At 30.2% G+C, this 144,179-nt stretch overlaps 10 protein-coding genes and 1 long non-coding RNA gene across 18 annotated transcripts in view; 7 read left to right on the top strand and 4 right to left on the bottom strand.

Moving 5' to 3' along the window:
- Window positions 1–1,109, top strand: part of LOC126841564 (uncharacterized) — a 1,136-nt gene extending 27 nt beyond the window's left edge. The window contains exons 1-4 of the mRNA XM_050578145.1: window positions 1–192; window positions 283–386; window positions 476–703; window positions 776–1,109. The exon at window positions 1–192 is cut by the window's left edge and continues 27 nt beyond it. Coding sequence (XP_050434102.1) covers window positions 296–386; window positions 476–703; window positions 776–933 — 477 coding nt within the window. The 5' untranslated portion in view covers window positions 1–192; window positions 283–295 and the 3' untranslated portion in view covers window positions 934–1,109. The remainder of the gene's footprint in view (window positions 193–282; window positions 387–475; window positions 704–775) is intronic.
- Window positions 1,028–5,443, bottom strand: LOC126841563 (ATP-dependent RNA helicase vasa-like). 2 transcript variants are annotated; one of them, XM_050578143.1, is made up of 9 exons: window positions 5,128–5,442; window positions 3,743–4,166; window positions 2,939–3,160; window positions 2,445–2,621; window positions 2,177–2,372; window positions 1,904–2,107; window positions 1,433–1,605; window positions 1,259–1,363; window positions 1,028–1,192 (listed from the first exon to the last, which is right to left on the bottom strand). In XM_050578143.1, the coding sequence occupies exons 2-9, from the start codon at window positions 4,121–4,123 to the stop codon at window positions 1,157–1,159; spliced, it is 1,494 nt and encodes a 497-aa protein (XP_050434100.1). In that variant the 5' UTR covers window positions 4,124–4,166; window positions 5,128–5,442; the 3' UTR covers window positions 1,028–1,156. The 2 variants fall into 2 exon arrangements, with proteins under 2 accessions (XP_050434100.1, XP_050434101.1); XM_050578144.1 differs by having other exon boundaries at window positions 1,051–1,192; window positions 1,417–1,605; window positions 5,128–5,443.
- A 27,584-nt stretch (window positions 5,444–33,027) lies between these two features.
- Window positions 33,028–98,479, bottom strand: LOC126841587 (uncharacterized). Of its 4 annotated transcripts, none has more exons than XM_050578172.1 (8): window positions 98,044–98,479; window positions 41,871–42,031; window positions 41,174–41,357; window positions 40,329–40,432; window positions 39,719–39,878; window positions 34,825–34,928; window positions 33,432–33,594; window positions 33,028–33,187 (listed from the first exon to the last, which is right to left on the bottom strand). In XM_050578172.1, the coding sequence occupies exons 2-8, from the start codon at window positions 41,946–41,948 to the stop codon at window positions 33,081–33,083; spliced, it is 900 nt and encodes a 299-aa protein (XP_050434129.1). In that variant the 5' UTR covers window positions 41,949–42,031; window positions 98,044–98,479; the 3' UTR covers window positions 33,028–33,080. The 4 variants fall into 4 exon arrangements, with proteins under 4 accessions (XP_050434129.1, XP_050434128.1, XP_050434130.1 ...); XM_050578171.1 differs by lacking the exon at window positions 98,044–98,479 and adding an exon at window positions 45,149–45,362; XM_050578173.1 differs by lacking the exon at window positions 41,871–42,031.
- On the top strand, window positions 44,593–47,900 carry LOC126841581 (UDP-glucosyltransferase 2-like). Its single transcript, XM_050578162.1, has 4 exons — window positions 44,593–45,463; window positions 46,207–46,426; window positions 46,507–46,726; window positions 47,607–47,900. Exons 1-4 carry the CDS (start codon window positions 44,651–44,653, stop codon window positions 47,881–47,883), a joined length of 1,530 nt encoding a protein of 509 aa, XP_050434119.1. The 5' UTR covers window positions 44,593–44,650; the 3' UTR covers window positions 47,884–47,900.
- LOC126841583 (UDP-glucosyltransferase 2-like) lies at window positions 51,525–109,495 on the top strand. 3 transcript variants are annotated; one of them, XM_050578165.1, is made up of 5 exons: window positions 51,525–51,991; window positions 105,041–105,573; window positions 107,067–107,286; window positions 107,367–107,586; window positions 109,083–109,495. In XM_050578165.1, exons 1-5 carry the CDS (start codon window positions 51,712–51,714, stop codon window positions 109,357–109,359), a joined length of 1,530 nt encoding a protein of 509 aa, XP_050434122.1. In that variant the 5' UTR covers window positions 51,525–51,711; the 3' UTR covers window positions 109,360–109,495. The 3 variants fall into 3 exon arrangements, with proteins under 3 accessions (XP_050434122.1, XP_050434124.1, XP_050434123.1); XM_050578167.1 differs by lacking the exon at window positions 51,525–51,991 and adding an exon at window positions 52,002–52,497 and having other exon boundaries at window positions 105,547–105,573; window positions 109,083–109,493; XM_050578166.1 differs by lacking the exon at window positions 51,525–51,991 and adding an exon at window positions 52,002–52,319 and having other exon boundaries at window positions 105,369–105,573; window positions 109,083–109,492.
- Window positions 57,992–115,529, bottom strand: LOC126841582 (UDP-glucosyltransferase 2-like). Of its 2 annotated transcripts, XM_050578163.1 has the most exons (5): window positions 114,584–115,529; window positions 60,907–60,933; window positions 59,944–60,163; window positions 59,644–59,863; window positions 57,992–58,348 (listed from the first exon to the last, which is right to left on the bottom strand). In XM_050578163.1, the coding sequence occupies exons 1-5, from the start codon at window positions 115,367–115,369 to the stop codon at window positions 58,072–58,074; spliced, it is 1,530 nt and encodes a 509-aa protein (XP_050434120.1). In that variant the 5' UTR covers window positions 115,370–115,529; the 3' UTR covers window positions 57,992–58,071. The 2 variants fall into 2 exon arrangements, with proteins under 2 accessions (XP_050434120.1, XP_050434121.1); XM_050578164.1 differs by lacking the exon at window positions 60,907–60,933 and having other exon boundaries at window positions 114,557–115,529.
- On the top strand, window positions 97,428–101,298 carry LOC126841585 (UDP-glucosyltransferase 2-like). The gene is made up of 4 exons (XM_050578168.1): window positions 97,428–98,358; window positions 99,103–99,322; window positions 99,403–99,622; window positions 100,522–101,298. The coding sequence occupies exons 1-4, from the start codon at window positions 97,546–97,548 to the stop codon at window positions 100,796–100,798; spliced, it is 1,530 nt and encodes a 509-aa protein (XP_050434125.1). The 5' UTR covers window positions 97,428–97,545; the 3' UTR covers window positions 100,799–101,298.
- Window positions 115,530–117,594: 2,065 nt separating the features above from the next.
- LOC126841570 (UDP-glucosyltransferase 2-like) lies at window positions 117,595–121,662 on the top strand. The gene is made up of 4 exons (XM_050578152.1): window positions 117,595–118,482; window positions 120,325–120,544; window positions 120,625–120,844; window positions 121,386–121,662. Exons 1-4 carry the CDS (start codon window positions 117,670–117,672, stop codon window positions 121,660–121,662), a joined length of 1,530 nt encoding a protein of 509 aa, XP_050434109.1. The 5' UTR covers window positions 117,595–117,669.
- Window positions 121,663–123,571: 1,909 nt separating this feature from the next.
- LOC126841586 (UDP-glucosyltransferase 2-like) lies at window positions 123,572–127,357 on the bottom strand. The gene is made up of 4 exons (XM_050578169.1): window positions 126,552–127,357; window positions 125,907–126,126; window positions 125,611–125,830; window positions 123,572–123,930 (listed from the first exon to the last, which is right to left on the bottom strand). Exons 1-4 carry the CDS (start codon window positions 127,239–127,241, stop codon window positions 123,654–123,656), a joined length of 1,407 nt encoding a protein of 468 aa, XP_050434126.1. The 5' UTR covers window positions 127,242–127,357; the 3' UTR covers window positions 123,572–123,653.
- A 6,673-nt stretch (window positions 127,358–134,030) lies between these two features.
- LOC126841578 (uncharacterized) lies at window positions 134,031–136,874 on the top strand. Its single transcript, XR_007686195.1, has 3 exons — window positions 134,031–134,123; window positions 134,198–134,266; window positions 136,722–136,874. It is a non-coding gene; the product is annotated as an uncharacterized LOC126841578 (long non-coding RNA).
- Window positions 136,875–138,265: 1,391 nt separating this feature from the next.
- Window positions 138,266–139,438, top strand: LOC126841569 (uracil-DNA glycosylase-like). The gene has a single exon (XM_050578151.1). The coding sequence runs from the start codon at window positions 138,266–138,268 to the stop codon at window positions 139,436–139,438; it is 1,173 nt and encodes a 390-aa protein (XP_050434108.1).
- The last annotated feature ends 4,741 nt before the right edge of the window (window positions 139,439–144,179 follow it).

Here is a 144,179-nt window from a genome sequence, read left to right as displayed (position 1 = left end):
AGTTACTACATTTAATATATTTTATACTTACTTAATTGTAGAAGTTACTTCGTACTTGACATTTTGTTCCATAAGTGTGGATTTCAGTACTAACTACAAATTAATAGTTTTTGATATAACCGTATTTGAAATTTATAAAATTGGGTTCAGAAATTGTAAGTCACCGACTGGCTCTCGACAAAAATCACAAGGGTAATTATTTCTTTTCATTTCAACGTCGTTTTTATTATTTACCTATAATTAGATGCTTTTATAATTTTATTTAAATTTTTTTTGGTCCAGAAATACTGTTCTAATGGAGGTCGATCCGGGCGAAGTCCAACGACAGTTGGAAGCATTAGGTTATGAAAACATTGAACCGTATTTACTACAACATTTTATAAAAGGTAAACGTGGGTATAGTTCAACATAGATTATGCGCCATTGACCAAATACAAATTAACATGTTGTTATATTTTGCACGACGGATATCTAGATCTGAAGAAATTAATTAAGTATGAAAAAAAACACGAGGACAAAGAAAACACATCAACGGTCAAGACAAGTACAACCAATAATAAATGTATAGATGCAAAACAGAAACTACCCGTTCCAGAAACAAGTTGTAAAAACTGGTGTTGTATAAACAAAAATAAAAATGTATTCGAACGATTGTCTTGTTCAAAATCAGTTTCGTCTGTAGGAGTTCAAACGGAAGAAAATTGTAAAAAACCAATACCAAGTTATTACAATATTATCATTGGTTTTATAAAGTTTTTAAATGGTGTTTTAACAGATTCAAAATATTCAGTCATCTTAAGAAAAAGACCAAGGGGTCCTGTAGCACTTCACCAGTTTTACCAGTTGGAGTGGCGCAACCATAAAGCACCGGGTGAAAAAAAACACGATCGGCTTAGGTGGACAATCAGACAAAATATGATGTTACGTAAATAACCCAGCTAAGTTATTATTGTTTAGATAATAATAATTTAAAACTAAACTATATTTTTGTTTATAGAAAATGTTTTTTTTATATATACACAATACTTAAACGATCGATTGTTTTAATTTTAAAAATAAAAAATATACAACAAATGTTATCTAGATATGTATACGAGGTATTCAAATTATTTTAAAGTAATAATAACGATTGAAGTCTTGAAAATTCAAATTCATGCTACCAATCTTCTTCTTCGTTGAATGAAGAGAAATTCTACAACAGAAATTTTTGTAAATAAATAAAATATAATTAAAACCTAAATAATATTGTCAACTTTACCAGTCTTATATCAGTTCCTCCAAACTGGTCACACTCGTCTGGAAGTTTTTGTTCGTTGATTTCTTTTCCTATGGTTTTTAGCCAATGAGGTATCTCTTGATTGGCCTAAAAATTTAACAACGATAATATCGATAAGAGTAATGATAAAATGTACACACATTTTAATGAGAATACCATTGCTAGTATCTTGATCAACGGTTGTGCCAACATGTAATCGTAATCGACATCGAAAAACGATGTAGCTTTCCCTTGATTTCCAACTCTACCGGTACGTCCGATCCGGTGTACATACTCTTCAATCGTATCGGGCAAATCAAAGTTGATTACGTGGCCGACATTTTTGATATCTACACATTGACCAAATATTAATTGAAATGTTTCATAAAATTAAATTATATTTTTATTAAAAATAGTGTACGATTCATGCGATTGATAAAGCGCAAACAATCAAAAAAATTAACCGTACAATAAAAATGTGGACAGGTTAACAGCATATTGGAGAATAGTTTCACAGTGCGATATTTTTTTTTTAATTTTAAGCTAATTACATCTTATCTTCCAATATCTACACTTATCCTATGGGGGTAGGTTATTCTATAGGCCTATATAATTATTTTTTGTGCTGAGCTCTTTTTCAAAACGTACCTAATCCTCGTGCAGCCACCGATGTAGCGACAAGTATATTCCGCTTTCCAGAAACAAAGTCTTGTAAAGATTGTTCTCTATATTCTTGCAGTCGATCGCCGTGAATGCTTGTCGAAGGAAAGTTTTTTTCGCATAGATAAGTGGCTAGAAAGTCTGCCGTCCATTTATGTTTAACAAACACTATAGTTCCTTTGCTACGGTCAGCTAATAATTCAAACAAAAAAGGATTCATAATTAATTGGTTATTTACAATTTTGTTGTTTGCCTATATACCATCATTTAAAACATGAATTAGTGTTATTCGTTTTTTGAGCTTATTGACTTGACGAATATCCTGTATGACGTCTTTCGATGCACTACTAACGATGCCTACCGCCAAAAATAAATAATTCTTATTCAAATAGGATGCCGCCAGATGTTGTATGACGTCGGGCAACGTTGCAGAAATCATAATAGTCTGTCGCTTTATCTAAAAACAATAATGTTCAAACGGTTTATTAAAATCATTATAATAGTTTCCTTTGATTCAGGTACTACTTACGACTGAAGGCATGGAAAAATGATCGAGAATTTTATCCACATCAAATTTCATGTCCTCGTCTAACATCTTGTCGGCTTCATCCAAAACCAAAACTTTTACCGATGCGAAGGAGATGAACCCGTGTTGTATGAATTCGTTTAATCTGCCCGGCGTAGCGATGAGTATGTGACAACCTCTCTAATGTAAATAAAATATTATAATAAACTATGTTAGTAGAATTTTGTTAAATAATATGTGCAGGGCTGCCATTTAAAACAAACAAGTGAAAAGGGACAAACAAAATTTTATTATCTACATATTCTATAGAATATTATATATTATAATATTTTTTCTTTAATGTTTGTTTACAATTAAATATAAAGTAATAAATATACATGTATTTTTTTAATATTGAATTTAGATATATTTTACATGCTTGACTCTGCAAGTAATTATTTTAAAATAAAAACTAATTTAAAGCCTTTTTTGTTGGGGGGGGGGTTTTAAATACTTACAAGAATTTGAGACTTTTGGTGAGGGACGAGAGTTCCACCGTAACACAGTAACGAAGAAATTCCTGTACCTCTAGCTAATTTCAATACCACAGTTTTGATTTGAACGGCCAACTCTCTTGTGGGTGCCATAATAACGACTTGCGGTTCGCTGTGATTGTTGTCTCTGACTACTTTGGAAGGATTAGCAAGTAAATTTTGTAGAATCGGTAAAACAAAAGCTACCTAGAAAATATATATAAATTTTAAATTGTTAGTTTAAAATATAAATAAATTTTACTAATAAATAATTATAAAAATTATTGATTTTTGCCAGTAAAATATGATAAAATATCTAATTGATCAGTCATAAACTACTAAACGATATTCATCAGCCACTTATGTGTTACGTAGCATTTGGATACGACATTAAACAATTGTTGAAATCGTAATAAATGTCATTAAAAATAAATACCCATTAGGTACAAGTTAAAAGTATAATTAAAAAAAGTAAAATGTTTGATAGATAACGAAAGTAGTGGAAAAATATACTAATCTAAAACCGGCCACAGTCAATTGTTGTAGTTTATATAGTTCCTAAGCGGTTCTATTGAATTATTCAAAAAGAATGTTTATTTGTAAATAGAATTATAATAAACTTCAAACCCCTTTTGGCTGAGACAGTTATGATAAAAATGTTTTAATGTAATAATTTAATGTACATTATGTCAACATAGGAATAAAAGATACAAATTTTACCCGAAATAAAATAAAAAGATGATTAAATGTAATAATGGTTTGTATATATTACTAACATAACTTACTTACCGTTTTTCCAGACCCAGTTTGCGCAGCAGCCATTAAGTCTCTTCCAGACAAGATAATCGGTAAAGTATGTTTTTGTATGGGAGTCGGCTTATGGAATTTACATTTCTTAATGTTTTCCATTAATATATCTTGCATGTTGTCACAGGCTTCGAAGCTTTCGATTCCTTTTGGCACATCTTTACCGCTTATTTTCACTTCAACTTCGTTTAATTTTTCAAAATTTATACCAGAATGAATTCCAGTTGCGTACAAACTTTCATCATTTTCATCGATTTCGGGAGGAACATAAGTTGATTTGGGAACAATATACACGAACCCATCGTTTACAGATTCTCTAGACAATTGTGATGAATTTATTAAATCATCTTCAGTGTCAAACATTATGAACAGCTGACACTAGTGTATTTGACACTATATTGCAAATCTGAAACAATTAAAAGCTATAATTGAATTACATTATTTTAGCTTATGTTAGCAATCAGTGATGGCGTTCACTGTAAAAGATAGAAGGTATATAAATGCCAGTCGTGATGATCTAGAGATCAAAACGTAAACTAATGTCTCGTGACTAATATCGGAAATTAAAATATACACTGTAAATGGAAAATGCACATATTGGGATTTGGCAGTCATTTTTTAGGATTTTGTAACAGTTTAATTGTTTTTTAATAAAAGCACTTTAATATTTATTGGTATGTATATCAAAAAATAAAAAATAAATAAATGTATTTATCAACCTTACAATAAAAAGGAAATAGATTGTTACACAAGCCCAGTGATTGAAAATGTTACCGAGCAAAAATATTAATAGTATGATATTCTGATAGTTTAACTGGTTTAACTTGTAAAAAAAAAGTCAATTAAAAACATTTTAAAGTTAAGATAACATGCTTTCTGGAACGAAACCTTTATATTGTTTCAAAAGGCATGATAAAACTATGAAATGTTTTTAATTAATTTTTTTTTTTTACAAGTTTAAAATTGGTTAAGCTATTGAAATACCAAGCTGTATACAATTTGAATCAACATTCGATGATACGTAGTTATAACAAATAATATAAATTTTTGCTTGATAACGTTATCAATCCTGCATAAAACGGATTGATTGCTACGGCTTACACAGTGATTGGCAAGTAACAATCATTTGTACTAATTAATAATATACTAATGTCTATAGGCATCACAAAATGTTATTAGAAATAATAGTAAATTACTTTAAAACTGAGCTACATGCGTTCTATCTCGATAACACGTATGTACACTCAATGTATAAAATTCATATGGAAATTTGAATTTCTTTGAAATTGTGCTTAACGACTGGCTTTGCGAGCAGTCAATCTATAAACCGGAAGGATAAACTTCTCAAGTATAGTGAATGTACTTACCCAATTTAAGTTATATCGTGCTCGTGTACTCGATCACAAGTCAGCTGTCGGTCAATCGACTTTTTTAGATTTTATTTAAAATTTGTCATTTTAAAACGCAAACAGACCACAAAACTGACACCACCGATCACGGTTAAAATTAATACCTTAAAATTTCAATAGAGAATGTAAATAATCTAAACATGATAAAAATTACAAAAACGTTATCTAAACTATTTGCATAATAATTATTTTGCCGGTTTTACTCCCACTTGAGCTGTAGCTTAGCTGATCTGTCAGTCAAGCTACGCAAGTGGGAGTAATCGCATGTTATGCAGGTAAAAAATAAAGTCTTAATAATATTTAAGATTGCTACCGTTATCATTACTTAAGACGTATGATAAGATGTTAAGTGATTACAAGACGTGACACTTCGTAGTGAACATATTGTAGTTAGACTCGAAAGTCGGAAGGAATCATAGATAAGAAATTGATTATTGCGTACCGTAAAATGTGGTGAATTGCGACCGAAGGGTGTTTTATAAAATATGCAGATTAGTCTTAAATTTTGGACTATTAATATGATTTTTATATATTATGTCAAAAAAAAAAACAATTTTTAAAAGCCAGATTTTTATATAATATTATTATTGTATAAAAAAAAAAAATTTACCTCCGTGTCTTATCAAAAACATAATAGTCACATGATAACAATTCCTAATTCCTACTTACTTCTTCATTAGTCAACATGAAAACTCTTGGAAAATAATTATACACAAACGTATTATTTGAAAATGTAATGTTAAAAGTGTATTGTAATAAATAAAGTGTTCAGTATTTTGAGTGCTTGTTGACTTAAGTGCTTGTTATATTATTGTAAACTTAAACGGGTAAATGATATTATTAATTATGTAAATATTACTTATAAGAAAAATGTTTCTCAAACTTAATCAGCTATCAAGTGGTGCTTTAGTTGTGTAATTGCTAAGAACAGTTTTATTCCACTAGTTTCAAATTTATATCTGACAATTTTTGTAGAAGACGGTGCCCGTCTTAATCCCGTTATCGTCTATCTAGTCGAAAACTAATAGAGCGTATTTTATTTATTTTGGTTTTTATTACATAAGCGTAAAGGAAGTAGTGGAATTTAGAATTGAGGATTGAATATTAATTTTGAATAGCTCTTCAAACCAATATTTTAAAATAATAAATAATACAACATTTTGGGCATGGAAAACATGAAGAAGTCGGGATATTTTTATTTATATAAAATATATCATTATGTTCACCGACTTTGATTATATAAATATTATTAACAAAGAAGTTTGAATAAAAAAAAAAATCAATATTGGGTTTATGATCACAAGCCGCAGCAAGTCGTATCCAATAGTTAAGTATTTACATAAGTTTTACTTAGTTTCTGTATCATTATACAATTATTGTAGCTTTTGGAACTTTTTCTAAATTATAAAATATTTAAATGACCAAAATAAGAAATTTGTATTGCTTCATATTATAGTAATTTGCATGAGTTAACTGTTATCTTACTAATTTAATAAACATTATACCCTAAACATATCCCAAAACAAAGTTCCACGATTCCAGTCGTATAGGTTGATTTCATATAAATTTGAATTATGTTAATTCTGTTTTTTAGAATTAAATGAACTTTTTTCAACAGTGTTATTAAGGTAAAGATGGCAACCAAAAGTTCTATTTTTTTAAATAATTGCTTAATTTAAAATAATAACTAAAAATAAAGAATATAAAAAATATTTTAATAAAATATACTATTGACTGAAATTTCAGTGTAGTTTCTGCAGACTGTGACATCATAATCGAATAAATAAATAACCTAAAGAATATAATGTATAGAATGTATTTAATTTAATTACAGCTGCTAATATCTGCTGATACGCTGTTGAAGAGCACTAATTATAGTTTAAAGTATTGGTAAAAAGCGTCGCTGTGTTTAAAGTGTTACGTTGATCATATTGAAAACATAGATCATCTACATTTATTAATATATTCTTTACTGAAACGTTCAATTATAAACTAATATAGTGATATTAAATATTAATATTGAATAGTATTCATGTTTCGTTACATTGGCGGTTAAATAATTTTAATATTTTTTAAATACATTTTTTATTAAATTAATTCCTAGGCTAGAATACAATTGTATTCTAGTACTCCTAATTACAATAAAAACAATTAAAATTTGCTTGCCTAAGGTATTACCTTACCTAATTATTTTTAAGAAAAAATTACAAAACAATTTATACATATTACACATGTTGGCGTACAAAACTTTTATACATAAATGTATCCATTAACCATGATTTTAACAGAGAGATTATTATAATACTAATTATATTTTTATTCAAACAATAATAATTTCCTATTTTATAGGAACATTGCATTTGCCTAATACTTTTTAATATAGTTGGTTGGTTATTTTACTTTGTCAGCTACCTATATTATTAAGCTGTCTTCCTGCAACACACATAATTGTGAGATAACGCATTCTTATAACAATGCCTAATGACTGACAGTTGTCTTATTGCCTTCAATTAATGTACTTTATGGTTCTGAACCAGATTATCTCGAAAGGTGGACTCACCATACATTTCTATAACCACTTATTATGTAGGCTCATAAAAGTGCCACAAGATTACAGATAAGGACTTTATTTTAAAACTCATGTTGGAGATACAACCCGAAGGCCACATTATTCTGGCAAAAGTTTCAGATATTTACCTATTCCCTTTAAAATCGATTTGAGTACATACGAATTTAACCCCTATAACTCATGAAAAATATCAAGTTTAGTACCAAATTTGCGGGGTAATTTTTTTTTTTTACATAATACTACGCTATATTACACCAATCAATTGCCCGAAAAGAAGTTTAATGGTTCGGGAATAATTATTATTGGTGAAGTTCATACATATTGTAAAAACTAATAAATCTGTTATATAAATCACAAATCACGAATAACACAAACATTACTCGGTTTTGAACTTCAACTGGAATAAAAATTGTTTCCGTATAACATATAAACTTTTATAAATAATAAAGTTAATGACTAAACATGTGGCTAGTATCAGGGATAGAATGTCTAGAAGGTAGTATTCGTACCACGTGAGATCGAACGCTTTTGTCTTTAGATGTTGTGCACCATTATGTTGTACAAGATATCCCATCCAGTAAGCTGCTGATTTAGCGGGTGACATTGGGCGGTCCTTGAAAAGCTTAGAAGCTAGTTAAGCGTTAGACGAGTACCTGATTTTAAATAACGAAAGTACAGATTAACAAATATGCCAATTTAAATATGCCTTAAAAGTATTGAAAAGTTAAATGTTATGTATAGGAACACAGAGTAGACCAACTTATAACTTTTGTATTATTATCTATCAGCAAAGATCTGGAAGATAGTTATTAAAGGAGGACCAAAATCCTTACATTTTGTCGTTAATTAGCTTATTAACAGATTCAAAAATTTTCATTTGCATCGTCCGATATTTCAATATTGTTCATTTATAACGTAATATTTTTTGCTGTGGTTTTTTTACTTTTTGTCGTTGATTAATGTGTTAACCGATTCAAAAATTTCAGTTTCAGTGACGGTCATCACGTCGAGTGAAATGGCCATTCCGGCGTCAACGAGATTATCAATGTTTCTCGGTTGATCGTAGAGCAGTGGAAACCCTAGCATTGGAACTCCGGCATCGACAGCTTCATACAAGCCAGATATTCCACCGTGCCCGATTAACAGGAAAAAAATAACAAAAATATATTTATGTATACATAAATCTTATCCCTGATTCTTACAAAGAATATCACGTTGGGGGAACCACTTTTTCGTCAACACGTTGTCCGGTTTGTCTTCCATTTCGCTCTCATATTTCCACAGTATCCTCTGGGGGAGGCGCGCAAGAGCTAGTTTAAATGCGGTTTTAATGCGGTCTGGAAATGATGACATTTTTACTGTCGATCCAAACGTGAAGTAAATAAATCCATTTGGTGAATTTTACAATAAACTCCCGTATATCCTAACGTAAATATTGTAATCAATTAATTTTATGAAAGTATTAAAGCTATTACTATTATAGCAGTATCTACGTGCGAGACATAGTGAACTGCAAAACAGGTGTTGTCCACATGCTCGGCTCAAGGGGAAGAGGGAGGGTGACAGGTGTTAAGTCAAATGAATAAAATGTGTAACATTGTATATGTGGAAAAAACATTATAATAAAGAAATTTATATTTAAATTTGTATGGTTAAGGGTTTTATGTATGTGGCTGATATGTAGATACAAAATATATAATTAGGGTATTACTTCACGTTGGAATACGTGAAGTAAATAACTCCATTCGGTGAATTTTCAATAAACTCTCGTGTGTCCTGAAGTAAATATTGTAAACAATTAATTTTATGAAAGTATTCAAATTATTAAAGCTATTACTATTATAGCAGTATTTATTAATTAACCGTAATCATAAGCAACCCAAGACCTAGCATTAACGAGATGTCTATCACTTCTGAAACACGTGTATGACATTAATTAAGTAGTTTGTGTAAAAATATTAGCTTTGAATAAGATTTTTTTTTGTTTCTTAAGTGGTGTTGTCCGAAAACTCATATTTTAGACTTTCCTTGCTAAAATCGTTTGTTATTAGTGGTTATGTAAGACTCACATTTCTGATAAAATTTTAGTGATATTTATTAACGAGTTTGCTTAAGAATCCTTTTAGCTTCGATGCAAAGCGAGAAGGTATTGGTTTTACTCTGATGTGGGTTTTTTTTTTATCTGTATACACTGTAACTTTTTTAATACTGGACCAATTCCTTCGAATAGCAACTCTATAAATCACAAATTTTGTCTAGTTGGTACTTTGGGGGGGGGTAAAAGTTGAAAAAGTTTACTTCTTCACAGACGAACTTTGGAAAAAAACCAAAAAACTTTTACTGGCTATAATTTCGAGAAAAAGAGTCGGATCGAGTTGCAATTTATAAGGAATAATTATCAATTTATTTGAAAGTGATTTTATTCAATTTTATCACTTTTATTTATAATAGTTCCTGTAGACCTGTGACCTCTCCGTTTCCTCATTGCTTTGATTACATTATGCCTATACTCTACTGTACTAGTCCTCTCGGATAAAATCACTTTCAAATTAACGCTTTGATGCTCATTTGTAAATACAGAACCTTAATTTAAAACTTTCTAACTTTTCTGGTTTATACTGTGCTTGGTTTGGACTGTACTGGCTTGAAAATACTAACTACCGATTTGCATCGAAGCGTTTTTTCTAAAGTGATTTTATCACTTTCAGATTTAAAAATTCCTGTAAACCTGTGACCTCCCCGTCCCCGCAATGCCCCGACCCAACTATGCTCCGTCCCCACTATGCCCCGACCCCACTGTACTGGTTTTTTTTTTTTTTACCGCTGATGTGGAATGAATTCTAGTGATATTAGACTCGTACCCTTTCTTATTCACATCGTCCGGTCAGTGTATTTCTTGTCTTTTTAGTTGTTTATTTATGACTTACGTTTGGTATTTCATTGGGTCCAGGAAGATGAATGCCGCCGATTTCTTTGAAATTGGGTGGCAGGGGTCTGGCCGGTTCGACGATGAAATGGCTGTTTGCAAACACCAAGGACGGCTTGACCGGTTCAATATAGTCGTACGGTCTGGGGTTGGACTTCACGGCTCTCGTTTCAAAATACCACAACATAATTTTGCTGTATTTTTAGGCGAGAAAGTTGAGCAAACGTTGTTGAAATGTCTTTGGGTAGCCGAATGACGACATGAAATTTGACACACACGCAGGGTTTGGATCTTCACCCAGAAACGACGCCTCCAAGTAAGTCGGCATTGGTGAAGGAAAGAGGTAAATTAAAGGTAGACGGAGACGACGAACCAAATGTGACATGCAATCTGAAACTAATGTTTCGGCGACGATGACATCAAAGTGTTCAGTGTTGCCCGCAGTCATGATGGCTTCTATTTTAGAATTTGAAAACGTAATATCACATGCTCTTCTGTTACGGTGTATAACGTGTCTGAGTAGGTTATTGGGAGATTTTAGCTGTTCTTTAAGTTCAACTAAATCCACGTCTAAACGCTTTGGTCCCTTAAAAACATGTTCTGTATAGTTTTCTCGTTGGCCTTTTTGGAAACCAAGTGAAAACCGTACCGTTATGACCGGCGTCGGTCAGCGAATGCAAAAATCCGTTCATGAAATTCCAATGACTTTTTGCCGCCATCGTGTGCACGGCTAAGACCCGCAAACCAGCCTGGGTCGGATTCAAATACAACAAAGCGAACTCCAAAAACACCGTGACAACCGAAAATAAAAACATGATTATAAGGCTAATTATTATTGTGTTGTACTTTTATTAATGACGAGTCGAAATCCATCAATATCACACGCGTCACTAGTATTTTGTAATATGGAAGGCAGTCGGCACATTGTTTTAATCGACAGATTGTCTATTACGACTGATTACATTGTATAACAACAATACCTATATAGAAATTGTTTGACTAATTATTTACCTATTACTGCTTACGATAACATGTTCATTGTTTGAGGGGTACGGCGATATAATCCCAATAGACTTTGTAGATAATAAAAATAAAATAACGACCTCTCTAAATATATATTTGAATATTATTATGTTGTTTATACTATGTATATATTTTTTTACATACGTGTTGTTGTTTACGGTAAAACTTAACTATACAAACAATTAATGTGAAAAATTATTAATGATTCGGTGCGGAGCTGATAAAGTGATGTTTTTTCAACGATGTGTTTTTTTTATTTTAATTTTTTTGTGTCTTTCTTCGATATTTTCTAAGTCACTGAACCGATTTTTCGTGTTGCGACTCTGTGTAGAGCGATCCATCTGATGTAATACACTCATTTTCTCGGAAAATTTAAATATTTTGAAAATTGTTTTTTGCTTATACTTCTGAGGAGGGAGCAGGCAGGTCTTATGTACAGGGCGTCACGTATAAAAGGCACATACAAGTTAGAAAATCCAAATCGATAAAAAATAAATAAACATTAATATTTTCAGAAATATAATCATATTTTATAGGGTCTAATGATGAATTATTCACCATGGTCTCAAAACTGTTTGACTTTGACACAAGTCTGTACAAATTATAAACTACTAAATAATTATTATTACTTCCACATCAGGGTAATACATTATAATGTTTATGGAAAATACCCAAATATTCAGTAGCCGGAGCATAAATGTCAATTATCAAAAATATGTTTACAAAATGTTCACTACTGCTGTATGCACGGCTAAAACTCGTAAGCCTACCTCTGTTGGATGTAAAAACAATGAAGCGAACGTCAAAAACGACGACACAATCGACAGTAAAACTATATGATTATGAGGCAAATTATTTCATTAGTTATACTTTTGTAATGAATGATTGAAGAAATGTATCCATGGGTAAGGATGCACTCGAGTGTCTAATTTGTAGATATTTCAAAAAAAATTTGATTGATTAATAGTTATCATAAATCCGCAAATTTAGGCGTTAACAAATCATAAAATTAAGATAAAACTTTCCACTTCTAATAATTATTTGACGAATTTAATCTTACTAGTGAGATTAAGCGTTCACACATCAGTACAAAAGCATTTCAGGGCTTTAATTAAAATGGAAACAATAAAACGATTGCAAACAATAATTATGAAAAAGTATGAGTTTTATACAGGGTGATCATTTTATCGTGAACCACTCAATATCAATATAATATACTAAAAATGTTGACTGGTATCGACCAGTTTTGGATATTTATTTTTGAAGTTGTTGAAGTTTCAAGTTTAGGGCAAGAGAAAAGGTAAAGCGTAGTATTACTTTTATCAGCTCGCACTTTCCAACTGCACTTTCCTACCCATCCTAACTTTTAAAGTCTTAAAACTTTAAAAAAAAGTCGTTTAAAACTGGTCATCAACCAGTCAAAATGTTTAGTACGTTATTCTCAATTTAAAATGTTATTGGAATGTATGCGTTACCATTTAGGTTTAAAAGTCGCTATTAAAAAATCTAAGTCGAGACCCTATTAGATATTGAGTGGATCGCGATAAAACTATCACCCTGTATCTCACCCTGTATTATTAATTTGTGTGTTATTTTTTTCCAACAATTAAAAAAAAGAATATTATAACAAATTATATTTATGTAGGTATATTGTCACTAAAATGGCTTTGTGCCAAAGCAGCATCGACAAAATGTCTTAAAAATGACCTTTGAGAAAAACTGATAAGATTTTGTTTAGAGTTTTGTCGTTTTAAAAAAGCTAATTTATAACAAGAAATTTACATTTTCTACTCTAAGCAAAGCTTCGGTGGTACCTAATTTAATTGAGGTGTTTTTTCTTTTATGGTTTTTGGTTTTCTTCAAAAAAAAAAAACACAGACCATTGGTCTTAATTAAATTTAGTTTAGCAACATAGTGTTTGAAAATTGCACGGTGCATACAAATTCAAAATTTCACCTCAAAAGGTTTATAACTCAAAAATAAGCGGCCGAAGAAAATTTCAAAAATTTCAAAATCATGGCCGGGGATTGTAACCGTGGACTGATCCGCTGGGATTGGGCAATAACACTTAAAAGTATGTAATAAAATCAACCTTAACGAAATATAAGAGCAAAATAATTTATTAAACAATCAAAACTACATTTTATGTGATATACTACATACATGCACTAATTGAATAACAGTTAATAATTTTAATCAAACTGCTGAAGGAAATCATCGATGACGATTTTTTCGACTTCTTCCTTAGTGAATTTACAGTCTGAAAGTACAAATAATCGATTTTTAAACAAAATATTTAGACCAAACGAGTTGAGTATAACAATTTGTTATGCTAGAAAGTTGAAAAACATCTATATTAAAATAGTTGTAATTTTAGAATAATGATGTAAAAAAAAAATCATGCATCTCATATTTTCTGTTTGTACATCATTATAAAAAAAAAGTCCCCCGTTTTTAAAATTTTTTTTTTTTTGGTTCACTTGTTATGATTTTTTAATAAAAAAATATAAATTAATTTACACCTATACAAATGAAAAACTTTTTTTTTATTAAAGTTACTCGTTTTTAGTCATCTTTTTTGAACATTTTATTAAAGCAAATTTATTAAATATCCTATTATTATATTACTCATACATTTCGCTTTGTATTCATTATAACTAGGAAACGGTTTGTCTATTCTCGTTTTCTGTTTTACTGCGTTTATTATGTCTGCGAAATCTTCATAGTTCATGTCGTTTTTATACGTCGCGACCATGCTTTGTATAAATCCCTATAGTAGGTAGGTTTAATTAAGACATAATTAGTATTTAAAAATTTCATGAAATATAAAATGTTGAGATATTTCAATGGTATTCAATTTTTATTATTACTTTTTTTTGCCTTGTAAAGTAAAACAAAGTAAACAAATACTTAACATACTTTTTTTTCTCATTTTTAATTATTAATTTATATTATGTTATAATTTTATATTAAACTTTAAACGATATTGAAAATATTTCTTTCGCTATAATATTTTTTTTATTACAATCAGTCTAATTTTTTTGACGAGTGGCATTTTTTACTGTATTTCTAATTGAAATAATTGCACACTTTATTTATTATAGAATTATTATTTGTTAATATTTCATAATTGTTTTTGGTTTCTTCTAAATTCCTTAACACTTTATGAATTTCAGCATTATGTTTACCCATTGTAAATGTAAATCATTCAAGATCCGAAAAGATAAAAAAAAAAAAAATTGGGAAAATAACTAACTGAATGTGAAAAAATTACTTAAAAAAATCTTCGATGCGAAAATGAGGACGGTAAAAACATCTGAGAATTTTTAATAATCATTAATACTAAATACTTATTATTGTTAAAAGAATTAAATCTATTTTACATATAGGCAACCTAACAAGCTTTTTATATGTAGGTTTTATATAGATTTATAGTTTTTATTTACCGTAATTAACAATTGATTTGATGCTAGAAACGCTAGGGCGAGGGTTAACACTTCTTCCTTTGTAAATTGACGATCTGAAATTACAAAATATTATACATTTTTTTTCCACACGAATCAGGCTAAATGAGTTGAGAATAACAATGTGTTGCACTAGAAAACCCTATTTATTTAAAAAAATTGCAATTTTAGAATAATAATGTTATATTAAATTGTGAAATGTTAGTAAAATGTATAATTTGTTTAAAAAAAAAATGATCATGTATCTCACATTTTGCTAAACTTTTTGTACACCATCAAAAAATGTCCCCCTTTTTCTCTACTAAACCAGTCAACTTTCTACCAGACCTCTTAAGCACATACAATTATCTAATGTTATACAAATGAAACACTTAATTGTTAAAGTGTCTTTTCAATCAATTTTGAACATTTTACTCAACGTGTTTATTAGATATTTTTTGCTGTTCATTACCTGTTGATTCGCTTCGCAATGAAGCAATAAGGGGAAACTTGTATCTAAAGTTGGCTTTCTCTGCTACTTTGATATAAACAGCTTTTAATTTATCAAGGCCTATGTCACCTTGCCCCTCAAGGGCCATGACTGTGTCCTTAACGAACTTCTATAATTTTCAAAATAATAATTAAACTTTAAAATGCATATTATAATTTATACATAAAACTGAGCCTTCCTCGGCAAAATCAAAACGTTACACTACCAGACTTATTATAATACGCCTTGCGGATTTTTTCAGCATAATAACATCAATATCAACGTAGTTAAAGCATTTTATTTTTAAATATATAATATGCTATACTTATATTATAGTAATATATAATATAAAATGGTTTTTGTTGTGTTGCCCAAATTTTGAACATTTTTCTAAAAAAAATTTCAGAGAGCTGATAAAATTATATCCATTGTGTTTACTATTTAAGGCAAACGATAAGAATGTCAGGAGTTACTCTCTCAACCGTTTTTGAGAGGGAATTATTGTACTTAACATTGTCATTTATCGTACGTCCTACGATCACGGTGTGTTATATATTTTTGTGTAAACTACAACAATCGTTTTTGAAGACTAAACTCTTTTGTGTGCGTTTAATTTGTAAGTGTTACCTTTCACCTTATTCATTAAACGTATTTTCATTTCATTCCTAATTAGAGCCATTGGGACAACTAGTAAACGATCATTTACTGGATATAGTCCTTAATCTCTAAGGTTCTATATTGCAGATATAGCCACTATTCCAACTTAAGTTATAATTAGAAATAGTCCCTAATACTGATTAACAAGCATCACAAAGGCTTAAAGAGATACTGGCCATAGATATTTGATCGTCTTACGGTGTGTCCTACGTCCGCTGATTAGGGTGAACCGATACTTGACGTGGGAGTTTTATTGTGCGTATTGGGAAATACCATACATGACAGAACATTTTTTCTATCATAAAAATAGCTCGTGAATTTAAACTTTTAAAGCCTTTGAAAAGTCTGTACTGTTCCCTAGTCCGCTCTATTTTAGAACATGGTTCTGTAGTATGGAACCCCTACACATCAGTGGATTGTATCATGATTGAAAGAATCCAACACAAGTTTTTTCGCTTTGTTAGTTTTGTCCTTAAGGTTCCTTTTTCATCCACTAATTATTCCTTTAACTCCCCTATGTCTCGACTCATGCGTATTGCTAATGAGGACCCATCGTTTTTAATGTCTTAAATTGTATAGCTTTATTTTAGTATTACTTCTTTTTGTAAATAAATATAAGTATAAATATTACTGTTAATTTTGTTTTGGGCACTTGTGCCTGTTAAGTAAAATATATAAATAACAGACATGCAGGATACGTTTCAAAAAGTTTCGATGGGGGTGCTCCAAACGTTCGTTAGTATTAATAAAAATGGCTAACTACAAGACATAAAATATGCATTGAGGTTTTTTTCTGCATAAGAACATTAATGTCATAGTTTTTTTTTTAACAACTGCTTTTATTATAATAAAAAATTATAGCACACTATATACGTACAAGATAATATTATAATATGTTTTCAAGATTTACATGTATGAGGAAGACAGCGTTTAAAATTATTATGGAAAGGAGAATTAAGAAAAAGTTAGATATCAGGAGAAATGTTGCCAATGAAGGAGAGGATAGAAAAAAGAAGGTTACGACTGGCAAGTAGAGAAGGAAAGTTGATCGTAAGATATGTGAAACGTAAAAATTCATATCAGACAGGTGCAATAAGAACAAAATGTGGAAGAATTGAGTGAAAGACGATAGCAATGGGAAGGTAGCAAATTATGACCGGTGCGTAATCAAGAGAATAAATAATAATAACTTGTTATAAATACAAGAATTAAACCTATTTTACATAGATACATTGAAAGGTTGAACATTTCGAATAACCCCACACAAATCACTTAACGAGCTTTTTATAATATGTAATATAGAACTAAAGTTTTTATTTACCGTGTTTATCTCATCTTCTGTAGCTACAAACGCTAGAGCTAAGATTTCAATCCTGTTCTTTGAACATTTGAAATCTGAAAGAACAAAGTATTATACATTTTTTAAATAACCAAATTAGGCAAATTTTACGGCAAAATAATTGAGAACATTATCGCATTACAATTGCGAAACATTTAAATAATAATAAAGAAGTATAAACTTATCATATAAAACAAGTTTTTTATTATTTTTTATTGTATATCATCCAAAAAATGTCCCCCGTTTTTACATTTTCTATTTGTTTAACGAACTATGATTTTTTAGTTTCAAACAAGTAAATTAATTTACAGCTATGAAAATGACAAATTTGATTGTTAAATTGCCTTTTTAAAAGTTTTCGAACATTTTAACCATTATATTTGTTGAATATTTTTCTATTGTTTCTTACCTATATTCAATTTATCAATTCTTGGTAAGCACTTTTTCATGTCGAGCTCACGTGTTATTTGGCGATATATATCTTTTAGTTCCTCAAAGTCTATGCCAGATGGCCCCACATTTTGCGCCACTATGCTTTTAATCACATTCTATAATTTTTAGAATAAGACTTTAAAATGTATATTATAATTTACACATAAAACTGAGCTTTCCTCAGCAAAATCAAAACGCCAAACTACCAGAAATATAATATGCATAACGGATTTTTTCAACACAATAACATCAATTTCAATTTAGTTGAGGCATTTTTTCTTATTGCTTTTTGGAATCTCAACATTTTCAATCAATCGTAAATCATCAAGTGCTCATTATACTTACACGTATTTTATTTGGGTCTTCACCCTGACATTGCAAAAAATATAACGCCACGCAGAAAAACATTATGATATTTTTCAAATGCATGTTTTTTTTTTAAAAAAATAGACTCGGATTCAAAATATTTAATTATTAGTTTTGGAAGTAACGACTGTTTAGAAACTATTGTATTTTAAACCAATGACGAATTTATAATATAATGGGAATACCGTATTATTGATTGATGACTGTGATTCAAATAGTGTTGTAAAAAATAAAGAAATAAGTTATAGCCAGCAGTTATAAAGTTATCTTTCCGAATTTACCGCAGTACTTTCTATGGGAAAATATACCTTACGAATGAAAACGTTTTCAAGTTTGTAACTATCGAGCTGTGATATTTTGCTGAAAACAACAGATGTTTAAGAACGTTTTTATTTGCGTTCTATGTCGTTTTCAATACACGCACTCTCTTACTGTTAGTTTTTATATGTACTCACTACATTCACTTTTAAAACTGTTAACTCGTGTGCAAAATATATATGCATAAAATATTGGCAACGTTTATCGATTGTGCCCTATTTAAAGAATATTTCATACATTTCAACTTTTTAAAATTTAAAAATATGTAATATTTCGGTTGATTTTTCTCGATTTGAAAGGGGAAAGGATAAATTTTTTTTTGGCTCAATTAAGCTCTTTCCATGCCCCATTTCTGGTCTGTCCACTTGTTACCTAAAAAAAATCGGTTCAATGGGTTCAAACAATCGTGAGCTCAAACACACACAAAAAAAAAAATTAATAATAAAAACACATTATGTTGAAACAATACTTTTTAAGCTCCGCATCAAAGCTGAACATATTATACTATATTTACATTTTTCTTAATTAAATCAAAGATTCGATCGTTTCAAATTGAAGTTGATAATTAATAGTATTGTTTTTTTGCTTCATAAATTATCTTATCGGTGCCAAAAAGAAGCCACTCATCGAGTCATTTTTGGTTTTTTACTTGTTATAATTGTAAATTAATTTCACAGTCACGAGTATAGATTTCGAGGTTTTTTTTAATTATTGTCAGATACTAACATGACTCAAGTCGCTATAGTTTCGCTCAACTTTGTTTGAAAAACAACTAAATGAACTAAGTATACATATTTGAACGCATGTAAACCCGAAAAGTAAATATAAACACCATCGCCACCAAGAAGAATTGGATCTTATTTATAAAAAAAATTCTCATTATATAACATGCTTTAAGCTGATTTGCGGGACATCTAACCAGTAACCGTTTTTGAAAAGTATTCGAAAAATATTATATCCAAAACAAAAACAACATTTTTAAACATTGACCTAATTATATTATTTTGTGTCTCATATAAAAAAAAAAAAATTGTCTATTATTAACAATAGTTTTAGAGCTTTTCCTCCAGCTTATTTCTCAAAATGCTAACAACTCAAATATTTTTGGATTAATTTTTTAATCTACTTTAGTTATTTTCATCTATATACACTGTAACTTTTTTAATACTGGACCAATTCCTATATGTATAACGTCCACGGTCAGGACGGTACGGCAGGCATCCCCGGCAATCATCCATGGGGCGGCGAATATTGAGATAGGTTAACGGCTAGCGACCATGTTTTGTTACACTCTTCCAAAACACAATATGATGAACGCCTGTTCATACCATTCATCATTCGTGCTTTTGTTCCAGTTTGAACGTTTACATACTACTAGTAAATTGATATAACAGACGAATAAAACGTTTTTCAGCCGAGTCTGCAACCACGAAAGAGCATTTTCATGTCCCGTTGAAGTACCGAATAAATATAGATTAGTTGTGGAATTATAATTAAAAAAAAAAAAAATTACATGGAGCTTCCAGTTACAGCATAAGCCAAGGAGATTAAAAAATTATGTACAATCATGTTTCTGGCTAAAATTGTAGTGTTTATTATCTGGCCAAAAGTAACTTTACATAGTTTAATGTATAGAGAATTAAACTGTTTTGAATTTATTATTTAGTTCTAATTTGAACGTTGAACGTACATCATATCTCTTATCTCCTATATCTTATCCCTATCACTCACCCCTATCCCCTACCCCTATATCCCACCCCTATCACTCACCCTATCTCCTGTCCTCAACCCCAACCCTATCCCACCCCCACCCCTTATCTTCTACCCCTATTGCCACCTCCAACCCATCTTCGTGTGGTAACACTCTTTTGGTAACTTTTTTTTTCGTTTATTTGCTATATCACTACCCCCTAATAAGTATTTGAAAATATGAGTCAATAATATAATGATATATATTAATAATTCAATCCATATATATTAATACTTTTCTTTTTACTGGATATTCATGATACATGTAATAAATATTAAAATATTTGATAATGTAAATTTTTATTTTGTATCTAGAACAATTTTAACGATTATAACGTTTTTTTTTTCAACGTGTACAGAATTCTTTAACCAGAGGCCCAAATTTGGGATGCTAATTGATAATGTGTTAGATTTTATTTTATGCATTGAACTTTCGATAGCAAGCATATTATTAAATTTTAAGGTAATTTTTACCTTAAATTCTTATCGATACGGAATAACATATGAGTCATAGTAATATTACACATACAAATTTACAATAACAGTATATGTACTCAACATTTTTGTACTAATCAATACGTTAGATATAAAAGACCTTGAATATACTGTGTGAAAAAAAAACACAATAAATTGTCATTTTTTTTAGTTTCGTAGCAATGCGAATAACAAAACACGAGTAATAGCCCACGCAGTACACTTCTCTGAATCAATACACATCCACAGAAACAATTTTACAAATTTGGAATCTAGCACACAATAATGCGTTAGAAAAAAAATTTGAAATCGACATTCTTTTTGATTTAAAATATTATGTAGCATTTATTTTCGTACCCTGCAAATACCATTGTAGTTGACCAGCCTGGATATTTTTTCCACAACTGGCTATATATTTATTTATAATATATTCTACACTGTTTTATTTAGTCACTTGACATTAGAACTCCATTTAGGTTATGTTACCTCTAACATAATATCTTTATATATTAACCATTAAGATGAATTATTATCTAATGGAAATTTAAATGATGAACCTGTCACCCAAATTTGCGCACAGTCATATTTAATAAAGGTAGAACAATAAGGAAATGGTTTAGCAGCAAAAATAAATAGTTGGAATAGATTAGATAAAAATACAATTTTACTTATTCGGTAATTATGTATTATATTGGTAGACGCATGATATAAAACAGTATACATGACATATAGTATTATGAACTAAAAAAATAATGTATTATGTAGAATCTCCATCAACCAAAACAGCAAAAACATCTGGCTCGACTAAACTATCTAATGATTATTCTCTCAAAGATGTTATGAACTCTCTTGAAAGTTGACATACTGAACTACAATCCATTAAAACAAAACTTCTCACACAAGAACAAACATCCAACAGGATCTTGGAAAAAACTGACTCTCTTACTTCTGACATCCTAGCACTAAAAAACGAAAATATTGAACTCCGTTAAGAAATCGAATATCTCCGTTCAAACATTACATTGCAAACTTCTAATCCATATCAGCCCCCCCCCCCCGGCTGATAGGAACGAGGTCTATGCCCCCCCACCCATAGACCTCGTTCGTGACATTGAAGAACGAAAATTCAAATATCATAATATAATCGTATTTAATGCCCCTGAGTCATCGATCACGGTTAAAGATGACCTAGTCGATAAATTACTTAATGTCTTAAATATACGACTACCTATAATTTCGGTAAGTCGACTAGGAAAACAAAATAATAAACCAATGTAATTTCATTTACAGCTTTAAAATGATTTACTTTCCTGGTGGTTGTTCTATTTGATTAACTTTTCTGAATGCTTGGGTGGCTCAAGCATTCAGAGAAGTTAATGAAACAGAACACCGACGATGAAGGTATATCGTTTTAAAGCTTTTGATGAAACTATTTGTTAGTTGTTACATTTATATAGTTTAAGAGTCTGTTTGTACCTGTTGAGTCTGTTAAGAAATTCAATTTTTTATATGTTGCAACTAGTTTCAAGAAAATTGTATCTTACTATAAGCTGTTATTAATTTAAAACATTATTTATACATTACATATTTACTAATTTCAAAATGTATTAATAAAGTTTATTTCAATTGCATTTCAAAAATATGTAGTTATGTAATTATTGTTAATTTAAAAAAAAAATTCAAGGTAGGATAAACAGTTCTACCTTGTTGGTTTCGGTTAATTTTTTTTCCTACTCTTGAATTAAGATTTTTACAATAGTTTAATGAATTAATGGCCTATTCGAGCCGAGTTTGAATCATCTGATGCAGTCTTTTCAATGCTCAAAACCAAAAAAATTACTTAAAGAGTCCCCGGAATGGAAAAATATTTGGATAACCACAGACCTTACGGCTTATCAGAGAAGAATCTTATCAGCCATGAAAAAATAACTGAATTCAACTTTTCCGTAGAAGTTATCATGCCATGAACCATCATCTGTGTTCTTTAAATTGGAACACTATTCTCTTGAATCAACCTACCCTTACCACTGCAGTTGAACCCTTTTATCAATTAATCAATGTTGCTATTAACGAAGTTATCCCCAAATTTAATAATATCAAATCCACTTTCCCTATATGGTACAGTTATAAATTAAAAAAAAAAACAGTACAGTGGTTTACAGGTATTTTTAAATATGAAAGTGATAAAATCACATTTAAATGAACGCTTTGATGCGAATCCGTAGCTAGTATTTTCAAGCCAGTACAATCCAAACCAAGCACAGTGTAAGCCAGCAAAGTTAGAAAGTATTAAATTAAATCGGTCATTTCAAAAACGACTTAGGTCACCGATTTTTCAAAAATGTCTTTTTGTCAAATTTAATAATTATATACTTAGTTACGTATTCTGTGTGAAAACTAAATTTGTCAGACTCATATTTAATACAAATGTTGAGTACAAGAAATTAGAATCACTGCAACAACTGTTTGTAAATTTTCTTGTGGCTAGTGTAAAATTTCAAATTTGTGACTTGTGTCGTTTATGAAATGGCCGTTAAAATTACAAAAAGAAGCATCAAAAAGTAATTTTATCCGAGAGGCCTAGTACAGTAGAATATAGGCATAATGGAATCAAAGCAACGAGACGACAGAGAGGTCACAGGTCTACACTCTACAGGAGCTGTTATAAATTAAAGTGAATAAACTCACTTTCAAATAAACGCTTTGATATAACTTTAAAAAATACCATGCTAGTTTGTAAGTTTCAACTTTTACTGGCTATAATTTCGAGAAAAATGGTCGAATGGAGTTGAAGTTTCTAGAGAGGAATATTTACTTGAGATTTAAATTCAAGTTATGCCCATTTCCCACCCCCTTGCGGCGGGATGCAAGTTGTTTTTCGGGGTTTTAGGATCTTTTAGTTGAAAATTTGTCTGGAGTTAGAGCTCTTATGTACACATAACATGTTAAATCTTAAAAAAAAAAAATTATCAAATCATTCCAATACTTTTATGTCCTCCTTGGAGTGGCCCTAGTAAGTTTTGAGTGCTCGAATACCAGTTTAAGGTTTTAATTAATTTTTTAAAAAGTGAATTTATCACATTTCAATTAGCTAGCTCGGCCCAACTCGAGTCCCGACCCAAGTTGCAATGGATTTTTCCTTTGAGAATATCCGTCGATAGCCATATACTTAAGTTTAGTATATCCGATTCGATAACATTTTCAAGTTTAGACGATTTTCTTTGACCTTCGAATTTTCGAAGTAAAAAGTAACACTAAGATGTGCACAAAAAAAAAATGAGAAATTCAATCGACGTATTTTTCTGCTTAAAATTTATGAAAGTTTATCGATGGCAAAAACAATGACTAAAAAATTCTCATGTGTGCACAAGTGTATGTTTTTCAAAAATATTTTCGATTTCTTATAACCTTAGCATTTTCTATATGAAAAGTTTCATCAACATAATCGCACAAGGAAAACCCCGAAATTTCAACAACCCTCCCTCCTCCTGGAGAAAAGGCTGAAAGTTTTGAAAAATTTGGTTGGCGCAATTTTAAGATTTAACAACTACCATGTCAAACTAATTCCAAAATTGTGTGGAATTTAAACCGTTTCCAATAGAAAAGCTAGAATTGTTTTCTTTATTCACTTTTCGAAGCAAAGTCTTAGGGATTTAGGTCGGGTAAATTAGACCTAAGGTATATTATCTAGAATGGAACTATAACATGTACAATTTTCTCAAAAAAATCTGTGTTAAAACTTATTTTTTATTAAGGAAAATCCCCCCAAAAAAAAGGAAAAAATTACACTTTGACCGTAGTCAATTTCTAGGTTGCTATGTGTGAGTGAGTAAATAGGCAATGAAAATATTTCATTATATTGTTGACAACGATATATGGTTTATTATAGCAATACATTTATATAGAGAGACGACAGTGAAGTATCTAGAGGGGGGGGGGGGGTGATCGCTCTGGATGGCAATTTTTTAAAAGCGCCATCAGATTTGTACATAGCCCATCTTCTGTTAGTGAATCAATTATAGAGATGTGTCTAACACTTAAAAATAAAGAATTTGAAGACCCTTCAAACCCTCATGCAAATATTGCTCTGAGAATGTATCTATGTTGTCCCGTATCAAACTGCTCTTCAGAGCGATCATTTAGTGCATTAAATAAACGGTATCGCTGTATTAAATTATTGAATCGCACGTCACAAAAAGTTTAGAGACATTGCACATTGTAAATATTTATTGCTTTGTAATTTGTGGATATAATAAATAAACCTATTTTATATTTGTGACTAATTTATAAAGATAACATAATGTTTAAACTCTGCTTTCTTTTTTACTTTTGTTCAACTCCTCGTGGAAGCAAGTCGTTTAATGTGTAAAGCCCTATGTGTAATTGTCATTTAATTAATGTATTGTAGTATGTTAAGTATGTAATCAGTACAACAAACTGAGAGCATTTAATTCTTTAGTCACTCTTGCATTGTATAGATTCCAATTTAGAAGAGAAGTTTTATCTAACGACTAAAAATTGTTTAATTGAAATAGTCAATGTCAACTGGTTCCACCAGAGATTACAAAAAGGGAATAATTTAGAACAAAAGTGTAACAAGTGTAATCATATCCACCCTTAAACTGAACATTCATTTTCAAGCACATAATTGTTATTAGGTACAATGCTCTTATCGATATTTGTATTTTTATCTGTGATCACTGGATTGCTCTTCGAGGCCCAAATTTGGGTTTCGAAACCATATTATGTAAGGTTTTATTTTATGCTCTGAATTTTCGTTGTACGTTATAAATGCGTAAACATTACACGGTTAGTAATATTTTTTTGTTGCGTTTTATTTACCTTAAATTCGTATCGGTATGAAAAAACACATGAGTCATAATAATACACATAAAAAAGCTCCTTAATGGGAGATGTACTCAGATTTTTCGTACTATTTAACGCGTTAGTATATAAAAGTCCTTGGAGTTTTATTATGTTACACATACTCGATATAGACACAAATGTGTTGTACACCTTTAGGCAGAATTCACAGAAATGAGAAAATTGTAAATACATTTATAATATACTATTATTTATATAATAATAATAAAAAAATTATAAATTATTATGAATACATGTATTTTTGTATTGTATTGTATTTTATTATTATCAATATTCCTACAGTTGATCTTAGAACACCTAAAAATGTCTACATCAGGGTCATGAATAATAGTTACTATATTATTTTTATATTCAAAATTTAAAACCTTTATCATTACTTTTCTAAATAATTGTGTGTGTTAATTTTCTTAAACGGGAAAACGTATTGAAAACACGTTTTACTATTTATTTAAAATAAGAAGACTACTTGTTTTGATTTGTTGTTTTGTATGCTCGTTCAAACAGTTACACCTATGTCCTAAATAAAAAAATATTTGAAAACAAAAACAACATCTTTTATCATCGACCTAGTTATATTATTTGAAGGCTCCGACGTTAAAACGGTTTTGATTATTATTATATTTTGGGTCCATGCATTTTTTACTTGAGTAAATAAAATTGGAGGGCAATTGTCAGTATTCCGAATTTAGTTTTATAAATATATAGAAAAAAAAATATATTTTAATACTTACAGAATACATTCTATCTGTTATGGAATATTTATAAATCAATATAAATGTTTGGATAATAATGTGGATTATACAAATATTGTGTTATAACATACAATATGCTAAATCGGGCATTTTATACAAATTAGGAATTATCAATTGCTCAACGATTACCTTGAAGGTATTGAATGCATGAATGCATGTTATATTATGGAAGTCGAATGTTGAATAACTGTTTCATTTACATCAGAAAGACAAATTTGAGCAAATAAAATAGGATTTAAACACAACATTAAACGAAGTATCGTTAGTCGATTTCTACATTAACCTAGAAAAGTGGCCGATTATTCAAATATTTTTTCAGAATTTAAATCTAACCATCCTGAGTAGGTGTAACTATGTCAGGCTCTTAGGCCTAAAATGTCCAACAAACGGGTCACTTCAACCCCCATAAGATGGGTCAAAACCTATTCACTGGAAGCAAACTTATAATTTTTACAACAGTTTTTGGCTACCATAAATTTTGACTCGAGAGCATTTTCATCAATATCTAATAAGTAAGCATGCTGTTCCCAATAGACGTTCAATCAAGATTGCCAATATATTATTTTCACTTCAAAATATCTATTTGCATCATAACCCTTTTTTGTGACGTACGAAAACCGCTAAAAAGTAAAACACATATGTTTCATATGCGAAAATATTTCACTGAAAAACAACTTATTTTTTTTGTTCCATACAGGTCGGTACTATTAGTTTTTATAACTTTATGCGAATTGTTGTTTTCAATTTTACACAGTATTTTTTGTCCCTGCAAATTATTTTTCTGTTCGAATACAATATATAAAATCATTTTTACTTGTAATATATTTACAATACACAGTATACCTTGGTTACATCTACTTTAAGTCTAATTTTAATTCCTAAACCCCGGTTCGGAAAAAAAACAAATAAAAAAAAAGTTCAGCCACTTTTATGGAAAAAGATCAATTAAACCCACTTTTTTTTAAAACTAATATGCTTTGCTTAAAAATTAATTTAATATAATATAAGTCAGCGGTTAATTACCAAAATGTAATATATAATATATATATATATTTTTAAAGCTCAGAGCATATTAGGGAGCAATCACAATTATTATTCCAGAGCTATAATAATTGAATGTCTTAAATCAATAAACTTCAAAAATAGATATTTTTTTTTCTCTTTTTTTCTACACCAAATCTACACTACTTTCGCATATTAATTAGACAAAATAACAATTATTAGTTTTTGTGCCATAAAAGTTGTATAAAATCACCTGCTATAAAATATAGCCTAAAAGCATATAGCTAACAGTTACTGTAATATAATGAAGCTGAATAGCTTTGAACTCCTATGCTTGATATCCTTTTACTTGCTTTCCTATATTGTTCCAGACATTAAACAGATTTGAAAGTTTCTATATTAAAAAAGAGACAAAAGTAATAAAGTAATGTTCTTAATAGACTGTTTTTTTTTTCACATTGATTAGCTATAAAAAATTATTTTTATTTTTATAATACCAAGTGTATTAAATTGAGGTGCTGTATTTACAAATAAGCATCAAAGCGTTAATTTAAAAGTGATTTTATCCGAGAGGACTAGTACAGTAGAGTATAGACATAACGGAATCCAAGCAACGAGGGGACGGAGAGTTCACAGGCCTACAGAAATTATTATAAATAAAAGTGATAAAATTGAATGAAATTACTTTTAAATAAACGCTTTGATGCTTATTTGTAAACACAGCACCTCAATTTATTACTTTCTAACTTTGCTGTTTTATACCGTTGGACTGTACTGGCTTGAAAATCTCTATAATATAATACTTATTAAGATAAGTTAGGATTTATATCTATTAGAAATGCGAGCAATGAACCTGTTAGGCCTGTTACCCAGGGAGAACCACCACTTCGAAAGTGTATCAATAATTCGTTAATATATATTTTTGGTTTTTCGCCCGACGGTACTTTCCAGTAACACCATAACTATGTGTAAAAAAAATAATATTGTAGTTTGACTGTTAAATAACTATTTTTCGATGGATTCTTTGAGTAACCCACATTGTCTAAAGCGCATTGTGTTGTTATTTTTATTTACGGCTATAGGCTTTCTAAACAAAATGTAAAACGATAAGATTATTGGGTTATGCATATTTATTCTGTTTCCAAAGACTAACCAACCGTGGAATACATTGGCCAAAAATTGTCGGAAATCGTGGACGGTGTGAAGTTTGTTCTATTACACAGCAATTACAATCTAGACCTTTTTCCAAGTGTACTACTTGTAATGTATTTCTTTGTTGTAATGATAAAAAAAATTGTTTCGCAGAGTACCATCAAACTGATAGTGACAATTAAATTTTAGATAAATCTTATTTTTGAGACATATTTATAACTAGGGAAGTTATGTGATTAATAAAAAGTATTAAAATAATTTACCATAAATATTATTATGTGTATTATTTTTTGTGAAAAAATAATAAATGCATTTTCAAGTTACTTGCATCTCTTTTAAATTATTTAATGAAATTCAAAATAACTGACGTTTATAAAGACCAAGGGTACTTTTAAGTACCAGGAGAAAAACTTTAAGTTGACCGACGGTACTTCTATGTACCATGAACATAACTGAATATTGAGTGCTGAAAAAAAAAATTAGTTAAAATCTTTATTTGGGTTAAATATAACATAGTTATGCAAAAAAAAGTTAAAAAATTATTTTATTTTGATGCTTGGTCAACAAAGGGTTAATGGTAACAACAAATTATTTTAGAACAACATATTATTGTTGACTAAGAAAATACATTTTATATGTCTTATTATTCAGTAGCTTTAAACAGAAAAATAAGCATGGTCTACGCTGTTTTATTGTTCGAGACGATTAAATTAAAAAACGTCTGATTGAATAAGTTTTAAATTCAACAGAGCGATTTTATTTAGCTATCATTTTTATAACCCATTCGTTAGTGTAACTTCACCTTTTTTTTCCTTAATAAAATAAAAGTTTAAGTACAGATTTTTGAGAAAAATTTATATTTTGTAGTCCCATTCTAGTTCATCTATTTTCGGCCTAATATTCGCACCTTAAACCTTAAGACTTTTTGAATTTTCGGCTCAATAAAGTACTATTCAGATACGATTTCTGATCTATAGAATTTTTACACGAAGATATCGGTACAGCTTAAAAGATATCGTGGTGGACCCTAATAAAAACACATCATGATAAGAACAACACCTTTGAGGTTTGCATCGATGCTAATAATAAATGGGAATGATACGTTTTATTTTAGAGATCCTAAATTGTGTCAAATTTGTAGTTATAGTTGGTAAGAATTTGCAAACTTACACGATTACTTTAAACGGCTTATTGTGGGCCATCGGTGAACATATACAGAGTGGTTCGTTAAGGATAAAATGCTCGTTTTTCTTAAAATAGTTGCACAAAGAGTGCAGTATTCTTTGTATCTGTGAGCATTACTTAACCGCACACCATCCCCGTCCTAAATTGTAATTTTAATAACTTTTGATTATTCAAAAGTGGCTAATCATCAGTCAAAATGTTTAGCCAATCATTCTTAGTTGAAAAAAAAGATACTAAACATGTACGTTCTCACTTCATTTTCAAAAGTTGATAGTTCTTTGGACACAAAAAAAAAAAAATAATTATAAAAATGTCAATGCATTGTCTGATATTGTGAAATAATATAAAACTTAAATGTATCCAACGAAAAAAGCAAAATTACAAAATTGAAATTATTTCAATAGAAAACGAATGTCTTATCCTTGACATAATCACCCTGCATAAGAAACCTGATCTAATTCAACAATAAGTTATTATATTATGTCTTTTTATGTATTTTTCTAAAGTATTTGAATACATAAATTATAAACGTTTTGGTTTATTTTTCATAGCTGATAATAATATTATTCGGGTTCAAAATATATTAAACATTTCGTTTTAGTTGGCACTTGGCAACTGGTTTTTTTATTTTTTGTGTTTTTCGGCGCGATATCACTCCAAAAACGTGTAAGCATATTTTTTTGTACTGAAGAACCGTTTTCTTTTAAAACGTATTCCGTTTGGTTGTTTGGGTTTTTTATATGTTTGAACTATTTTCTTGCTCGGCAGTACTGTGTGTTTAGCGAATACCTATTTTGCACTCTTGTTTTTTACCACCGTTGAAGTATTTAGAACGATTCCATCTGTTATTATACACCCACCACCCCCAACCAAGACACACGGTGTAACTACATAGCAGTTAGCGTTTTTAGTTTTAGCTAAAATCCCCGTTTGTTGTACAGAAGCCAACGATATTATAATATAGGTATTACTTTTTTACACGTTGTATTAGTTTTTACAGTATTTTTCACAGTGAATGTCGCGTCGCAAACATAATAATATTATGAAAAACACCTGTTGGTTATGATTTTACAAAAACAACATTTTATAGTTTTGCCTACGTTCTATTATTTGCCTGATTTAAATTCGGAGGATCGTTTGCTTCGCTTGTAAAATTTTTTTTTTTTTTTGGTATAGCTGAAGAACGTTCTAACAGGGGATGAGAAATCCACGCGGATCAGGGAAAGATACAATTGAGCTAGCAATGGAATCAACTTGTTTTTTAGTGATCCCAGAGTTACCTGAGACCCAAAGAAACTGCACTACTTTAAAAGAAAAGGAAATACGGGACAAGAGAGATGTAATAATCTAGGAAAATAATTTAGAGCTAAATGCAGAGGTGGATTTTTTACGGCTGTAGTCCCTATAAATTGGCCTCCCTTGTTACAAGTAATCCAAAGGACGGGGGATTGAGCAGACTTATCCCCCCCCCCAAACCAAAATAACTCCTCTAAAATATTGAAAATATCAAATGTGATTTGAAATATTTAATTCATTACTTTAATGGACTAAAACATTTAAAAAGTTCAACCCTTCCCATTCAAATTTGAGCAAACACCTGCAAAATGTGTACATATTTTTCATCTTAAAATTATGGCACGCTAATTTTTTTTTTAAAAATAGTCGAATTACTTCCAAATTTGTATGGAATGTTTTTCCGATGAAGTACTATTGACATATCAGATAGGTATCTGTTAACAATCAACAATTCACTCGCAAATTGCAACCTAGAAGCTTACAGCGGGCAAAGACTAAATTTCAATATTTTTGGGGTGTTATAAAATAAAAACATCTAACCCTTCTGTGGAAAATTGTTACAGTTACATAACTAATTCTACTATTTAAAAAACAGTTATTGAGCGCTGTGATTTTAAGTACACTTTGAAGTATAGTACAAATAGTCGATACAATGTGTTTTCGCATAGTTTTTTTTTACTCCGTCCCTTTCATTAAATTAATCAAATTAAAAAACAAAAGCTCACAGAGCCTCTATACCCTAAATGTTGTGATCAAATTACATTGCCATTTACTTTGAACTTTTACTCTTCATTGTATACTTATTCGAGGCCTTTTCCTAACACTTGTTTTAAATTTGTTTGACCTAGTTTTTTTTGTACCATACCAATACACGTCGTTTTAACGTGGGAACTATATTCTGTTCGATTTGTTTCTACTTTTCCAAATATCATTGCTGTACGAGTTTTGTCTACAGGCTACATGCCTACATGGATTAGATTTATGAAGGAATATTATACTGACCTAGATTTCGATGCTTGTGTTCTAGATTTTTTTACAGAAACGTTAACATGTGGTATTTACTGTCGGGTACTGCCATCGCCAATACCATTTGTGTTTAAAGGAATTCAATTGAAATTGACAAATTTCTTTGCCAATTTCTCGACCTTCCTCATACCGCGACCGAAGAAATCACTGTACTTAGTCGTTTGATGTCGCTTACTGTCGTCTTTTAGCTAGTGTTCATGGATAAACTTCCATTTGACTTTCAGTACAGTGTTTTTGTCACCATTGCCGTATAGGCGTAGGCAGACCAGTGATGTCATTTCAGTTTTCGAAAGGGAAGGCAAAAATTTTGACCGGTCTTACCTAACCTAACCGCCTAACTTAGGCGCCGTTAGGTATTAAATAGTGCTAACATTTGTTTCGCTTATTGCATTTAAGGATTTGGGTGCCTACAAAATCCATTAATGAGTTAATTACAAAGCAGCACAATAAAAAAAAACTCTACCTTAAGAAATGCGACAACTCTAAGATACAGAGAGCTTGACCAAAAAGTACAAACATCTTGTAAATTTCCGATTTTAAAAATTGAACTTGGAGTCGCTTGTTACAATTTATCATAATCAAATCCATTTAAAAAAAACGTTGTTTTTTTTATTCAACCCAAATTTATTTATTTTATAATTATAATTATAATTATAATAATACAATAATTGTGATGATAATAATAATTATAATGTATATAAATGTGCAAATATAATTTTTGTGCGTGTAAGTGAAGATACTTTAAAATATATATACTTATTTAATGATATAACAATAAATGAAACAAAACGGATATCATATTGCTTACACAGATTGTTTAGTGGTTTTTTAATCTAATATTTCCATTCGGCCGCGAAGGAAGTCCACTAGATCAACTTTTTGTATTGAGCAAACACAATACACAACGTTCGTGAACTTCTTAAATTCTGTCGAATCTAAAAAACAAAGTGAAAAATTGATTTGTCATAAGCAACAAAACTGGTTAAATAAAATACACTGACCAACGCCAAACCAATCGTACGTTGTCTTTTAATGTTTAGTATAAAAATGCATAATATTGTTTTAATTGCATATTAATTATTGTTCGAATAATACAAATAATTTAGCTGCTTAGCTTATAATAAATATTTATTTTAAAAATTTATTTTGAATGATACACAAAGTATATTTAACAGTTACCTGTTTCTTGTGGAGCTGATTCCGCTGGCCAATTGTCATTTACACATGTTGAATTACCGTCGTCTTTACCCACAAAATCTAAAAGATCGGACCGACTAAGACGATCATCACCATCCCTAGTGTCATAACGGGCATAAGCGAGACGGTAAGCGTCTCTTATAAGCTGAAATGTTTTATCACCAATTTTATTCCATAAAAATCTAGTTATAAAATTTAATTTTATATACACTACTAGAGTACAATATATAACAACAAATTTTAGGCATGGGAGCTATAGCATGATAGTGTAAAATGTTGGCTTGGTAACGTTTTCAATCACAAAATGATACAACGTATGTAATTGTAATATTTGTGCATGTAAATGGAGGTATTCAACAAAATTATTAATCTGTATATATAAGAAGTCCCTTGACTCATTCATAATCACCGCACAGCCTAAACTATGATAGCTAGCGACTTGAAATTTTCAGGGTATGTTTGTATTATAGTCTAGGCGTGCAGTGAGAAAGGATTTTGAATCATTTTTATTTTAAAGGGTTGAAAAGGGCGAAAAACAAAATGAATGTCTGTTTGTTTGTCTGCCCTTATGCATTAGTACACCATTCAACCGATCGCCATGAAACTTTTGAAAATTGTTGAGTACATTCCCGCGAATGCTTCTGGCATGGTACTTTTTGAAAGTTCCACCCCTAAGGGTGGCCTCAAACGCGAATTTTGTACTATAAACACTTGGTTTGTAACCATGGTAACCGCGGTACTCGAGCGAATGGTAGGCGATGATTAAAGGAACATGCTGACTCTATGTATCACGATTCTTGGGACGCTATTAAACTCATTTTCACGATTAGAACCTGATCTGGGACTGGGATTGGGACCCTTGATTAAGAGGGGACATATCAATATAATGTAATGTATATCCAAAAAAAGCCGAGATGAGGCTTTACAATATACCCTGAAAATTTCAAGTCGTTAGCTATCATAGTTTAGGCTGTGCGTTGATTATGAATCAGTCAGGATTTCTTATTATATATATATAAATAGATTTAGTGTTGTTATGTTTTAAGAAACACAACAGACCTGCAAGAGCTCGAAGAAAACAATTGAATGTAGATAATATACATATTTTTTTTTTTCAAGGGTTTTTTTTATGATTGATAACGCTTTATTTTAAACGTTATTTTGGGTGATTTACAATTAAAAAAGACATTGCTTCCTCAGTGAATTACACCCAAACGGAGTTGAATAAACACAATTATTATTCCGGTCAACGCCGGGTAATTCAGCTAGTGTCTTATAAAGATTTATCTACATAAAAAAAAAAAACACTTATCTACTTATAATGCCATTTATACAAAACAAAACTAATGCGATATTATATCTATAGCTAGATTACCTTAGCTGCTGCTATCCTGTCTTCAAGGAATTTGTTTACAGCTAGTTGTCGTTCGGCGCAAATCCGATACACAATGCCCGCAAATTGCTCCAAATATATCATATCTAAAAAAGGAAAAATGTATTTTTTTATTTAAAAATTATTCATGTATTTTTTTTTTTTTCAGGATATACAAAGCCGCAATGAAATCTTTTAAAATAGGTAACTACGGAACAAAAATTATTTTTTAGGAACCCCCAATGTACAAAATCTAAAACACGTGTTTAAACCAAACTAAATTTGATCCAAAAAAAAAACGGTTGGTACGAGGGGAGGACGTGAAAAATAGGATAAATTGTGGATGAGTAAAGTGGAGGGGGCTGCGGGTGTTTTGTGTGACAGGAGGATGCCTATTAAATTGAATGTTTAATAACATAGGACAGGGTCAGTGAGGCCAGCAATGTTATGTGGGACGAAATGTTGGACAGTAGACAAGAAAACTGAACAGAGAACGAGCGTAGCGAAGTTGAGAATGCTAAGACGGATGAGTGGAGTGACTAGGGACGATAGAATAAGAAATTACTACACGAGGGGCAGTCTAACAGTTGCATAAATTGTGGAAAAAACGAGAGAGAGAATAAGTTGAGATGGTTCGGCCATGCTATGAGGAGAGATGCGACAGAGGCGGTGTTATGAAAATTAACGCAGAGGGAAGGAGAGAAAGAGGAAGACCGAAGAAAATATGGATAAACGGAATGGAAAATGATATGATGATGATGGCTGTGGGTAATTGAACGAGATGTAGAAAATCGAGCTCTACGAAGGTGTAGGAAAGTGTGTAAAGAAGAAGAATATATGGTTTTTAACTGAAAATAACAACTCTTCAAGTACTTCAACGTTGATCTTTATGCTCTAACACTTTATTTCAAACGAAACAAAGTGTTTTTTTTAACAAGTTTTGTTTTTGTACCACCGTTAATATATTTTTAGTTGGTTCAAAAATCGAAATAGCGCTTTCCCTCGATATTGGGTAGATCTTTGATAAACAATTTAAATATTACCGGTTCTTTGAGTTATAACATTCAATTTACATGACGGTTTATTTTAAATATTTATTTACAAATTAATGTTAATCAAGTAATTCAATTAATACGTTAGTTTTTAATTATTCAATCATTTAAAATAAGCCAAAAAAGCAAATTGGATACAGCAATTAAAAAATCAACATCAAATAAGGAAGTTACTTTGGAAGACTTATGGGATTTAATTAATGCAAATAAGTCATCAAATGATACGGCATTTAAAGACCTCAACAGGAAACTAGTAAGTTTAGAAACTGGCTTAGCCAACTTTAAATCTACTATTAATAATCTTACTTCTGAACTTACTAGAATTAAAGAGGTTAACAAAAAATTAGAGTCTAATATACAAGTACTTAATGATAAAGTTATACTTCTCGAAAGCAAACAAATAGCACCACATGATATGGTTTTAAACGTTATGCACGAAGCTCAAGAAAGATTATCGAAAGAAAAAAATGTCATTCTCTTTAATGTTCCGGAGAATCCAAATGAAGATCAATCTACAACAAACTGCATAATAAATGAAATATTCCATGCGATGAAGGTAGATAATTACTCAGTAATAAATAGAAGATTGGGTAAATTTACTGATAAGCCACGCCCTATACTAGTTGAATTAAATAGAAAAGAAAATGTCATAGAAGTCTTGAAAATGAAAAAAAATATTCGGTTAAATGAAAAATGGAAAAATGTATTTATTCATGTGGATTCTACCAGTATTCAAAGAAGCGTCATGAAAAACATACGTGAGGAACTGAGGATAAAGCGTTCAAATGGAGATAACTCATGGATAATCAAGTACACCAAAGGAGAACCATCACTGTTTCAAAAAAACTAACTTGGACCCACAGAAATATAAATAATGTAAATAATCTTAATTATAATAATAGTTTTAACAATATTGGAAAGTAATAAGTCTTATAATTTTAGCAGCATTAGTGTGATGAATAAATTCACGGGTTATTTCCAAAATGTAAGAGGTTTAAGAACTAAATTGAATTTACTGCGGTGTAATATCTCCATGAAATTAACTTTGATTATCTAGCACTCGTTGAAACTTGGTTACATAGTGATATTAACGACAATGAACTGGGTTTTCATAACTACAATGTGTATCGCGCTGATAGAAACTGTAATACTAGCTCATTAAGTAGAGGTGGAGAGGTTGCTATCTGTGTCCATAACAAATATTATACTTCACTAATGCCGGTTCCAATGAACTCAGTTGAACATTTATTCGTTCTAGTAAAATTCCCTAATAATGACCAAATTGTTATTGGTAACTGCTGTATTCCGCCGGCCAGCCCGACCAGCTGTTATGAAAACAATATTCGCGCTATTGAATACGTCATATCTAAGGTCAGTGATAATACTCGTTTTATCTCAGTAGGTGACTATAACTTACCAAATGTACGCATCGCCAGTGACAATAATGGACTAAATTATGTAGGGAATCATACAGATCAATCGGAATTAATAGTAAATCAATTTTCTTTCTTTGGATTTTATCAACTAAACAGTTTTTGTAACAAATATGGTTCTCAGCTAGATTTAATATTTACGAATGATAACACTTTAATTGTCGAAATAGGTGACATCCATCTAGTACCAATGGACGAATATCATCCTATTTTATATTTAAGTAGTTTTGTAAATAAAAATGGAATAGTAAGTAAATCTTTACTAATCGAACGCTTTAATTACATGAAAGCTGATTATAATGAAATTACGAAAGCTCTAAACTTAATAGATTGGAACAATTTATTTCTAGATAAATGTATTGATACTGCGAAAAATGATTTTTATTTAATCCTAAATAATATAATACATAAATATGTTCCAAAATATCACATTAGTACTAATAAATTTCCCGATTGGTTCAGTAGTGAATTGCGGAAATTAATATTTGTAAAAAACAAAGCCCATCGTCAATTCAAAATAACCAAATGCCCTACTGATTACTTAACTTTTTCTAAATTAAGAGCTCAATGTAAAAAAAATCACTAAAAACTGCGACAATAACTACATAATCCATACACAAAATCACCTTAAAACCAATCCACGTTATTTTTGGAAGTTCATTAAAAATAAGAAAAATAAAATTGAAATACCCGCAATAATGAATTTAAATAATAAACAGGCTGCAGATCCAGAATCAATTGCTGAGTTATTTAAAAGTTATTTTTCATCTGTTTATGCCCTACCGCGTACACAAATAAAATGACAATTCTGCAGTTGTAATCAATCATATATCCGAGTGCACATTTTCAATAGCTGAAATCTTTAGTAACCCAGAAAATCTAGGTAATGATCCATTACCAGGTCCTGACTCTATTCCAGCTGTATTTTTCAAAAATTGTCGTTATGCTTTAACGTACCCTATTTTCAAACTATTTAATTGGTCTTTACGATCAGGCGTTTTTCCTAAAATGTGGAAAGTTAGCATTATTTCTCCTATTTGGAAGTCTGGAGATCGTTCTTCAGTTATTAACTATAGACCCATCTCTAAGCTGAGTACATTACCAAAATTATTAGAAAAACTAATAGAACCCAAAATTTCAAAATTAGTTGGTCATAGCTTAGTAAGCGAACAACATGGATTTCGTAATAAAAGATCTATTGAAACAAACCTTGTCTCATTTTATCAATATCTAACAGAAAATGTTGCCTCAAATTTACAAATCGATACTATTTATACTGACATCAAAAAAGCATTTGACACAGTTGACCATGGCGTATTGATATATAAACTTAAAAATTCAGCCTAAAGTACTAATCTAGTAAAATGGGTAACTTCTTATCTAACAAATAGAACTCAGTTAGTCAAAGTATCCAATACATTATTAAGTTTCTAATGTTTGCTGACGATCTAAAATTATTTATGGTGATAAAATCCCAAAATGATTGTATTAAATTGCAACAAGATTTAAATAGGTTTGTTGATTGGTGTAACAATAACGGTCTAGAAATCAATTCAAGTAAGTGCAAACAGATATCGTTTCATCGTCGCCGTTATCCAATAATAAATAATTATATAATAAATAATAGTAAATTAGAGATAGCTAGTAACATAAAAGATCTGGGTGTATCATTGTCATCTGATTTAAGTTTTAAATCACACATTTCTACAATTTGTGCAAAAGCCTATAGAAACTTAGGTTTTATTCAGCGTAATTGTAGCGAGTTTAAGGATCTGAAATGTTTAACAGTACTCTATTCTGCCCTTGTTCGCTCTGGTTTAGAATTTGCGTCGATACTTTGGAACCCTAACCAAGTAGGCCTAATAGAAAAAATAGAAAAAATTCAAAGAAAATGTCTTCGTTTTGCTGCTTTTAAAATCAACATGTCAGGTCAACCTATAGTTAATGTTGAACACCAATGTAACTTAGATTCTTTGAAATCTAGACGTTTATATAATGATGCGTATTACATTTTTCAAATCTTAAATGGTTTTGTCGATAGCCCGGAATTACTTAATAAAATTAATTTAGTTGTGCCTTACGTTAATACACGGCACCATAACATTTTTTATGTTGAAAATCAAACTAAAAGCTATGCTATTAATAGTTCATTAAATAGAATGTTAAATGTTTATAATAAATTAAATAATTTTGATTTTTTCTATGATAATTGTTTTAAATTAAAATTGTCCATCCAAAATGTATCTTTAAAAAAAAAAAAAAAACATTATTTTTGTATTTTAGCTTATCTTATGTATTATATTGTATTAATTTAATTTTAGTTAAGTTTCACTGTACTCACTGCCCTCTGTGGGGCGTTAGCTTTTAAATAAATAAATGTTAAACGATACATTAAGTATATCCAATAGTTACCTTGTTTTTTTTGCGAAACTAAATTCACTGTCCAATATTCATTTACACAATGTACAGTTTTGTCATCATTACCCAAAAAATTTAAAATATCGGACTGAGTAGCATGTCTTGTTTCAACGTTGTAGTATTGATAAACGAATACAAAAGCCTCTTTTACAACCTGAAAAGTTTATTTCACCAATTAAATTGTATTCCATAAAAATGTATTTATACAATTGTAATCTTTATACACTAGAGTACAATATTATGGAGTACACATTAAATAACATATCCTCATTATGGTAGTTATAAAAATTAGTGTAAATTTTGGGTCGGTAACGTTTTTAAACCCTAAATAATACTACGTATATTATATTATATAATTGTAATACTTGTGCGTGTAAGTGAAGATATTTAAAATTATCTTAAAAAAACCCAGTATGGCGGGGTCGGGGAATAGTGGGGTTGGAAAACAGTGGGGTCGTGGCAGAGTGAAGATGAAGATGTCACAGATTGAAATTGAATTTATCAGGCCAGCAAAGTGGGGACGGACATGTCACAAGTATACAAGAATATATTGCAATATTAATTAAAAAAAAAAACAAATATGATCTACATATAGCTAGATTACCTCAGCTGCTGCTACCATTTCATCAACGAACTTTTTTACTACAAAATGTCGTGCTTTGCAAATACAATACACAACTTCCGTAAACTCCTTCAAATCTATCTGAACTAAAAAACAAAATAAATAAAGTAGATTAAAAGATTAATCTAAAAATAACGTTTTTATGCGTCTTAAAAAGTATAAAATAACCTTCCGGGGGTCTTGATAACCAAATAGGACAGGTGAACTAGAAAAACGTGGGGCGCATCTTTCTACTTAGATATTAAAACCTAAGCTTTCATGCTAATGCATTAAGTTGTCTCTCATAATGCAGTCTCTCTAACCGAACGGATCAGAAAGTGATAGTATGTATTTTTATCGGAAATGAAATTTAATGGATTTCCGAGCCACTTGCCTTAAATTTCATTACAAATTGAAAAGACTTAATTGCTATTCTCTTCAAAGTTTGTTTTATGTAGGTTGCTTCAATTTTTTTGTTAACTACCTACTTGCTTGACATTTAAAGTAATGCGAAGAAAGTTAGAGGTGGAATTTTCAACCTCTTGTGGATTAATAATGCATTGTCATCGAATTGTGAGCTACCCTGAAAGTTTCAGCAGGATAGCTAATCGGGAAGTGCTCGAAATTTGAGTTCCAAGATTCTACCCGGAACGACAAACAAGATTGTGAGTTCATAAAAACGTTATAAATAAAAAATGATTCATGTATTTCCGTTTTGTCGATATAGAAAGCGGATGAACAGCAGTGAAATCTATTCAAATGATGATACATAATAATACATGACGGTCTACTTAACATATTTATTTAAAAACTAATGTTTAATGATACATCAAGTATATTGTGGTTACTTTTGCTTTTTGGTAGATCCGGTCTCGCTACCCAATAATTTTTTATACATTGCAAATCGTCGTGTTTGCCCATAAAAATAAAAAAATCGAACTGTTTGAGATATTTTTTGTGTGTTACAAAACCGCCAGCGAGTTGTTTCAAATCGAAATAGTCATAAGCTAAATTAAAAGCGTTTTCTATAACCTGAAAAGTTGAATACACTGATTAAATTTTATTTCAAAACTAATACCATAGTTGTCTAGTTTATTCCATAAAAACTAATTATAAAGTTTAATTTTGCATGGACTAGAGTACAATATAGAATTACTTAAAAAAAAACCGGTCAGTTATTTTACACATTAAAAATAAACTTTAAGACAAACTTTTTTTCAAAGTCTTAGTTGCCTGATGACGAAAAAAAAACATAATTAAAAAAATATTGTTATGGTTTTCGAACTTATTTAAAATGTTCAAACTGTAACAGCAGATAATAATAATATTATGTTATGACGGTTTTGTGTAATACACACAAATAAAATGAATATATATATTTTTTTTTAAACTTTTGGGCTAAAAAAATTATAACTTCATAGAAACAAATTACTGTTAAGTAATACACTGAACTTTGACCGGTTTGTAATAAACAATCGAGCAAAACACTGATAAAATACTTTTAGTTGCAAAATATTAGTCTAAATATAATATATAAAATATTACTTCTTTATCGGATAGATCCGATAGACAATTATCAACCATGACACAAGACAGTATCAAAATAGTGAATTTGAAGACCATTGTATCTAACAACTATGAACTGAACTTCAACTGAGCGACAAAACGAATAATTGTGAGGTATACTTGTCGTTTCATGTAAAAAACTGAAGGAAAAAAAAATGTGAAATATTAAACAAATATACTACATTTGTTTGCTAAAAATCGATCAAACTATGACGTAAGACACTCATTTTCTCGGAAAATATAAATATTTAGAGAATTTATTTTTCCTAATATTAAAATTATTATTATAATAATAATTATTATTTTATCTTCAACCCTTATATGTAAAACAAGTATCGCATTTGGTTTTTTTGATATGGGAAAGTATGTTTTTAATTTCATAAATCTGTAGACAAAGTTCAAAAAAAATATATTAGCGTTTGAATTTCCAAATTTTCATCAAACGGTTCCTTGCTTATTAAGTTGAAAAGATTTGAACTTTTGGTCCATATTCATATTGGATTTAAATATTTGAAAAACCGGATTTTTACCTACGGTCGGAAACCGTGACAGTTTATACTCGCCAATTGTTCACATATCTTATCAGTAGCAAACATTTTCGACGAAATTCTTTTCTAACCTACCTACCCATTGACGGTATGATAATGATATCATATCTGTGGTGTTCGGGCAAAAGGGGGATAAGTGTAAAATTGCAACTTTTGGAAAAATAAATTTGAAACTTTGAAAATTTACTTAGAAAAATGTTTTAGTCTATTTGGTATGGGAAAAAAACATACTTATTATTTAACTTATTTTCATACTATATTTCTGTATTTGAAGAAAATTTTCAAATTAGTTTTGTTAACAAATTATAATAAACAACAAAAACAAAATGTTTTCTGAGTTATCCCTTTTTGCACATAAATTTGATTGACATAACTAATATCCCAAATTACATATCACATATCACATAACTTTAAAATAACACAATTTTTTTCGAAATTCAATAACACAACATAATACATATAGCTGTTTCTTTACTATTACCAAAAAATTCATTAAATACAAATTAAACTTTCTTCTTAACTCTTAATAATAAAAAAACAAATTAAAATAAATATTCAATCTTAAATATTAAATATTACATTAAAATAACACAATTTTTTCAAAATATAGTTCCTTTACTATAACAAAATATAAAAAAAACATTAAATAATAGCTTCATTCAGTCTTCTTCGATTTCTTCATTAGCGAAATCTATTTCATCTCTTTGGGTTTTATCAGTCGATAAGTTGTTATAATAATCATGAAAAATCACAGGAAAAAACTGAAGTAATAGCAATAAGTCCTTTTTTTTGCTTCAGTTATTGGTAGTGATTTTATGTAAATTTGACGAGGAATAAATGAAGCACGAGCTTGTCCTCGTCCTAATAGTCGAATAGATTGAAATGGTTTTAAAATATCTAGGGTATCCTTGTATTGTAAAAGACCAAGATCTGTTTTTGTGTATTGAAGCCATTTTGTCTTTTACTATTTCAATGTTTCCCCATAGTTGTTTTTTTACATTTTCAACCTTCAATGTAGTGTTGAATAATGCAGAATAATCGAAGAAATCATGTTGACACATTTGAATAACTTTAAATGGTTTTTTTTTTTTACCTGTCTGACGAACTAACTGTAGCCAATCATGTGAATGATAAATCGAAATGTTCGACATTTTTTATATTTTTTCAATTAAAGCGTGATCACTATCACACTCTATCCTTGTGTGACCAGCTAATAAAAATTTCATTTTATTATCGTGCCCAAAAAAAGTGCTTGCAACCGGCAACGTGACCTGCATTGTATATTCAGAAACCGGAAACGACCTGTGTCGTTTTGTTAATACATTAAAGTATTGTCAATATTGTGTTAATAAATTACCTAATTGTGACTAAATTTTGTATTGCTCTACAATGTACGACGAAAACTAATAAACAGACTTATGTCAAAGTCAAATAGTTTTGAGACCATGGTGAATAATCCATCATTAGACCCTATAAAATATGATTATATATCTGAAAATATAAATATTTATTTATTTTTTATCAATTTGGATTTTCTAACTTGTATGTGCCTTTTATGCGTGACGCCCTATACATAATACCTGCCTGCTCCCCCTGCTAGAAGTATAAGAAACAAATAATTTTCAAAATAATTATATTTTCCGAGAAAATGAGTGTCTTACATCAGATGGATTGCTCTACATAGAGTTGCGACACGAAAAATCGGTTCAGTGGCTTAGAAGATATCGTAGGTACAGACACAAAAAAAAAAAAAAAACACATCATTGAAAAAACATCACTTTATCAGCTCCGCACCGAATCATAAATCATTTTTCACATTAATTGTTTGTATAGTTAAGTTTTACCGTAAACAACGACACGTTTGTAAAAAAAACTATACATGTATAAACAACAAAATAATATTCAAATATATTTTTTAGAGAGAGTTCGTCGATTTTATTTTTACTATCTATAAAGTCTATTGGGATTATATCGCCGTACCCCTCAAACAATGAACATGTTATCGTAAGCAGTAATAGGTAAATAATTAGTCAAACAATTTCTATATAGGTATTGTTGTTATAAAATGTAATCAGTAATAGACAATCAGTCGATTAAAACAATGTGCCGACTGCCTTCCACATTACAAAATACTAGTGACGCGTGTGATATTGATGAATTTCGATCCGTCATTAATAAAAGGACTACACAATAATAATTAGCCTTATAATCATGTTTTTATTTTCGGTTGTCACGGTGTTTTTGGAGTTCGCTTTGTTGTATTTGAATCCGACCCAGGCTGGTTTACGGGTCTTAGCCGTGCACACGATGGCGGCAAAAAGTCATTGGAATTTCATGAACGGATTTTTGCATTCGCTGACCGACGCCGGACATAACGTTACGGTTTTCACTTGGTTTCCAGAAGGCCAACGAGAAAACTATACAGAACATGTTTTTAAGGGACCAAAGCGTTTAGACATGGATTTAGTTGAATTTAAAGAGCAGCTAAAACCTCCCAATAACCTACTCAGACACGTTATACACAGTAACAGAAGAGCATGTGATATTATGTTTTCAAATTCTAAAATAGAAGCCATCATGACTGCGGGCAACACTGAACACTTTGATGTCATCGTCGCCGAAACATTAGTTTCAGATTGCATGTCACAATTGGTTCGTCGTCTCCGCCTACCTTTAATTTACCTCTTTCCATCACCAATGCCGACTTACTTGGAGGCGTCGTTTCTGGGTGAAGATCCAAACCCTGCGTGTGTGTCAAATTTCATGTTGTCATTCGGCTACCCAAAGACATTCCATCAACGGTTGCTCAACTTTCTCACCTACAAATACAGCAGAATTATGTTGTGGTATTTTGAAACAAGAGCCATGAAGTCCAACCCTAGACCGTACGACTATATAGAACCGGTTAAGCCGTCCTTGGTGTTTGCAAACAGCCATTTCATCGTCGAACCGGCCAGACCCATGCCACCCAATTTCATAGAAATCGGCGGCATTCACCTTCCCGAACCAAATACAATACCGGATGTAAGTCATAAATAATCATTAAAAATACATAAAGGTACTTATAAATTATATTTATCTACAAAAAAATATACAAATCGGACGTTGTGAGAAAGGACACAAATCTAAAATCCCTAGTTTTAAGGCCACGACAACCGTTAAAAAAAAAATTACATTTTACTAAATCTGTATAAACATTTTTCACTAATTATTTAATTACTTTTGATCTAAAATTAGAAAGTTTGAAATCTAATAAAAATAAATACTATAAATCACTATTTTTACCCTTAATTGTTTGTAAAAAATGCTTACTATTTCTCATTCAATTCAAGCACTACAACGATAAGTTAAATTACATTTATTTAATCACCGAAAATTGTAAATTTCACTTTATGATTCCCAAACGAACAGTACTTGTGTATTTTTACTGTCAATCTATATTAAAAATAAGACAGTTTCGGTTGAATACCCTAATTATATATTTTGTATCTACATATCAGCCACATACATAAAACCTTTAACCATACAAATTTAAATATAAATTCCTTTATTATAATGTTTTTTCCACATATACAATGTTACACATTTTATTCATTTGACTTAACACCTGTCACCCTCCCTCTTCCCCTTGAGCCGAGCATGTGGACAACGCCTGTTTTACAATTATACGCCTTCACTTTTGCGTTATACTTTACAAGTCGATACTACTATAGTAGTAATAGCTTTAATACTCTCACAAAATTGATCGATTAAAATATCTCCTTCAGGACATACGAGAGTTCATTGAAAATTCACCAAATGGAGTTATTTACTTCACGTTTGGATCGACAATAAAAATGTCATCATTTCCAGACCACATTAAAACCGCATTTAAACTAGCTCTTGCGCGCCTCCCCCAGAGGATACTGTGGAAATATGAGAGCGAAATGGAAGACAAACCGGACAACGTGATGACGAAAAAGTGGTTCCCTCAACGCGATATTCTCTGTAAGAATCAGTGAGGAGACGTTAAGTAATTATTTATATCTATTTCAAACCTGTAAAGGAATAAACTGATTTTTTCCTAGTGCACCCGAATATCAAGCTGTTTATCGGTCACGGTGGAATATCTGGCGTGTTTGAAGCAGTCGATGCCGGAGTTCCGATGTTAGGGTTTCCACTTGTCTACGATCAACCGAGAAACATTGCCAATCTGGTCGACGCCGGAATGGCCATTTTACTCGACGTGATGACCGTCACCGAAACACAGATATTCGAATCGATTAATAAATTAATCAACGATAAAAAGTAAGACCTACAGTCAAAAATAAAATGCACATGACGCATAATATGATGCACTATAAAAATGTACAGTTCAAGTCAATTTTTACTGACAATGAGAATGAAGTATAAAACGATACACATAGTTATAGTTTTAAATTCCTAAAAAAGCACATGTTAAGGGAATACAGGCAGAAACTAATAAATAAGTCGAAACAGTTTATAGGATTTTATAATAAGGTAGGCATAATAAAGTAAGAACATTTAGGTAATTTTCTTTGATAAAACATAAAGATTAAACTGAAATATGAATACATCTCGTAATTTTATTACTTTTATTCCTGGATTTTTTATTTATTTAAGTATATTATTAAACTTAGTAATTTTTTTTAATAGTATACTTTTATTCCTTTTATTATTCTTTGTTATATTTTTATAGGTAATTTTTCGCTCAATTAAAAACCATTAAAAGTAAATTATGCAAATCTGATTTTATCCAGTCAACATTTTCAGCAAGTTAATAAAATATATACGTGACTATTTAAATATTTTAAGTTTATAAGTTTTAACACCTAAAAGATGGACTTATATGGTTGAAAAATATATATTATATTCGGGCTAACTAATAGCTGTGAAAGCATGAAAAACAATAATTTAAAAAAGTAACATCAACATAGTAAATGTTTCAAGATTTAAACACAAATAAAATATTAACTATGGATTAAACTATCCTAGTTTAATAATTGTAAATATTTTAATAATTAACATTGTACTCTTAATATTATGAGTATAGGTTTATTAATAAGTGAAAAATAACCTTCAAGTGTTTCGAATGAGAAATTTGTTTTTAGACATATTAAAAATTATTATTTATTTTTTTAACTTGTTCTATGTTACTTAAAATTAGGTACTCGTCTAACGCCAAACTAGCTTCCAAGCGTTTCAAGGATCGCCCAATGACACCTGCTAAATCAGCCGCTTACTGGACGGAATACATTGTACGACATAATGGTGCATCACATCTAAAGACAAAAGCATTTGATCTCACGTGGTACGAATACTACCTTCTAGACATACTATCTCTGATAATCGTCACGTGTTCGGTCATTGGCTTTATTCTCTATAAATGTTTAACTGTTATATGCAAACAATTTTTATTCAAGTTAAAGATCAAAACTGAGTAATATTTGTATACATTTTTTTTTTTGGCTTATAAAAAAGATTTTATGTGTTTCCAGAATGTATATTCTACATTAATATTAATAATTACTCCCAACGATCAAGCTTCTTCTAGGGAAAATAAAAGTTATACTACTTATTTGTCCACTTACTATCTAAAGAATATCATACATAATTTTGGTGTTAACTTGACGTTTCAATTACATACAAGTAGTATACAGTTATTAACTGCTATATGAATACTACTTAAATATTTATTTATATATATTTTAATCTATAATATTTTAGTATTCGTATTTTAATTTAAGCACCGAGTTGTACAACTAGGATTACATTTTTTCAACTAATAAAAACGGTAAATTGTATCTTAACTTTATGACTTGTTAATTGCTCGTTTAGATATTAAAAAAAAAACACAGTATGTGAAAATATTTTCAATACAGGTTGAGAATTTCACATATAGCCACCTAAAATTTGGATACTGTAAAAATATGATTGTCCCATTATTTTTTTTTGTAATCTTAATAAAAAATAAATTTAACACACATATTTAAACATTTTTTTACAAGTTACTACCCTATTTTAGATCTACCTTAAGACTAATTTTCAGACTATGATTTCTAAAACATCACCTTGAAAAAACTAAAAAAAAATTCCACCCCTTTAAAAGGGGAATGGTTATATGATATTTGATTGGCTTGTCAGCGCGTTTAACGGTAGTACTATGCCTAAAGAATATTCAACACAAATTTCGAACTGATAAGTGTAAGTCATTAATATAAAATTTATCAATCTACACGTTTGTATTATTTTTATTATTTCATATGATAATAACAATATTAATAACAGTAAACTGGAAATTTAGTATTAAAACATATCTAAATGTAATTTCATCCCAATCAAACCTTTTAATAAAAATCTTGTTCAAGAAAATAGTGAAGTAGAACAATAGACCATTGAAACGGTGTACAGTCCTATCAAGCACAGTACAGTCTAGACCAGCACAGTCTAACCCAAGTAAAGTGTAAATCAGTACTTAAGAAGTTAGCAAAGTTGAGCCAAAGGAATTATTAAATTTAAATGTGATTTCATTTAATTCATACACTTTGAATATTCAAATTTTCTTTATACTTCTGAACCAGATATAACTCGAATAGCCTTTAGGTATCTAATGGTGGTTCCGCTACATCTACTAACTTCTTATTATGTTGCTTTATAAACGAGCCCCAAGGTTAGAGATAGATACTCTTTATGGAACTCTCTGTAGGGTATACTATTAATTTCATCTAGACCAGTGATTTAAAGGTATTAACGAAATTACATCCAAGAAAACGATTTGATACGAATCTTTGGATATTGGACCCCACCACTTTGGTAATTTCTAACTGTGCTGGTGTATACTGTACTTGGTCCACACTGTGCTAGATTTCTACTTTTGCCAGATTCACATCGAAGCGTTTGATTTTAATCAAACATGATTTGTCTAAAAAAATATTTTATTCTATTTTTACAAAAACTCTTTTAAATAATCTTGAAAATACATATTATAGTCTTGGCTTGTAATTGTTAGCTCATTGTTCAATTACTTATTGTCATCGGTCATAGCAGCCTAGCCTTTTAGACTTTTTGAACAGTAAGTTTTTTTTTACCTCCAAAAAACACGTTTTAAGCTGATATTTGGACCACCTAATCTAAATGACTTCTTGTTTAACATCCAATTCTACGGTGGACTAACTTCGATTGCAAATCATTCATCATAAACCATCGTGTATTGTTTATTTATAAAATAGTTCCAGTTGAATTATTATAATTTAAATATTTTTGATTAATATTTTAATCAGAAATGTTGATGACTATTTTTTATTTATTAACAAATCTGTTATTATATTATTAAGTAATATTTTTTTAATAAATAATTTTATAAAAAATTAGCCTGAGCCGCAAAACCAATATCAACAGTAATGAATCACTTTTGCCCCCATAAGTACACTTCAAATAATATTTATACATAATAGTAATAAGTAACAACATGGTTTAATGTTAGAAAAAGACAGTACAGCGGAGTCGAGGCATAGCGAAGACGGGAAGGTCGCAGGTCTGAAAAATTTTTAGAACTGAAAGTTATAAAATCACTTTTATACAAACGCTGCAATACAAATTTGTGGTTAGAAGGTTCAAATGTTGATTCACTCACGCATAGCAACCTAAAAATTGACTACAGTCAAAATGTAATTTTCCCCTTTTTTGTGATAAAAAAAAAGTTTGACAGATTTTTGAAAAATTGTATATGAAAAATGTTTATCCCTCCTAGGGAAAAAGATTAAGAATTTATGATATTTTTTTGGTTTGTCAATGTTTATAGAAAATTCCATACAATTTCAAATTAATTCTACTATTTAAAAAAAAAAAAAATATGGAGCGCCGTGATATTAAGTCGAATAATATGTACATTTTTTTTGTTGTTTTTTTTTTTTAATTTTGTCCAATATAAAGTACCTTACAGGTACGATTTGTGATCTATAGAGTTACTACACGAAGAAATCGGTTTAGCGGTATAAGAGATATCGTGGGTACAGACACAAAAATACAAAAGCACATCATTACTACATATACAATACCTTCTCAGCTCCGCTTCGAAGCTCCAACTAAACATTAAAAGTAATAAAATTAAAACAGTTCGTATTCCATTTTAATCTTTATATTTAGATTTAAGAAAAAGTATCTACCGTTTAATGTTTTATCGAAGCTACATGCACCTACTACCAAGTGGTACCATAACCATGTACCACTTGACACGTTACTTAATACAGATAAATGTTTAGATTAAATTATTAAGTCAAGTGAAAACGATATGTTACATTGTATATTATGTGGATAATATGCAATTAATAAAAAAATACTGAGCAAATTATTACTATAATTAATCAATATCACGAGATACTGTTGATGAACTCCAACGAACGACGACGAATAGCCACCTAATGAAAAAGTTTCACACGTTATGTTACATCGCCAGACGTACAAATATTAATTCATTTCATTACAAAATAAATTATATATAATATTTACTGTAAATATTTTTGTACGGCGATATTTGCTTATGATAACATGTTCAACACTTCTCACCTTGGAAGAAGAATATTATAGCCCTAACATACTTATCGACAAGGAAAACCGTTTTATGAGCTTTTCTAGAGCTAATGGTTACAGTATTATTTTATACAGGGTGATCTATTTGATGTAATTCACTAACATTTTCAGGAAGTACGAATATTTTGTAAATTAACGTTTTTCCTATAATTAGCTATACATTTTACTATATTTTTGAATACGTTGTACATTTTTATCTTCATCCCTTACACGTAAAACAAATATGGATCTGATTTTTTAACATATATTTTTAGTTCTATTGGATGTAAACCTGATTAAATTTAATTTAATTAAATAATCACTATACACATCGGTGTAAATGTATTTTCGTGTTCGATATCCACCTGGTTTAAAAGTGTAAATATAAATGTATGTACTTAACAAAAAATTAATGCTCGTTAATTTGTTTCCCTTATCTTTATGAGGTGTTTTAAGATTACCTATCCTATCATTTTCCCTTCGGGAATAGAGGAGTATTACGATGCCAAACGTTTTATCGCGAGTACCTATTTTTTATAATATTATATATTAATTTTCTGGTTATGCAACGAAACAGTCATTGACAATGTGATCAATTTATTTCTGTTAAGCTTTATAGAACAACCTGCCGTCAGACCACGGAACATAACCAACGCGCGCGGTAAAGATAGTTCGATCCGTTTAAAAATTAAAACGCAACAATAATGTTCACAGTGTCGGTTGTCTCGGTGTTTGTGGCGATAGTTTCGCTATTTTTACATCCGACCGAGGCAGGCTTACGGGTTTTGGCCGTGCACACGATAGCGGCAAAAAGTCATTGGTATTTCGTGGACAGATTTTTGCAATCGCTGACCGACGCCGGTCATAACGTTACGGTTTTCACTTGGTTTCCAGAAGGCGAACGGCGAAACTACACGGAAATCGTTTTGAAAGGACCGATGCGTTTGAACCTGGACTTGGTCGAAAATAAAGAACGGCTCAGACCTCTGAACAATCTGATCAACCACGTGGTACGCCTCAACAGATTAGAATGTGACATCATCTATGGAAATTCCAAAATCAAAACGATAATGGCGGCGGGCAATACCGACGAATTCGATGTCGTCGTCACCGAGTCGTTAGCTTCGGCCTGTATGTCACACTTGGTTCGCCGTCTCCGTGTACCTCTGATTTATCTCTTTCCGTCGCCAATACCGACTTACTTAGAGTCGTCGTTTCTGGGCCAAGAGCCCAACCCGGCGTACGTGTCGAACATGATGTCGTCCGTTGGCTACCCAAAGTCATTCCGACAACGATTGCTTAATTTTCTCACCTACAAATACAGTAAATTTCTCTTGTGGTATACCGAAACGAGAGCGATGAAGTCCAACCCCAAACCGTACGACTATATAGAACCGGTCGTACCGTCCTTGGTGTTTGCAAACAGTCATTTCATTGTCGAGCCGGCCAGACCAATGCCACCCAATTTCATAGAAATCGGCGGCATTCACCTCCCCGAACCAAACGCAATACCGAATGTAAGTCATAAATAATCATTAAAAATATAGTTTTCTGGACACAACACCCGTTATTAAAAAAATAATTATTTACAACACTTAACTGCAGGGGTTTTTTTTCAATATATTTGAAAAGTCGTATCGTATACATTAGCTTTATGAGTTATTGTAATAACGGTTTAAAAAAAAATATCAAGTTAAATAAAAGTTTCTTGTACAAAATACACAAGCATACGTACACCAAATTTCATTAGATTAGAAACTAAAATTGATATGTTGAAAAACTTGTGACCTTTGTCTTGGTTTAATTAACTAGTCTAAAACATTTCTTGCGTATAACCTTGTGTCCTATAGCACGTGAAAAAGTTAAGATTTTTGAAAGAAAGTACCTACACATGTCATAAAACTTGTATTCGTTAATATTATAATAATAAAATAATAATAGAACTTAAACGCGTATTGCTTTCCTAAAGTGAAGTGCAAAAAGTTACAATTTGTCTATAAGTGTTTGTTATTTTTGGGTAGGCTCTTAAGCTTAAATGCAATAAAAAACATAATATGACATATTATAAACCTTTAAAATGCATTTTTCATAGGGATCATTTAAAAAGCGCATTCCAGATAACGTGTGATATCGCTCTAATAAAATAATAAAGATATAGATAGAAAAAGTTCAAGTAAATTTCGTTTGAAATAGTATATCAATTTATTAATAATTTAAAATTCTTATTTAAGCGTACTCGTATTATTTGCATTTTATTACTATTCCCATTGCAATTACATTAATAAACTTTTTTTGTAGTAGCTTGTAAATTTAATATTGTTTCATTATCAGTAATATATATGTTTTATCTTAATTGTATAATTCATTAATACCCAGTGCCTATAATTTTATGGCTGCAATTGCTGTTATCAGTACTATAAATATAAGACAATAATTTTCAGTTTGAGAACGCCATTATTTTTATTAAACCACTTATGTGCGTAGATAATAAAAAAAAAAACATACATATCTATAAAATATATGTACAGGTGTTACACATACGAGTAAATATGACAAATTATTCAACTTTTGTTAAAGTGAATATTTTGAAATTAAAATAAGTTAAAATTACTCATTTGCGCTACAAAAACCACATCAAATTTTATTGATCTTAAATTTTTTACTTTTTAAAGTTATTTTTATAAATTTATTAAATAGCTAAGTAAAAAACTGGTAGTCGACCAATTAACATTTTCAGCAAATTATACTTGTGGCTATGTTAAATTTAAACAAAAAAGGTAACCAAAAATATATAAAAAATATTTAAAAAAGTAAAACAACCCGTCTCAGAAAATAAATCACGGGTATATGAGGTGAAAGTTATAGTAACGCCTCTTCCGCTATTTTACGCCTTTACCACTGTACCATACACGGTTAGGTTAGGTTAGGTTACCTAACCCTATTATTTTTTTATTATATTCATATGATTAATCGATTAAAATATTTATATCGCTACAGGACATTCGAGAGTTTATTGAAAATTCGCCCAGTGGAGTTATTTACTTCACGTTTGGATCAACAGTAAAGATGTCATCATTTCCAGACCACATTAAAACCGCATTTAAAGTAGCTCTTGCGCGCCTCCCTCAGAGAATACTGTGGAAATATGAGAGCGAAATGGAAGACAAACCGGACAACGTGATGACGAAAAAGTGGTTCCCTCAACGCGATATTCTCTGTAAGAATCAGTGAGGAGACGTTAAGTAATAATTTATATCTATTTCAAACCTGTAAAAGAATAAACTATATTTTTTCCTAGTACACCCGAATATCAAGCTGTTTATCGGTCACGGTGGAATATCTGGCGTGTTTGAAGCTGTCGATGCCGGAGTTCCGATGTTAGGGTTTCCACTTGTCTACGATCAACCGAGAAACATTGCCAATCTGGTCGACGCCGGAATGGCCATTGCACTCGACGTGATGACCGTCACCGAATCTCAGATATTCGAATCGATTAATAAATTAATCAACGATAAAAAGTAAGGGCTGCGGTAAAAAATATTACGTTATAAGGTAAGAATATTGAAATGTGGAACGATGCACCAGAACAATTTACAATAAAAGTCAATTTTTACTGACAATGAGAATGAAGTGTAAAATAATAACTCGAAATATCCAAGTATAATAACTGTATTTTTATCTGTGATCACTGGACCACCCTTACACAATTACTACTTCTAGTTTCTCTCTGTGCTGATTTGTACTATACTGGTTTGAACCTACTGTCCACAGATTTGTATCGAAGCGTTTGTAAATAAGTGATATTATAATTTTCAGTTCTAAAAATGTCCTTAGACCTGTGACCTTCCCGTCCTCACTATGTCCCGACAATTGTGTAAAAATATGGGTGCAACAGGGATTCATTATTGTTGATATTGGTTTTGCGGTTCAGGCTAATTTTTTTTATAAAATTCTTTAATACAAAAATAAAACTTAATAATATAATTACATATCTGTGAATAAATAAAAAATAATCATCAATATTTTTTATTAAAACTATACTAAAATATTAATCAAAAAGATTTAAATTATCATAATTTAATTGAAACTATTTTATAATTAAACAATACACGACGGCTTATGATGAGTGGTTTGCAATCGAATTTAGTCCACAATGGAAATGGGAGTTAAATAAGAAGTCAGTTAGATTAGGTGGTGTCAATATCAGTTTAAAACCGGCTCCTCTACAAAACATAAAACTATTTCATATTCTTCAAATCTTTTAAGAATAAAAAAATATGTGTTTAAGCATTAAGAAACTTGATTTAAATTTATTTGTTTTTTGTTATTTACAATTAGGTATTCGTCTAACGCCAAACTAGCCTCCAAGCGTTTCAAGGACCGCCCAATGTCACCTGCTAAATCAGCCGCTTACTGGACGGAATACATTGTACGACATAAAGGTGCACAACATCTAAAGACTAAAGCGTTTGATCTCACGTGGTACGAATACTACCTTCTAGACATACTATCTCTGATACTCGTCACGATTTCATTAATTGGCTTTATTATTTATAAATGTTTAAAAGTTATATACAAACAATTTTTATTCAAGTTTAAGTTCAAAACCGAGTAAAGTTTGCGTCTGGCTTCTTTGTGCTTTGTATTATAGATTAATTGTTTATCGAGAATTAGTATAACTACACTAATATAAAAAATATTCTGTAAACCATGATCAAAAATACTAATATAATTTTTCGGTTCAAATTTCATCTGTCTTTGAAGTATAAATCATATTTAATAAGACAACTGACGGCAATGAAATAGTTCTAACCTATGGCCAGTGAGATGTAAGCAAGCAATTGACATATTCAAAACCCTTCCAATTTTAGGACAGGAAACTTGTATAGTTTGTTTGTTCAAGTTGGTTCATTCTGTATTGAAACGAAAATCACGAAAATTGTTTTATTTGTCAAACTGTATTGTATTAAAATGTACAAAGTCTTAAAAAATGTATATATTTAATATTAAAAAATAGTAAACATAAACATTGGGTTTAAGATAGATAGTTTATTTTTTTTATGTATAAAGTGTGTATTTTTTTAGTATTATATAAATGTTATCTTAAGCAAATAATATCTGCTTATTATAACTATACATTTAAGAATACCTTTGAATTATTATACATGAATGATCTCGTTATGAATGAAATCGGTATTTGAGTATAGTTCTAGTCATTATTTTTAAATAATCAATAGCAATTTACTTTTTCTATCAAGATAAGTTTTGCTTATAATATATTATGATCATCTAGTGCTAGTAATCCTTTGAGGTGAAAATAACTTACTCTATGAAAATTCCAAAGGGACTATAAGCTGCTATGACAATAAGTAATAAATTGAACAATAAGCTAACAATTATTACAAACCAAGACTATAGATTTTTATGTAGTATACCCGACAAGAAGATCTATAAAGTGTATCTATATCAAAAGGTTAGAGCTTGTTTATAAAGCAACATAATGCGAAGTTAGTAGATGCAGTGGAGCCACCTTTAGATACATACACGGGTTATATCTGGTTCAGAAGTATATAGAATATTTGAATATTCAAAGCGTTTGATTTTAACGAAATCACATTCAGATTTAATAATTCCTTTGACTCAGCTTTGCTAACCTCTTCTGTACTGATTTACACTGTACTTGGTTTAGACTGTGCTGGTCTAGACTGTGCTGTGCTTGGTTTAACTGTACACCGTTTCAATGGTCTGTATTTCTACTTCACTATTTTCCTGAACAAGATTTTTGTTTAAACGTTTGATTGGGATGAAATTACTTTCAGATTTCGTTCAATACTAAATTACATAATACAAATATTGTTATATTTATATGAAGTAATAAAAGTTACATTACGAAATTTAAACAGGTATTGTTATACTAATAAATCATTATTGTCCCATTCGTAACAATTTGGAAACCAATAAAATTAATATTTTAAATTTAATTTAATTTAACATACTATTTTAGTGAATTATTGTAACATAATAAAAAAAAGATGTAAAATTTGCTTAGGCCAGGAGATGATAATAGGGAAAAACTTGATCAGCTCACAAAAGGCTTACAAACGACTTAAAATTGTGTAGTATTATAGTTCAAAAGAGGATTTCGCTAAATGTAGATCTTAAAATGGTACTATAAAAAGCTAGACCATTTTTTTATATCCCACTATAGTACCACAATACAATAATATAAATGCTAGAACTTCCTCTGTTTGATTTAAAAAAATTTAATAATATTATATTATTACACAAACTAGCAGATTGTCAGATCACTGTATTAATGATTTACACCTACCAGTTCAAAATTTTTGTTGAATATTCTTTAGGCATAGTACTACCGTTAAACGTGCTGACAAGCCAATCAAATATCATATTATAACCTTAACCCTTTAAAGAGGTGGATTTCTTTGGGCTTTTTAAGGCAGTGTTTTAAAAATAATGGTCTGAAAATAAGACTGAAGGTAGATCTAGAATATAATCATAACATATACAATTTTTTATAAAAAGTGTAATCAAATTTTTTTATTATGAAAATACAAAAAAAAGAATAGAAAAATAACACTATTTTACCGTAGCCAAATTCTAGGTGAAATAATCACCAGTCATCCGGTGCTGAAAATATGTTTTACAATGTCTAAGACCAGGCATTAACAAGTCATAAAATTAAGATACAATTTACCAATTCTATGAGTTGAAATAATTTTATCCTACTTGTTGTACAACTCAGTATTGAATTAAAATACGAATAGTAAAATAATATTTTTTAGGTATTAGGTGAATTCAAAAACAGAAATATATATATACAAGTAATATTCATATAGACTAACTGTATAAGTATGTATTTAAAAAAAAAAAGTCAAGTTAACACCAAAATTATATAAGATATTCTTTCGATAATAAGTAGAAAAATAAAAAATTTAACTTTTATTTTCCCTCGAAGAAGTTTGATCGTTGGGAGTAATTATTATTGGTGTAGACGAAACACATTAAATCTTTTTTATAGCCAAAAAGAACAATTAATACAAATATTATTCAGTTTTGATCTTTAACTTGAATAAAAATTGTTTGCATATAACAGTTAAACATTTATAGAGAATATAGCCAATGACCGAAAACGTGACGAGTATCAGAGATAGTATATCCAGAAGGCAGTATTCGTACCACGTGAGATCAAACGCTTTTGTCTTAAGATGTGGTGCACCATTATGTCGTACAATGTATTCCGTCCAGTAAGCAGCTGATTTAGCAGGTGACATTGGGCGGTCCTTGAAACGCTTGGAAGCTAGTTTGGCGTTAGACGAATACCTAATTGAAGTAACATAGAACAAGTTAAAAAAATAAATAATAATTTTTAATATGTCTAAAAACAAATTTCTCATTCGAAGCACTTGAAGGTTATTTTTCACTTATTAATAAACCTATACTCATAATATTAAGAGTACAATGTTAATTATTAAAATATTTACAATTATTAAAACTAGGATAGTTTTTAATCTATAGTTAATATTTGAGTTGTGTTTAAATCTTTAAACATTCGCAAATCTAGTCGATATTACATTTTTGAATTATTCTTTTTTATATTTCTTCTTACAGTTATTAGTTAGCCCGAATTTAATATATAACTTTCAACCATATAAGCCGTAGGTGTTAAAACTTATGAACTTAAAATATTTAAATGGTAACGCATATTTTATTATAGGTACCGATATATATTTTATTCACTTGCTGAAAATGTTAGCTGGTTAAAAACCGTGTTTGCATAATTATTTTTAAAGTTTAAAACTTAGGGCAAGTAAAAATTTCGGGGGTGGATAGTAATGCACCCAAATAACTTAGGTGCCCCGCCACATATTTCGTCCCGTTCTAAATTTTTATTTTAATTACCTTTAAAGTAAATTACCAAACCTAGTTATCGTTCAGTTAAAATGTTCATCAAATTATTCTTTACTTAACAAAATAATAAACTATGTACAATAACTTTACACAATACACATAGGAAATGGGGATATATTTTTAAAAAAATAACAAAAATTGAGCGAAATATTACTTTAAAAAAAAACTAAGAATAATTTTTAAAATTCTGATGCCTTCTAAGATTTTGACTGGTTTATAATTAGTGGATCTTGTTCTAATAACATTACAAAAATTACTAAGTAAAATAATTTAAAAAACCAGGAATAAAAGTAATAAGTGTATTCATTTTAGTTCAATCTTTATGTTTTTTTTAATAAAAATTACTTAGATTTTATTACCTTATTATACCTTCTTGCACTAACTATGTACATATTGACCCATAAACATCGGATATGTTTTTTTTTCTAAAATGTTTTATAAAAATAAAAAAATAATGACAGTAAATGAGTTTAAATTCGTAACATTATATCTTTAAAAAATAATAAAATACTATAAATTGCTTGGACTCATTAATTAGTTTCTGCCTGTAATCACCAAACATACGCATTTTTCAAGAGTTTAAGACTATAACAATGTCTATTCTATACTTCATTCTCATTGTTAGTAAAAATTGACTTGAACTGTACATTTTTATAGTGCATCATATTATGCGTCATGTGCATTTTATTTTTGACTGTAGGTCTTACTTTTTATCGTTGATTAATTTATTAATCGATTCGAATATCTGAGTTTCGGTGACGGTCATCACGTCGAGTGCAATGGCCATTCCGGCGTCGACCAGATTGGCAATGTTTCTCGGTTGATCGTAGACAAGTGGAAACCCTAACATCGGAACTCCGGCATCGACAGCTTCAAACAAGCCAGATATTCCACCGTGACCGATAAACAGCTTGATATTCGGGTGCACTAGGAAAAAATCAGTTTATTCTTTTACAGGTTTGAAATAGATATAAATTATTACTTAACGTCTCCTCACTGATTCTTACAGAGAATATCGCGTTGAGGGAACCACTTTTTCGTCATCACGTTGTCCGGTTTGTCTTCCATTTCGCTCTCATATTTCCACAGTATCCTCTGGGGGAGGCGCGCAAGAGCTAGTTTAAATGCGGTTTTAATGTGGTCTGGAAATGATGACATTTTTATTGTCGATCCAAACGTGAAGTAAATAACTCCATTTGGTGAATTTTCAATGAACTCTCGTATGTCCTGAAGGAGATATTTTAATCGATCAATTTTGTGAGAGTATTAAAGCTATTACTACTATAGTAGTATCGACTTGTAAAGTATAACGCAAAAGTGAAGGCGTATAATTGTAAAACAGGCGTTGTCCACATGCTCGGCTCAAGGGGAAGAGGGAGGGTGACAGGTGTTAAGTCAAATGAATAAAATGTGTAACATTGTATATGTGGAAAAAACATTATAATAAAGGAATTTATATTTAAATTTGTATGGTTAAAGGTTTTATGTATGTGGCTGATATGTAGATACAAAATATATAATTAGGGTATTCAACCGAAACTGTCTTATTTTTAATATAGATTGACAGTAAAAATACACAAGTACTGTTCGTTTGGGAATCATAAAGTGAAATTTACAATTTTCGGTGATTAAATAAATGTAATTTAACTTATCGTTGTAGTGCTTGAATTGAATGAGAAATAGTAAGCATTTTTTACAAACAATTAAGGGTAAAAATAGTGATTTATAGTATTTATTTTTATTAGATTTCAAACTTTCTAATTTTAGATCAAAAGTAATTAAATAATTAGTGAAAAATGTTTATACAGATTTAGTAAAATGTAATTTTTTTTTTAACGGTTGTCGTGGCCTTAAAACTAGGGATTTTAGATTTGTGTCCTTTCTCACAACGTCCGATTTGTATATTTTTTTGTAGATAAATATAATTTATAAGTACCTTTATGTATTTTTAATGATTATTTATGACTTACATCCGGTATTGTATTTGGTTCGGGAAGGTGAATGCCGCCGATTTCTATGAAATTGGGTGGCATGGGTCTGGCCGGTTCGACGATGAAATGGCTGTTTGCAAACACCAAGGACGGCTTAACCAGTTCTATATAGTCGTACGGTCTAGGGTTGGACTTCATGGCTCTTGTTTCAAAATACCACAACATAATTCTGCTGTATTTGTAGGTGAGAAAGTTGAGCAACCGTTGATGGAATGTCTTTGGGTAGCCGAATGACAACATGAAATTTGACACACACGCAGGGTTTGGATCTTCACCCAGAAACGACGCCTCCAAGTAAGTCGGCATTGGTGATGGAAAGAGGTAAATTAAAGGTAGGCGGAGACGACGAACCAATTGTGACATGCAATCTGAAACTAATGTTTCGGCGACGATGACATCAAAGTGTTCAGTGTTGCCCGCAGTCATGATGACTTCTATTTTAGAATTTGAAAACATAAAATCACATGCTCTTCTGTTACGGTATATAACGTGTCTGAGTAGGTTATTGGGAGATTTTAGCTGTTCTTTAAGTTCAACTAAATCCACGTCTAAACGCTTTGGTCCCTTAAAAACATGTTCTGTATAGTTTTCTCGTTGGCCTTCTGGAAACCAAGTGAAAACCGTACCGTTATGACCGGCGTCGGTCAGCGATTGCAAAAATCCGTTCATGAAATTCCAATGACTTTTTGCCGCCATCGTAAGCACGGCTAAGACCCGCAAACCAGCCTGGGTCGGATTCAAATACAACAAAGCGAACTCCAAAAACACCGTGACAACCGAAAATAAAAACATGATTATAAGGCTAATTATTATTGTGTTGTACTTTTATTAATGACGAGTCGAAATCCATCAATATCACACGCGTCACTAGTATTTTGTAATATGGAAGGCAGTCAGCACATTGTTTTAATCGACAGATTGTCTATTACGACTGATTACATTGTATAACAACAATACTCTAAATAATAATAACAATAATAACTCTAAATTTGAATATTATTATGTTGTTTATACTATGGATATTTTTTTTTACAAACGTGTTGTTGTTTACGGTAAAAATTAACTATACAGACAATTATTGTGAAAAAATGATTTATGATTCGGTGCGGAGCTGATAAAGTGATGTTTTTTCAACGATGTGTTTTTTTTATTTTAATTTTTTTGTGTCTCTCTTCGATATTTTCTAAGTCACTGAACCGATTTTTCGTGTTGCGACTCTGTGTTGAGCGATCCATCTGATGTAATACACTCATTTTCTCGGAAAATTTAAATATTTTGAAAATTATTTTTTGCTTATACTTATTCTACCAGGAGGGAGCAGGCAGGTCTTGTGTACAGGGCGTCATGTATAAAAGGCACATACAAGTTAGAAAATCCAAATCGATAAAAAATAAATAAACATTAATATTTTCAGAAATATAATCATATTTTATAGGGTCTAATGATGAATTATTCACCATGGTCTCAAAACTGTTTGACTTTGACACAAGTCTGTACAAATTATAAACTACTAAATAATTATTATTACTTCCACATCAGGGTAATACATTATAATGTTTATGGAAAATACCCAAATATTCAGTAGCCGGAGCATAAATGTCAATTATCAAAAGTATGTTTACAAAATGTTCACTACTACTGTATGCACGGCTAAAACTCGTAAGCCTACCTCTGTTGGATGTAAAAACAATGAAGCGAACGTCAAAAACGACGACACAATCGACAGTAAAATCATATGATTATGAGGCAAATTATTTCATTAGTTATACTTCTGTAATGAATGATTGAAGAAATGTATCCATGGGTAAGGATGCACTCGAGTGTCTAATTTGTAGATATTTCAAAAAAAATTTGATTGATTAATAGTTATCATAAATCCGCAAATTTAGGCGTTAACAAATCATAAAATTAAGATAAAACTTTCCACTTCTAATAATTATTTGACGAATTTAATCTTACTAGTGAGATTAAGCGTTCACACATCAGTACAAAAGCATTTCAGGGCTTTAATTAAAATAGAAACAATAAAACGATTGCAAACAATAATTATGAAAAAGTATGAGTTTTATACAGGGTGATCATTTTATCGTGGACCACTCAATATCAATATAATATACAAAAAATGTTGACTGGTATCGACCAGTTTTGGATGTTTATTTTTGAAGTTATTGAAGTTTCAAGTTTAGGGCAAGAGAAAAGGTAAAGCGTAGTATTACTTTTATCAGCTCGCACTTTCCAACTGCACTTTCCTACCCATCCTAACTTTTAAAGTCTTAAAACTTTAAAAAAAGTCGTTTAAAACTGGTCATCAACCAGTCAAAACGTTTAGTACATTATTCTCAATTTAAAATGTTATTGGAATGTATGCGTTACCATTTAGGTTTAAAAGTTGCTATTAAAAAACCTAAGTCGAGACCCTATTAGATATTGAGTGGATCGCGATAAAACTATCACCCTCTATCTCACCTTGTATTATTAATTTGTGTGTTATTTTTTTCCAACAATTAAAAAAAAGAATATTATTACAAATTATATTTATGTAGGTATATTGTCACTAAAATGGCTTTGTGCCAAAGCAGCATCGACAAAATGTCTTAAAATGACCTTTGAGAAAAACTGATAAGATTTTGTTTAGAGTTTTGTCGTTTTAAAAAAGCTAATTTATAACAATAAATTTACATTTTCTACTCTAAGCAAAGGTTCGGTGGTACCTAATTTAATTGAGGTGTTTTTTCTTTTATGGTTTTTGGTTTTTTAAAAAAAAAAAAACACAGACCATTGGTCTTAATTAAATTTAGTTTAGCAACATAGTGTTTGAAAATTGCACGGTGCATACAAATTCAAAATTTCACCTCAAAAGGTTTATAACTCAAGAATAAGCGGCCGAAGAAAATTTCAAAAATTTCAAAATCATGGCCGGGGATTGTAACCGTGGACTGATCCGCTCGGATTGGGCAATAACACTTAAAAGTATGTAATAAAATCAACCTTAACGAAATATAAGAGCAAAATAATTTATTAAACAATCAAAATTACATTTTATGTAATATACTACATACATGCACTAATTGAATAACAGTTAATAATTTTAATCAAACTGCTGAAGGAAATCATCGATGACGATTTTTTCGACTTCTTCCTTAGTGAATTTAAAGTCTGAAAGTACAAATAATCGATTTTTAAACAAAATATTTAGACCAAACGATTAAAATAGTTGTAATTTTAGAATAATGATGTAAAAAAAAATCATGCATCTCATATTTTCTGTTTGCACATCATTATAAAAAAAACGTCCCCCGTTTTTAAAATTGTTTTTTTTTTGGTTCACTCGTTATGATTTTTTAATTAAAAAATATAAATTAATTTACACCTATATAAATGAAAATTTTTTTTTTATTAAAGTTACTCGTTTTTAGTCATCTTTTTTGAACATTTTATTAAAGCAAATTTATTAAATATCCAATTATTATATTACTCATACATTTCGCTTTGTATTCATTATAACTAGGAAACGGTTTGTCTATTCTCGTTTTCTGTTTTACTGCGTTAATTATGTCTGCGAAATCTTTATAGTTCATGTCGTTTTCATACGTCGCGACCATGCTTTGTATAAATCCCTATAGTAGGTAGGTTTAGTTAAGACATAATTAGTATTTAAAAATTTCATGAAATATAAAATGTTGAGATATTTCAATGGTATTCAATTTTTATTATTACTTTTTTTTGCCTTGTAAAGTAAAACAAAGTAAACAAATACTTAACATACTTTTTTTTCTCATTTTTAATTATTAATTTATAATATGTTATAATTTTATATTAAACTTTAAACGATATTGAAAATATTTCTTTCGCTATAATATTTTTTTTATTACAATCAGTCTAATTTTTTTGACGAGTGGCATTTTTTACTGTACTTCTAATTGAAATAATTGCACACTTTATTTATTATAGAATTATTATTTGTTAATATTTCATAATTGTTTTTGGTTTCTTCTAAATTCCTTAACACTTTATGAATTTCAGCATTATGTTTACCCATTGTAAATGTAAATCATTCAAGATCCGAAAAGATAAAAAAAAAAAAAAATTGGGAAAATAACTAACTGAATGTGAAAAAATTACTTAAAAAAATCTTCGATGCGAAAATGAGGACGGTAAAAACATCTGAGAATTTTTAATAATCATTAATACTAAATACTTATTATTGTTAAAATAATTAAATCTATTTTACATATAGGCAACCTAACAAGCTTTTTATATGTAGGTTTTATATAGATTTATAGTTTTTATTTACCGTAATTAACAATTGATTTGATGCTAGAAACGCTAGGGCGAGGGTTAACACTTCTTCCTTTGTAAATTGACGATCTGAAATTACAAAATATTATACATTTTTTTTCCACACGAATCAGGCTAAATGAGTTGAGAATAACAATGTGTTGCACTAGAAAACCCTATTTATTTAAAAAAATTGCAATTTTAGAATAATAATGTTATATTAAATTGTAAAATGTTAGTAAAATGTATAATTTGTTTAAAAAAACAATGATCATGTATCTCACATTTTGCTAAACTTTTTGTACACCATCAAAAAATGTCCCCATTTTTCTCTACTAAACCAGTCAACTTTCTACCAGACCTCTTAAGCACATACAATTATCTAATGTTATACAAATGAAACACTTAATTGTTAAAGTGTCTTTTCAATCAATTTTGAACATTTTACTCAACGTGTTTATTAGATATTTTTTACTGTTCATTACCTGTTGATTCTTTTTGCAATGAAGCAATAAGGGGAAACTTGTATCTAAAGTTGGCTTTCTCTGCTACTTTGATATAAACAGCTTTTAATTTATCAAGGCCTATGTCACCTTGCCCCTCAAGGGCCATGACTGTGTCCTTAACGAACTTCTATAATTTTCAAAATAATAATTAAACTTTAAAATGCATATTATAATTTATACATAAAACTGAGCCTTCCTCGGCAAAATCAAAACGTTACACTACCAGACTTATTATAATACGCCTTGCGGATTTTTTCAGCATAATAACATCAATATCAACGTAGTTAAAGCATTTTATTTTTAAATATATAATATGCTATACTTATATTATAGTAATATATAATATAAAATGGTTTTTGTTGTGTTGCCCAAATTTTGAACATTTTTCTAAAAAAAATTTCAGAGAGCTGATAAAATTATATCCATTGTGTTTACTATTTAAGGCAAACGATAAGAATGTCAGGAGTTACTCTCTCAACCGTTTTTGAGAGGGAATTATTGTACTTAACATTGTCATTTATCGTACGTCCTACGATCACGGTGTGTTTTATATTTTTGTGTAAACTACAACAATCGTTTTTGAAGACTTAACTCTTTTGTGTGCGTTTAATTTGTAAGTGTTACCTTTCACCTTATTCATTAAACGTATTTTCATTTCATTTCTAATTAGAGCCATTGGGACAACTAGTAAACGATCATTTACTGGATATAGTCCTTAATCTCTAAGGTTCTATATTGCAGATATAGCCACTATTCCAACTTAAGTTATAATTAGAAATAGTCCCTAATACTGATTAACAATCATCACAAAGGCTTAAAGAGATACTGGCCATAGATATTTGATCGTCTTACGGTGTGTCCTACGTCCGCTGATTAGGGTGAACCGATATTTGACGTAGGAGTTTCATTGTGCGTGTTGGGAAATACCATACACGACAGAACATTTTTTCTATCATAAAAATAGCTCGTGAATTTAAACTTTTAAAGCCTTTGAAAAGTCTGTACTGTTCCCTAGTCCGCTCTATTTTAGAACATGGTTCTGTAGTATGGAACCCCTACACATCAGTGGATTGTATCATGATTGAAAGAATCCAACACAAGTTTTTTCGCTTTGTTAGTTTTGTCCTTAAAGTTCCTTTTCCATCCACTAATTATTCCTTTAACTCCCCTATATCTCGACTCATGCGTATTGCTAATGAGGACCCATCGTTTTTAATGTCTTAAATTGTATAGCTTTATTTTAGTATTACTTCTTTTTGTAAATAAATATAAGTATAAATATTACTGTTAATTTTGTTTTGGGCACTTGTGCCTGTTAAGTAAATATTATAAATATATAAATGACAGACATGCAGGATGAGTTTCAAAAAGTTTCGATGGGGGTGCTCCAAACGTTCGTTCGTATTAATAAAAATGGCTAACTACAAGACATAAAATATGCGTTGAGGTTTTTTTCTGCATAAGAACATTAATTTCATAGTTTTTTTTTTTAAAAACTGCTTTTATTATAATAAAAAATTATAGCACACTATATACGTACAAGATAATATTATAATATGTTTTCAAGATTTCCATATATATGAGGAAGACAGCGTTTAAAATTATTATGGAAAGGAGAATTAAGAAAAAGTTAGATATCAGGAGAAATGTTGCCAATGAAGGAGAGGATAGAAAAAAGAAGGTTACGACTGGCAAGTAGAGAAGGAAAGTTGATCGTAAGATATGTGAAACGTAAAAATTCATATCAGACAGGTGCAATAAGAACAAAATGTGGAAGAATTGAGTGAAAGACGATAGCAATGGGAAGGTAGCAAATTATGACCGGTGCGTAATCAAGAGAATAAATAATAATAACTTGTTATAAATACAAGAACTAAACCTATTTTACATAGATATATTGAAAGGTTGAACATTTCGAATAACTCCACACAAATCACCTAACGAGCTTTTTATAATAATAAACAGAACTAAAGTTTTTATTTACCGTGTTTATCTCATCTTCTGTAGCTACAAACGCTAGAGCTAGGATTTCAATCCTGTTCTTTGAACATTTGAAATCTGAAAGAACAAAGTATTATACATTTTTTAAATAACCAAATTAGGCAAATTTTACGGCAAAGTAATTGAGAACATTATCGCATTACAATTGCGAAACATTTAAATAATAATAAAGAAGTATAAACTTATCATATAAAACAAGTTTTTTATTATTTTTTATTGTATATCATCCAAAAAATGTCCCCCGTTTTTACATTTTCTATTTGTTTAACGAACTATGATTTTTTAGTTTCAAACGAGTAAATTAATTAACAGCTATGAAAATGACAAATTTGATTGTTAAATTGCCTTTTTAAAAGTTTTCGAACATTTTAACCATTATATTTGTTGAATATTTTTCTATTGTTTCTTACCTATATTCAATTTATCAATTCTTGGTAAGCACTTTTTCATGTCGAGCTCACGTGTTGTTAGGCGATATATATCTTTTAATTCCTCAAAGTCTATGCCAGATGGCCCCACATTTTGCGCCACTATGCTTTTAATCACATTCTATAATTTTTAGAATAAGACTTTAAAATGTATATTATAATTTACACATAAAACTGAGTTTTCCTCAGCAAAATCAAAACGCCAAACTACCAGAAATATAATATGCATAACGGATTTTTTCAACACAATAACATCAATTTCAATTTAGTTGAGGCATTTTTTCTTATTGCTTTTTGGAATCTCAACATTTTCAATCAATCGTAAATCATCAAGTGCTCATTATACTTACACGTATTTTATTTGGGTCTTCACCCTGACATTGCAAAAAATATAACGCCACGCAGAAAAACATTATGATATTTTTCAAATGCATGTTACTTTTTTAAAAAATAGACTCGGATTCAAAATATTTAATTATTAGTTTTGGAAGTAACGACTGTTTAGAAACTATTGTATTTTAAACCAATGACGAATTTATAATATAATGGGAATACCGTATTATTGATTGATGACTGTGATTCAAATAGTGTTGTAAAAAATAAAGAAATAAGTTATAGCCAGCAGTTATAAAGTTATCTTTCCGAATTTACCGCAGTACTTTCTATGGGAAAATATACCTTACGAATGAAAACGGTTTCAAGTTTGTAACTATCGAGCTGTGATATTTTGCTGAAAACAACAGATGTTTAAGAACGTTTTTATTTGCGTTCTATGTCGTTTTCAATACACGCACTCTCTTACTGTTAGTTTTTATATGTACTCACTACATTCACTTTTAAAACTGTTAACTCGTGTGCAAAATATATGCGCATAAAATATTGGCAACGTTTATCGATTGTGCCCTATTTAAAGAATATTTCATACATTTCAACTTTTTAAAATTTTAAAATATGTAATATTTCGGTTGATTTTTTTCGATTTGAAAGGGGAAAGGATAAATTTTTTTTTGGCTCAATTAAGCTCTTTCCATGCCCCATTTCTGGTCTGTCCACTTGTTACCTAAAAAAAATCGGTTCAATGGGTTCAAACAATCGTGAGCTCAAACACACACAAAAAGAAAAAATAAATAATAAAAACACATTATGTTGAAACAATACTTTCTAAGGTCCGCATCAAAGCTGAACATATTATACTATATTTACATTTTTCTTAATTAAATCAAAGATTCGATCGTTTCAAATTGAAGTTGATAATTAATAGTATTGTTTTTTTGCTTCATAAATTATCTTATCGGTGCCAAAAAGAAGCCACTCATCGAGTCATTTTTGGTTTTTTACTTATTATAATTGTAAATTAATTTCACAGTCACGAGTATAGATTTCTAGGTTCTTTTTAATTATTGTCAGATACTAACATGACTCAAGTCGCTATAGTTTCGCTCAACTTTGTTTGAAAAACAACTAAATGAACTAAGTATACATATTTGAACGCATGTAAACCCGAAAAGTAAATATAAACACCATCGCCACCAAGAAGAATTGGATCTTATTTATAAAAAAAATTCTCATTATATAATATGCTTTAAGCTGATTTTCGGGACATCTAACCAGTAACCGTTTTTGAAAAGTATTCGAAAAATATTATATCCAAAACAAAAACCACATTTTTAAACATCGACCTAATTATATTATTTTGTGTCTCATATAAAAAAAAAAAAATTGTCTATTATTAACAATAGTTTTAGAGCTTTTCCTCCAGCTTATTTCTCAAAATGCTAACAACTCAAATATTTGTTCAAAACTTGATATCGACCAGGTTTTTTTTTTTTTTGCTGGATATTCATGATAATATACCTAATAAATGTTTAAAAAACATAGATATTTTTTTTTGTATCTAAAACAATTTTAACGATTTTTTCCAACGTGTGAAAAACTCTTTAACCGGAGGGCAAATTTAGATTTCCAATTGATAGAATGTTAGGTTTTATTTTATACTCTAAATTTTCGTTGTATGAAGAACGCTAGTACATTAAATTAAACGATAAAGTGTGTGAACATACACAGTAATATTTTTAGCTTCGATGCTGAAAGGCGTAGGTATTGGTTTTACTCTGATGTGGGCTTTTTTTTATCTAAATACACTGTAACTTCTTTAATACTGGACCAATTCCTTCGAGTAGCGACTCTATAAATCACTAATTTCATCTAGTATGTACTTTGGGGGAGGGGGGGGGTAATATTTGAAACAGTTTACTTCTTCACGGTCGAAATTTGAAAAAAGCAAAAAAATAAGGAACTTTGTTCCAAAAACCGTATGAGTTTTTAAGTTAGAACTTTTACTGGCTATAATTTCGAGAAAAAGAGTCGGATCGAGTTGAAATTTTTTAGGAATATTTATTTGGTATGCCCGCACACGTCATTTGTATCAAATTTAAATTATACCCATTTCCCACCACCCTAGAAGGGGCTCAAGTTTTTTTAGTATTTTAGCTGTAATTTTAGGACCTTTAAGTTAAAAATGTGCCAGTAGTTAGAACTCATATGTATCCATAACATATTAAGCCGAAAAAAAATTCGGCACTACAGTTTTCCTTTAATTTCCGGAAAACTGTTTTTTCGCAGATTGCGTACACTTTAACAAAAAAAAACCTAAAATCTTAAAAAAAACAATTTTATGTAGATCTATGCAGAATGATACTATTAAGTTTTGTGCTCAAGTACCACTTTTGACTTTAAGTTTACACAAATTCAATTTTTTTTTTCTACTAAGTTTATTTTTGGCTGAGTAAATTTGAAAACTGATATTAAATTCGTAATCACCGACATGATTTATCCCGTAAGTTAAGGGGTATTTAGACACATGTTCAAAAATTAATCTAGAATTGAACATATCACTTCTTACATAAATTGCTGGTAATTTAGAATTCGACATATTGATAGCGATATTTTTTTGTTAATATTTTAGTTAAAAAAAAATGCACTGACTGTTCACTGAACTGGCTAACACTAAATATTATTTTCCGTGTCTTAATAATTTTTGGGGTATAACAATTGTGTTGAAAACGTTAAAATTATTGTACACATTTTAACATGCAGACGCCGACCGTCCTAACCGTGGACGTTATACATATCTATATTAGTTTAGGTAGCATATACAAGGTGTCCCATTTTAAAATACTAATCGATTTTTCTCTAAAAATACTAATCCAATCAAAAAGTTGCTAATTAGAGACTTTTTGAGTACAAAGAGGGACGTTATAAAAATTCAAAAAATAGGGTCCAAAATTCAAAATGGCTGACTTACGGTCTAAAACATGTTTTTTTTAACGGAAACCATGTATTTTTTGTTAACCAAAGAAATGTTCTTACCAAAACTAACAACTTTTGTAGGAAAAATTTGTCGGTAAAACCCATAATTTAAATGGTAAAACCCATAATTTGTAAATTAAGTATTTTTAGTTTTGTTATTTTATTTTGATGCATATGGTAACCTTGTCATGTGTAGTAACCTTGGTATGTGTGGTAACCTTGGTTTGTGTGGTAACCATGGTTTTTGTCTTTGTGATACACAGAAAAGAGGATAACCTTATCGATAAAAATAATGATAAACATACCACGGTTACCACACATACCATGGTCACAACACATACCATGGTTACCACACATGCAAAGTTGCCATATGCATTAAAATAAAATAACAAAACTAAAAATAGCCAAAGATACTTAATTTACAAATTATGGGTTTTACCGAAAAAAATTTCCTACCAAAGTTGTTAGTTTTGATAAGAACATTTCTTTGGTTAACAAAAAATACATGGTTTCCATTTAAAAAAAAACGTTTTTGACCGTAAGTCAGCCATTTTGAATTTTGGACCCTATTTTTTAAATTTTTATAACGTCCCCCTTTGTACTCTAAAAGTCTCTAATAAGCAACTTTTTGATTGGATTTGTATTTTTAGAGAAAAATCGATTAGTATTTTAAAATGGGACACCCTGTACACAATGTTAGTCAAACGTGTATACAATTTTTTTAAGAAAATGTTCGTTTATGCCCATTCAATATGGACCTGAAAATAAATATTGTTTTTGCGTTTGGTTTTATCATTATACATATATATACTACCTAAACTAATATATATATGTAAAACGTCCACGGTCAGGACGGTACGGCAGGCATCCCCGGCAATCATCCACAGGGCGGCGAATGTTGAGGTAGGTTAACGGCTGGCGACCATGTTTTGTTACACTCTTCCAAAACACAATAGGATGAACGCCTGTTCATACCATTCATCATTCGTGCTTTTGTTCCAGTTTGAACGTTTACATACTACTAGTAAATTGATATAACAGACGAATAAAAATAAAATTAAAACAAAATAGGGTACTTAGTAGTATGAGTAATAGTGAGTAATATTAATAAGGTAACAAAACAATATATTTGGTATTAGAGTTTAAGTTCTAGTTCCTCCGGCCGTTTCATAAATGTGCGAGGGGTCGTGAGACAGCCGATTGTGGATCCTCTATATCGATGTCTTGTTCCCTGATGGTTCGGGAGATGTTGGAGGGGTACACCACGAGGAGGCGATCTATCACTACCCCCTAATTAGTATTTGAAAATATGAGTTAATAATATAATGATATATATTAATAATTCAATCCATATACATTAATACTTTTCTTTTTACTGGATATTCATGATACATATAATAAATATTAAAATATTTGATAATGTAAATTTTTATTTTGTATCTAGAACAATTTTAACGATTAGAACGTTTTTTTTTTCAACGTGTTCAGAATTCTTTAACCAGAGGCCCAAATTTGGGATTCTAATTGATAATGTGTTAGATTTTATTTTATACATTGAACTTTCGATAGCAAGCATATTATTAAATTTTAAGGTAATTTTTACCTTAAATTCTTATCGATACGGAATAACTTATGAGTCATAATAATATTACACATACAAATTTACAATAACAGTATATGTAATGTACTCATATTTTTTATACTATTCAATACGTTAGATATAAAAGACCTTGAATATACTGTGTGAAAAAAACACAATAAATTGACATTTTTTTTAGTGTCTAATTTTTTTTAGTTTCGTAGCAATGCGAATAACAAAACATGAGTAATAGCCCACGCAGTACACTTATCTAAATCGATACACATCCACTTAAACAATTTTACAAATTTGGAATCTAGAACACAATAATGTGTTGGAAAAAAAATTTGAAATTGACATTCTTTTTGATTTAAAATATTATGTAGCATTTATTTTCGTATCCTGCCAATACCATTGTAGTTGACCAGCCTGGATATTTTTTCCACAACTGGCTATATATTTATTTATAATATATTCTACACTGTTTTATTTAGTCACTTTGCATTAGAACTCCATTTAGGTTATGTTACCTTAACATAATATCTTTATATATTAACCATTAAGATGAATTATCTAATGGAAATTTAAACGATGAACCTGTCACCCAAATTTGCGCACAGTCATATTTAATAAAGGTAAAACAATAAGGAAATGGTTTAGCAGCAAAAATAAATAGTTGGAATAGAATTGATAAAAATAAAATTTTACTTATTCGGTAATTATGTATTATATTGGTAGACGCATGACATAAAACAGTATACATGACATATAGTATTATGAACTAAAAAAATAATGTATTATGTGGAATCTCCATCAACCAAAACAGCAAAAACATCTGGCTCGACTAAACTATCTTATGATTATTCTCTCAAAGATGTTATGAGCTCTCTTAAAAGTTGACATACTGAACTACAATCCATTAAAACAAAACTTCTCACACAAGAACAAACATCCATCAGGATCTTGGAAAAAACTGACTCTCTTACTTCTGACATCCTAGCACTAAAAAACGAAAATATCGAACTCCGTAAAGAAATCGAATATCTCCGTTCAAACATTACACCGCAAACTTCTAATCCATATCAGCCCCCCCCCCCCGGCTGATATGGACCCCCCCGCCCATAGACCTCGTTCGTGACATTGAAGAACGAAAATTAAAATATCATAATATAATCGTATTTAATGCCCCTGAGTCATCGATCACGGTTAAAGATGACCTAGTCAATAAATTACTTAATGTCTTAAATATACGACTACCTATAATTTCGGTAAGTCGACCGGGAAAACAAAATAATAAACCAATGTAATTTCATTTACAGCTTTAAAATGATTTACTTTCCTGGTGGTTGTTCTATTTGATTAATTTTTCTGAATGCTTGGGTGGCTCAAGCATTCAGAGAAGTTAATGAAACAGAACACCGACGATGAAGGTAAATCGTTTTAAAGCTTTTAATGAAACTATTTGTTAGTTGTTACATTTATATAGTTCAAGAGTCTGTTTGTACCTGTTGAGTCTGTTAAGAAATTCAATTTTTTATATGTTGCAACTAGTTTCAAGAAAATTGTATCTTACTATAAGCTGTTATTAATTTAAAACATTATTTATACATTACATATTTACTAATTTTGAAATTTATTAATAAAGTTTATTTCAATTGCATTTCAAAAATATGTAGTTATGTAATTATTGTTAATTTAAAAAAAAAAATTCAAGGTAGGATAAACAGTTCTACCTTGTTGGTTTCGGTTAATTTTTTTTCCTACTCTTGAATTAAGATTTTTACAATAGTTATATGAATTAATGGCCTATTCGAGCCGAGTTTGAATCATCTGATGCAGTCTTTTCAATGCTCAAAACCAAAAAACTACTTAAAGAGTCCCCGGAATGGAAAAATATTTGGATAACCACAGACCTTACGGCTTATCAGAGAAGAATCTTATCAGCCATGAAAAAATAACTGAATTCAACTTTTCCGTAGAAGTTATCATGCCATGAACCATCATTTGTGTTCTTTAAATTGGAACACTATTCTCTTAAATCAACCTACCCTTACCACTGCAGTTGAAACCTTTTATCAATTAATCAATGTTGCTATTAACGAAGTTATCCCCAAATTTAATAATATCAAATCCACTTTCCCTATATAATACAGTTATAAATTTAAAAAAAAAACAGTACAGTGGTTTATAGGTATTTTTAAATATGAAAGTGATAAAATCACATTTAAATGAACGCTTTGATGCGAATCGGTAGCTAGTATTTTCAAGCCAGTACAATCCAAACCAAGCACAGTGTAAGCCAGCAAAGTTAGAAAGTATTAAATTAAATCGGTCATTTCAAAAACGACTTAGGTCACCGATTTTTCAAAAATGTCTTTTTGTCAAATTTAATAATTATATACTTAGTTACGTATTCTGTGTGAAAACTAAATTTGTCAGACTCGTATTCAATACAAATGTTGAGTACAAGAAATTAGAATTACTGCAAAAACTGTTTGTGAAGTTTCTTGTGGCTAGTGTAAAATTTCAAATTTGTGACTTGTGTCGTTTTTGAAATGACCGTTAAAATTACAAAATAGAAGCATCAAAGCGTAATTTGAAAGTAATTTTATCCGAGAGGCCTAGTACAGTAGAATATAGGCAAAATGGAATCAAAGCAACGAGACGACGGAGAGGTCACAGGTCTACACTCTACAGGAGCTGTTATAAATTAAAGTGAATAAACTCACTTTCAAATAAACGCTTTGATATAACTTTAAAAAATACCATGCTAGTTTGTAAGTTTCAACTTTTACTGGCTATAATTTCGAGAAAAATGGTCGAATGGAGTTGAAGTTTCTAGAGAGGAATATTTACTTGAGATTTAAATTTAAGTTGTACCCATTTCCCACCCCCTTGCGGCGGGATGCAAGTTGTTTTTTGGGTTTTTAGGACCTTTTAGCTGAAAATTTGTCTGGAGTTAAAAATCTTAAAAAAAAAAAAATTATCAAATCATTCCAATACTTTTATGGATACTCCTTGGAGTGGCCCTAGTAAGTTTTGAGTGCTCGAATACCAGTTTAAGGTTTTAATTAATTTTTTAAAAAGTGAATTTATCACATTTCAATTAGCTAGCTCGGCCCAAATCGAGTCCCGACCCAAGTTGCAATGGATTTTTCCTTTGAGAATATCCGTCGATAGCCATATACTTAAGTTTAGTACATCCGATTCGATAACACTTTCAAGTTTAGACGGTTTTCTATGGCCTTCGAATTTTCTAAGTAAAAAGTAACACTAAGATGTGCACAAAAAAAAAATGAGAAATTCAATCGACGTATTTTTCTGCTTAAAATGTATGAAAGTTTATCGATGGCAAAAACAATGACTAAAAAATTCTCATGTGTGCACAAGTGTATGTTTTTTTGAAAATATTTTCGATTTCTTATAACCTTAGCATTTTCTATATGAAAAGTTTCATCAACATAATCGCACAAGGAAAACCCCGAAATTTCAACAACCCTCCCTCCTCCTGGGGTAAAGGCTGAAAGTTTTGAAAAATTTGGTTGGCGCAATTTTAAGATTTAACAACTACCATGTCAAACTAATTCCAAAATTGTGTGTAATTTAAACCGTTTCCAATAGAAAAGCTAGAATTGTTTTCTTTATTTCACTTTTCGAAGCAAAGTCTTAGGGATTTAGGTCGGGTAAATTAGACCTAAGGTATATTATCTAGAATGGAACTATAACATGTACAATTTTCTCAAAAAAATCTGTGTTAAAACTTATTTTTTATTAAGGAAAAATCCCCCCAAAAAAAAGGAAAAAATTACACTTTGACCGTAGTCAATTTCTAGGTTGCTATGTGTGAGTGAGTAAATAGGCAATGAAAATATTTCATTATATTGTTGATAACGATAGATGGGTTATTATAGCAATACATTTATATAGAGAGACGACAGTGAAGTATCTAGAGGGGGGGGGGTGATCGCTCTGGATGGCAATTTTTTAGAGGCGCCATCAGATTTGTACATAGCCCATCTTCTGTTAGTGAATCAATTATAGAGATGTGTCTAACATTTAAAAATAAAGAATTTGAAGACCCTTCAAACCCTCATGCAAATATTGCTCTCAGAATGTATCTATGTTGTCCCGTATCAAACTGCTCTTCAGAGCGATCATTTAGTGCATTAAATAAACGGTATCGCTATATTAAATTATTGAATCGCACGTCACAAAAAGTTTAGAGACATTGCACATTGTAAATATTTATTGCTTTGTAATTTGTGGATATAATAAATAAACCTATTTTATATTTGTGACTAATTTATAAAGATAACATAATGTTTAAACTCTGCTTTCTTTTTTACTTTTGTTCAACTCCTCGTGGAAGCAAGTCGTTTAATGTGTAAAGCCCTATGTGTAATTGTCATTTAATTAATGTATTATAGTATGTTAAGTATGTAATCAGTACAACAAACTGAGAGCATTTAATTCTTTAGTCACTCTTGCATTATATGGATTCCAATTTAGAAGAGAAGTTTTATCTAACGACTAAAAATTGTTTAATTGAAATAGTCAATGTCAACTCTCTGGTTCCACCAGAGATTACAAAAAGGGAATAAATTTAGAACAAAAGTGTAACAAGTGTAATCATATCCACCCTTAAACTGAACATTCATTTTCAAGCACATAATTGTTATTAGGTACAATGCTCTTATCGATATTTGTATTTTTATCTGTGATCACTGGATTGCTCTTCGAGGCCCAAATTTGGGTTTCGAAACCATATTATGTAAGGTTTTATTTTATGCTCTGAATTTTCGTTGTACGTTATAAATGCGTAAACATTACACGGTTAGTAATATTTTTTTGTTGCGTTTTATTTACCTTAAATTCGTATCGGTATGAAAAAACATATGAGTCATAATAATACACATAAAAAAGCTCCTTAATGGGAGATGTACTCAGATTTTTCGTACTATTTAACGCGTTAGTATATAAAAATCCTTGGAGTTTTATTATGTTACACATACTCGATATAGACACAAATGTGTTGTACACCTTTAGGCAGAATTCACAGAAACGAGAAAATTGTAAATACATTTATAATATACTATTATTTATATAATAATAATAAAAAAATTATAAATTATTATGAATACATGTATTTTTGTATTGTATTGTATTTTATTATTATCAATATTCCTACAGTTGATCTTAGAACACCTAAAAATGTCTACATCAGGTGATGAATAAAGTTACTATAAACATGTACACAAAGCTAATAACCTCAGATGTTGAAACCTCTTAAAATAAAAAATTAAAAAAATAAAAATGTTACTATATTATTTTTATATTCAAAATTTAAAACCTTTATCATTAGTTTTCTAAATAATTGTATATTCATTTTTTTAAACGGTAAAACGTATTGAAAACACGTTTTAAGTTGTATTATTTATTTAAAATAAGAAGACTACTTGTTTTGATTTGTTGTTTTGTATGCTCGTTCAAACAGTTGCAGTCCTATACACCTATGTCCTAAATAAAAAAATATTCGAAAACAAAAACAACATCTTTTATCATCGACCTAGTTATATTATTTGAATTCTCCAGCGTTAAAAAGGTTTTGATTATTATTATATTTTGGGTCCATGCATTTTTTACTTGAGTAAATAAAATTGGAGGGCAATTGTCAGTATTCCGAATTTAGTTTTATAAATATATAGAAAAAAAAATATATTTTAATACTTACAGAATTCATTCTATCTGTAATGGAATATTTATAAATCAATATAAATGTTTGGATAATAATGTGGATTATACAAATATTGTGATATAACATAAAATATGCTAAATCGGGCATTTTATAAAAATTAGGAATTATCAATTGCTCAACGATTACCTTGAAGGTATTGAATGCATGAATGCATGTTATATTATGGAAGTAGATTGATGAATAACAGTTTCATTTACATCACAAAGACAAATTTGAGCAAATAAAATAGGATTTAAACACAACATTAAACGAAATATCGTTAGTCGATTTCTACATTAACCTAGAAAAGTGGCCGATTATTCAAATATTTTTTCAGAATTTAAATCTATTCATCCTGAGTAGGTGTAATTATGTCAGGCTTTTAGGCCTAAAATGTCCAACAAACAGGTCACCTCAACCCCAATAAGTTGGGTCAAAACCTATTCACTGGAAGCAAACTTATAATTTTTACAACAGTTTTTGGCTACCATAAATGTTTACATGAGAGCATTTTCATCAATATCTAATAAGTAAGCATGCTGTTCCCAATACACGTTCAATCAAGATTGCCAATATATTATTTTCACTTCAAAATATCTATTTGTATCATAACCCTTTTTTGTGACGTACGAAAACCGCTAAAAAGTAAAACATTTTTTTTTTAAATATAATTTTCAGTTTATAGAAAATACGGTACATTGTTTTATGTAGCCTTTGAGCTACTAGGGGGGACATTCTAGAGACGGGCTCTCCCTCCTTTAATTACACCTATGGATTTGTATGGGAAAAATCGCCTTCGATGATGTGTCTAACCTATGTTTCCAAACAAGGTTTTGAACCCAATTTGTGTTTGAATTTCACAGTAATAGTTTTCAAAACCGATTTTCAGTGGATTGAACAATTCGCCAACACGGCGTTAACCGCTTTAAAATGTGTAAACAGCTATACTATGTATTGTACCCATGCTAGGAAATGTGTCAATATTTTAGTAATCTAACACTCAACAAGTGTGTTCTTTTCCGAATTCCAGCAAGTATAATAATAATTCCAACCATTGCATCAACCTCTCACCTAACCTAGTCGGTTGTTTTTTAAATTATTCTCAATTGACAATATAAAATATAAACAGATAATTTATCGAGCGTTTAAATTGAAAATCTATTCATTTTGCTGTAGAAACGAAATTGTTTTTGTATTTTCTACTATCGTTTTTGTCGTAACTGTTCTTATTTGTACATATGTTTCATGTGCGAAAATATTTCACTGAAAAACAACTTATTTTTTTTGTTCCATACAGGTCGGTACTATTAGTTTTTATAACCTCATGCGAATTGTTGTTTTCAATTTTACACAGTATTTTTTGTCCCTGCAAATTATTTTTCTGTTCGAATACAATATATAAAACCATTTTTACTTGTAATATATTTACAATACACAGTATACCTTGGTTACATCTACTTTAAGTCTAATTTTAATTCCTAAGCCCCGGCTCGGAAAAAAAACAAATAAAAAAAAAAGTTCAGTCACTTTTATGGAAAAAGATCAATTAATCCCACTTTTTTTCAAAACAAATATGCTTTGCTTAAAAATTTATTTAATATAATATAAGTCAGCGGTTAATTACCAAAATGTAATATATAATATATATATATATATTTTTAAAGCTCAGAGCATATTAGGGAGCAATCACAATTATTATTCCAGAACTATAATAATTGAATGTCTTAAATCAATAAACTTCAAAAATAGATATTTTTTTGTCTACACCAAATCTACACTACTTTCGCATATTAATTAGACAAAATAACAATTATTAGTTTTTGTGCCATAAAAGTTGTATAAAGTCACCTGCTATAAAATATAGCCTAAAAGCATATAGCTAACAGTTACTGTAATATAATGAAGCTGAATAGCTCTGAACTCCTATGCTTGATATCCTTTTACTTGCTTTCCTATATTGTTCCAGACATTAAACAGATTTGAAAGTTTCTATATTAAAAAAGAGACAAAAGTAATAAAGTAATGTTCTAAATAGACTGTTTTTTTTTCACATTGATTAGCTATAAAAAATTATTTTTATTTTTATTATACCAAGTGTATTAAATTGAGGTGCTGTATTTACAAATAAGCATCAAAGCGTTAATTTAAAAGTGATTTTATCCGAGAGGACTAGTACAGTAGAGTATAGACATAACGGAATCCAAGCAACGAGGGGACGGAGAGTTCACAGGTCTACAGAAATTATTATAAATAAAATTGATAAAATTGAATGAAATTACTTTTAAATAAACGCTTTGATGCTTATTTGTAAATACAGCACCTCAATTTATTACTTTCTAACTTTGCTGTTTTATACCGTGCTCGGTTTGGACTGTACTGGCTTGAAAATCTCTATAATATAATACTTATTAAGATAAGTTAGGATTTATATCTATTAGAAATGCGAGCAATGAACCTGTTAGGCCTGTTACCCAGGGAGAACCACCACTTCGAAAGTGTATCAATAATTCGTTAATATATATTTTTGGTTTCTTGCCCGACGGTACTTTCCAGTAACACCATAACTATGTGTAAAACAAATAATATTGTAGTTTGACTGTTAAATAACTATTTTTCGATGGATTCTTTGAGTAACCCACATTGTCTAAAGCGCATTGTGTTGTTATTTTTATTTACGGCTATAGGCTTTCTAAACAAAATGTAAAACGATAAGATTATTGGGTTATGCATATTTATTCTGTTTCCAAAGACTAACCAACCGTGGAATACATTGGCCAAAATTCGTCGGAAATCGTGGACGGTGTGAAGTTTGTTCTTTTATACACCAATTACAATCTAGACCTTTTTCCAAGTGTACTACTTGTAATGTATTTCTTTGTTGTAACGATAAAAAAAATTGTTTCGCAGAGTACCATCAAACTGATAGTGACAATTAAATTTTAGATAAATCTTATTTTTGAGACATATTTATAACTAGGGAAGTTATGTGATTAATAAAAAGTATTAAAATAATTTACCATAAATATTATTATGTGTATTATTTTTTGTGAAACAATAATAAATGCATTTTCTAGTTACTTGCATCTGTTTTATATTATTTAATGAAGTTCAAAATAACTTTACAGATAAGAACAATATAAAATAACTGACGTTTATAAAGACCAAGGGTACTTTTAAGTACCAGGAGAAAAACTTTAAGTCGACCGACGGTACTTCTACGCACCATGAACATAACTGAATATTGAGTGCTGAAAAAAAAAATTAGTTAAAATCTTTATTTAGGTTAAATATAACATAGTTATGCAAAAAAAAGTTGAAAAATTATTTTATTTTGATGCTTGGTCAACAAAGGGTTAATGGTAACGACAAATTATTTTAGAACAACACATTATTGTTGACTAAGAAAATACATTTTATATGTCTTATTATTCAGTAGCTTTAAACAGAAAAATAAGCATGGTCTACGCTGTTTTATTGTTCGAGACGATTAAATTAAAAAACGTCTGATTGAATAAGTTTTAAATTCAACAGAGCGATTTTATTTAGCTATCATTTTTATAACCCATTCGTTAGTGTAACTTCACCTTTTTTTTCCTTAATAAAATAAAAGTTTAAGTACAGATTTTTGAGAAAAATTTATATTTGTAGTCCCATTCTAGTTCCGGCCTAATATTCGCACCTTAAACCTTAAGACTTTTTGAATTTTCGGCTCAATAAAGTACTATTCAGATACGATTTCTGATCTATAGAATTTTTACACGAAGATATCGGTACAGCTTAAAAGATATCGTGGTGGATCCTAATAAAAACACATCATGATAAGAACAATACCTTTGAGGTTTGCATCGATGCTAATAATAAATGGGAATGATACGTTTTATTTTAGAGATCCTAAATTGTGTCAAATTTGTAGTTATAATTAGTAAGAATTTGCAAACTTACACGATTACTTTAAACGGCTTATTGTGGGCCATCGGTGAACATATACAGAGTGGTTCGTTAAGGATAAAATGCTCGTTTTTCTTAAAATAGTTGCACAAAGAGTGCAGTATTCTTTGTATCTGTGAGCATTACATAACCGCACACCATCCCCGTCCTAAATTGTAATTTTAATAACTTTTGATTATTCAAAAGTGGCTAATCATCAGTCAAAATGTTTAGCCAATCATTCTTAGTTGAAAAAAAAGATACTAAACATGTACGTTCTCACTTCATTTTCAAAAGTTGATAGTTCTTTGGACACAAAAAAAAAAAATAATTATAAAAATGTCAACGCATGGTCTGATATTGTGAAATAACATAAAACTTAAATGTATCCAACGAAAAAAGAAAAACTACAAAATTGAAATTATTTCAATAGAAAACGAATGTCTTATCCTTGACATAATCACCCTGCATAAGAAGCCTGATCTAATTCAACAATAAGTTATTATATTTTGTCTTTTTATGTATTTTTCTAAAGTATTTGAATACATAAATTATAAACGTTTTGGTTTATTTTTCATAGCTGATAATAATATTATTCGGGTTCAAAATATATTAAACATTTCGTTTTAGTTGGCACTTGGCAACTGGTTTTTTTATTTTTTGTGTTTTTCGGCGCGATATCACTCCAAAAACGTGTAGGTATATTTTTTTGTACTGAAAAACCGTTTTCTTTTAAAACGTATTCCGTTTGGTTGTTTGGGTTTTTTATATGTTTGAACTATTTTCTCGATCGGCAGTACTGTGTGTTTACACAAGTCATAGCGAATACCTATTTTGCACTCTTGTTTTTTACCACCGTTGAAGTATTTAGAACGATTCCATCTGTTATTATACACCCACCACCCCCAACCAAGACACACGGTGTAACTACATAGCAGTTAGCGTTTTTAGTTTTAGCTAAAATCCCCGTTTGTTGTACAGAAGCCAACGATATTATAATATAGATGTTACTTTTTTACACGTTGTATTAGTTTTTACAGTATTTTTCACAGTGAATGTCGCGTCGCAAACATAATAATATTATGAAAAACACCTGTTGGTTATGATTTTACAAAAACAACATTTTATAGTTTTGCCTACGTTCTATTATTTGCCTGATTTAAATTCGGAGGATCGTTTGCTTCGCTTGTAAAATTGTTTTTTTTTTTTTGGTATAGCTGAAGAATGTTCTAACAGGGGATGAGAAATCCACGCGGATCAGGGAAAGATACAATTGAGCTAGCAATGGAATCAACTTGCTTTTTAGTGATCCCAGAGTTACCTGAGACCCAAAGAAACTGCACTACTTTAAAAGAAAAGGAAATACGGGACAAGAGAGATGTAATAATCTAGGAAAATAATTTAAAGCTAAATGCAGAGGTGGATTTTTTACGGCTATAGTCCCTATAAATTTGGCTCCCTTGTTACAAGTAATCCAAAGGACGGGGGATTGAGCAGACTTATCCCCCCCCCAAACCAAAATAACTCCTCTAAAATATTGAAAATATCAAATGTGATTTGAAATATTTAATTCATTACTTTAATGAACTAAAACATTTAAAAAGTTCAACCCTTCCCATTCAAATTTGAGAAAACACCTGCAAAATGTGTACATATTTTTCATCTTAAAATTATGGCACGCTAATTTTTTTTTTAAAAATAGTCGAATTACTTCCAAATTTGTATGGAATGTTTTTCCGATGAAGTACTATTGACATATCAGATAGGTATCTGTTAACAATCAACAATTCACTCGCAAATTGCAACCTAGAAGCTTACAGCGGGCAAAGACTAAATTTCAATATTTTTGGGGTGTTATAAAATAAAAACATCTAACCCTTCTGTGGAAAATTGTTACAGTTACATAACTAATTCTACTATTTAAAAAACAGTTATTGAGCGCTGTGATTTTAAGTACACTTTGAAGTATAGTACAAATAGTCGATACAATGTGTTTTCGCATAGTTTTTTTTTACTCCGTCCCTTTCATTAAATTAATCAAATTAAAAAACAAAAGCTCACAGAGCCTCTATACCCTAAATGTTGTGATCAAATTACATTGCCATTTACTTTGAACTTTTACTCTTCATTGTATACTTATTCGAGGCCTTTTCCTAACACTTGTTTTAAATTTGTTTGACCAATTTTTTTTTGTACCATACCAATACACGTCGTTTTAACGCGGGAACTATATTCTGTTCGATTTGTTTCTACTTTTCCAAATATCATTGCTGTACGAGTTTTGTCTACAGGCTACATGCCTACATGGATTAGATTTATGAAGGAATATTATACTGACCTAGATTTCGATGCTTGTGTTCTAGATTTTTTTACAGAAACGTTAACATGTGGTATTTACTGTCGGGTACTGCCATCGCCAATACCATTTGTGTTTAAAGGAATTCAATTGAAATTGACAAATTTCTTTGCCAATTTCTCGACCTTCCTCATACCGCGACCGAAGAAATCACTGTACTTAGTCGTTTGATGTCGCTTACTGTCGTCTTTTAGCTAGTGTTCATGGATAAACTTCCATTTGACTTCCAGTACAGTGTTTTTGTCACCATTGCCGTACAGGCGTAGGCAGACCAGTGATGTCATTTCAGTTTTCGAAAGGGAAGGCAAAAATTTTGACCGGTCTTACCTAACCTAACCGCCTAACTTAGGCGCCGTTAGGTATTAAATAGTGCTAACATTTGTTTCGCTTATTGCATTTAAGGATTTGGGTGCCTACAAAATCCATTAATGAGTTAATTACAAAGCAGCACAATAAAAAAAAACTCTACCTTAAGAAATGCGACAACTCTAAGATACAGAGAGCTTGACCAAAAAGTACAAACATCTTGTAAATTTCCGATTTTAAAAATTGAACTTGGAGTCGCTTGTTACAATTTATCATAATCAAATCCATTTAAAAAAAAACGTTGTATTTTTTATTCAACCCAAATTTATTTATTTTATAATTATAATTATAATTTAATACAATAATTGTGATGATAATAATAATTATAATGTATATAAATGTGCAAATATAATTTTTGTGTGTGTAAGTGAAGATACTTTAAAATATATATACTTATTTAATGATATAACAATAAATGAAACAAAACGGATATCATATTGCTTACACAGATTGTTTAGTGGTTTTTTAATCTAATATTTCCATTCGGCCGCGAAGGAAGTCCACTAGATCAACTTTTTGTATTGAGCAAACACAATACACAACGTTCGTGAACTTCTTAAATTCTGTCGTATCTAAAAAACAAAGTGAAAAATTGATTTGTCATAAGCAACAAAACTATTTAAATAGAATACACTGACCAACGCCAAACCAATCGTACGTTGTCTTTTAATGTTTAGTATAAAAATGCATAATATTGTTTTAATTGCATATTAATTATTGTTCGAATAATACAAATAATTTAGCTGCTTAGCTTATAATAAATATTTATTTTAAAAATTAATTTTGAATGATACACAAAGTATATTTAACAGTTACCTGTTTCTTGTGGAGCTGATTCCGCTGGCCAATTGTCATTTACACATGTTGAATTACCGTCGTCTTTACCCACAAAATCTAAAAGATCGGACCGACTAAGACGATCATCACCATCCCTAGTGTCATAACGGGCATAAGCGAGACGGTAAGCGTCTCTTATAAGCTGAAATGTTTTTTCACCAATTTTATTCCATAAAAATCTAGTTATAAAATTTAATTTTATATACACTACTAGAGTACAATATATAACAAAAAATTTTAGGCATGGGAGCTATAGCATGATAGTGTAAAATTTGGCTTGGTAACGTTTTCAATCACAAAATGATACAACGTATGTAATTGTAATATTTGTGCATGTAAATGGAGGTATTCAACAAAATTATTAATCTGTATATATAAGAAGTCCCTTGACTCATTCATAATCACCGCACAGCCTAAACTATGATAGCTAGCGACTTGAAATTTTCAGGGTATGTTTGTATTATAGTCTAGGCGTGCAGTGAGAAAGGATTTTGAATCATTTTTATTTCAAGGGGTTGAAAAGGGCGAAAAACAAAATGAATGTCTGTTTGTTTGTCTGCCCTTATGCATTAGTACACCATTCAACCGATCGCCATGAAACTTTTGAAAATTGTTGAGTACATTCCCGCGAATGCTTCTGGCATGGTACTTTTTGAAAGTTCCACCCCTAAGGGTGGCCTCAAACGCGAATTTTGTACTATAAACACTTGGTTTGTAACCATGGTAACCGCGGTACTCGAGCGAATGGTAGGCGATGATTAAAGGAACATGCTGATTCTATGTATCACGATTCTTGGGACGCTATTAAACTCATTTTCACGATTAGAACCGGATCTGGGACTGGGATTTGGACCCTTGATTAAGAGGGGACATATCAATATAATGTAATGTACATATGTATATCCAAAAAAAAGCCGAGATGAGGCTTTACAATATACCCTGAAAATTTCAAGTCGTTAGCTATCATAGTTTAGGCTGTGCGTTGATTATGAATCAGTCAGGATATAATATATTTAAGATTTAGTGTTGTAACGTTTTAAGAAACACAACAGACCTGCAAGAGCTCGAAGAAAACAATTGAATGTAGATAATATACATATTTTTTTTTTTCAAGGGTTTTTTTTATGATTGATAACGCTTTATTTTAAACGTTATTTTGGGTGATTTACAATTAAAAAAGACATTGCTTCCTCAGTGAATTACACCCAAACGGAGTTGAATAAACACAATTATTATTCCGGTCAACGCCGGGTAATTCAGCTAGTGTCTTATAAAGATTTATCTACATAAAAAAAAAAACACTTATCTACTTATAATGCCATTTATACAAAACAAAACTAATGCGATATTATATCTATAGCTAGATTACCTTAGCTGCTGCTATCCTGTCTTCAAGGAATTTGTTTACAGCTAGTTGTCGTTCAGCGCAAATCCGATACACAATGCCCGCAAATTGCTCCAAATATATCATATCTAAAAAAGGAAAAATGTATTTTTTTATTTAAAAATTATTCATATATTTTTTTTTTTTCAGGATATACAAAGCCGCAATGAAATCTTTTAAAATAGGTAACTACGGAACAAAAATTATTTTTTAGGAACCCCCAATGTACAAAATCTAGAACACGTGTTTAAACCAAACTAAATTTGATCCAAAAAAAAACGGTTGGTACGAGGGGAGGACGTGAAAAATAGGATAAATTGTGGATGAGTAAAGTGGAGGGGGCTGCGGGTGTTTTGTGTGACAGGAGGATGCCTATTAAATTGAATGTTTAATAACATAGGACAGAGTCAGTGAGGCCAGCAATGTTATGTGGGACGAAATGTTGGACAGTAGACAAGAAAACTGAACAGAGAACGAGCGTAGCGAAGTTGAGAATGCTAAGACGGATGAGTGGAGTGACTAGGGACGATAGAATAAGAAATTACTACACGAGGGGCAGTCTAACAGTTGCATGAATTGTGGAAAAGACGAGAGAGAGAATAAGTTGAGATGGTTCGGCCATGTTATGAGGAGAGATGCGACAGAGGCGGTGTTATGAAAATTAACGCAGAGGGAAGGAGAGAAAGAGGAAGACCGAAGAAAATATGGATAAACGGAATGGAAAATGATATGATGATGATGGCTGTGGGTAATTGAACGAGATGTAGAAAATCGAGCTCTACGAAGGTGTAGGAAAGTGTATAAGGAAGAAGAATAATATGTTTTTAAACTGAAAATAACAACTCTTCAAGTACTTCAACGTTGATCTTTATGCTCTAACACCTTATTTCAAACGAAACAAAGTGTTTTTTTAACAAGTTTTGTTTTTGTACCACCGTTAATATATTTTTAGTTGGTTCAAAAATCGAAATAGCGCTTTCCCTCGATATTGGGTAGATCTTTGATAAACAATTTAAATATTACCGGTTCTTTGAGTTATAACATTCAATTTACATGACGGTTTATTTTAAATATTTATTTACAAATTAATATTAATCAAGTAATTTAATTAATACGTTAGTTTTTAATTATTCAATCATTTAAAATGAGCCAAAAAAGCAAATTGGATACAGCAATTAAAAAATCAACATCAAAAAAGGAAGTTACTTTGGAAGACTTATGGGATTTAATTAATGCAAATAAGTCATCAAATGATACGGCATTTAAAGACCTCAACAGGAAACTAGTAAGTTTAGAAACTGGCTTAGCCAACTTTAAATCTACTATTAATAATCTTACTTCTGAACTTACTAGAATTAAAGAGGTTAACAAAAAATTAGAGTCCAATATACAAGTACTTAATGATAAAGTTATACTTCTCGAAAGCAAACAAATAGCACCACATGATATGGTTTTAAACGTTATGCACGAAGCTCAAGAAAGATTATCGAAAGAAAAAAATGTCATTCTCTTTAATGTTCCGGAGAATCCAAATGAAGATCAATCTACAACAAACTGCATAATAAATGAAATATTCCATGCGATGAAGGTAGATAATTACTCAGTAATAAATAGAAGATTGGGTAAATTTACTGATAAGCCACGCCCTATACTAGTTGAATTAAATAGAAAAGAAAATGTCATAGAAGTCTTGGAAATGAAAAAAAATATTCGGTTAAATGAAAAATGGAAAAATGTATTTATTCATGTGGATTCTACCAGTATTCAAAGAAGCGTCATGAAAAACATACGTGAGGAACTGAGGATAAAGCGTTCAAATGGAGAAAACTCATGGATAATCAAGTACACCAAAGGAGAACCATCACTGTTTTCAAAAAAACTAACTTGGACCCACAGAAATATAAATAATGTAAATAATCTTAATTATGATAATAGTTTTAACAATATTGGAAAGTAATAAGTCTTATAATTTTAGCAGCATTAGTGTGATGAATAAATTCACGGGTTATTTCCAAAATGTAAGAGGTTTAAGAACTAAATTGAATTTACTGCGTTGTAATATCCATGAAATTAACTTTGATTATCTAGCACTCGTTGAAACTTGGTTACATAGTGATATTAACGACAGTGAACTGGGTTTTCATAACTACAATGTGTATCGCGCTGATAGAAACTGTAATACTAGCTCATTAAGTAGAGGTGGAGGGGTTGCTATCTGTGTCCATAACAAATATTATACTTCACTAATACCGGTTCCAATGAACTCAGTTGAACATTTATTCGTTCTAGTAAAATTCCCTAATAATAACCAAATTGTTATTGGTAACTGCTATATTCCGCCGGCCAGCCCGATCAACTGTTATGAAAACAATATTCGCGCTATTGAATACGTCATATCTAAGGTCAGTGATAATACTCGTTTTATCTCAGTAGGTGACTATAACTTACCAAATGTACGCATCGCCAGTGACAATAATGGACTAAATTATGTAGGGAATCATACAGATCAATCGGAATTAATAGTAAATCAATTTTCTTTCTTTGGATTTTATCAACTAAACAGTTTTTGTAACAAATATGGTTCTCAGCTAGATTTAATATTTACGAATGATAACACTTTGAGTGTCGAAATAGGTGACATCCATCTAGTACCAATGGACGAATATCATCCTATTTTATATTTAAGTAGTTTTGTAAATAAAAATGGAATAGTAAGTAAATCTTTACTAATCGAACGCTTTAATTACATGACAGCTGATTATAATGAAATTACGAAAGCTTTAAACTTAATAGATTGGAAAAATTTATTTCTAGATAAATGTATTGATACTGCGATAAATGATTTTTATTTAATCCTAAGTAATATAATACATAAATATGTTCCAAAATATCACATTAGTACTAATAAATTTCCCGATTGGTGCAGTAGTGAATTGCGGAAATTAATATTTGTAAACAACAAAGCCCATCGTCAATTCAAAATAACCAAATGCCCTACTGATTACTTAACTTTTTCTAAATTAAGAGCTCAATGTAAAAAAAATCACTAAAAACTGCGACAATAACTACATAATCCATACACAAAATCACCTTAAATCCAATCCACGTTATTTTTGGAAGTTCATTAAAAATAAGAAAAATAAAATTGAAATACCCGCAATAATGAATTTAAATAATAAACAGGCTGCAGATCCAGAATCAATTGCTGAGTTATTTAAAAGTTATTTTTCATCTGTTTATGCCCTACCGCGTACACAAATAAAATGACAATTCTGCAGTTGTAATCAATCATATATCCGAGTGCACATTTTCAATAGCTGAAATCTTTAGTAACCCAGAAAATCTAGGTAATGATCCATTACCAGGTCCTGACTCTATTCCAGCTGTATTTTTCAAAAATTGTCGTTATGCTTTAACGTACCCTATTTTCAAACTATTTAATTGGTCTTTACGATCAGGCGTTTTTCCTAAAATGTGGAAAGTTAGCATTATTTCTCCTATTTGGAAGTCTGGAGATCGTTCTTCAGTTATTAACTACAGACCCATCTCTAAGCTGAGTACATTACCAAAATTATTAGAAAAACTAATAGAACCCAAAATTTCAAAATTATTTGATCATAGCTTAGTAAGCGAACAACATGGATTTCGTAATAAAAGATCTACTGAAACAAACCTTGTCTCATTTTATCAATATCTAACAGAAAATGTTGCCTCAAATTTACAAATCGATACTATTTATACTGATATCAAAAAAGCGTTTGACACAGTTGACTATGGCGTATTGATATATAAACTTGAAAATTCAGCCTTAAGTACTAATCTAGTAAAATGGGTAACTTCTTATCTAACAAATAGAACTCAGTTAGTCAAAGTATCCAATACATTATCTAGTCCTATCACTGTAACATCTGGTGTACCCCAAGGAGGACGTTTATCACCTATCTTATTTTTAATTTTTATTAATGATTTAGCCCTAGTTTTTCAGCATTGCAAGTTTCTAATGTTTGCTGACGATCTAAAATTATTTATGGTGATAAAATCCCAAAATGATTGTATTAAATTGCAACAAGATTTAAATAGATTTGTTGATTGGTGTAACAATAACGGTCTAGAAATCAATTCAAGTAAGTGCAAACAGATATCGTTTCATCGTCGCCGTTATCCAATAATAAATAATTATATAATAAATAATAGTAAATTAGAGATAGCTAGTAACATAAAAGATCTGGGTGTAATATTTTCATCTGATTTAAGTTTTAAATCACACATTTCTACAATTTGTGCAAAAGCCTATAGAAACTTAGGTTTCATTCAGCGTAATTGTAGCGAGTTTAAGGCTCTGAAATGTTTAACAGTACTCTATTCTGCCCTTGTTCGCTCTGGTTTAGAATTTGCATCGATACTTTGGTACCCTAACCAAGTAGGCCTAATAGAAAAAATAGAAAAAATTCAAAGAAAATTTCTTCGTTTTGCTGCTTTTAAAATCAACATATCAGGTCAACCCATAGTTAATGTTGAACACCAATGTAACTTAGATTCTTTGAAATCTAGACGTTTATATAATGATGCGTATTACATTTTTAAAATCTTAAATGGTTTTGTCGATAGCCCGGAATTACTTAATAAAGTTAATTTAGTTGTGCCTTACGTTAATACACGGCACCATAACATTTTTTGTGTTGAAAATCAAACTAAAAGCTATGCTATTAATAGTTCATTAAATAAAATGTTAAATGTTTATAATAAATTAAATAATTTTGATTTTTTCTATGATAATTGTTTTAAATTAAAATTGTCCATCCAAAATGTATCTTTAAAAAAAAAAAAAACCATTATTTTTGTATTTTAGCTTATCTTATGTATTATATTGTATTAATTTAATTTTAGTTAAGTTTCACTGTACTCACTGCCCTCTTCGGGGCGTTAGCTTTTAAATAAATAAATGTTAAACGATACATTAAGTATATCCAATAGTTACCTTGTTTTTTTTGCGAAACTAAATTCACTGTCCAATATTCATTTACACAATGTACAGTTTTGTCATCATTACCCAAAAAATTTAAAATATCGGACTGAGTAGCATGTCTTGTTTCAACGTTGTAGTATTGATAAACGAATACAAAAGCCTCTTTTACAACCTGAAAAGTTTATTTCACCAATTAAATTGTATTCCATAAAAATGTATTTATACAATTGTAATCTTTATACACTAGAGTACAATATTATGGAGTACACATTAAATAACATATCCTCATTATGGTAGTTATAAAAATTAGTGTAAATTTTGGGTCGGTAACGTTTTTAAACCCTAAATAATACTACGTATATTATATTATATAATTGTAATACTTGTGCGTGTAAGTGAAGATATTTAAAATTATCTTAAAAAAACCCAGTATGGCGGGGTCGGGAAATAGTGGGGTTGGAAAACAGTGGGGTCGTGGCAGAGTGAAGATGAAGATGTCACAGATTGAAATTGAATTTATCCGAGTAAGCCAGGCCAGCAAAGTGGGGACGGACATGTCACAAGTATACAAGAATATATTGCAAAATTAATTTAAAAAAAAAAAACAAATATGATCTACATATAGCTAGATTACCTCAGCTGCTGCTACCATTTCATCAACGAACTTTTTTACTACAAAATTTCGTGCTTTGCAAATACAATACACAACTTCCGTAAACTCCTTCAAATCTATCTGAACTAAAAAACAAAATAAATAAAGTAGATTAAAAGATTAATCTAAAAATAACGTTTTTATGCGTCTTAAAAAGGATAAAATAACCTTCCGGGGGTCTTGATAACCAAATAGGACAGGTGAACTAGAAAAAACGTGGGGCGCATCTTTCTACTTAGATATTAAAACCTAAGCTTTCATGCTAGTGCATTGAGTTGTCTCTCATAATGCTGTCTCTCTAACCGAACGGATCAGAAAGTGATAGTATGCATTTTTATCGGAAATGAAATTTAATGGATTTCCGTGTTACTTGCCTTAAATTTCGTTACAAATTAAAAAGACTTAATTGCTATTCTCTCCAAAGTTTGTTTTATGTAGGTTGCTTCAATCCTTTTGTTAACTACCTACTTGCTTAACATTTAAAGTAATGTGAAGAAAGTTAGAGGTGGAATTTTCAACCTCTTGTGGATTAATAATGCATTGTCATCGAATTGTGAGCTACCCTGAAAGTTTCAGCCGGATAGCTAATCGGGAAGTGCTCGAAATTTGAGTTGCAAGATTCCACCCGGAACGACAAACAAGATTGTGAGTTCATAAAAACGTTATAAATAAAAAATGATTCATGTATTTCCGTTTTGTCAATATAGAAAGCGAATGAACAGCAGTGAAATCTATTCAAATGATGATACATAATAATACATGACGGTCTACTTAACATATTTATTTAAAAAATACATCAAGTATTTTGTGGTTACTTTTGCTTTTTGGTAGATCTGGTCTCGCTACCCAATAATTTTTTATACATTGCAAATCGTCGTGTTTGCCCATAAAAATAAAAAAATCGAACTGTTTGAGATATTTTTTGTGTGTTACAAAACCGCCAGCGAGTTGTTTCAAATCGAAATAGTCATAAGCTAAATTAAAAGCGTTTTCTATAACCTGAAAAGTTGAATACACTGATTAAATTTTATTTCAAAACTAATACCATAGTTGTCTAGTTTATTCCATAAAAACTAATTATAAAGTTTAATTTTGCATGGACTAGAGTACAATATAGAATTACTTAAAAAAAAACCGGTCAGTTATTTTACACATTAAAAATAAACTTTAAGACAAACTTTTTTTCAAAGTTTTAGTTGCCTGATGACGAAAAAAAACATAATTAAAAAAATATTGTTATGGTTTTCGAACTTATTTAAAATGTTTAAACTGTAACAGCAGATAATAATAATATTATGTTATGACGGTTTTGTGTAATACACACAAATAAAATGAATATATATATATTTTTTTTTAAACCTTTGGGCTAAAAAAATTATAACTTCATAGAAACAAATTACTGTTAAGTAATACACTGAACTTTGACCGGTTTGTAATAAACAATCGAGCAAAACACTGATAAAATACTTTTAGTTGCAAAATATTAGTCTAAATATAATATATAAAATATTACTTCTTTATCGGATAGATCCGATAGACAATTATCAACTATGATACAAGACAGTATCAAAATAGTGAATTTGAAGACCATTGTATCTAACAACTATGAACTGAACTTCAACTGAGCGACAAAACGAATAATTGTGAGGTATACTTGTCGTTTCATATAAAAAACTGAAGGAAAAAAAAATGTGAAATATTAAACAAATATACTACATTTGTTTGCTAAAAATCGATCAAACTATGACGTAAGACACTCATTTTCTCGGAAAATATAAATATTTAGAGAATTTTTTTTTCCTAATATTAAAATTATTATTATAATAATAATTATTATTTTATCTTCAACCCTTATATGTAAAACAAGTATCGCATTTGGTTTTTTTGATATGGGAAAGTATGTTTTTAATTTCATAAATCTGTAGACAAAGTTAAAAAAAAAAATATACTAGCGTTTGGATTTCCAAATTTTCATCAAACGGTTCCTTGCTTATTAAGTTGAAAAGATTTGAAATTTTGATTCATATTCAATTTGGATTTTAAATATTTGAAAAACCGGATTTTTACCTACGGTCGGAAACCGTGACAGTTTATACTCGCCAATTGTTCACATATCTTATCAGTAGCAAACATTTTCGACGAAATTCTTTTCTAACCTACCTACCCATTGACGGTATGACAATGATATCATATCTGTGGTGTTCGGGCAAAGGGGGATAAGTGTAAAATTGCAACTTTTGGAAAAATAAATTTGAAACTTTGAAAATTTACTAAGAAAAATGTTATAGTCTATTTGGTATGGGAAAAAAACATACTTATTATTTAACTTATTTTCATACTATATTTCTGTATTTGAAGAAAATTTTCAAATTAGTTTTGTTAACAAATTATAATAAACAACAAAAACAAAATGTTTTCTGAGTTATCCCTTTTTGCACATAAATTTGATTGACATAACTAATATCCCAAATTACATATCACATATCACATAACTTTAAAATAACACAATTTTTTTCGAAATTCAATAACACAACATAATACATATAGCTGTTTCTTTACTATTACCAAAAAATTCATTAAATACAAATTAAACTTTCTTCTTAACTCTTAATAATAAAAAAACAAATTAAAATAAATATTCAATCTTAAATATTAAATATTACATTAAAATAACACAATTTTTTCAAAATATAGTTCCTTTACTATAACAAAATATAAAAAAAAACATTAAATAATAGCTTCATTCAGTCTTCTTCGATTTCTTCATTAGCGAAATCTATTTCATCTCTTTGGGTTTTATCAGTCGATAAGTTGTTATAATAATCATGAAAAATCACAGGAAAAAACTGAAGTAATAGCAATAAGTCCTTTTTTTTGCTTCAGTTATTGGTAGTGATTTTATGTAAATTTGACGAGGAATAAATGAAGCACGAGCTTGTCCTCGTCCTAATAGTCGAATAGATTGAAATGGTTTTAAAATATCTAGGGTATCCTTGTATTGTAAAAGACCAAGATCTGTTTTTGTGTATTGAAGCCATTTTGTCTTTTACTATTTCAATGTTTCCCCATAGTTGTTTTTTTACATTTTCAACCTTCAATGTAGTGTTGAATAATGCAGAATAATCGAAGAAATCATGTTGACACATTTGAATAACTTTAAATGGTTTTTTTTTTTACCTGTCTGACGAACTAACTGTAGCCAATCATGTGAATGATAAATCGAAATGTTCGACATTTTTTATATTTTTTTAATTAAAGCGTGATCACTATCACACTCTATCCTTGTATGACCAGCTAATAAAAATTTAATTTTATTATCATGCCCAAAAAAAGTGCTTGCAACCGGCAACGTGACCTGCATTGTATATTCAGAAACCGGAAACGACCTGTGTCGTTTTGTTAATACATTGGAGTATTGTCAATATTGTGTAAATAAATTACCTAATTGTGACTAAATTTTGTATTGCTCTACAATGTACGACGAAAACTAATAAACAGACTTATGTCAAAGTCAAATAGTTTTGAGACCATGGTGAATAATCCATCATTAGACCCTATAAAATATGATTATATATCTGAAAATATAAATATTTATTTATTTTTTATCAATTTGGATTTTCTAACTTGTATGTGCCTTTTATGCGTGACGCCCTATACATAATACCTGCCTGCTCCCCCTGCTAGAAGTATAAGAAACAAATAATTTTCAAAATAATTATATTTTCCGAGAAAATGAGTGTCTTACATCAGATGGATTGCTCTACATAGAGTTGCGACACGAAAAATCGGTTCAGTGGCTTAGAAGATATCGTAGGTACAGACACAAAAAAAAAAAAAAAACACATCATTGAAAAAACATCACTTTATCAGCTCCGCACCGAATTATAAATCATTTTTCACATTAATTGTTTGTATAGTTAAGTTTTACCGTAAACAACGACACGTTTGTAAAAAAAACTATACATGTATAAGCAACAAAATAATATTCAAATATATTTTTTAGAGAGAGTTCGTCGATTTTATTTTTACTATCTATAAAGTCTATTGGGATTATATCGCCGTACCCCTCAAACAATGAACATGTTATCGTAAGCAGTAATAGGTAAATAATTAGTCAAACAATTTCTATATAGGTATTGTTGTTATAAAATGTAATCAGTAATAGACAATCAGTCGATTAAAACAATGTGCCGACTGCCTTCCACATTACAAAATACTAGTGACGCGTGTGATATTGATGAATTTCGATCCGTCATTAATAAAAGTACTACACAATAATAATTAGCCTTATAATCATGTTTTTATTTTCGGTTGTCACGGTGTTTTTGGAGTTCGCTTTGTTGTATTTGAATCCGACCCAGGCTGGTTTACGGGTCTTAGCCGTGCACACGATGGCGGCAAAAAGTCATTGGAATTTCATGAACGGATTTTTGCATTCGCTGACCGACGCCGGGCATAACGTTACGGTTTTCACCTGGTTTCCCGAAGGCCAACGAGAAAACTATACAGAACATGTTTTTAAGGGACCAAAGCGTTTAGACATGGATTTAGTTGAATTTAAAGAGCAGCTAAAACCTCCCAATAACCTACTCAGACACGTTATACACCGTAACAGAAGAGCATGTGATATTACGTTTTCAAATTCTAAAATAGAAGCCATCATGACTGCGGGCAACACTGAACACTTTGATGTCATCGTCGCCGAAACATTAGTTTCCGATTGCATGTCACAATTGGTTCGTCGTCTCCGCCTACCTTTAATTTACCTCTTTCCATCACCAATGCCGACTTACTTGGAGGCGTCGTTTCTGGGTGAAGATCCAAACCCTGCGTGTGTGTCAAATTTCATGTTGTCATTCGGCTACCCAAAGACATTCCATCAACGGTTGCTCAACTTTCTCACCTACAAATACAGCAGAATTATGTTGTGGTATTTTGAAACAAGAGCCACGAAGTCCAACCCTAGACCGTACGACTATATAGAACCGGTCAAGCCGTCCTTGGTGTTTGCAAACAGCCATTTCATCGTCGAACCGGCCAGACCAATGCCACCCAATTTCATAGAAATCGGCGGCATTCACCTTCCCGAACCAAATACAATACCGGATGTAAGTCATAAATAATCATTAAAAATATATAAAGGTACTTATAAATTATATTTATCTACAAAAAAATATACAAATCGGACGTTGTGAGAAAGGACACAAATCTAAAATCCCTAGTTTTAAGGCCACGACAACCGTTAAAAAAAAAATTACATTTTACTAAATCTGTATAAACATTTTTCACTAATTATTTAATTACTTTTTGATCTAAAATTAGAAAGTTTGAAATCTAATAAAAATAAATACTATAAATCACTATTTTTACCCTTAATTGTTTGTAAAAAATGCTTACTATTTCTCATTCAATTCAAGCACTACAACGATAAGTTAAGTTACATTTATTTTATCACCGAAAATTGTAAATTTCACTTTATGATTCCCAAACGAACAGTACTTGTGTATTTTTACTGTCAATCTATATTAAAAATAAGACAGTTTCGGTTGAATACCCTAATTATATATTTTGTATCTACATATCAGCCACATACATAAAACCCTTAACCATACAAATTTAAATATAAATTCCTTTATTATAATGTTTTTTCCACATATACAATGTTACACATTTTATTCATTTGACTTAACACCTGTCACCCTCCCTCTTCCCCTTGAGCCGAGCATGTGGACAACGCCTGTTTTACAATTATACGCCTTCACTTTTGCGTTATACTTTACAAGTCGATACTACTATAATAGTAATAGCTTTAATACTCTCACAAAATTGATCGATTAAAATATCTCCTTCAGGACATACGAGTGTTCATTGAAAATTCACCAAATGGAGTTATTTACTTCACGTTTGGATCGACAATAAAAATGTCATCATTTCCAGACCACATTAAAACCGCATTTAAACTAGCTCTTGCGCGCCTCCCCCAGAGGATACTGTGGAAATATGAGAGCGAAATGGAAGACAAACCGGACAACGTGATGACGAAAAAGTGGTTCCCTCAACGCGATATTCTCTGTAAGAATCAGTGAGGAGACGTTAAGTAATAATTTATATCTATTTCAAACCTGTAAAGGAATAAACTGATTTTTTCCTAGTGCACCCGAATATCAAGCTGTTTATCGGTCACGGTGGAATATCTGGCGTGTTTGAAGTAGTCGATGCCGGAGTTCCGATGTTAGGGTTTCCACTTCTCTATGATCAACCGAGAAACATTGCCAATCTGGTCGACGCCGGAATGGCCATTTCACTCGACGTGATGACCGTCACCGAAACACAGATATTCGAATCGATTAATAAATTAATCAACGATAAAAAGTAATACCTATAGTCAAATATATAATGCATATGACGCATAATAAGATGCACTATAAAAATGTACAGTTCAAGTCAATTTTTACTGACAATGAGAATGAAGTATTGAACAATGCACATTGTTATAGTCTTAAACTCCTAAAAAATGCATATGTTAGGGGAATGCAGGCAGAAACTAATAAATAATTTGAAACAGTTTATAGGATTTTATAATAAGGTAGGCATAATAAAGTAAGAACTAATAAGTAATAAGTAGTAATTAGGTAATTTTCTTTGATAAAATATAAAGATTAAACTGAAATATGAATACATCTCGTAATTTTATTACTTTTATTCCTGGATTTAATAATTATTTAAGTATATTATTAAGCTTAGTAATTTTTTTTTAATGGTATACCTTTATTCCTTTTATTATTCTTTGTTATATTTTTATAGGTAATATTTCGCTCAATTAAAAACCATTAAAAGTAAATTTTGCAATTCTGATTTTATCCAGTCAACATTTTCAGCAAGTTAATAAAACATACACGGGACTATTTAAATATTTTAAGTTTATAAGTTTTAACACCTAAGAGATGGGCTTATATGGTTGAAAAATATATATTGTATTCGGGCTAACTAATAGCTGTGAAAGAATGAAAAACAATAATTTAAAAAAGTAACATCAACATGGTAAATTTTTCAAGATTTAAACACAACTAAAATATTAAGTATGGATTAAACTATCCTAGTTTAATAATTGTAAATATTTTAATAATTAACATTGTACTCTTAATATTATGAGTATAGGTTAATAATAAGTGAAAAATAACCTTCAAGTGTTTCGAATGAGAAATTTGTTTTTAGACATATTAAAAATTATTATTTATTTTTTTAACTTGTTCTATGTTACTTAAAATTAGGTACTCGTCAAACGCCAAACTAGCTTCCAAGCGTTTCAAGGATCGCCCAATGACACCTGCTAAATCAGCCGCTTACTGGACGGAATACATTGTACGACATAATGGTGCATCACATCTAAAGACAAAAGCATTTGATCTCACGTGGTACGAATACTACCTTCTAGACATACTATCTCTGATAATCGTCACGTGTTCGGTCATTGGCTTTATTCTCTATAAATGTTTAACTGTTATATGCAAACAACTTTTATTCAAGTTAAAGATCAAAACTGAATAATACTTATATATATATTTTTTTTTTGGCTTATAAAAAAGATTTTATGTGTTTCCAGAATGTATGATCTACACCAATATTAATAATTACTCCCAACGATCAAGCTTCATCTAGGGAAAATAAAAGTTATACTACTTATTTGTCCACTTACTATCTAAAGAATATCATACATAATTTTGGTGTTAACTTGACGTTTCAACTACATACAAGTAGTATACAGTTATTAACTGCTATATGAATACTACTTCAGTACTACTTAAATATTTATTTATATATATTTTAATCTATAATATTTTTGTATTCGTATTTTAATTTAAGCACCGAGTTGTACAACTAGGATTACATTTTTTCAACTAATAAAAACGGTAAATTGTATCTTAACTTTATGACTTGTTAATTGCTCGTCTTAGATATTAAAAAAAAAACACAGTATGTGAAAATATTTTCAATACAGGTTGAGAATTTCACATATAGCCACCTAAAATTTGGATACTGTAAAAATATGATTGTCCCATTATTTTTTTTTGTAATCTTCATAAAAAATAAATTTAACACACATTTTTAAACATTTTTTTACAAGTTACTACCCTATTTTAGATCTACCTTAAGTCTAATTTCCAGACTATGATTTCTAAAACATCACCTTGAAAAAACTAAAAAAAAATTCCACCCCTTTAAAAGGGGAATGGTTATATGATATTTGATTGGCTTGTCAGCGCGTTTAACGGTAGTACTATGCCTAAAGAATATTCAACACAAATTTTGAACTGATAAGTGTAAGTCATTAATATAAAGATTTGTCAATCTACACGTTTGTATTATTTTTATTATTTCATATGATAATAACAGTAAACTGGAAATTTAGTATTAAAACATATCTAAATGTAATTTCATCTCAATCGAACCTTTTAATAAAAATCTTGTTCAAGAAAATAGTGAAGTAGAACAATAGACCATTCAAACGGTGTACAGTACTATCAGGCACAGTACAGTCTAGACCAGCACAGTCTAACCCAAGTAAAGTATAAATCAGTACAGAAGAAGTTAGCAAAGTTGAGCCTAAGGAATTATTAAATTTAAATGTGATTTCATTTAATTCATACACTTTGAATATTCAAATATTTTCTGTACTTTTGAACCAGATATAACTCGAATAGCCTTTAGGTATCTAATGGTGGTTCCGCTACATCTACTAACTTCTTATTATGTTGCTTTATAAACGAGCCCCAAGGTTAGAGATAGATACTCTTTATGGAACTCTCTGTAAGGTATACTATTAATTTCATCTAGACCAGTGATTTAAAGGTATTAACAAAATTACATCCAAGAAAACGATTTGATACGAATCTTTGGATATTGGACCACAACACTTTGGTAATTTCTAACTGTGCTGGTGTATACTGTACTTGGTCCACACTGTGCTAGATTCCTACATTTGCTAGATTCACATCGAAGCGTTTGATTTTAATCAAACATATTTTATTCTATTTTTACAAAAACGTTTTTTAATAATCTTGAAAATACATATTATAGTCTTGGTTTGTAATTGTTAGCTCATTGTTCAATTACTTATTGTCATCGGTCATAGCAGCTTAGCCCTTTAGACTTTTTGAAGAGTAAGTTTTTTTTTACCTCCAAAAAACACGTTTTAAGCTGATATTTGGACCACCTAATCTAAATGACTTCTTGTTTAACATCCAATTATACGGTAGACTAACTTCGATTGCAAATCATTCATCATAAACCATCGTGTATTGTTTATTTATAAAATAGTTCCAGTTGAATTATTATAATTTAAACATTTTTGATTGATATTTTAATCAGAAATGTTGATGACTATTTTTTATTTATTAACAAATCTGTAATTATATTATTAAGTAATATTTTTGTAATAAATAATTTTATAAAAAAATTTGCCTGAGCCGCAAAACCAATATCAACAATAATAAATCACTTTTGCCCCCATAAGTATACTACAAATAATATTTATACATAATAGTAATAAGTAATAACAAGGTTTTATGTTAGAAAAAGACAGTACAGCGGAGTCGAGGCATAGCGAAGACGGGAAGGTCGCAGGTCTAAACAATTTTTAGAACTGAAAGTTATAAAATCACTTTTATACAAACGCTGCAATACAAATTTGTGGTTAGAAGGTTCAAATGTTGATTCACTCACGCATAGCAACCTAAAAATTGACTACAGTCAAAATTTAATTTCCCCCTTTTTTGTGATAAAAAAAAAGTTTGACAGATTTTTGAAAAATTGTATATGAAAAATGTTTATCCCTCCTAGGGAAAAAGATTAAGAATTTATGATATTTTTTTGGTTTGTCAATGTTTATAGAAAATTCCATACAATTTCAAATTAATTCTACTATTTAAAAAAAAAAAAAATATGGAGTGCCGTGATTTTAAGTCGAATAATATGTATATTTTTTTTGTTGTATTTTTTTTTTAATTTTGGCCAATATAAAGTACCTTACAGGTACGATTTGTGATCTATAGAGTTACTACACGAAGAAATCGGTTTAGCGGTATAAGAGATATCGTGGGTACAGACACAAAAATACAAAAGCACATCATTACTACATATACAATAACTTCTCAGCTCCGCTTCGAAGCTCCAACTAAACATTAAAAGTAATAAAATTAAAACAGTTCGTATTCCATTTTAATCTTTATATTTAGATTTAAGAAAAAGTATCTACCGTTTAATGTTTTATCGAAGCTACATGCACCTACTACCAAGTGGTACCATAACCATGTACCACTTGACACGTTACTTAATACAGATAAATGTTTAGATTAAATTATTAAGTCAAGTGAAAACGATATGTTACATTGTATATTATGTGGATAATATGCAATTTTTTTTTTTTTTTTCTTTATTTGAGATAAACAATCTATACCTTAGGGGCACAATAGGTTTATATGGTTAGAGTAATTTACAACATGATACGCTTGACGTGAGAAGTCATCCACTAATGACACTCAATAATAATATGCAATTAATAAAAAAAAATACTGAGCAAATTATTACTATAATTAATCAATATTACGAGATACTGTTGATGAACTCCAACGAACGACGACGAATAGTAACCTAATGAAAAAGTTTCACACGTTATGTTACATCGCCAGATATCCAAGTACTAATACATTTCATTACAAAATAAATTATATATAATATTTACTGTAAATATTTTTGTACGGCGATATTTGCTTATGATAACATGTTCAACACTTCTCACCTTGGAAGAAGAATATTATAGCCCTAACATACTTATCGACAAGGAAAACCGTTTTATGAGCTTTTCTAGAGCTAATGGTTACAGTATTATTTTATACAGGGTGATCTATTTGATGTAATTCACTAACATTTTCAGGAAGTACGAATATTTTGTAAATTAACGTTTTTCCTATAATTAGTTATACATTTTACTATATTTTTGAATACGTTGTACATTTTTATCTTCATCCCTTACACGTAAAACAAATATGGATCTGATTTTTTAACATATATTTTTAGTTCTATTGGATGTAAACCTGATTAAATTAAATTTAATTAAATTATCACTATACACATCGGTGTAAATGTATTTTCGTGTTCGATATCCACCTGGTTTAAAAGTGTAAACACAAAAATATGTATGTACTTAACAAAAAATTAATGCTCGTTAATTTGTTTCCCTTATCTTTATGAAGTGTTTTAAGATTACCTATCCTATCATTTTCCCTCCGGGAATAGAGGAGTGTTACGATGCCAAACGTTTTATCGCGAGTACCTATTTTTTATAATATTATATATTAATTTTCTGGTTATGCAACGAAACAGTCATTGACAATGTGATCAATTTATTTCTGTTAAGCTTTATAGAACAACCTGCCGTCAGACCACGGAACATAACCAACGCGCGCGGTAAAGATTAGTTCGATCCGTTTAAAAATTAAAACGCAACAATAATGTTCATAGTGTCGGTTGTCTCGGTGTTTGTGGCGATAGTTTCGCTATTTTTACATCCGACCGAGGCAGGCTTACGGGTTTTGGCCGTGCACACGATAGCGGCAAAAAGTCATTGGTATTTCGTGGACAGATTTTTGCAATCGCTGACCGACGCCGGTCATAACGTTACGGTTTTCACTTGGTTTCCAGAAGGCGAACGACGAAACTACACGGAAATCGTTTTGAAAGGACCGATGCGTTTGAACCTGGACTTGGTCGAAAATAAAGAACGGCTCAGACCTCCGAACAATCTGATCAACCACGTGGTACGCCTCAACAGATTAGAATGTGACATCATCTATGGAAATTCCAAAATCAAAACGATAATGGCGGCGGGCAATACCGACGAATTCGATGTCGTCGTCACCGAGTCGTTAGCTTCGGCCTGTATGTCACACTTGGTTCGCCGTCTCCGTGTACCTCTGATTTATCTCTTTCCGTCGCCAATACCGACTTACTTAGAGTCATCGTTTCTGGGCCAAGAGCCCAACCCGGCGTACGTGTCGAACATGATGTCGTCCGTTGGCTACCCAAAGTCATTCCGACAACGATTGCTAAATTTTCTCACCTACAAATACAGTAAATTCCTCTTGTGGTATACCGAAACGAGAGCGATGAAGTCCAACCCCAAACCGTACGACTATATAGAACCGGTCGTACCGTCCTTGGTTTTTGCAAACAGTCATTTCATTGTCGAGCCGGCCAGACCAATGCCACCCAATTTCATAGAAATCGGCGGCATTCACCTTCCCAAACCAAATACAATACCGGATGTAAGTCATAAATAATCATTAAAAATATAGTTTTCTGGACACAACACCCGTTATTAAAAAAATAATTATTTACAACACTTAACTGCAGGGGTTTTTTTTCAATATATTTGAAAAGTCGTATCGTATACATTAGCTTTATGAGTTATTGTAATAAAGGTTTAAAAAAAAATATCAAGTTAAATAAAAGTTTCTTGTACAAAATACACAAGCATACGTACACCAAATTTCATTAGATTAGAAACTAAAATTGATATGTTGAAAAACTTGTGACCTTTGTCTTGGTTTAATTAACTAGTCTAAAACATTTCTTGCGTATAACCTTGTGTCCTATAGCACGTGAATAAAGTTAAGATTTTTGAAAGAAAGTACCTACACATGTCATAAAACTTGTATTCGTTAATATTATAATAATAAAATAATAATAGAACTTAAACGCGTATAAAAATATTGCTTTCCTAAAGTGAAGTGCAAAAAGTTACAATTTGTCTATAAGTGTTCGTTATTTTTGGGTAGGCTCTTAAGCTTAAATGCAATAAAAAAACATAATATGACATATTATAAACCTTTAAAATGCATTTTTCATAGGGATCATTTAAAAAGCGCATTCCAGATAACTTGTGATTTCGCTTTAATAAAATAATATAGATATAGATAAAAAAAGTTCAAGTAGATTTTGTTTGAAATAGTGTATCAATTTATTAATAATTTAAAATTCTTATTTAAGCGTACTCGTATTATTTGCATTTTATTACTATTCCCATTGCAATTACATTAATAAACTTTTTTTGTAGTAGCTTGTAAATTTAATATTGTTTCATTATCAGTAATATATATGTTTTATCTTAATTGTATAATTCATTAATACCCAGTGCCTATAAGTTTATGGCTGCAATTGCTGTTATCAGTACTATAAATATAAGACAATAATTTTCAGTTTGAGAACGCCATTATTTTTATTAAACCACTTATGTGCGTAGATAATAAAAAAAAAACATACATATCTATAAAATATATGTACAGGTGTTACACATACGAGTAAATATGACAAATTATTTAACTTTTGTTAAAGTGAATATTTTGAAATTAAAATAAGTTAAAATTACTCATTTGCGCTATAAAAAACACATCAAATTTTATTGATCTTAAATGTTTTACTTTTTGAAGTTATTTTTATAAATTTATTAAATATCTAAGTACTATCCAAAACTGGTAGTCGACCAATTAACATTTTCAGCAAATTTACTTGTGGCTATGTTAAATTTAAACATAAAAGGTAACCAAAAATATGTAAAAGTTATTTAAAAAAGTATAACAACCTGTCTCAGAAAACAAGTCACGGGTATATGAGGTGGAGGTTATAGTAACGCCTCTTCCACTATTTTACGCCTTTACCACTGTACCATACACGGTTAGGTTAGGTTAGGTTACCTAACCCTATTATTTTTTTATTATATTCATATGATTAATCGATTAAAATATTTATATCGCTACAGGACATTCGAGAGTTTATTGAAAATTCGCCCAATGGAGTTATTTACTTCACGTTTGGATCGACAATAAAAATGTCATCATTTCCAGACCGCATTAAAACCGCATTTAAACTAGCTCTTGCGCACCTCCCCCAGAGGATACTGTGGAAATATGAGAGCGAAATGGAAGACAAACCGGACAACGTGATGACGAAAAAGTGGTTCCCTCAACGCGATATTCTCTGTAAGAATCAATGAGGAGACGTTAAGTAATAATTTTTATCTATTTCAAACCTGTAAAAGAATAAACTAATTTTTTCCTAGTGCACCCGAATATCAAGCTGTTTATCGGTCACGGTGGAATATCTGGCGTGTTTGAAGCTGTCGATGCCGGAGTTCCGATGTTAGGGTTTCCACTTGTCTACGATCAACCGAGAAACATTGCCAATCTGGTCGACGCCGGAATGGCCATTGCACTCGACGTGATGACCGTCACCGAATCTCAGATATTCGAATCGATTAATGAATTAATCAACGATAAAAAGTAAGGGCTGCGGTAAAAAATATTACGTTATAAGGTAAGAATATTGAAATGTGGAACGATGCACCAGAACAATTTACAATAAAAGTCAATTTTTACTGACAATGAGAATGAAGTGTAAAATAATAACTCGAAATATTATACTGCGTGGAAAAATTAAGAATACTAAATAATTTATTCTAAACTTTTGTCCGTATTAAGTAAAACGCATCAAGTGGTACTTAATTAAGTAGGCGTAAGTAGCTTCGGTAAAACATGAAATGCTAAACTCTTTTTCTTAAATTAAAATACCAAGATTAAAACTGAATATGAACTGTTTTTAATTTAATAACATTTTGTGTCAGAAATGTTGATGATCATTTTTCATTTATTAATAAATTATATTATTAAGTATTATTTTTGTAATAAAGAATTTTATAAAAAATCAGTATCAACTATAATGAATCACTTTTGCACCCATAACATATACTACAAATAATATTTATACATAAATGTCGGGATATAGTGAGGACGTGAAGGCCACAGCTCTAAAGAAATTTTAGAAATTGATTACAGGTAAAATTATATTTTCCCCTTTTTGTGGCTTCACCTACAATATTTTTCAAGTCAAAAAGAGTCAAAGAAACAGTCAATTTCCACGTCAAGGTATGAAAATATTTTGATTTTGTTGTTATCTATTATATAATATGGGCAACTATGACATTACACTTTTATAGACAGATGATCAATGTTAATCGTATACACCCTAATACTAAAAATGAATTTTAAAGCTCATAATTGACATAAGGTACTATGCTTTTTACGATAATAACTGTATTTTTATCTGTGATCACTGGACCACCCTCACACAATTACTATTTCTAGTTTCTCTCTGTGCTGATTTGTACTGTGCGTGGTTTGGACTATACTGGTTTGAACCTACTGTCTACAGATTTGTATCGAAGCGTTTGTAAATAAGTGATATTATAATTTTCAGTTCTAAAAATGTCCTTAGACCTGTGACCTTCCCGTCCTCACTATGTCCCAACAATTGTGTATAAATATGGGTGCAAAAGTGATTCATTATTGTTGATATTGGTTTTGCGGTTCAGGCTAATTTTTTTTCATAAAATTCTTTAATACAAAAATAAAACTTAATAATATAATTTCATATTTGTGAACAAATGAAAAATAATCATCAATATTTTTGATTAAAACTATACTAAAATATTACTCAAAAAGATTTAAATTATAATAATTTAATTGAAACTATTTTATAATTAAACAATACACGACGGTTTATGTTGAGTGGTTTGCAATCGAAGTTAGTCCACAATGGAAATGGGAGTTAAATAAGAAGTCAGTTAGATTAGGTGGTGTCAATATCAGTTTAAAACCGGCTCCTCTACAAAACATAAAACTATTTCATATTCTTCAAATCTTTTAAGAATAAAAAAATATGTGTTTAAGCATTAAGAAACTTGATTTAAATTTATTTGTTTTTTGTTATTTACAATTAGGTACACGTATAATGCTAAACTAGCTTCCAAGCGTTTCAAGGATCGCCCAATGTCGCCTGCTAAATCAGCCGCTTACTGGACGGAATACGTTGTACGACATAATGGTGCACAACATCTAAAGACTAAAGCGTTTGATCTCACGTGGTACGAATACTACCTTCTAGACATACTATCTCTGATACTCGTCACGATTTCATTAATTGGCTTTATTATTTATAAATGTTTAAAAGTTATATACAAACAATTTTTATTCAAGTTTAAGTTCAAAATTGAGTAAAGTTTGCGTCTGGCTTCTTTGTGCTTTGTATAATAGATTAATTATTTATCGAGAATTAGTATAACTACACTAATATTAAAAATATTTTGTAAACCATGATCAAAAATACTAATATAATTTTTCGGTTCAAATTTCACCTGTCTTTGAAGTATAAATCATATTTAATAAGACAACTGACGGAAATGAAATAGTTCTAACCTATGGCCAGTGAGATGTAGGCAAGCAATTGACATATTCAAAACCCTTCCAATTTTAGGACAGGAAACTAATATAGTTTGTTTATTCAAGTTGGTTCATTTTGTATTGAAACGAAAATCACGAAAATTGTTTTTTTTGTCAAACTGTATTGTATTAAAATGTACAAAGTCTTAAAAAATGTATATATTTAATATTAAAAAATAGTAAACATAAACATTGGGTTTAAGATAGATAGTTTATTTTTTTTATGTATAAAGTGTGTATTTTTTTAGTATTATATAAATGTTATCCTAAGCAAATAATATCTGCTTATTATAACTATACATTTAAGAATACCTTTGAATTATTATACATGAATGATCTCGTTATGAATGAAATCGGTATTTGAGTATAGTTCTAGTCATTATTTTTAAATAATCAATAGCAATTTACTTTTTCTATTAAGATAAGTTTTGCTTATAATATATTATGATCATCTAGTGCTAGTAATCCTTTGAGGTGAAAATAACTTACTCTATGAAAATTCCAAAGGGACTATAAGCTGCTATGACAATAAGTAATAAATTGAACAATAAGCTAACAATTATTACAAACCAAGACTATAGATTTTTATGTAGTATACCCGACAAGAAGATCTATAAAGTGTATCTATCTCAAAAGGTTAGAGCTTGTTTATAAAGCAACATAATAAGAAGTTAGTAGATGCAGTGGAGCCACCTTTAGATACATACACGGGTTATATCTGGTTCAGAAATATATAGAATATTTGAATATTGAAAGCGTTTGATTTTTACGAAATCACATTCAGATTTAATAATTCCTTTGACTCAGCTTTGCTAACCTCTTCTGTATTGATTTAAAATTTACTTGGTTTAGACTGTGCTGTGCTTGGTTTAACTGTACACCGTTCAATGGTCTATACTTCTACTTCACTATTTTCCTGAACAAGATTTTTGTTTAAACGTTTGATTGGGATGAAATTACTTTCAGATTTCTTTCAATACTAAATTACATAATACAAATATTGTTATATTTATATGAAGTAATAAAAGTTACATTACAAAAATTAAACAGGTATTGTTATACTAATAAATCATTATTGTCCCATTCGTAACAATTTGGAAACCAATAAAATTAATATTTAAAATTTAATTTAATTTAACATACTATTTTAGTGAATTAGTGTAACATAATAAAAAAAATATGTAAAATTTGCTTAGGCCAGGAGATGATAATAGGGAAAAACTTGATCAGCTCACAAAAGGCTTACAAAAGACTTAAAATTGTGTAGTATTATAGTTTAAAAGAGGATTTCGCTAAATGTAGATCTTAAAATGGTACTATAAAAAGCTAGACCATTTTTTTATATCCCACTATAGTACCACAATACAATAATATAAATGCTAGAACTTCCACTGTTTGATTTAAAATAAATAAATAATATTATATTATTATACAAACACGCAGATTGTCAGATCATTGTATTAATGACTTACACCATCAGTTCAAAATTTGTGTTGAATATTCTTTAGGCATAGTACTACCGTTAAACGCGCTGACAAGCCAATCAAATATCATAAAACCTTACCCCTTTAAAGTGGTGGATTTTTTCTTTAGACCTTCTAAGGCGATACTGAAGGTAGATCTAGAATATAATCATAACATATACAATTTTTTTATAAAAAGTGTAATCAAATTTTTTTATTATGAAAATACAAAAAAAAGAATAGAAAAATAACACTATTTTACCGTAGCCAAATTCTAGGTGAAATAATCACCAGTCATCCGGTGCTGAAAATATGTTTTACAATGTCTAAGACCAGGCATTAACAAGTCATAAAATTAAGATACAATTTACCAATTCTATGAGTTGAAATAATCTTATCCTACTAGTTATACAACTCAGTATTGAATTATAATACGAATAGTAAAATAATATTTTTTAGGTATTAGGTCAATTCAAAAACAGAAATATATATATACAAGTAATATTCATATAGACTAACTGTATAAGTATGTATTTAAAAAAAAAAAAGTCAAGTTAACACCAAAATTATATAAGATATTCTTTCGATAGTAAGTAGAAAAATAAAAAAATATAACTTTTATTTTCCCTCGAAGAAGTTTGATCGTTGGGAGTAATTATTATTGGTGTAGACGAAACACATTAAATCTTTTTTATTACCAAAAAGAACAATTAATACAAATATTATTCAGTTTTGATCTTTAACTTGAATACAAATTGTTTGCATATAACAGTTAAACATTTATAGAGAATATAGCCAATGACCGAAAACGTGACGAGTATCAGAGATAGTATATCCAGAAGGCAGTATTCGTACCACGTGAGATCAAACGCTTTTGTCTTAAGATGTGGTGCACCATTATGTCGTACAATGTATTCCGTCCAGTAAGCAGCTGATTTAGCAGGTGACATTGGGCGGTCCTTGAAACGCTTGGAGGCTAGTTTGGCGTTAGACGAATACCTAATTGAAGTAACATAGCACAAGTTAAACAAAATAATAATAATTTTCATTATGTCTAAAAATAAATTTCCTATTCGAATCATTTAAAGGTTTTTTTCACTTATTAATAAACCTGTACTCACAATATTACGAGTACAATGTTAATTTTTTAAATATTTACAATCATTTAAATAGGACAGTTTAAATATAATATTTAAACTAATATTTGAGTTGTGTTTAAATCTTTAAACATTCACATATCTAGTCGATATTACATTTTTGAATTATTCTTTTTTATATGTTCTTACAGTTATTAGTTAGCCCGAATTTAATATATAGCTTTCAACCATATAAGCCGTAGGTGTTAAAACTTATGAACTTAAAATATTTAAATGGTAACGCATATTTTATTATAGGTACGCATATATTATTTTATTCACTTGCTGAAAATGTTGGCTGGTTAAAAACAGTGTTAGCATAATTATTTTTAAAGTTTAAAACTTAGGGCAAGTAGAAATTTCGGTGGTGGATAGTGATGCACCCAAATAACTTAGCTGCCCCACCACATATTTCGTCCCGTTCTAAATTTTTATTTTAATTACTTTTAAAGTAAATTACCAAACCTAGTTATCGTTCAGTTAAAATTTTCATCAAATTATTCTTTATTAAACAAAATAATAAACTATGTACAATACCTTTACACAATACACATAGGAAATGGGGATATATTTTTAAAAAATAAACAAAAATTGAGCGAAATATTACTTTAAAAAAAAACTAAGAATAATTTTTAAAATTCTGATACCTTCTAAGATGTTGACTGGTTTATAATTAGTGAATCTTGTTCTAATAACATTACAAAAATTACTAAGTAAAATAATTTAAAAAACCAGGAATAAAAGTAATAAGTGTATTCATTTTAGTTCAATCTTTATGTTTTTTTTAATAAAAATTACTTAGATTTTATTACCTTAAGGTACCTAATTGCACTAACCATGTACATATTGACCCATAAACATAGGATATGTTTTTTTTTCTAAAATGTTTTATAAAAATAAAAAAAAAACGACAATAAATGAGTTTAAATTCGTAACATTATATCTTTAAAAAATAATAAATTGCTTGGACTTATTAATTAGTTTCTGCCTGTATTCACCTAACATATGCATTTTTCAAGAGTTTAAGACTATAACAATGTGTATCTATTCTATACTTCATTCTCATTGTCAATAAAAATTGACTTGAACTGTACATTTTTATAGTGCATCATATTATGCGTCATGTGCATTTTATTTTTGACTGTAGGTCTTACTTTTTATCGTTGATTAATGTATTAATCGATTCGAATATCTGAGATTCGGTGACGGTCATCACGTCGAGTGAAATGGCCATTCCGGCGTCGACCAGATTGGCAATGTTTCTCGGTTGATCGTAGACAAGTGGAAACCCTAACATCGGAACTCCGGCATCGACTGCTTCAAACACGCCAGATATTCCACCGTGACCGATAAACAGCTTGATATTCGGGTGCACTAGGAAAAAATCAGTTTATTCCTTTACAGGTTTGAAATGGATAGAAATTATTACTTAACGTCTCCTCACTGATTCTTACAGTGAATATCGCGTTGAGGGAACCAATTTTTCGTCATCACGTTGTCCGGTTTGTCTTCCATTTCGCTCTCATATTTCCACAGTATCCTCTGGGGGAGGCGCGCAAGAGCTAGTTTAAATGCGGTTTTAATGTGGTCTGGAAATGATGACATTTTTATCGTCGATCCAAACGTGAAGTAAATAACTCCATTTGGTGAATTTTCAATGAACTCTCGTATGTCCTGAAGTCGATATTTTAATCGATTAATTTTATGAAAATATTAAAGCCATTACTATTATAGTATTATCGACTTGTAAAGTATAGCGCAAAAGTGAAGGCGTAGAATTATAAAAGAGGCGTTGTCCATATGCTCGGCTCAATGGGGAGAGGGAGGATGACATAGGTGTTAGGTCAATTGAAAAAAAACGAGTACCATTGTATATGTGTAAAAAGCTTTAGCATCGTATTGTATACATATAATAACGAAATTAATATTTAAAATACTATAGTTAAGAATTTTAAATATTTTTTTTTTATTGTATAAGTGGCTGTTATGTTAATAAAAAATGTTTTAGTACTTGAATTGAATTAGAAATAGTAAGCAATTGTTACAAACAATCAAGGGTAAAAGTAGTGATTTATAGTATTAATTTATGTATTTGTATCATGTTTCTCACTAACACCGTTCGATTTACGTGATTTATAATTACATTATTTTTATTATATTTTAAACTTTCTAACTTTATATCATAAGTAATTAAATAATTAGTAAAAAATGTTTATACAGATTTAGTAAAATATAATTTTTTTTTAACGGTTGTCGTGGCCATAAAACTAGGGATTTTAGATTTGTGCCCTTTCTCACAACGTCCGATTTGTATATTTTTTTGTAGATAAATATAATTTATCCTATATATATTTTTAATGATTATTTATGACTTACATTCGGTATTGCTTTTGGTTCGGGGAGGTGAATGCCGCCGATTTCTATGAAATTCGGTGGCATGGGTCTGGCCGGTTCGACGATGAAATGAGTGTTTGCAAACACCAAGGACGGTACGACCGGTTCTACATAGTCGTACGGTTTGGGGTTGGACTTAACGGCCCTGGTTTCAAAATACCAAAACATAATTTTACTGTAGTTGTAGGTGAGAAAATTGAGCAACCGTTGTTGGAATGACTTTGGGTAGCCAAAATACAACATAAAATTCGACACGTAAGCGGGGTTAGATTCTTGTCCCAGCAGCGACGACTCTAAGAAAGTTATTATTGGCGAAGGAAAGAGGTAAATTAGAGGTAGGCGGAGACGATGGACCAAATGCGACATACAGTCTGAAGCTACTGTTTCGGTGACGACGACATCGAACTCGTCGGTATTGCTCGCAGCCATGATGGCTTTCATGTTGGAATTTGAAAATACAACATCGCATTGTTCTCTGTTAACGTTTACCATTGTGTCGATTAGATTGTTCGGAGGTCTTAGTAACTCTATAAATTCAAGCAAATCCTTTTCCAAATGTCTCGATCCCGTAAAAATGATTTCTGTGTAGTTTCGTCGTTCGCTTTCTGGAAACCAAGTGAAAACCGTGACGTTATGACCGGCGTCGGTCAGCGAATGCAAAAATCCTCTCATGAAATTCCAATGACTTTTGGCAGGTATCGTATTCACGGCTAAGACCCGTAAGCCTGCCCCGGTTGAACGTGAAAACAGCGAAGCCGACGCTAAAAAGAACGAGGTAATCGACACTAACAGCATGATGGTTAGGGACAAATTATTATTGTATTTTATACTTTTTTAAAAAACAAATGGAACCGATGAACATCACGCGCTACTGTTAGAACTCCATAGTAAGGCGTAAGGTGAGTGCATAGAGTTTTACACATTATGCCACATCGCCAGATATTCAACTACTAATTTTTTTTCGTGACAAGATTAATAATATATAGTAATTGACATACATATTATTGTGCAGAGATGTTTACTGACGGTAACATGTTAGGGTTATGTAACTTACATGTGATAAAAATAAAATAAAACACTTCACCTAACGGAGAAAGAATAAAATACCAACACACTTGTAGATAAGATAAACAGTTTAACGAGTTTTATTAAAACTAATGGAGAACATATTTATTCATTATTATTATAATAATTATCATTGTCATTGTTATCATTAATATTCTCATAATTATCATTGCCGTTAAAATCGATTAATGTATCATAATTTTCAACAGAATATATTATTAAATCTATCATATATATATATATTTATATATATATATATATAGATTTATAACATATTCTGTAATTTTAGTCATCAGTTTTAAAAAAATACAATATATAAAACACAGTATCAGCATATAAACATATAATATAAAATATTTTATTTATTGCCAGTAGGCAGTGTCACTGTTGAACGAAGTTTTAGTCGCCTTTAAGCTGCTTAAAACAGACCTTTGCTCTACTATGTGTGAAGATAGGCTATCAAATTTAGCTATACTAAGTATAGAAAGAATCATAGCTGAAGATATTGATTTCAAGAAAGTTACATATTGATACATTTTCGCTACCTAATGAAAAACCGAAGAAAATCTTTATAAATTGAAAAATTACTAATTTCAGTTTATTATACTTTATAATTAATTTAAATAGGTTTTATTATCAAAAGTCGAAACTGGCAGCGTTCTAGTTAAGCTTTAATTTTAATAATTAAAGTGAGCAAGTTGTATATCTTTAAAAAGAAAAACGAATAAAAAAGTTAAAAGTTATGTATAGTAGTTAGTGATAGTAACTATTATTGGTAGTGGATAACATAGAGGCCCCTCAAAATTGTATGCTGTCCCACAGTCCTAAAGTCCTAAAGTCCTAAAAAAGTTTTAATTATTTTCTGGGGGTGGGGGGCGTTATAAATTGTTTAAATAATTTGCTTACATGTTTGACCATCTTAATGATATCTTAGTGTTTATAGCGCAAACTAGTAATCATAACTTAAAAATATTCACTACGACAAAAGTTGTATCATATTTTGTCGTATCTATGTGAAACACTTGTGTATATATATATACAGGTTTAATTAGCAATTTAATTTTTTTTTTTCATAGAGTTATTTTATAATGTGATCTGGTTATTTAGTCTTGAGTGGCAGGTTGGATTTAAACACCAGGCGGAAAAGATACAATCTAATATTTAATTTTGTCCTTTTTTCTGTGAGGTAAGGTCCCCAAGTTAGACGTTTGTCTTGCGTAAAACCAAGATATTTTTTCTTATTTTGAGTGTTGATAATTGTATTGTTGAGTATTGCACTAATCCAGTTTAAGCTTAAGGGGAATGAGATGAATGCAAGCAATCCATACATAATGGCTAAGTAATGGAAAATAAATATGTTCGGTTAATTAAAAATATATTTGTAAACACTGCAAATCACTTTAATATTTTTCTGCTATCCTGATTTATACTTTGCTTGGTTTTGGCTTACTTTTGATTGGTTTGAACATACTAACCACTGATTCGTATCGAAGCATTTATTCGAAACCTTTCCGTCTGTTCCATGCACAGACCCCTCTATGCTAAAAGTGATAAATATTGGCCTAGTGATACAAAATAAAATGTATCATTACCAAATAAATATATATTTTAAACTCTGCATCAATGTTATATAACTTTTGTGTAATCCTTTGGAATCTTTTGTCTATAAATCATCAACAAGCCGTATAACTGTAATATAATAACATAAACTATAGAAATCTCCTCTGTATAACCTGAAATCATTTATAAAATGTACGAATAATAAAATATTTATTTAATGAATTTATTACACGCGAAAGCAATCAGTATTTAAAATACACTTCATATTATCAGTTTATTAACATTTATCATTGACATAATATTGTAAAAGATGTTATGAGTTATTTTACAACTTAAGATATGAAATTAATTAAAATTTACAAGCCTAGTTATTCTATTTTAAAACACTTAAAACATCCTGTTCGGTGTGTAGTATTTTAGTTCACCAGACACTGAAACAGTCAAACACTGTAACAACTCACCTCACCATTATGATTTTACCGTCGATTGTGTCGGCGTTTTTGGCGTTCGCTTCGCTGTTTTTACATCCAACAGAGGCAGGCTTACGGGTCTTGGCCGTACATACGATAGCGGCAAAAAGTCATTGGAATTTCATGAATGGATATTTGCATTCGCTGACCGACGCCGGTCATAACGTCACGGTTTTCACTTGGTTTCCAGACGGCGAACGAGAAAACTATACGGAAAACGTTTTTAAGGGATCAATGTTCATGGCTTTGGATTTGGTGGAATATCTAGAGCTTCTAAATCCTATAAACAATCAAATGAACTTCGCAGTACACCACAACAGACAATTGTGTGATATTATTTATTCTAATTCCAAAATAAAAACGCTCATGACTGCAGGTAATACCGATGAGTTCGATGTCATCGTCAGCGAAACGTATGCTTCGCACTGTATGTCACACTTGTTTCGCCGTCTCCGTTTGCCTCTGATTTATCTCTTCCCGTCACCGTTACCGACTTACTTGGAGTCGTCGTGTTTGGGCCAAGAGTCCAACCCGGCGTACGTGTCGAGTTTGATTTCGTCTTTCAGCTACCCAAAGTCGTTCCAACAACGTTTGCTCAATTTCCTCATCTACAAATCCAGTAAATTCCTCTTGTGGTACTTTGAAACCAGAGCCATCAAGTCCAACCCCAAACCGTACGACTATACAGAACCGGTCGTACCGTCCTTGGTGTTTGCAAACAGTCATGTCATCGTCGAACCGGCCAGACCCATGCCACCCAATTTCATAGAAATCGGCGGCATTCACCTTCCCGAACCAAATGCTATACCGAATGTAAGTTTTCAATAATCATTAAAAAATACACAAATTACAAAAATCAGACCATGTTGATGAGAAAGGATGCAAGTCTAAAATCCTATTTTTTGGTTTATTAACAACTTGAAAATATCTCAGTTTTATTGAATTTTTATACAATGTGATCTCAATTTTTCATAATTTTTTTTTTGTTTTCACCCCCCTTTCAAAATTGAAACTCTGATAACTGCAAAACTAGTTATGGGCCAGCCAAAATTTTAAATACATTATTCTTTATTTGTTACGTTGATGGAATGTGTGCGTTACTATTTTGATTTCAAAAGTTGCTATCAGAAAAATTAAGTTAAAAGAGAGCGTAAAAGCAGAAAGCACTGTGACCAATTAAGAACACTGTATTTAAAACATTATATAATAAAAACACTATTATTTAAACACATTTATGAGATGTTGATTGGTTCATAAACAAATGATCACCCTGTATATACTTATTTATATATATATATATATATATATATATACAGGGTAATTTAGTTATAAGAGTTTAAAATTTAAGATGGAATGGGAAGTGCAATTGGGAAGTGCGCACAAATTAAAATAATACTAAACTCCACTTCCCCTCCCAATCAAACTTGAAATTTCAATAACTTCAAAATTAATTACCCGAAACTGGTTTTCGACCAGTCAACATTTTTAGTACATTATTCTCAACTTAAAAAGTTAATAAAGTATGTACGTTACTATTTAAGTTTCAAAAGTTACTATCAAAATAACTAAGTTAGAAGGGGGTAAACTAGAAAAAGATTGAGAAAAGTTGAGATGACATTGTATAAAAACAATATGAAAAAAAAATGTTAAACCCTATGGGATATTGAGTGGCTCATGATAAAAAAAATCACCCTGTATACAGTTGTAAAAGTGTCTGGTAAAAGAAAAAATGTCATTCCCCGTTTAGATGACCCACAAAATATATTAGTAGGTTTTTTTAATTACGTATACCTGACCTAACCTAACTTGATCAACTTTTAACACACTTGATTCTAAATCCCGACATTTAAAAGCTTATACAAATTTTTTCATGTGTGATTATTACTATAATTTAATTTTGACAAGTAGTTTAATCGATAAAACCCTCGGAATAATAAAACACAAAAAAAAAACAAATTTTTTCTATAAATATCGAATTGATTTTATTATTTCAGATCATATTAACCTTATTATTTATTGCCTTTGTTTCAAGATTTCAAGAGTTTTTCCGACTAAATAAATTGTCAAAACTCAGTTATAATTTTAATCTATCTTGAAGAGCTTTCAAACGCCGCGTGTTACAATTAAGTGTCTTAAAAATTTATAAAGTTATTCGTAAATAAAAAAAACCCAGCATCATATTTTGGAAAATTGATTTATATATGTATAGAATTCTCAACGGAAAATTATTTTATTTTAATTACACTGCTTAACAGTAATCATATTTGATTTAGTATTTTTTATCATTTACCCATTATCTACTTCTTCTCCAGCTTTTACAGTCCATTTAGGACCTTCGCTGCCTCGACCACGCCTCTCCACCTATCTCTGTCTTCGCTATCTTCAATCCTTATTTCTTCTGAAATTTCCGTGAGATCCGTTTTCACCCTGTCCGCCCATCTCTGTCTTGGTCGACCCTTGGGTCTTTTACCCATTATCGACATATTATATAATATTTGATATGTTACAAACTTCACTTAACACCTATCATCTCATTGAGTCGAATATGGGCGAGGTCAGTTGTATGCATTTACCACAGCTCCTAGCCTTACACGACGAAATTGTTATAATTCGTGTTGCTATCGTGAAGTTAATCGATTACAGTATTTACTTTAGGACATACGAGAGTTCATTGAAAATTCACCAAATGGAGTTATTTACTTCACGTTTGGATCGACAATAAAAATGTCATCATTTCCAGACCACATTAAAACCGCATTTAAAGTAGCTCTTGCGCGCCTCCCCCAAAGGATACTGTGGAAATATGAGAACGAAATGGAAGACAAACCGGACAACGTGATGACGAGAAATTGGTTCCCTCAACGTGATATTCTCAGTAAGAATCAATGAGGAGACGTTATGTAATAATTTATATCCATTTCGAACATGTGAAAGTATAAACTGATTTTTTCCTAGTGCACCCGAATATCAAGCTGTTTATCGGTCACGGTGGAATATCTGGCGTGTTTGAAGCAGTCGATGCCGGAGTTCCGATGTTAGGGTTTCCACTTTTCTACGATCAACCGAGAAACATTGCCAATCTGGTCGACGCCGGAATGGCCATTTCACTCGACGTGATGACCGTCACCGAAACACAGATATTCGAATCGGCCAATAAATTAATTAACGACAACAAGTAAGAACCAGAATAAATAGTACTACGTTACAAAATAAAAAATGTTAAAGTATAGAACGGTACATACGGAAATTTACCGGGGAAAAAACTTATTACCGACACTGAGAACTGATTAATGAGTTAAATCAAAACACATTGTTTTTTTATTGACTTATTCAATTTCGAATAGTCTGAAAACTTTGCCTGGTCGATAACCAGTTTTAGAAGTTTACATTTATAGGTATTAAAGTTTCAAATTTTCGATGAGAATAATGTGGTATGTGGTAGAGTACTGTATTTTTATCAGCGCGCATTACTCTACCACACACCACCGCCCGTTTTTAAATATAAACGTTGCTATTTAAATTTTAAAAGTTAATAAAGGTCTAGAAATACTGTAAAAGATAAACGTTTTAATAATGTCCACTATCGTAATGTAACATAAACGAAATTGACATAAAAAATAAAAAATGACAATTTTTTTAGTATATAATTTATATACTATGTTCAATAATAAACTTTTTGATTTTTTTTAATTTGTTCTTTTGTTACTCACAATTAGGTACTCGTATAATGCTAAACTAGCTTCCAAGCGTTTCAAGGATCGCCCAATGTCACCTGCTAAATCAGCCGCTTACTGGACGGAATACGTTGTACGACATAATGGTGCACAACATCTAAAGACTAAAGCGTTTGATCTCACGTGGTACGAATACTACCTTCTAGACATACTATCTCTGGTACTCGTCACACTTTCAGTCATTGGCTTTATTCTCTATAAATGTTTAAATGTTATATGCAAAATTGTTTTTTTCAAGTTGAAGACCAAAACTGAGTAATGATTGTATAATTTGTTATTTTTCGGTGAATATAAAATGTTTGTTTTCCAGAATTTTTGCTCTACATCAATATTAATTGCTCCCAATGATTATACCTTCTTGTAGAGAAAGTGGTAATTACATTCTCTTCTTTTTTCACTTACTATCTAATTAAGATCTCACCCAATTTCTACGGTAACTTCACGTTTTTTAAATGGTATTCACTGCTATACGAATAGATTTGCTCACAGTTATGTTAGCCTATCCCTCACCCTCTAACTCTTACTCGTGTTGGTTTTTATGCAGTCTACCGCCCCAAAATTGTTTTCATATTACACAATTTTTTTTAAAGGAACACTAATGTTTTGCATATTTTTAAACTGTTATTCATTTAAAGATGCTTGATTATTTAAATTATCCAATATTAGATAATCTGTTTCGTGCCAATTTTAATTTTTTAGTTGTAGCTCTGATTTTGTATAAAATATTTCATTATTCTGTTATTATGTTCAAATTAAGATATATTTTAATAATAATTAAAAGTCATGAATGAAAATAGTTGAAACTTGAGTGGGGTATTATATTTACAATATTAACATGACTTGAGGTTACTCCCACATGGATTTCTTGACTAGTTTTTAAAAGAACACAAAGAAAACTAGCCTCGAGTTTTGTAGCTTATTCGATGATACAACGTTCAGTATTCAATCTTAGTTAATTCGAGTAACAATACATATGAAACCGTTATGTAAATTGAAATATCATATGAATTATGATGGAAAAATACCCCTGTGTAAAAGAGCTGACGAAATCAGTTTTTCTGATAATTCCTGGTAAAATCCAAATGGTACATAACCTCAAATTATTTATTGTTCCAAGAGCAATTTCACAAAAAAATCCGCCAAGAGGGAATTCGTTTTTTATATGCAATACATTTACTTGTATTTGGCTTTTTTTTCAAAAATATCACATTTATACTCGATTACAAATAACCACCAACTCTTTGATTAAGTATTAATATTTTTATAACACATAATCATTTTTTTTACACAATCAGTAAAGTTAAAATTTAAAATTTAACCGTAAATGTTTTATCGTCAGTTTTGTCGACAAATCTTTTTTTTTTTTCATTAGCCAATTACATTATTTCAAAGTGAGTTTATTCACTTTTATTTATAGCAATTTCTGTAGAGTGTAGACCTGTGACCTCTCCGTCGCGTCATTGCTTTGATTCCGTTATGCCTATATTCTACTGTACTAGGCCTCTCGGATAAAATCACTTTCAAACTACGCTTTGATGATTCTATTTGTAATTTTATCAGTCATTTTAAAAATGACACAAGTCATAAATTTAAAATTTTACACTAGCCACAAGAAAATTCATAAATAGTTTTTGCAGTGATTCTAATTTCTTGTACTCAACATTTGTATTAAATATGAGTCTGACAAATTTAGTTTTCACACAAAATACGTAACTAAGTATAGAATTATTAAATTTGACGAAAAGATATTTTTGAAAAATCGGTGACCTAAGTCGTTCATGAAATAACCGATTCAATTTAATACTTTTTAACTTTGCTGGCTTACACTGTGCATGGTTTGGATTGTACTGGCTTGAAAATACTGACTACCGATTTGCATTGAAGCGTTTTTTTCGAAAGTGATTTTATCCGTCCCCACAATTAAAATATCCTCGTTATTTTTGTTTTAAGACAGAATAAACAACTTGAACAAACAAACTATGTTAGTTTCCTGTCCTAAAATCGGAAGGGTTTTGAATATGACAACTGCTTACCTACATTTCCCGCGTCATAGGTTAGAACTATTTAATTTATGTCAGTTGTCTTATTGAATATGCTGTATACTTCAAGGACAAATGAAATTCGAACCCAAAAATGATTTTAGTATTTTTGATCATGGTTTACAAAATATTTTTATATCGGTGTACTTGTACAAAATATCAATAAACAATTAATCTATTATATAAAGCACAAAGAAGCCAAATACAAACATTACTCGGTTTTGGTCTTCAACTTGAAAAAAACAATTTTGAATACAACATGTAAACATTTATATATAATAAAACCAATGACTGAAATTGTGACGAGTACCAGAGATAGTATGTCTAGAAGGTAGTATTCGTACCACGTGAGATCAAACGCTTTTGTCTTTAGATGTTGTGCACCATTATGTCGTACAACGTATTCCGTCCAGTAAGCGGCTGATCTAGCAGGTGTTATTGGGCGATCCTTGAAACGCTTTGAAGCTAGTTTGGCGTTAGACGAGTACCTAATTTTGAGTAACAAAAAAACAATTTATAATAATAAGTTTCATAATGCCTAATTTAAAGAGTATTAAAAGTTGTATATTATTTAAGGGAACACGGGGTAAAACTGATACTTGGACAGCCTAAAATAACCGTTTTCTTAATAATCTTATGTTGAAATAGCTTTGGTTGCAAATTTATGAGCTAAAATAATTAAATTAAAATGTGTTTATTATACTTCAATTTAATCTTCATATTTTAATAAAATAGAGTACATACTAATTATGATTTTATCGGCCTACCTACCTAACTATATAACCACTATACAGGGTGATTCTTTTATCATGGGCCACTCAATATGTCACTGGATTAATAAGTAATTTTTATATTCCTAGTATTTTTATTTAACGGAATCATATATTTCCATAAACTATTATGTTCCTATTCCCCACCCAATCTATTTTTTTTAAAAGCCACTTTTGAGACTAAAATGGTAACATAAGTATTTTTTTAACTTTTCGATTTAAGCATTTTTTATTAAAAATTTTGACCGATTCATAACCAGATTCACATAATTATTTTTGAAGTTATAAGAGTTTAAAAGTTAAAACGGTAGGAGAAGTTCGGTTAGGAAGTGCGCGCAGATAAAAATAATATTACACTCCACATTTCCTCTTGCCCTAAATTTAAAACTTCAGATAATTTCAAAAATGGATATCCAAATCTGGTTATTGACCCGTCAAAATGTTTAATAAAATATTCTTAATTAAAAAGGAAAAATATATATAAGTTAATATTTAAGTTTTAAGTTGCTAATAAAAAAACTAGTTTGGGAAGGGTTCGAAACATAATAACTTATGGAAAATTGAGATCACATTATATCAAAACACTATGAAAAAAAAAATCAATTATTAATTAAACAAAGTAGGATATTGAGTGACCAATGATAAAAAATCACCCTCTATAACTATTACCCTATAGAAAATCAGTTTTTTCTAAAATTCTATAAAAAAAAAATAGAAAAGATAATATGTATAATATTGTTTATGCATATTGTGGCTAACAAGTTACTTAATACAAACATAAGTTTAGATTATATAATTTTCTGACCCTAAAATATACAAAAATTTACTGATTGGGTTATTACTTTTTTCTACATACCTACTCATTGTCGGTAAATATGGTTTTTTGTTAATTTGTTCTATTTTCCCTTCGTGCATCGTTCCATACATCAATATTATTAATTTATAACGTAATATTTTGACATTTACATGTCTTTGCTCCGGCACATATCCAAAAAAAACGTTACCACAGGGATATGGGGTTGGGGGTGGAAGATAGGGGGTGGGAAATAGGGGTAGGAATTTAGGGAGTAGAGGACAGGAAAAAATATAGGAGATAAGAGATAAGAGATATGTTGTACGTTCAACGTTCAAATTAGAACTAAATAATAAATTCAAAACAGTTTAAGGGCCCAAATTCTCTATGAATTGTTTTAAGCCAAATATTAAACACTACAATATTAGCCAGAAACTCTATGTTTTAATTAATATACTAGCTTGTTACTGCTTCCCAATATATATCATTATTTATAATTCCACCACTACTCTAAATTTATCTCGGTACTTCAACGAGATATGTAAATGCTCTTTCGTGGTTGCAGACTCGGCTGAAAAACGTTTTTGTTTTACTTTAGTTCTTACTTTTTATCATTGATAATTCTATTAATCGATTCGAATATCTCAGATTCGGTGACGGTCATCACGTCGAGTGAAATGGCCATTCCGGCGTCGACCAGATTGGCAACGTTTCTCGGTTGATCGTAGAAAAGTGGAAACCCTAACATCGGAACTCCGGCATCGACTGCTTCAAACACACCAGATATTCCCCCGTGACCGATAAACAGCTTGATATTCGGGTGCACTAGGAAAAAATCAGTTTATTCTTTTACAGGAATTAACATTAATGTATTACTTAACGTCTCCTCATTGATTCTTACAGAGAATATCGCGTTGAGGGAACCACTTTTTCGTCATCACGTTGTCCGGTTTGTCTTCCATTTCGCTCTCATATTTCCACAGTATTCTCTGAGGGAGGCGCGCAAGAGCTACTTTAAATGCGGTTTTAATGTGGTCTGGAAATGATGACATCTTTACTGTTGATCCAAACGTGAAGTAAATAACTCCATTTGGTGAATTTTCAATAAACTCTCGTATGTCCTGAAGTAAATATTGTAAAAAATTAGTTTTATGGAAGTAATTTAAAGCTAATCATAAGCAACCCAAGACCTAGCATTAACGAGATGTCTATCACTTCTTAAACTCGTGTATGACATTAATTAAGTAGTTTATGTAAAAATATTAGCTTCGAATACCATTTTTTTTTTTTGTTTCTTAGTGGTGTTGTCCGAAAACTCATATTTTAGACTTTTCTTGCTAACATCGTTTGTTATTAGTGATTGTGTAAGACTCACATTTCTGATCAAATCTTATGGATATTTATTAATGAATTTGCTTAAGAATCCTTTTTTTTTTTAACCGCTGATGTGGAATGAAATCTAGTGATATTAGACTCGTACCTTTTCTCATTCACATCGTCCGATTAGTGTATTTCTCGTCATTTTAGTTGTTTATTTATGACTTACATTTGGTATTTCATTGGGTTCAGGAAGATGAATGCCGCCGATTTCTTTGAAATTGGGTGGCAGGGGTCTGGCCGGTTCGACGATGAAATGGCTGTTTGCAAACACCAAGGACGGCTTGACCGGTTCAATATAGTCGTACGGTCTGGGGTTGGACTTCACGGCTCTCGTTTCAAAATACCACAAAATAATTTTAATGTATTTGTAGGTGAGAAAGTTTAGCAAACGTTGTTGAAACGTCTTTGGGTAGCTGAATGACAAGACTAAATTTGACACATACGCAGGGTTTGGATCTTCACCAAGAAACGACGCCTCCAAGTAAGTCGGTATTGGTAAAGGAAAGAGGTAAATTAAAGGTAGGCGGAGACGACGAACCAAATGTGACATGCAGTCTGAAACTGCGGTTTCGGTGACGATGACATCGAACTCGTCGGTATTTTCCGCGTTCATGATGGCTTCTATTTTAGGATTTGAAAATATAATATCACATACTTGTCTGTTACGGCGTATAACGTGTCTGAGTAAATTATTTGGAGGTTTTATCTGTTCTTTAAATTTAACTAAGTCCAAGTTCACAAACTCTGGTCCCTTTAAAACGATTTCTGAGTAGTTTTCTCGTTTGCCTTCGGGAAACCAGGTGAAAACCGTAACGTTATGACCGACGTCGGTTAGCGAATGCAAAAATCCGTTCATGAAATTCCAATGACTTTTTGCCGCTATCGTATGCACGGCTAACACCCGTAAACCTGCCTCGGTCGGATGTAAATACAACAAAGCGAACTCCAAAAACACCGAGACAACCGCAAGTAAAAACATGATTATAAAGCAAATTGTTATTGTGTTGTACTTATACTAATAACGGATCGAAATTCATCAATATCACAAGCGACTTTAATATTTTGTAATACAGAAGGCAGTCGGATTTTAATAAAGTTTATGAATACCGTCAACTCATTGTTTTAATCGACAGATTGTCTATTACTCATTACATTTCATAACAACATAATTCATGTATAATACCTATATAGAAATTGTTTGTTTAATTACTTAACTATTATTGCTTAGTGCTTACGATAACATGCTAATTGTCTGATGGGAACGGAGATATTATAATCCTAATACACTTCATAGATAAAAGAAATAAAAACAACGGACTCTTTTTGAATAGGTGTTGTAATGGACATACTTAGCCGTTCCTTACCACTCGCCATAAAAAGATGCGTTATTAGAACTTTACTCCGATTAGCGTGTAAGCCATTTTAGGTAGGGGAGACAACAGACACATGCGACAATAAGCTAGGGGCACCGATGACTAGTTAGTTGACATACTATCATCTTCGAATCGCGACCAAATTATTCTCAAGCCATTACTTATTATTTCTTGTTACTTAACTATTTTATATTTCTTTTAACTTTACCCGTACTCGTGTGTCCGTTCAACTCTGCCATTATCTAGACTAACTACAAAGAACGCTACACATACATAGGTTTATTTATTTAATAAACTTGTTTTGTTTTTGTTGCACACTTGATAGTTAAGCTCTTTAGAGGTTCAATCGCCTGTTAAGCTCCTAATAAACTCCTCAGGCAATATAGCAAAGGAGACTTTAGTACCATGTCAGCCAATACGATTCCAAAAACAGATTAAACTGTTTAGCCTATTAGAATTGCCAACAATCAAATTGTAAGCAAAACTAATACTATAAGATACTGTTCCTATATTCCCCGCTGTGTAAAATGTGGAGAAAACCATGTCGAGGGTGGTCAATTTTAAAATTGGTTAACCATCTGTCAAACAAATTAACAAAGATTGTATTATTTAAACACTTAATTAAAATATATTCACGTTGCTACTTAATTTTAAAAGACGATAAAGTTCTAGAGAGAAAAATGAAAAATATAAAAATTCGATTTTCCTATACTTGTAGGTGCATAATTTATTTACTGTATTTTTTTTAATACTTAGAAAATATTTACCTACATTCCTTGTACGTAAAAGAAGTATGTCAAACACTAACATTTTTTTTAATTGGGAACATATGTTTTGAATTCCATAATTATGTAGACAACAATTTTTAAAAAAATGTTAGTGTTTGACATTTGAATGAAGAAATAAAATAATTTAACATCCAAACAAACCCTTAACCACAAAAATAATACTCCTTAGTTTATACGTACTACGACAACATTGTTACAACCGCAAGTGTTGCTCAAATTCTAGAATTTTCATCAATCTCATTTGTTATGGCATTGTACAGATTTGAATTAAAGATCAATATTTCGTTTGGTTTTTACAACAGTAGCACATCAGTTTCCCATTAAATAAAAATATTGACCCCAATCGATAACACCACTACCGTCACAATGTTTGAATAGGTAGATAAGATCAGCTAGTCCATCATTATCTCAAAAATCGTTTATTGTATCTGGTTATTGGTGTTCTGGTTTAGCCGGAAAATGCGAACATGAATATGAATTTGATGGGCTACTTGAGTTTGGAAAATCTATGACATATAAAGGGCACAGGGGAAAAACGGTAGTAGTCACAATGTGAATTTTTTTTTTTCAGATAGTTTTTTTCAATTTCTACTATTAATTTTTGTTATTTAAATCAATGATTGTTTAAAAAAATACATTTTCTATTATAATACCATTTAATGGGATTTTTTTTGTTCTTGTTTAAGAGGAAGAGGAAATCACGGACTTTGTTTTTGCTATACTCTAAAATTTTCATAATGTGACTACTACCGTTTTTCGCCTGTGCCCTTCATATGATAATTATAAGAGAAAATGTAATATCTATGCAAAGTCATAGCACCCGAACAAGTTGATAAGAATTTAAAATTTAAACCCTAAAATGATTTAAAATTTGTTATGCAAATACAATGGAACTAAAAACTTATGTTCCCATTTAAAAAAAAACAGATCTATACTTATTTTTCGTATAAGGGATGAAGATAACATTTTTCTAAGTATTGTGAAATATGTACCTACAGGTATAAGAAAATAATAATTTACAAAATATTCATATTATCCGAGGAAATGTATGTATTACAACAGACGGATCATCCTGTAGATCAGAAATTGTACCTGAAAGTATAATCATTATTTTTTTAACGGGCCTCGGTCACTACTCCTCCTCCACCCATTGAGTTTTTAACTAAATTATTGCCATGTATTATTATAACGAATTATATTGATAAAAATCTCAATTTTTTGTATACATCCTTAGATTAAATATAGCCACATTAGATCCATTGTCTAATTTTCAGATCTTAATTTAAAAAAATTACATCTAAAACATAATACAGAAAATGTATACCTACACATGCGCGGATGGTAAAATTAGTTTTATGACATACACTTGGGAGCAATAAGAGTTTATAGTAGAGCTTATATTATCAGTTAATTACATTTTATCATTGACTTTTTTCTATACTTGTAGGTATATAGTTTTCTATATTTTTCAATACTTAGAAAATGTATACCTACATTCCTTAAACGTAAAAGAAGTATGGACTTCGATTTTTCAATTGAAAACATGTTTTTAATTCCATAATTGTGTCCAATTAACAAGATATTATGTATGTAAACATTATAATATTTTATTTTATGTTAAGTTTACCATTACAATAAAACTACATAATTATTAAAATTCTAATTGAAATTAAAGTGGTTCATTGAAAACGTTGAAAACTTAATATTTGTTTGGACTAGGTTTAGTACTGTTCTAAAATTGTATTAGACATAAAATTAAAATTAAGAAAAGTTTTTTTTCCATATTTTTCATTTTTGTATTTAAATTATTTTTGGAAAAAATATTTGTTTGTTATAAGTAGATACTTAATTATAGTTAAATAATTGATGTATATTGTTCTTAAATATAAGTTTTTTGTTATTTTTAATTTAGAAATCAATGTTAGAATTAAATAATTTTATTTAAAAAATGTAGGTATCTCAATTATTGAAGAATTATTAAAATATTTCTAAACACTTACATCATCACTAATATTTTTATTATAATTGTTTGCTGGCCAACAAACCAATTAATAAGGGTAAATATTATGTCGGCATTACAATTTTTTTTTTTAATTTTTTATTTCCTGGTAAAAAGTCTTTGGGCAAAACAATATCTTTAACAAACTCGTGCTATAGTTCATTATATAAACATCTCATATTTACATTAAATACAGGTATGAATCATTGAATAATCTTAATAGGGCAAACGTTACTATGTTATAAAACAATTTGTGATCCTACACGTATTTTATTTGACCCATTTATTTAAAAGCTTGGGTGTCTTGGGAAATCGTTGAAAACCGATACCAATACTTCCTAGTCCTACTAACACATGCCTCCTCAGCACAAGTTGGCATTTACATCATGTAATTATTGTCATAAGGACGTTGAATTATTTATATTATATATTTTGTTCTCTTTGTATTTGGTATTTTAGGATTTAGATAGCTGCCCTGGCCAGCGGTCTGTAGCGTTTTTTCATGCGAGTAACCTTGTATTTGTCAAATTAATATTATTAATCAAGTTTACCGTCAATCATACCGTTACCATATTGTGATTTGCTAGACTGATACATTCATCATTGTTATTCTTGTCAGACACAGGGTGGTTAACAGCTAGCTTTACCTTATCTAGTCAACAGTGTTGTTCATATTTTCGACTTGTATACAGCAACTAGCGAGTACCTACAAAATAACTGACAGATAGGTAATATATTTAATTTATAACAGATAGTAATTAGGGTGAGTCTGCCGTTGATACAGTCAGATTTACCGCATCAAAATGTGTACTATTACATTCAATACTGAACTGGTTTTCATATATTAAAGTTCTATCAATCGATAAACGCAACCGATAAAATGATTTGTATTTATAAAGAAAAAACCAACGAAAGAGCGGCGACTAGTCGTCCGTTTACCTCTGTAAATAGTGGTGCAGTTAAAGTTTGTGCATGTGTTTGTATTAGTTTATCAGTACGAAGTGTTTAAAATCAGAAAACATTTTTAAAAAATTAGTTTTTAACATCTCTATAAAATATAAAATTTAATTATCTTTATATTGTGAGCACAACATTTCATATGTGGGGGTAAACAAAATGTATCATCTTTATTCTGATGTTCTGAACTACTATTAAATATCTGACCAATATCAACTGTTGTAATATTGTCTTCAAAATCAGAATCCTCGGAGTCTAAAATGTCTTCATTTAAGTCACCTATACCCATAGTAGTTGACTGAGATGGTAGTAAGCTTGTTGAGAAAGTTCTGAAAGCTTTGCCGAAATTGCTTGCATTATCTGTCACTGTATGTGTGATTTTTGAATAATGAATATTATACTCTTGTATGATTGTTGTCATTGTTTCTGCAATGTTCAAGTAATTGTGACTTCCTTTTATTCTTCTGTAGCCCAAAACAAATGAACTACGTTCATATGTTTCAGCATCGATAAAGTGGCAAGTCATCCCTGAAAAACGATAATATAATACAAGAATTAGGTAAAATTTTCTACTTATAATTGTCATACTGTTTACTATTTTTAAATTGAATACAAGTATAAATTTAAAAATATATATTAACTGTCTTTATCGTATTCTATGTAACGATAGGTAAATTGATATAATATTAATTATAAATAATAAACTATTATAATACTATACAAAAATCAGTGTTGTATAGAATAATTTTTATAACATGTTATAAATATTTTTAATATAGTTGAACTGAGAATCCTTAGTGAAAAAATGAGCATTTAAGATAATAAGTTGTAATATCATGTACCAAAAATATTACCCAAATTTCTAATTACTAAATTGGCTTTTTGACAAAAACAATTGTTTTGGAATATAAAAGTGTTATTTTAGAAAACTACATACAGTTTTTATATTGTAATTTACTTGTAATAATTTTACCGAAGGCATCAAAAGCTATTCAAAATCAAGGATTCAAAACTGTCCTCATTGTCCTAAAACTAGAAAGAATGGAGGTTGAAATGGTAGATAGTAACATAGTCGGAAAACTTGAGGCTTAAAATTAACTGATTTTGAACTTAAATAGAATAAAAAACATTTAAAAATTGTGTGATATCTTTTGATATGAAATAAGACTTCTGAAACGAAAAATGTATATCGTTCTAAAAGACATAATTTAACTTTAAAATGTTTTAAAAGTCCAAAGTCAGCTAAGCTGTCAGATTATAATTTTATAAATTATTTCAATTGTCATTCGTCAAAACGTTTTCAGTCAATGTTCAATATAATACTTTTGACCAATAGATAAATATCAAATGAAGCATTTTTTTATAATATCAATTGTTTTTTTTTTTTTAACTTTATATTGAGAAATGTTTATACACTGTAGGTACTATAAATTATAAAAATGCATTCTGTTGTAATACTATTTAATTTTGAAAATATGTACTTTGACATTTATTTTAGCTATATAATAGTTGTTATTGTTAAAAAAAATTAGAACAACAAAAATCGCCTACATAGACATATTAGGCATTGGAATTTTTAGATTCTAGTTTATTATGGATAAAAATAAATGTATTCTGTTAAGTTATACGTGAAACTTTATACTTATATAATAATAATATTTATTTAGCTTGATATAAATACTACATAATTTTTAAAAGTTGGTTTTTGAACATTTCTTTTAATTACAGAATTTTAGAACTGGTATACAGGGTGTCCTACGAAGATTATTTATTTATTGTTATATAAGCTTGGGGATTTGAGATTTTTAAATTCAGTTTTTCTTATAAATTATTGGAAAATAAAGAATACTAATTTTTACATAATATAATAATTACAAATGATATTATTTTTTTTTCTTGAAAAGTTAAATTTATAAATTCAGACTGATTCTTCAATGTTGTCTTTGCTCCGCACACACCCTTTTATACTTTTTACAAATTTAATTCCTTTTTAACATGCACATTAAACATATTTTTTTTCAATTAAAATCATAAGTTAACTTTTTTTTGTTGAACTTTGAAAAATGTAATTAATAATAAAATAAACAAATGGGTAAAGTGTAAATCGTGTATTTTATAAAAAATATTTTTTAAACATTTTTTTTTTTGGAAAACCATTGTAGTTTTCCTTTTTTTAAACATTTTAACTTAAGTAATTGTATAGTATTATAAATCTAACAAATGTTTAACTTTATTAGTTAAGTCAAAGGCGCTATTAAATTTGAAACTTAAACGGTAACGTGTATACGTATTTAATTAGGAATAATTTCCTATTAAATTCTGATTGGCTGACAACGAGGTCGAGTGCGGTCATGTAGTGCTACACTCCACTTCGCCTTCCCCGTGTACACTATAATAGGCGGCAGATTTTTTTTAAATGTAAGTTTAGTACGGTCATTGATACGGAGTTAAAAAAAAAAAATTAATACGATATTATAATATAATATAATATTGCAGCTGCCAGCCAAGGCCTCAACACTCGTAGAGAGCGACGACTCACTAAGTCAGTATGTTTTGTCACAACAGTATTGTCAGTGGACCTTGTGTGTGCGGTCGGTTCTATTTCACACAGCTGAATAACCGTAAGTTTTTAGCAAAATTATTTTTAATCATTTAAATTGTAAACTTAGTTTTTTTATTTTCTATGCAATCGTAGTAAGCGTCGAAAGAGTCTCGTCAAGAATTCTCCCATTTCATTCAAGTCAAGTCGACAATATTCTTACTGGTAAGAGCATAAATGTCCAACACTTATTGTGCCATATAAATTACCGGCAGTTCGATAAAAAAAAAACCTTGAAAATATATACTACTTCACCACAAGCTACACCAGCACTCCGAAAATTGACTTCGGTCCTCTTTATATGTCCTTACTTACCATGACCTTGGAATTTACTCTTTTTGACATAATATATTGCTTAAAAGTGGTAATATTTGTACTTTATCGTTGAGAAAAATCTATTTCACTTTTTTTTTTGTTTAGTTAGCAATGTTTCATCACAAATAGCCATAATAATTATTAGACTTTAATCGAAATTTTACCGGCCATATTTGCCTATCGCACAGACTTTTTGACGGTTTATATATCGGTCGAGTCATATATATTTTAATACGGTAAAATATAAAATAATATACAAACACACTTACAAGTACAGGGTTATTTACTAACTTACTATGAACCAGTCAATATTTCATAAGCTACCATTAGCCTTTTTAAAATGATTAATTTTTGTACTTTTATAACTGTTATTAGTTGGCCCTAATTTTACTAGACTTGTTTTTTTTTTTTAAACGGGAACATATGTTTTTAATTACATAAATATGTTCACAAAAATTTTAAATAAATGTTAGAGTTTTAATTTTTTTAATTTTCATAAACCTCTTTGTTTGCTGTAAATATTGGAATATAATATCAATACTCGTTCGGTTTTTAACGACACTAACACAACAGTTTCCCCTATTAAATAATACTATTGACCTCTGTGCAACAGCACTGTCATCGCCACCGTGTTTGTAAAGTTGTCTATCATTTTATTAAAAACATTTCATTGTGTTGGGTTATCGGTATTTTCGCCTATCGGACAATGTTAAAATACATATAAATTTTACGGACCACTTTTTGGAAACCCGAAGACTTGTAATAATAATAATTGCACAAGGAAATGTAATATGTTTGCAAATTCATAGCAAACGAACAGATTGATGGAAATTGGAAAATTAGAACGCCAACATTTTTTTAATAAACGTTGTCTAAATAATAACGGAATTAAAAAAAATATATTCTCGTTTACAACAAACGAGATCCGTACTTGTTTCACGGATAAGCGATGAAAGTAAACATTTTCTAAGTATTGAAAAATAGAGTAAATTATGTACCTATAAGTACAGGAAAAAAATATTTATATTGTGTCTTACATCAGATAGATCATACAGTAACATATTGTACAACAATAAATTAAAAAAAAAAATAATAATTGATCAATTGATAAATGTTAGTCCAATTATTAATGTCTTTTTCGACTTTGAATAACTGTTTTTGGAGTTATTGTAGTTTCAAGTTTAGGGTAGGAGGTAAGGTGCAGTGTAGTAATATTTTTAGCTGCTCATACTTCCCAACCACACTTACTTCCCCTCGCGTCCTAACTTTTAAACTCTTATAACTTAAAAAACAATGAAGCGGTTCTCCGGTTGTTGCCGTAGGACCTTACTCCTTTTGTTCTATGAGTAACTCTACTCGGTTTTTCAGAACAATATATTTACATTATTCTTTGATAACATAAAATATAATTTACAAAGTTTTTTACATTTGGTATAAGGGTTCGAGAATCGTATTGGGGCTTGCACATGTGGGGTTGGTGGGTCGCCTAATTCGCCCGCAGTCTGCACATCTATGCAACCCTCACTATTAGAGCGACTCAACTAAGCCCTCTAGCCCAGCCTAACGCCCGGGGATCCGCTTACGGCATTGGTAGCGGCGGGAGGTGTGCACGCACGATTATATGCGGCCGAGCGTCGTTCTATTAAGCGCCGTCCTAAATTATAAAAAAGTGGTACTTAATGTTTTTGGGGTCAAAGAGTTCAAAATTTATATCAATTTTTAAATTCACGTAAGATGCAAATAAACATAATATTTTGTTTTTAAATTGAAATTTAACTTTCGTAAACTTCTTCATATGTTTCATAACTTAAATTTAATAATGATTTTACGTCATTGTCCAATTCTTTTTTTTTTGGTATTTTGCAAATTGAGGAAATATTTGAATCTGAAGTGACAAGTAATAAGTGTAGAACGTCTTCATTTTGAGCTACTCTACTAATTTTTCGCAAATGGTGTTCGCTATAATTTTTATAGTCTTTATTTCGAGCTTCCTGTGCTTCTTCGGAAAGTTGTCTTTTAAAAATGTTCATATTACATTAGTTAATTATAATAAAGTTTATAATGGCTTTTACGCCAAAGTCTTTGTAAAACCAAAGTAAACTTTAAAATTGAATGGTTGACTAACTCAATGTGTATTGCGGTTCCCATTTTACATTTTCATACAGTGCCCTCAAAATTTCAAATAAATAGTTTCTCGATTTTAAAAAATGGGGATTTAGTGGACCTCTATTTTTTAATAGCTGATAAAAACCATTATAATACCGAGAATCAGTGTTATTCCAATCCAAATTATCGTCAATTTCAGAATCATTTATTCAAACACTGCCGCTAGAGCTACCTACAAAACAAATTATTAAAAATACAGATGCAAATGGATGCAAACCAAATTTTGGGATCTGGTACTGAAGAACAAGTACTATATTGTATGTATATTGAATAACGGTTATTATGGGTTATTTTTTAGTTATACGCTTTGAAATATCAATATTAACATTTTTTTACTACTTTTTTAACTTTGTTTTAATAGTAAAATAATAAATATTTATAATATTAATATGAAACACTTACCTAAGTTTTCGAATTCGTTACTTATATGAAACTAATTAAAAAAAAAAAAAAAGTTTACCTGTGTATAATATACTAAAAAAATGTAATGTACAATCGGTGAACGATTCGACGTTTGTGAGCGCGTTATTATGTTTTACTTATCGCTTGCGCCGCTTGGTAATGTTAATATTATCTGAAATTCTATTTTTTTGTTATATAGAACTTATATATAATGGGTTAATAACATAAAATACCTATTTTTATGAATTTTAATAATTGACTTTATTCCACCTAAATTAGCTTTTAGACCACTGTGGCGGCGCCGTTCCACGGTGGTCTAAAATCAAAAAAAGGCGGCCAAAAATATTTGTACGATTTAATATATGGAAAAAATAGTAGTTCTTATATTTCGTTTATTAAAAAGATATTTAAACATTCGAAAGGCATTAAAAAAAAAAAAAAAAAAATTAATTTTCGCTTTGGTCTGTTTCACTGTAGCTGTCGTCATTTTCATGTTATACAGATTATAATATGTTTCGCACGATCAAATGGATGCATTGTTACTTTGATTATCATACAAAAATCAATTATCCAATATACAAATTGAAATTTGTAACAGTTGCAATATTTAAGTCATAAATATTTACCAACATATTTATGTAATTAAAAACACTTAAAAATATTATAAAAGGTTTGTTTAAATTAATTAATTTAATTTTTTTACTTTTTAGTCCTATTAAAGGTATTTAATAATTGCTGAATAGATTTCTAAATTAATTTTAGAAGATTTCAAAAAAACATGGAATTATAGGGAAATGACCCCCACATTTGACCCTGTGTAGGGTGACCTGGATGTCCGAGTCACAATATGATTTTCATGATATTGTATTGTCATCGAAGATGAGTGTCTGTGCTAAGTTTCAGCCCTATACACCATCGGGAAGTGGGTTAAATTAATTTTGCAAGATTTCAAAAATACCTATACAAACGTACTTACGTGTTAGCGAGCTAAAGAAAAGAATGTAAAAATATCCATTTCGTTTTTTTTTTTATGAAAACTAGAATTTCAGGAACTAATTGGATTAGTTATAACCTCCACTCATTTTGATCCGCTTTGATCACTGACGACAAGTAATGTTTTAAATACAATTATTATTAGAATACTACTGATATAAATTAGAGACATATTATTGAGACATATGTTACACGCCGAGTCGAGCCGTAGCAGTTTGGGTCAGGTACTATTTTGTTACAACACGGTTATTTATTTTTACAGGTTGATTTTTCATTGGCTCCGCTAAGATGGCTCGATCCGGCAAAGATATGGTGTATTTTGCAGAGAAGTACCCGAGGCTTTTCCGAGATCCAAATGACGTTGAGGAGAGGTGGTTTCGTAAGATTTTGAAAAAAGTTTTCATTGAAAACGAAAACGAGCTCAAAAGAATCGACAGAGAACTGAAGCGAACGGGAGACTTAGACAAACGGACCGGTGTGTTCAATATGGTCAGTCCGGACACGTCCAAAAAGATTTGGTCCTTCACGCGTCTCACACCGCTTGACAAAATCAGCGCGGTCATTATCGGACAAGACCCGTATAGTCCAATGTATGGCGGTAAGAGAAATGAATTTCAGTCAAACGGGTTGGCATTTTCTACAGTATGTTTGAGAAAACGTCTTCCCGACTATAATGTCTTGAAGAGAATATTCGACGCCATAAGAGAACAGATTAAAGACCCCGACCTGGACTTGTCCCGGTCGACGTTGGAGTACTGGGCGGAACAGGGTGTGCTTTTGTTCAACACTGCGCTTACTCGAGGAGCCGAATCGCACATTGAACTCTGGGAGAAAATTACTAGGAAAATTGTTTTAAGAGTTTGCAACTATGTCCGCGCCCGGGATGAACTGCACCGGTCCCTCGTCGTTATTCTGTGGGGTAAAAAGGCCTTAAATAACTTCGGCTTCGATTTGGTACATAATGTCCACATAACCCTAACGTCCCGTCATCCTTCGGTTGCGGCAGACAACTATTACGGCGACCAGCCTTTTTCCAAATCTAACCGACATTTTGCAGAAACTAACGAGGAGTTAATAGCAATGGGCAAACCACCGGTAGACTGGTCGACGGTGCCCAAGGAAGAACGTGGTGGCCAATCGGATGACGAATCGACCAGTCTTTCAACAGAAGAAGAAGAAACTATTGAAGATATTCACGAATCAGCCGAAGACGAAACCGATGCCGATCAAGATTCAGAAATGGAATGTTCTGATAATACTCGGGGAGACGATTCGCACACAGTATCCAGGAAGAACATTTCTAAGAAAATTCACTTAAAAATTAGAAAACATGTGTCGAGTGACGAATCGGACAGTCAGTACGATTCGGACGAAAACAAAACCGATGCCGATCAAGATTCAGAAAGGGAATGTTCTGGTAACACTTCTAGTGGTGACGTATCGTATTATTCCAGTGTATAGTCTTGATTATGTTTCATAATTATAATAATCGTATCCCAGCTTCATTTATAAACAGATTAGTTACTTAATTCAGTGACATTACTTTTAAATATTTGTTTTGTACGATATATATATATGGTATTCATACCAAACTATATAATATAATAATAATAATTATTATTATATAAGTATAAAGCTACACGTATAAATCAATAGAATAGCCTGTGAAAAATTAATGTATTTGTATCCGTTATGTACCTATAGTACCTTTAATGTATAATAATTTCTCAATATAAAGCTTAAAAAAACAGCACTTACAATTGCTATTATAAACAAATGCTTAATTTAGAATTATTTTATATTTATCTATTGATCAAAAGTATTATTTTGAACATTGACTGAAAACTTTATGACGTATGTCAATTGAAATAATTTATAGAATGATAATCTGACAGCTTAGAAGATTTTGAACATTATTTTTAAAACATTTTAAAGTTCAACTATGCCTTTTGGAACGATATAAACATTTAATTCCTGGAATCTTATTTTATAACAAGAGGCATATATCTTAACTTCAAAATGTTTTTTATTCTACATTTTTTTTCAAGTTCAAAATCATTTAACTTAATCCGCATTCTTTGTGGTTTTAGGTCAATAAAGTCAATTTTGACTTAATATCGTTTTCATTTATCGACTTTGAAGAGGCACTTAATGTCTTCGGTATTATTACAAGTAAATTAAAATATAAAGGTAAGTTAATTTCATATATTATAGAGATTAAAATGTCGAGTCAATGATGTTCATATAATTATTTCGGGAAATATACTTATAAGTTGTTGAGTGAGAAAAATGCAAAAGTAACTCTTATCGAAAATGTAATTATACTTTTTTAATCTGAGACAACGAAACTTCTAAAAGAAATGATGAAAACAAAAACATATTAATTAAATAATAATATTAAGAGAACATTTTTAAATATATATGAAGCATTCTGAGTCAAACCACGCGGTCATCGGCCTGACCTCATCAAATTTTTTTCAAATTTTTTTTTTAAACTTCTTTTAGTCAAATATAAGACCTTTACTTTTTTGAAATTTTTATCACTAATTTTTGACCCAAAAATAGAGGTTTTTTCAGTTATTTTTCAAAAAAAAAAAAATAGAATCGACAGGTTGTAAATTTCTAAAAATTGTATCATACAATTAGAGACTTAAATAAAATATTTTCGTCTAATAACGGGAGTGGGCCGAGATTTATTTCTATTTTTTTTTTTAATAAAGAACATTTTTCCCTGGTGGTCACCCATCCTGGATCAAGCAGCATCGGACATAGCTTAATGTTCCATTTTTCACTTTTTAGTCCCAAAATAGGCAAAAAATCAAAATTTATCAAGATATGTTTTATTTTTTAAAAAAGAAAACTGAAATAAAATTTTTTTTTCAGATTTTGAAACCTATAATCAAAACGTATTTTAATGAATAAATGAGATCCAGTAATTGGAAATTCTATGTTGATAACAACATGCTTACATACAATTTATCTATTATCTATATCATGATAAATTGCATAATCTCCACAATTCAAATGTAGAGAACAAACGACAACCATTAAATCTATAATGGATGAAATAAAACCGTACTACTAATTTTTTTTTATAGTTATATTTATATAAATGTTTGTACTTTATTTAATTGTAAATAAGTATTCATGTCTCGTTGAAGTACCGAATACATTTAGAGTAGTGGTGGAATTATAGATAATGAAATAGTATATTAACAAGCAGTGACAAGCTAGTATGTAAGGTGGCTAGTAAACAAATCAAGTTTCTGGCTAACAGTTTAGTGTTTTCACTTTTCATAATATCTGACCGAAAAAAATTCATAGGGAATATGACCTGTTAATTAGTTTTTTTTTTTTACAAACATGATAATAATAATATATGTAAAATCATATGCATAGAGCACAAAATATAGCTTGTAGGCGCGTTTAGTTTTGGGAGATAGGTAGGTAAATGATACAACGGTGGGACGGATGCGTTTCAATTTGCTATTATATATAATAATTGTTTTTGTATAACACACGTTTGTCAGGTCATATAAACGTGCTTGTGGAATTCAGATCAATGGATTACTATTGGAATCAGCGATTTTAACTATACCCGACCAACAGCCAAATACTCGAAATCAACAGCTATGTCAACGACAACCCATTTTATTTGTATAATAAATTTAAACCGTACATTTGGTGTGGTGCATTCAATATGTCATTGGGTTTATCAATTAATAATTTAAATTGTTTTTCATAGAGTTTTTATATAATGTGATATCAATTTTTATTTTGTTTTTACCTCCCTCCAAAACTGGGAATAATATTGTACTAAAAATGTTTGCTGTCTGGTCGATAACCATTTTTGGATAACTATTTTTGAAACTTTTTCAAGTTTTAAGTTTTGGGCAGGAGGAAATGTGGAGTGTAGTGTTATTTTTATCAAATTTTCCGATCTACACTTATAGGGAATATACACAATTTCCGCGACTATTTTTTTTACTTTTAAGGTCATTATGAAAGCATATACATCTAGATAGCGATAAACTGGTTTGTGGGATTTCATACCTGTGCGGTTTAATAATATGAATTTGAAGTCGCTGTGTTACATATTTTAATGGATTCGATTTAATCTTAAGTAGGCGGTCATAATTAAGTTCAATTTTTGAAGAAAAAAAATTTAGTTTATTACTGTTTAATACTTACTATTATTCGGTAAAGTGACTTTTCCATAATACTTGTCATTGTGTATCTAAAATCTAATACAAATTTATATTAATTTAAATAAAAACGTCGAATATTAATTTTAAATTCTATATGTTTTAATATTAAATTTATGACTTAGGATTTACAATGCTTAAAATACAATTACTACACACAATTTTATCTGTTATTGTTCTACAATTGATTCGTTGACGATAGCAGATGTTATTTTAATTGTTATTTATCTTGTTCACGTCAAAATAATTTCCAGCAAATCAAAACCCCCAAGTGTTTAGAACTGTTGTAAAATAATCAAATTTTCTTAGTTAATACCAGAAAGATTTTCGGTGCTGAAATTTTTTTTAATTTTTCATAACTCAATACACTATTATTAAATAATTTATTAAAAAATTCCTAAGCTTTTAAAATTGTACAAAAAAAAAATGTTTAAATAAATCATCAGACATTAAAATATATATATCTTTCAACGAAAATAGTAGAAAAATGTAGTAAGTAGTAGTGGTAGTAGTAAGGGTAGGTTAGGTACTAGCAAGTAAACAAAAAAGGGAGGTCCAGTGTTCACAGTGCTTGAACATACAACTAACACACACGAGTGTCTCTGTTACTGTTCCACAGTAGATTCGTTGATAAAAACATACAATATGTATAATTAAGTATTCCCTTAAGGCGAAATTAAAAAAGAGCGATACCTGTTATTGTTATTAAGGACAAAAGTAATAGTCATTTTTCGCAAAATCTTAATAATTTAGAGTGCAAACTATAATGTATAAATACATTAATAGGTACAACAATGAGGATTCGGTATTTTTTATCAGAATACCACAGTCCTTTCTATAGAAAAAAGTGAATTTCTTAAAAAAAAAAAACAAATATCGTTATAAGTATTGTCATTAGTGACAACTATGTGCTTAAAACTTAAATTTCATTATTAGGATGGACACGATTAGGGTTGATCGTCTGTCAATAAAATGTATTTGCATAGTAAACCATACAAAGTATTTAACAATATTATAATGAACATATTCGCTCACACATAGCAATCTGGAAATTGTTTACGGTCAATGGGTAATTTTCCCTTTTTTTGGGGAGTTCTCCTTAAAATAGAAAAAAATAGTTGACTGTAGATTTTTGAGAAAAGTTTATGTAATAGTTCCATTCTAGATCTACCTTCGGTCTAATTTTCAGACCTAAATCACTAAAATTTGTATTGAAATAGTGCAATAAAGTAAAAATGTCTACCCCTTTTGGTGGAAAGTGTTTATGAAAGTTATTTCATTTGTCAAATCATTGTGAGCCACCCTGTATATCGTTTGGCATTTTACTAAAAGTGCTATATTTTAAAGCCTCTCACTATTTAAGGCTTGAACTAAAAATACTGAAATTTGTACAGCACTATGTAGAACATTTAGTAAAAGTTTAGCAATGGAGACTTATTTTTACTATGAGCCGTAAGAACTTGAATTACAAATTTTGTATTTTGGAACTACGCATAACATTTTTTAACAATTAGTTGAAGCCCTAAAGAAGTTATAGGCTGTTAAATTTTTTTTTCACAGTGTATAATGTGTAACTTCACGTTTGGAATTTTACTAAAAAATTGGTATATTTAAGAGCCTTTTTTACTAGCCTTTTTCAGGCTCCATTAAGTTGGCCCCCCCACATGAATTTCTTTAAACATTATCGGATTGTGCTACGTTAGTGCTGGTTTGTGCCGAAAACCCCATCGTTAGTGCTCCCCCCGTTCCAAAGTTATACCGTTTTCAAAGTGGGGGGGCCATCTTAACGATAGCCCCCCCACATCGGAAATTTGAATTTCTTTAAACATCATCGGATTGTGCTACGTTAGTGCTGGTTTGTGCCGAAAACCCCATCGTTAGTGCTCCCCCCGTTCCAAAGTTATACCGTTTTCAAAGTGGGGGCGCCATCTTAACAATAGTCCCCTCAAGTTATTGAAGTTTCAAGTTTAGGGCAAGAGGAAATATGGAGTGTAGTA

Source organism: Adelges cooleyi, unplaced genomic scaffold (genome assembly GCF_023614345.1).
Source record: "Adelges cooleyi isolate 19-005CV unplaced genomic scaffold, UGA_ACOO_1.1 ACOO_flye_CR_arks_rails_tigmint_CR_PRNA_394, whole genome shotgun sequence".
Classification (NCBI taxonomy): domain Eukaryota; kingdom Metazoa; phylum Arthropoda; class Insecta; order Hemiptera; family Adelgidae; genus Adelges; species Adelges cooleyi.
Note: the sequence above shows the minus strand (reverse complement) of the source record. Positions and strands in the feature narration are given on the sequence as shown.

Bases quoted from the DNA above. Each gene is read 5' to 3' on its own strand.
- LOC126841563 (XM_050578143.1), bottom strand. From the start codon at position 4,123: ATGTTTGACACTGAAGATGATTTAATAAATTCATCACAATTGTCTAGA. The intron at 2,108-2,176 runs GTATATAGGCAA...TTGAATTATTAG, and splicing joins AATTCATGTTTTAAATGATG to CTGACCGTAGCAAAGGAACT. The intron at 1,606-1,903 runs GTACGTTTTGAA...GTCAATGTGTAG, and splicing joins GGTGGCTGCACGAGGATTAG to ATATCAAAAATGTCGGCCAC.
- LOC126841587 (XM_050578172.1), bottom strand. From the start codon at position 41,948: ATGGTCTTCAAATTCACTATTTTGATACTGTCTTGTGTCATGGTTGAT. The intron at 40,433-41,173 runs GTAACCACAATA...TTTGTTTTTTAG, and splicing joins GGATCTACCAAAAAGCAAAA to TTCAGATAGATTTGAAGGAG. The intron at 34,929-39,718 runs GTAACTATTGGA...TTCCTTTTTTAG, and splicing joins AGTTTCGCAAAAAAAACAAG to ATATGATATATTTGGAGCAA.
- LOC126841581 (XM_050578162.1), top strand. From the start codon at position 44,651: ATGTTTTTATTTTCGGTTGTCACGGTGTTTTTGGAGTTCGCTTTGTTG. The intron at 45,464-46,206 runs GTAAGTCATAAA...TATCTCCTTCAG, and splicing joins AACCAAATACAATACCGGAT to GACATACGAGAGTTCATTGA. The intron at 46,427-46,506 runs GTAAGAATCAGT...ATTTTTTCCTAG, and splicing joins CCCTCAACGCGATATTCTCT to TGCACCCGAATATCAAGCTG.
- LOC126841583 (XM_050578165.1), top strand. From the start codon at position 51,712: ATGTTCACAGTGTCGGTTGTCTCGGTGTTTGTGGCGATAGTTTCGCTA. The intron at 51,992-105,040 runs CTCTGAACAATC...AACGGCTCAGAC, and splicing joins AAATAAAGAACGGCTCAGAC to CTCCGAACAATCTGATCAAC. The intron at 107,287-107,366 runs GTAAGAATCAAT...ATTTTTTCCTAG, and splicing joins CCCTCAACGCGATATTCTCT to TGCACCCGAATATCAAGCTG.
- LOC126841585 (XM_050578168.1), top strand. From the start codon at position 97,546: ATGTTTTTATTTTCGGTTGTCACGGTGTTTTTGGAGTTCGCTTTGTTG. The intron at 98,359-99,102 runs GTAAGTCATAAA...TATCTCCTTCAG, and splicing joins AACCAAATACAATACCGGAT to GACATACGAGTGTTCATTGA. The intron at 99,323-99,402 runs GTAAGAATCAGT...ATTTTTTCCTAG, and splicing joins CCCTCAACGCGATATTCTCT to TGCACCCGAATATCAAGCTG.
- LOC126841582 (XM_050578164.1), bottom strand. From the start codon at position 115,369: ATGCTGTTAGTGTCGATTACCTCGTTCTTTTTAGCGTCGGCTTCGCTG. The intron at 59,864-59,943 runs GTAAGAATCAGT...ATTTTTTCCTAG, and splicing joins CCCTCAACGCGATATTCTCT to TGCACCCGAATATCAAGCTG. The intron at 58,349-59,643 runs GTAAGACCTACA...TACTTCAATTAG, and splicing joins AAATTAATCAACGATAAAAA to GTATTCGTCTAACGCCAAAC.
- LOC126841570 (XM_050578152.1), top strand. From the start codon at position 117,670: ATGATTTTACCGTCGATTGTGTCGGCGTTTTTGGCGTTCGCTTCGCTG. The intron at 120,545-120,624 runs GTAAGAATCAAT...ATTTTTTCCTAG, and splicing joins CCCTCAACGTGATATTCTCA to TGCACCCGAATATCAAGCTG. The intron at 120,845-121,385 runs GTAAGAACCAGA...ACTCACAATTAG, and splicing joins AAATTAATTAACGACAACAA to GTACTCGTATAATGCTAAAC.
- LOC126841586 (XM_050578169.1), bottom strand. From the start codon at position 127,241: ATGAACGGATTTTTGCATTCGCTAACCGACGTCGGTCATAACGTTACG. The intron at 126,127-126,551 runs GTAAGTCATAAA...TATTTACTTCAG, and splicing joins AACCCAATGAAATACCAAAT to GACATACGAGAGTTTATTGA. The intron at 123,931-125,610 runs GTAAGAACTAAA...ACTCAAAATTAG, and splicing joins AGAATTATCAATGATAAAAA to GTACTCGTCTAACGCCAAAC.
- LOC126841569 (XM_050578151.1), top strand. From the start codon at position 138,266: ATGGCTCGATCCGGCAAAGATATGGTGTATTTTGCAGAGAAGTACCCG.